Source organism: Denticeps clupeoides, chromosome 5 (assembly GCF_900700375.1).
Source record: "Denticeps clupeoides chromosome 5, fDenClu1.1, whole genome shotgun sequence".
NCBI lineage: Eukaryota > Metazoa > Chordata > Actinopteri > Clupeiformes > Denticipitidae > Denticeps > Denticeps clupeoides.
The window spans coordinates 8,632,906-8,775,302 of record NC_041711.1 but is presented as its reverse complement, the minus strand read 5'-3'; the positions used below and the strand labels follow the sequence as shown (position 1 = coordinate 8,775,302).

Sequence of the window (142,397 nt, the reverse complement as noted above, 5' to 3'; positions counted from 1 at the left end):
CTAAGTCAGTCAGTCCAATAATTGTAGAGCACACGCTGACAGCGCTCTGTAGCCGGTTTGCGTGCTGCGTGCCGGTGGAATGGAACCTGAAGATGATTGTGAATGATATGAAGGAGTAGTAAACTCTCTATGAAGGAGTAGTAAAAAGTCCGTAAAATATCTTTCCTGACTCCAAAGGATTTGAGCTGCCTAAAAAGGTTTTGCTGTTGATGACATTTTCTGAGAAACTCCTCTGTATTGCAGGAGAACTTCAGCAGGGGGTCGAGGATGGTGCCCAGGTATTTACAGTACAGGCCAAATGTTTGGACACACCTTCACATTTAATGTACTTTCTTTATTTTCATGAGCATTTACATTGGTAGATTCTCACTGAAGGCATCAAAACTATGAATGAACACATGTGGAGTTATGTACTTAACAAAAAAAGGTGAAATAACTGAAAACATGTTTTACATTGTAGTTTCTTCAAAATAACCGCCCTTTGCTCTGATTACTGCTTTGCACACTCTTGGCATTCTCTCGATGAGCTTCAAGAGGTCGTCACCTGAAATGGTTTTCCAACAGCCTTGAAGGAGTTCCCAGAGGTGTTTAGCACCTGTTGACCCCTTCGCCTTCACTCTGCGCTACTGCTCACCCCAAACCATCATGACTGGGTTCAGGTCCGGTGACTGTGGAGGCCAGGTCTCCACTTTTTTTTTTTTTTTTTTTTATGTGTTCATTCATAATTTTGATGCCTTCAGTGAGAATCTACTTAAGTAAATGGTCATGATAATGAAGAAAACACATTGAATGAGAAGGTGTGTCCAAACTTTTGGCCTGTACTGTATACTCCTTAACTAGTATCATATAGATGCACAAATCAATACTCACTAGAGCTTAATACTTGCAATATCATTGTCCACTTTGTCCACCAACACTATTTAAACCTGTACCACTAGGTTATGTTTTAGTACTTTTTAACAGCAATGTACAATTAGATAACTAACTTTGCTAACTTCTCCTGGTTCACTGCTCAAAGGATCCAAAATATGCAGATGCAACCTCAAGTGCAGAACCCAGAGATGTTTCCCATGATATCAGAAGACAATGCTGTGAAGGGACAACATGGTAGACCGTATACGGTAGACTATAGACCAACTCCTGATGCTCTGCAGGCATAATGGAAGCGCTTACAAACTGTTGAGAATTTGCCTGCTAATGTTTCCTTTATTACAGTGTAATACAATTAAAATTTGGTACAATATATTAATGTTGATGTCCTGTGTTTCTTGTTGACTGAAACAGGTCATCAGCCAGGAGAGAGACTACAGGAAGCAGCGAGAGGTCAGTACGCCACCCGACATCGCCAGACCAGGAAAGAGGTGCACTGGTCCGAATCTTGGACTCACCCAATCAGTTCCTCCACTCTTGTCTGTCCTCGTGCAGATCAGCGGTATGTCATGCTGCGCCGTCCCCAATTCAGGCTGCATTCTTTCCCTCCTCTCTTCCGCAAATGTGGAGCAAAATGAAGAAACTCGGAGTGCGCTGGCAGCGGTGGGGTCAGTGAAGGTGGACTGCAGTTTAAATGGAGTAACCTTAAAGATGCAGTTTTTTTATTCTGGACGACAGTGAGCTTACATTCCCATGTTTTTGTAAGATCTGCCGCATGGGATCGCACAAAAAAAACATACAGTACCCACACTAAAGTATCACTGACAATTTGCTTTATCAAAGGACTCAGGCTCCTTACCTGTATAAAATACAACTGGAAGACAGAAGTGTTGCTGATTGATGAGATCTGGGACCCTTTTTTTAATGGACATTAAACAGAGAAAACTATTTAACTTACTTGTGACTATAAGTATTCATTTCAACTAATTACAGCTGTTCTGGGACAGTTTTGAAAATCAAATTTCAATCAAACGTAATATTAAAATGAAAACATGAATATAAATATTTTCAATTCCAATCTCTGGAATAAATGAACTGTATACACATTATGGTGCGTCATGGCATTTTTTTTGGATGTGAGGCACCATGGCACCTGGCACTTTCTGCAGGGTAGACGTGTTTTCACCCTATGGATGCCGCATCCTGCAGTATCCCATCACCGCTTGGCAGAGACGCGGTGTAGAAAATATATAAAGTAAAAAATGTATTTATTTAGCAATTTCATTATGTAACTGATTTGAAATAAACAATACTGTACTCAGCAATTCAACAAAGAACATCAAGTACAGGGAGAAAACATAAAAAAAAAATTTATGAAAAATATATGAATAATCTTTCTTTAATAATAAATTCTTAAACAGAGAGTACATACCGAATGTCTCAATGTCTGTAACTTTCAAATGCTAATGAGGAGGAGAGAGGTGGGACGAGTAGGAGAGCGGCCTATAGAAATTAAAGGGGCATTAGGGGAAATGACATCATCACACCATTCACCAATCACAATGAGAAATAGAAATTCTATTTTTTTTACTTGAAATAAATGATTGTTTTTACAGCCTCTTGCATGAAGTAACTAAAAAATACATTTGTGCTCATTTTCAGAGAGCAAATTCAATGATGACATAAAGGAACAAATTCCAGATCAGACTGTTTGCCGCACCCCTTTTTACACCGAAATTGAAATTAGGATCTTCTTCATTATCTGGAAACGACTCTCTTGCTGCTCTTTTTTCTGTTCCAGCAACATCCTGAGCGTCGCTTATATGCTGGACAATCTAGGGATGAACTTTGCCATGTAGATCACCATCCCTCATGCCTCACGCCTCACATCCTCTTTTTGCATTGTGGTCTCTCCATATCAGCTATGGCTCATGTTTTTCTTGGGTCAGGACTCAGGACAACACATCTAATATGAATGTCAGTGACTTTCAGCCAATTCACATTTATTTGTTCAATTTCAGGTTGACACTTTTTTTTTGTGAAGTGACGTCATTGTGAAACCACAGCACAGCACATGGTGCCACAACAAAATGTGTCCTCTGCTTTTAACCATCACCCTTGGTGAGCAGTGGGCAGCCAGTAGTGCATGCCTGCATGCATACATGGAACGTTATCAAGAAGATTGATGAACTGACTGATTGGGTGAGCTCTCATCATACTGCAAAAGAAAAATGATGCATTATGAATATGTTTGGATGCTAGAGATGCTAGAAGATACTGAGACCTAGTGAAGGTTGCATCAAATGAGTGATTGATGGTGGTCAGTCTTGGATCCGATAAGTAAAGTGAGGGTGAAGGACAGAATGTGGTGGTCAGAGATGTGAAGAGGAGTGAAAGAAAGGGAGTTTGTGTCCCTATCAGAACTACATGATGGACCTCCTCCCTCGACACAGGAACAGTCCAGATGATGCTAAGTTGATGTTAAAACTCTTCAGCGTTTACAGTGTTGATCCCCTAAATCTGCCTCCCCCTATTTACAGAATTTCAATAATCAACCAATATCAGTATGTAACTTTGTCTAATCGTTCAAATGTTACATGTAGCACCAGGTTCCGGAGAAACGTTATTTCACTATGTACTGTCTAACATGTATATAGCTGAAATGAGAATAAAGCTTAACTTAAACTTCAATGTAGTAGCATTCAGTGACATGTAAGTTCTGTATGTTACTTTATAGTTTTATTGTGGAGTCAGGATGAAAAAAGAGGGGACGCTTCAGTCGTCTTGAGGTCCGCAGGTGGAGCCAACAGACAACTTTTACAACTCAAGCCCAACTGAAAGTGAGAGAGCAGCACTTTTTAGCCCCCGCTGCTGCACATCTACCCCACGATGTCCCGCTTCCCACACACACACACACTAAAAATAGATTCCCTTTACATACAAACCCGCAAGGTAATGAGAGGAATTTGGAGATTTTCTGCTCTGATGTTTCACTTGATATTAAATTACCTTATGAATTAAATATTCACCTAACCTGCATTTGGTCTGAAATTTTTTCAGAAAACAAGTTTCACATGACCACCTATCAAATCTGAACCAGGACTGTATGCAGAAGCATCAAGTACAGGCTATATCCAGTGCCAGCATTAAGGAGCCCTGTGTAGGACTTCAGATCATCAAAGGACTCCCGGTTGAACTGTTATCTCTCAGAACATCCTCCATATTCTCAATGTCATACATCATTAGTGGGGAGCATAATTCATTAATGAATATAAATGATCTGAATTTGTTGTGAAGTTTTCTTTTTGACAAAACATGCAAGTTCTCTGGTACATTTATACAGTGTGTCCACAAAACATCTATACAAATGAAAAAGTGTATTGTAAATTGGACAGGCACTCAAGCAAAATGTTCAGCGTCTCAGGGAGGCATACAGGGTGGTGCCTTCTGGGCACGTGCAGAGATATCTGAATACTTAAGACCTTTTAAGGTACTACCATATGAGTGTTTGAAAGTGAAGGTCATTGTGAAACGCAGCACAGCACACGATGACTGTGTACGGAGCAGTGTGTGAGGACGGTGCTTTGTTCAGTGGGACCACAGCGGAGTGAGAGAGAAGGGTCTTTGGACATCTAGTGGACATAAGAAGTCATTGCAATTAAAAATGCTTAAAGTTTTGAGTAGATATTTTAAAATAGATATTTCAATCCATGAATCTATGTTTTAGTTCACAGTAAAACTAAATAAACGAAATAACATTGAGTGACTAAAGATTTCTTTCATTTATTTGAACATGTTTAACATTTGTTTGCACAAAAGATATACATTTTCAGTTCTGATGTGTAATTGTGAAAATGTGAATAAATCAAATGTTTCTGCTTAAATGTGTGGCTCCTGATTGCCTGCTCAGTGCTATTACATGTGAAGATATGTTTACAACATACAGTTGCTAGGCAACACCGGATGAGCCAGTTGTAATTTCATTACTCCTGCTTTCTTTAGACAACAAATAGAATTTTTACCCCAAAAGCCTTTTTAAAGGCTAACTTCTTTTACTGTTTTAGCGTTGTTATTGATTAGTGTTACTGTTTAGGCTAAAATTAACTTAATATAGTTAGTAGTTTTTTTTCCTTTTAGCCTCTGGTTGAGAGATTAGCTTAGCATAACTTAGCGTAGCAAAACTTAGCTTAGTATAACTTTAGTTTAGCATTATTTATTACCTGCACAGTTTCTTTTAAGGACACAGAGAGAGAGATTGTTCCAGGTGAAGGATGGGTCGCCCTCGGAAGACCAAGGAACCACCGGTCACCAGGAGGCCACCACGCAGGATCCTGCCAAAAATAAAAGCTCACATGCTTCACACTGGTAAGACATTAAGAAACTCCACATAACACTGTGTTTTCTCTTGACTATTCTACTGATTTCCTCATATTTATAACTCAGGATCAATAAGAAAAACAAACCACAGGTGCAGCTCACTGTAAATCCTGTATTTGTGTATCCAGTAAACAAAAAATCACCAAAAATCTCAATGTATTCATATCACTGTGCTTCTCAGGTATACCGTGGGCATGTGTGAGGGACACTAACTCCCCTCCAGCTCTGCTGTGGAGCATTCCCTGTATGCAGCAGCTGCAGGCTACTCCACAGCCCCCCCAGCAGAAAGCCAGTCAGGAGGTTTTTTTTCCGGAAGACGTGCTGAGTTCTGTTCCTGGAGTCTGGGACCTGGCTGTGGAGAAGGGCATTCTGCTTCCATGGAGCAGGCCGCAGGTACAGGATGGTCCTGCCACCCCTCTGCCCGGCGTGGTCCCTGTCACCTCCGTCACCAGCGCTCATCAGCCCTCCACTAGCACATCATCCATGGAGCTTGAGGAGCGCTGGATTCTTCAGGACCAGATGGAGGAGGAAATGATGACCAGCGACCCAGCAGCAGACAGTCAACAGGGACCCCACCAGGAAGCCAGTCTGGAGGATTTTCCTGTCATCTGGGACATGGATTTGAAGTGCCTCCTCCCTCCACCGTACTAGTACCACTATTAGTAGCACAAGCAGCACCAATAGTGATCTCTAGTAAAGGTAAGTATGAAGGTAAGTATTTAGTGACGGGCTGCACGGTGACATTGTGGTTAGCACCTTGTCTCACAGCAGGAAGATCTGAGTTTCGGTCCCTTCTGTGTGGAGATTTGCAAATTTGCATGTATCTCCCCGTGTCAGCGTGGGTTTTCTCCGGGTTCTCCAGTTTCCCCCACAAAACAACTAGGCCAATTGGAGATGAATTGGACACAAATTGGCACCAATTTAACCTGTAGTTCCTTTAACAGTTTAATAATTTACAGTAGTAGCAAAAAAAGCCCCAAAAAAAAGGCTCCAGTGGTGGCACTCTTGACCTTCAGGATCAGGGCGGGGTTCAACTCCCTGTGGAGTCTGTTTTCAGAATGGCTGCTTATCTAATGTCTAAATGTTTAATGTGCAATTTAAAAAAAACCTTTACATGAGGCTATTCCATAATCTAGCATGGTTTAACTTCAGCAAAGATTCATACTGTCCTCTGTATCTGTGAAATTATTTTACGCTGCTATTGAGCAGGTTGATGGTTTATAAAACCAGCAGTTAACGCTAATAATGTTGATCACTTGCCTGATTTTATGTCCCTCTGGCACACCCATTTCAGCGGTTCTGTAGGCAGTCCTGGAAAACTCGGGAGAGGACATGAGGAGAGCCAGTGCTGACAGTCCGTGAGTGAAACCTGGAGCCAGCTGGTCAGCACAGGTTTTGAGGGAGGAAGAGGAGACGCCGTCTAGACCCGATGCTTTACTGCTCCTGTTTGGAGAAGAAATGACATCTAAATAAGGAAAAATAAAATGTTTAAATCTTTAAATGTGTGTTGTCTTTTACCATGTGTACAACCAACAGTTAGATGATGAGCAAAAATGAACATAATTGTATTTAAATTAAACAAGTTAAAACAGGCAGAAGTAAATATTACTGGCCCAGTGCACAAAGGGCTTAACGCATTTGGCCTTAAATCGTCGCATAGATCAATTATAGCAATTAAAGAAGCAAATCACAAACCGCCATATATCACGTGGCATGTGACATGTAGCATTGTGGAGTGGATGGTGAAGGATAGAGAAAAGAGAAGAATGAATTAGTGATGAGTTAGTCAATCTTAAAGTCAATACTGAATACTAACAATACTTAACCCTGAGCGGCTCCAGGGGGACTGTCCCTCTCACTACTGACTGTGAGGCGCGCTGGATAAGGCCATCTGATAAATGTTGGAACCTGTTCGGTGTTCCAGGTTAAGTGCATCCTAGATCATGTTCCGTTGATCAAGTGTTCACACTTACTGGACATTCACATGCACACTTTTAAACTATGTAGCGTGATGTATCACTTTTTATTCTTTTTCTGAACATTCTGATAAATCAACCTGTCTTAAGATGAGTCTCAAACATTAAAACTCTTAGCAATGAGCACCTCACACCAATCAAGACGATGTCTCTTAACTTGTGAATCTATTGTCAAAAAAGGAATCTGGCAGTGAAGATCATTCCAGGGCAGAGGTAGGAAAAAAAAGGCATTTACCTGGAGGTATGTAATGGTGTAAATGTGTGGTGGTTCACATAGATTATGCTAGAACCAAAAGCAGTATCTACATTCTGGGAACATAAAGTATCAGGAACCTGATTACGGGCCTGAGTAAGAGCCTCCATTACTGGGCTCCTAGTTAGAACTTCACCTGATGGTCGTGGAGGGGATTGGATAACAGCACTGTCCCCACACACTGCTCCTCGGGCGCTGTCATAACCTGCTAAAAAATCTTAGCTGCTGAGCATATGTTGAATTATAGTTAAAGGTAGGCCATTTTAGGAAAACACCACATTTACACTTTCAGAGTTCAATTAAGTAAAGCATGAAAAAGCACATTCCTTCGTTTGACACATATATGTGTAAATAAATATATTCAGACAGATTTTACTTTAACTTTATATTTTGTGATATGAAGATGACAGAATTTCCTCTCAGACACCACAAGGGAGCACGTGAGACTCCAATGGCTCTCTAGTACACCCTGCATGGCTATATATCCCTCCACATTTCAAAGTTTTCTCACCTCCTTGAGATTTTCTATGTCCAATGAGGACATGGGAGGTGTTGACTTGTTGTTTTCACCGATTGCTTTATGGCACCATAATCGTGTTTTTCATTGAATTGAGTGGTGACAAGTTGGCTCATCTTCAGGCTGGATTGTTTTGGAATGAGCACTGGTGCATTTTGTGACTTCAAATCTCAGATTGTACAGTCTGTGCAAAGTAAAAGATGCCAGGAAGAAAGTATGAACCAATGGTTGGATTTCTCAACAATTTGAGGAGAAAAAGAAAGAATCAAGGACTCACGTCTCCCATTTCAAACCAAAATGTCCACATGACCAATACGTCACACTGGCCAATAATGTTTGACAAGAAGGGAAGGTGCAGGGTTCCTGGGTGCACAGAAGTTGTGTGCAAAAAATGCAACATACATCTTTTGTTTCACAGCACAGTAAAATTGATGTAAAACCATAACATACTATGCTCTACAAGTTTTGTAACAATGGAACAAATGGAATATTTGTATATCTACGGCTGCGGCCTGGAGTGTCTGTACGTGCGAGGCCACTTCGAGCTGAAGCGCCTGCATGCCCTGATCTTGCACCTGCTGTTGTTGTAGATGGTTATAAGAGAACATCCTCTTCAGGGTTTTCATGTCCGCTGCCCCCTGCTGTGGCTCGTACATGCTGTCAAGGCCGGGGCATTCGCCGACATGGGGCTGGAGCTGAAAGCAGACTGTGGTCTGACGAGAAGTGCAGGCAGAGATTCGTGGAAACGTGGCAGGTGCAGAGGTGATCTGGAATAACTTCTGTTTGCCATGTTGATGCTCGTGCAGCACGGCAGGTACGTGAAAGAGTTCAGGAGCAGGCAGCGGCACAAACCAGAAACAGGTGGAAAAAGAGTAAATGGTCATAAAGAAAACACATTGAATGAGAAGGTGTGTCCAAACGTTTGCTCTGTACTGTATGTGAAGTTATGACTTGATTTCTACATTCTCAACTTTAAATGTTAATCACAAAACATTTCTGTTTTTTTTTTTTTATAGCAGATTACAGTGTCCCTGAGAAAATCGTAGATTCTCTAAAAGCCAATATGTTGAACTCATATACCACATATGCAAGTCGTATCGCAGATTTAAAAAAAAAAAAAAAAAAAAAGCACAGACAAAACCTCTCCATCAAGTGTCAGGACATATTTGAACCTGTACCTGGACAAGATAAACTCATCAGGACTGTAAAGACCTGTCACGACTACGGGCTTACGGGGGAAGAAAGCGCAGAGGTCTGACATGCTGGGAAGGGGTTTTTATTAACAAATAAACAATAAATACAAATAAACAGCAACGCGGTGGCCGAAAACAATTTAACTACAATAAAAAAACACAAACTAACCCGTAGGCGTGTGGCGATTGCCAGAACTCAAAACACATATGAAACTAAACCAGGTCAAGTTCGTGCAGAGAGTCCACGAAAATGCCGGAGATCTAGAAGGGGCAGAAACATCCGGCATTTATGGGGTGTCAGGATTGGAGTCAGGTGTGGAGCCCAGCTGCAGGCAATCCTGACAAGACCAAGGGTTCGTTCTGGGCAGAAGCAGCATCAAACAAAGACGTATATATTTCATATCTTATTCTTTTGCATGTTTGCCACACAAAATGTTTCTGATCATCAAACACATTTAACTATTAGTCAAAGATAACACAAGTAAACACAAAATGCAGTTTTTAAAAAATGGTTTTTATTATTTAGGGAGAAAACAAAAATCCAAACCTACATGGCCCTGTGTGAAAAAGTAATTGCCCCCTGAACCTAATAATTGGTTGGGCCACCCTTAGCAGTAATAACTGCAATCAAGCGTTTGCGATAACTTGCAACGCGTCTTTTACAGCGCTCTGGAGGAATTTTGGCCCACTCATCTTTGCAGAATTGTTGTAATTCAGCTTTATTTGAGGGTTTTCTAGCATGAACCGCCTTTTTAAGGTCATGCCACTAATTGTCAATAGGATTCAGGTCAGGACTTTGACTAGGCCACTCCAAAGTCTTCTTTTTGTTTTTCTTCAGCCATTCAGAGGTGGATTTGCCGGTGTGTTTTGGGTCATTGTCCTGCTGCAGCACCCAAGATCGCTTCAGCTTGAGTTGACGAACAGATGGCCGGACATTCACCTTCAGGATTTTTTGGTAGACAGAATTAATGGTTCCATCTATCACAGCAAGCCTTCCAGGTCCTGAAGCAGCAAAACAACCCCAGACCATCACACTACCGGTACCATATTTTACTGTTGGTATGATGTTCTTTTTCTGAAATGCTGTGTTACTTTTACGGTAGATGTAACGGGACACGCACCTTCCAAAAAGTTCAACTTTTGTCTCGTCGGTCCACAAGGTATTTTCCCCAAAAGTCTTGTCAATCATTGAGATGTTTTTTAGCAAAATTAAGACGAGCCTTAATGCTCCCAGGTGTGACATCATCACGCGGCAGTTCTTTAGATGTTGTCCTTGGGTCTTTTGTGGCCTCTAGGATGAGTTGTCTCTGCACTCTTGGGGTAATTTTGGTCGGCCAGCCACTCCTGGGAAGGTTCACCACTGTTCCATGTTTTTGCCATTTGTGGATAATGGCTCTCACTGTGGTTCGCTGGAGTCCCAAAGCTTTAGAAATGGCTTTATAACCTTTACCAGACTGATAGATTACTTATGTTCTCATTTGTTCCTGAATCTCTTTGGATCTTGGCATGATGTCTTTTGAGGTGCTTTTGGTCAACTTCTCTGTGTCAGGTAGCTATTTAAGTGATTTCTTGACTGAAACCGGTGTGGCAGTTATCAGGCCTGGGGGTGACTACAGAAATTGAACTCAGGTGTGATAAACCACAAGGGCCATGTAGATTTGGAGTTTTTTTTTCTCCCTTAATGTAAAAACTGCATTTTGTGTTAAGAGTTAAGAGTTTTTGATTAGAAGAAACATTTAAGTTTGACAAACATGCAAAAGAATAAGAAATCAGGAAGTGGGCAAATAGTTTTTCACACCACTGTATATTCAAAGAAAAAAATGATTTAGCATCCTCAAAGCTAAGGCTTTAAATCTAAACTACCTAAACAAAACAATTTCAAACCCACGCACATAAACGGACATCACCAAAAAACTCTGCAGGACCATGTCTGACGATGAATAAATTCCAAATAAATCAGCAGCCTGATACGCAGTGTAAAAATTGCACACCTGCCGCATGCCGAGAGTACCTGAAAAAGGGCAAAGACATTACCGTAACACAGCCTTCATGCCCGCACGTATGGTGTGTGGTGAATGGTGTTGATGAAGTTATTTCCACAAATGCTCCCACAATTCTACACGCTCAGACGATTCAAACAAACCATTCAAATCAATCAATGCGATCGTGAGATATGCCTGTGCGTATTGTACAGAATTAAAGGGAAAAAACGCGACAAACGCCGCTGTTTCTGTAGATTCTGAAAGAAGGTGCAACACAGCAGTCCAGCTATTTGTACTGTTCAATCTTCAACTGATGAAGACGATCGCCTGTGTGCAGAAGAGGTTGAGGCATTTTCAGATCCCTGCTTCTGAAAGCTATGTACTCTCTGTTTTAGAATTTATTATTAAAGAAAGATTATCAATAGATTTTTTAGTTATATATATTTTGCGTGTGTGTGTATATATATATATATATATATATATATATATATATATATATATGTTTGTGTGTGTGTGTGTGTGTGTGTGTGTGTATATATATATATATGTATGTTTTCTCCCTGTACTTGTGTGATATTCTTTGTTGAATTGCTGAGTACAGTATTGTTTATTTTAAATCAGTTACATAATCAAATTGCTGGCTAATAAATAAATAAATTTTTTACTTCATATATTGTCTACACCCACCTCTCTGCCAAGCGGCGACGGGATACTGCAGGATGCGGCATCCATAGGGTGAAAACACGTCTACGCTGCAGAAAGTGCTGGGTGCCACGGTGCCTCACATTCAAAAAAAAAAATGCAATGCCATGACACACCATAATGTTTATACAGTTCATATATTCCAGAGATTATTGGAATTGAAAATAGTTATATTCATGTTTTCATTTTAGTATTACTTTTGATTGAAATTAGATTTTCAAAACTGTCCCAGAACAGCTGTAATTAGTTCACCACTTACCTGTGATGAAGAACAGGTGGGAATAATCAAGGTGCTAGTGAGCCCCGGAAGAACACACACTAATACATGGGAGAGGTCGACCACTGGGGGCGTGGCAGAGGTGGCACGAATGTTACAGGTATGAATATTTGTTGAAGGTAAATCACGGTAGATTAGGGAATAGCCTCATGTAATGCATATAAGCAGTAAGTGATTAAACGTGTATTAAACATTTAGACACTAGATAAGCAGCCATTCTGAAAACAGACTCCACAGGGAGTTGAACCCCGCCCTGATCCTGAAGGTCAGGTGTGCCACCACTGGAGCCTTTTTTTTGGCTTCAATTTTTTTGCTACTACTGTTAATTATTGAACTGTTGAAAGAACTACAGGTTAAATTATTGCCAATTCGTGTCCAATTCATTTCCAATTGGCCTAGTTGTTTTGTGGGGGAAACCGGAGAACCCGGAGAAAACCCACGCTGACACGGGGGAAACTGTGCGATGCAAAAGTTTGGGCAGTCTTGTTAATCTTCATGATTTTCCTTTATAAATGGTGTGTTGTTGTGATAAACGTTTCACTTAAATATATCATGCTTCAATATTTTCCTAACTGTGGAAACAGACAGCTGATATCTCTGAGACAGCTTTCTGTATCCTTGCCCAAAACCATGATGGTGAACAATCTTTGTTTTCAGGACATTTGAGAGTTGTTTTGAGACCCCCATGTTGCTACTCTTCAGAGAATATTCACAATTTCCCCCCTTAAATAGTCTTTGTCATAATTGTATTTACCTGTGTATGGAGGTCCAGGGTCACTGAGCTTACCAAAACAATTTTGAGTTCCAATAATTATCTCTAAAGGTTTTGGAATCAATAAAAAACAGTGTTTAAAGTTATGCACCCACCCAATTAAAACAATTATTTTCTGTAAATCCTATAAACTTTGTTTCACTTCTAAAATATCACTGAGTGTGTCGTCTATATGATATATTTAACTGAATTTTTTTATGGTAACAACCAATGGTTTATAAAGGAAAATCATGAAGATTAACAAGGCTGCCTAAACTTTCGCATCCCACTGTACATGCAAATCTCCACACAGAAGGCACCGAAACTCAGATCTCCTTGCTGTGAGACAAGGTGCTAACCACAATGTCAACGTGCCGCCCGTCACTAAATACTTACGTTCATACTTACCTTCATGTTTACCTGTACTAGTGATCACTATTGGTGCTGCCAGTGCTACTAATAGTGGTACTAGTACGGTGGAGGGAGGAGGCACATCTCGAAATCACCTGTTAACCCACCTGTTAATATATATATGTAAACTTCTTTAAATGTATAGGCTGTTTAACTAAAGGCCAATGTTTACACTGTAAAAAGGTTTTGTTATTTTGTCACTCAATAATCAGAACAATATTTTTCACTTACAGATAAATTTTGCTTTAAATTTTGGGCTCGAACTTTTGCAGTCATTGAATGCCCCAGTGATAAGTACACACCCCAGTATTTATGCACATCAGGCAACATTGGCCAAGCTGTTCTCTATGTGAGGCCACTACAGAGTGATATTAATGTACATGTAAACAATTTACTTTTATGTTAACAGATTGGGTGAATGTGAAATAGCCATAGCCTGTGGGATGTGGAAGTTGAGGGCAAACCTTAAACCCGCCTTAATAAAGCACAGGTATAACCACCGTACTTGTATACGTTCTTTATCTAATTATACTACGTCTATGTTATTAGGCATGATTACTTGCATAAGAGTTAGGTATAGACACTGGGAGGTTTATATATCTTAAAGAAGTCTGTGTAGTGTACTTTTATTTATTTGATTAGTTAAATCGTTTTTTTAAAGGACAAGACTTTCTCATTACAGTCTCATACAGACACTAAAGGATAAGCAACTAACACAGTGCATGGTGACTTGTATGTTCTGTGGCCAGAATTTCATGACGAACCATGTTGACCATGTTGACCATGTTGACCATGTTGACTACAGTGGTGATCTGGCTGCTTCATTCATCTCTATACTTGTACTATCTCTATAAAGTACAATAGTGACATGCTAGATGGTCCTAGTCTACTCGGTCTCCAGGTTGTGCTGACTGCACCAGAGTACCAGAGTATTTGGGGGGTCATTGTCTCTAAGGTTTGGTGGGTGACATTTATAAATATGTCCATTTCAAACCTGCATTAGAATTTATGGTCATATGCCAGGCTTTTGTTCTCTAAAACAGGGGTCTGTTGTCTGTAGCTGGTAATATTTTGCAAACCTCTCCACACTGACGCAGGTTATTCATTCCGCTTCTCAGTGTAGTTGTTTCAATCTGATTGTTTCAAAAGTCCTAAAGAGAACCAAATTAAACAAATACAAACTTAACGAAATATATATTTGTGTGTGGCAAAAGTATGGGGGGAAAAGGATGCGGTTCTCTTCTTTTAGGATGTTTCAGGTTAAGCGAATTCATGTCCCTTACTTACTTCATGAGGATCAGCAGCAAATTGTCTGTTCTGTAGCCATAGCTTGTGTGGTGACTGGCTATTTTCGCATCTCAGGTTATGGAAGTTCCGTTCTTCTTGGAACCTGCTGAGATGAGTCTGAAGCAATGGTAAGAAAACCCAGCAATACCCTAAACTAAACAATACTAATACTTAGTGGTAGCAGCAATATTCGATTCATTCTTCCAGCTGAAAAAATATACAGCATGTACAAAAATAGCTGATTAGAGATGATATTTCCAGTGTAAAAAGATACTGTAAAATACTCCTGTCTCGTTCCTTCATGCATGCATTTGAAGCTATAGGCATTAGCCTACACAGCAATGTACCAGTAAATTGCTAAGCTAACTTACCTTTTGTGCTAAGCTGGGGATCGTCATCATACATAATATTTATATATACATATTTCACATCGGACGTGAAAAGCAGTAGCGCCCGCATTTCTCTCTTGGGGGAGTTTATCTTCCTGAGAGAGAGAACCAATCAAATCGTAGAGGAGGCGGGTCTAACGAAATGGAGGGGGCAGGTGGGAGTTTTAAATCAAATGTGGCAGGATCTGTGAATGGATTTTTCACTGCGCTTAATACAAAAGTAAGATTATTTAAAATGTATTTGATGTACAGACTTCACTTTGAGAAATTGGTTTGAGGCTTTGAGCATTATTCTTTTGCTTAAAGCAGGCTAGCATTCTCTTAGCATTAGCTAGCATTAGTAGTCAACCAACCACGAACATTCTGATGAAATCCGGATTGCATGTGATGCATGACTCATATTTGCCTATTTTATAACCACTTATGAAAATCAAAGTTTGCTGTAAAAACGAAGATATTATATTTTTCTTTTTGCCAGCAGCCATCACTGCAGGTCAGGTTTGGTATTTGAAATGGCTTTTTTGTTACATTATTATTATCTCTTTATTAGTGGTGTAGGGTTTTTAAAGTCTGGGGAAGACTGTGTTGCAAGCAGTAGATACTATTAGTAATGTAGGACAAAGCTGTACTGTCAGCATTATTACTGCTGGTGGTTCAGATCAGTAATACAGTAACGTTATTGCCCTCGAATGAAGAAGGTTAAAGATAATGAGGTGACACACAATAGAAATTTTCTGTATATTGCACTATGAACAATGATAAATAACTGTACATAACAGAAGCAGTAGGGTGCATACTTATAAAAAGTGTGTGAGGTGATAATGGTTGATTTGGAGGGATGTCAGGAGGTATCTGCTGCAGCCAGGTCCCTCTGCTAGCTGGTGAAGGTCACCACCATCTCCTTGGTTTTACTGATGTTCAGTTCCAGACATGAGGTTAATGTATTAATTATTTAATTTCTGGTTATTCATATAGATGCACAAATCAATACTGAAGGCATGATCCTCACTAGAGCTTAATACTTGCAATGTCTGTTGCAAAAAGGTCAATTGTCCACTTTGTCCACCAACACTATTTAAACCTGCACTACTAGTCCATCTTAAAAATTGAAGGTTATATTTTATTACTTTTTTAACAGCAATGTACAATTATATAGCTAACTTTACTAACTTTTCCTGGTTCTCTGCTCAAAGGATCCAAAATATGCAGATGCCCCCAGTGCAGAACCAACAGACGTTTCCCATGATGTTAGAAGACAATGCTGTGAAGAGACAACATGGTATATCGTATACGGTGATTCTCTGCAGGCATAATGGAAGCGCTTAAAAACTGTTGAGAATTTGCTTGCTAATGTTTACTTTATTACAGTGTAATACAATTTAAATTTGGTACAATATATTAATGTACATTTACACCAAGCGCTGTAAAGGAAAAGGAAGAGCATCCTGAAAGACCCCAGCCATCCTGCACTACCACTTTCCTGCCATCAGGCAAGAGACTCAGGACAATTCACACATGCACCACATGATTCAGGAACAGTTTCTAACCCAATGCCATCAGGCTATTCAACACATAGTGTGCACTGTCACTTAAACTATGCACACTCACTTTTTTATGCAACTTAGATATACCCTTCTGTGATTTATTTATTGTTGCTGCACTTTGTGTTCTATGTCTTCTATGTATCATGTTCTACGTTCTGTCTACGTGGGAGGGGTTTTCAAGTAAGAATTTTTTTTTGTTCTTTACTCTGTACTTTGTACATATGACAGTAAACTTCAACCTCAACCTCAAACCTAATGTTGATGTCCTGTGTTTCTTGTTGGCTGGAACAGGTCACCAGCCAGGAGAGAGACATCCGCGCCGGAGAGAGAATACAGGAAGCAGCGAGAGGTCAGTACGCCACCCGACATCCCCAGACCAGGAAAAAGGTTCCTCCACTCTTGTCTGTCCCCGTGCAGATCAGCGGTTTGTCATGCAAAGTCCTCAATTCAGGCTGCACTCTTTCCCTCCTCTCTTCCGCAATGTGGAGCAAAATGAAACGCAGAGAGGGCTGGCAGCGGTGGGGTCAGTGAAGGGGGACTGCAGTTTAAATGGAGTAACCTTAAAGATGCAGTTTTTTATTTGGACGACATTAATCGTCCATTTCAATGTTTTTGTAAAATGTTGCTGGTGCCCCGTCCGTTTGAACGCACTTATTATAGGGAATCTGTTGTCCCCAGTATGCAGATTAACCTGAGGGAGGAAGATAAACGGCGCTTCCGACCCCAAGAAGAGCACAGCAGGTGTCACGCCGGAGTCTTGTTTGGGAAAAATGACGGATGGCAGGGTGACAAGGGGAAAACAGTTTATTTACAACAAAAATACGTCAGGGAAAAAAGGTCAAAAGTCCAAAGAACAAAACCACGGCGCCTTGCGCTGAACCGAGGGAAGGGACGGAGTCCCACTCGACCCTCGGGCTGGTGCGGCGCTCGTCGGCGGGGTCCTCCTCACGAGCGCTCCTGCACAAACGGCCAGGCAGGTTTGTGAGACTCCGCAGGGGTCTGGGGCGTTCGTACACACAACCACACTTGACAGACACAAAGGGGCTCAGACTCCGGTAGTCGCGTTGGAGAATCGCTCTGTAGACTCTGGATCACACGGGTCTTTTATAATGAGGCGGATTAGACTAAACCAGCCACACCTGACGCTCGTTAGCCCGTGAGGATCACTAGCCGTGCCGAAGGAGCCTGGAGAGGGAATGTGTTGAACCCACGACCCAGGACTGTGATAAGGGACACGCCCCGTGCACACTCATTAATATCAAAGCTCAATGTTTTTGGAAGTAGTTTTTAGTTTGTTTTTATTTTTAGCTATTTTAGGGGGATATCTGTGTGTGCAGGTGACTATTACTGTGCATAATTATTAGGCAACTTAACAAAAAACAAATATATACCCATTTCAATTATTTATTTTTACCAGTGAAACCAATATAACATCTCCACATTCACAAATATACATTTCTGACATTCAAAAACAAAAAAAACAAAACAAATCAGCGACCAATATAGCAACCTTTCTTTGCAAGGACACTCAAAAGCCTGCCATCCATGGATTCTTTCAGTGTTTTGATCTGTTCACCATCAACATTGCGTGCAGCAGCAACCACAGCCTCCCAGACACTGTTCAGAGAGGTGTACTGTTTTCCCTCCTTGTAAATCTCACATTTGATGATGGACCACAGGTTCTCAATGGGGTTCAGATCAGGTGAACAAGGAGGCCATGTCATTAGTTTTTCTTCTTTTATACCCTTTCTTGCCAGCCACGCTGTGGAGTACTTGGACGTGTGTGATGGAGCGTTGTACTGCATGAAAATCATGTTTTTCTTGAAGGATGCAGACTTCTTCCTGTACCACTGCTTGAAGAAGGTGTCTTCCAGAAACTGGCAGTAGGACTGGGAGTTGAGCTTGACTCCATCCTCAACCCGAAAAGGCCCCAAAAGGTCATCTTTGATGATACCAGCCCAAGCCAGTACTCCACCTCCACCTTGCTGGCGTCTGAGCTCTCTGCCCTTTACCAATCCAGCCACGGGCCCATCCATCTGGCCCATCAAGACTCACTCTCATTTCATCAGTCCATATAACCTTAGAAAAATCAGTCTTGAGATATTTCTTGGCCCAGTCTTGATGTTTCAGCTTGTGTGTCTTGTTCAGTGGTGGTCGTCTTTCAGCCTTTCTTACCTTGGCCATGTCTCTGAGTATTGCACACCTTGTGCTTTTGGGCACTCTTGTGATGTTGAAGCTCTGAAATATGGCCAAACTGGTGGCAAGTGGCATCTTGGCAGCTGCACGCTTGACTTTTCTCAGTTCATGGCCAGTTATTTTGCGCCTTGGTTTTTCCACACGCTTCTTGCGACCCTGTTGACTATTTTGAATGAAACGCTTGATTGTTCGATGATCACGCTTCAGAAGCTTTGCAATTTTAAGAGTGCTGCATCCCTCTGCAAGATATCTCACTATTTTTGACTTTTCTGAGCCTGTCAAGTCCTTCTTTTGACCCATTTTGCCAAAGGAAAGGAAGTTGCCTAATAATTATGCACACCTGATATAGGATGTTGATGTCATTAGACCACACCCCCTCTCATTACAGAGATGCACATCACCTAATATGCTTAATTGGTAGTAGGCTTTCGAGCCTATACAGCTTGGAGTAAGACAACATGCATGAAGAGGATGATGTGGACAAAATACTAATTTGCCTAATAATTCTGCACTCCCTGTATAACAAAAAAATATAGGAAAATTTGTTCTTTAATAATAAATTCTACGACAGAGAGTACATACCTTTCAGAAGAAGGGATCCAAATATGCCTCAATTTCTTGTGCGCACAGGAGATCCTCTTCATCAGATGAAGATTCGACAGGACAAATAGCTGGACCTCTGTGTTGCACTAGAACATCCAGCACCTCTTCAATTGTAAAAACTTGCTTCTTTGCCGCGCCATCATAGTTTGGTCTTCTTTCGGAATCTACAGAAACAGCAGCGTCTGTCTTGTGTTCTGAACTGTTTTGCCTGTAATTCTGTACAATACGCAAAGGAATATCTCACGATCGCATTGATTGATTTGAATGGTTTTTTGAATTGTCTGAGCCTGTAGAATTGTGGGAGCATTTGTGGAAATAACTTCATCAACACCATTCACCACACACCATACGTGCGGGCATGAAGGCTGTGTTACGGTAATGTTTTTGCCCTTTTTCGGGTGCTCTCGGCGCGCGGCAGGTGTGCGATTTTTACACTGTGTATCGGGCTGCTGATTTATGTGGAATTTATTAATCATCAGACATGGTCCTGCAGAGTTTTTTGGTAATATTTGTTTATGTGCATGGCTTTTGAAATGTGTTTTGTTCACATAGTTTTGATTTAAATTTATTTTTAAATAAATAACTTTTTCCTTGATAAAATTGTGATAACCACATATATTCATTTCCTGTTTCTCTGTAGGATGATGAGCCTCAGCTTGTGGAGAAACTACAGCAGCAGATGCTGGATCAGGAAGAGGTACGCCTGCATGTACGCTAGCTTGTGTTCTGTAGTTTTGAAAAGGACTGCTTGCACCACTGTGTGAATGTATTGTCCTCTTTATGATTTTTAATCATGATTGTGTGTTAAACATTTGTCATGTAGGCTTCTACAGTGTAGAAGTGGCCGTTTTCTGTATGAATGTCTGTAGCTTTCAAATGCTAATGAGGAGGAGAGAGGCGGGACAAGGAGGAGAGCAGCCTATACAAGTTGAGGGGGCATTAGTGGAAATGACATCATCACACCATTCACCAATCACAATGTCTGGTGCAGACAGTTTTAATTAAATTCTTTTTTCAGAAAAATCACTGTTTTTTCAGCCTTTTGCATGAAGTAACTAAACAAATACATGTCTGCTTATTTTCAGAAAGCAACTGCTATGATGACATTAGGAAATGAGGATCTTCTTCATTATCTGGAAACGACTCTCTTGCTGCTCATTTTTCTGTTCCAGCAACAATCTAGGGATAAACTATGCCATGTAGATCACCATCCCTCATGCCTCACGCCATCTTTGCATTGTGGTCTCTCCATATCAGCTATGGCTCATGTTTTTCTTGGGTCAGGACTCAGTCCTTCCTCAGACACCACATCTCCTATGAATGTCAGTGACTTTCAGCCAATTCACATTTATTTGTTCAATTTCAGGTTGACAATATTTTGGTGAAGTGATCGTCATTGTGAAACCACAGCACAGCACATGGTGCCACAACGAAATGTGTCCTCTGCTTTTAACCATCACCCTAGGTGAGCAGTGGGCAGCCGGTAGTGCATGCGTGCATGCATGCATGGAATGTTATCAAGAAGATTGATGAACCAACTGATTGGGTGAGCTCTCATCTTACTGCAAAAGAAAAATGATGTACGGAGCAGACTGCTCTTAGTTCCCTTCGACTGCTGCTCAGTGTCTCAGATAGCCAGGGAGCACGGGGAGAAGTTTTTTTGGGTGTGGAAGAAAGAGGGCAGAGATGATCCATAGAAAGAGAAAGTGAGGAGAGTGTTAGTGGCGGTTTCCAGGAGTAAGGAGAAGAACGAGTTGGAGGTTGGAAGATGTGAAAGAGTGCAGGAAGATACTGATGAAGGTGAGCCAGAGTGAAGGTTTCGTCAAATGAGTGATTGATGGTGGTCAGTCTTGGATCCGATAGGTAAATTGAGGTTGAAGGACAGAATGTGGTGGTCAGAGATGTGAAGTGGAGTATGGCCACTCTACCATAAAGCATGGTATATGGAGAAGATCCGTAGAGAAGATCGTGAGGTCCTGGACGTAGCTGAGTTGGTCACTGTAACATGGTAGGTGGTAGTAGCCTAGTGGGTAACACACTCGCCGATAAACCAGAAGTCCCAGGTTCAAATCCCACTTACTACCATTGTGTCCGTATCAGAACTACATGATGGACCTCCTCCCTCGACACAGGAACAGGCCATGATGCTGGGTTGATGTTAAAACTCACGCTTTAAAACTATTCAGCGTTTACAGTGGTGATCCCCTAAATCTGCCTCTCACTAATTACAGAATTTCAATAATCAACCAATATCAGTATGTAACTTTGTCTAATTGTTCAAATGTTACATGTAGCACCAGGTTCCGGAGAAACGTTATTTCACTATGTACTGTCTAACATGTATATATCTGAAATGAGAATAAAGCTCAACTTAAACTTCAATGTAGTAGCATTCAGTGACATGTAAGTTCTGTATGTTTATTGTGGTGTTAGGATGAAAAGAGAGGAGACACTTCAGTGGTCTTGAGGTCCACAGGTGGAGCCAACAGACAACTTTTACAACTCAAGCCCAAGCGAGAGAGCAGCACTTTTTACCCCCCGCTGCTGCACATCTACCCCATGGTGTCCCGCTTCCCACACACACACACACACACACACACACTAAAAGTATATTCCCTTTACATACAAACCGGCAAGGCATACTAGTCTCATTCACTTGGCCGACCTTTTTCAAATCATCCTGCTCTCCACAGAACAGGCTGCGCTGTAAACAGCTGTGTACACACACAAACACACTCACACACACCCGGACAAACACATAAACACGTTGGCACACACACACATACTTGTAAAGCATCTCATAATACCGACGTCTGGTAATTTTTTTCATCTTTTAGATGAAATAGTTTAAGTAATGAGGAATTTGGAGATTTTCTGCTCTAATGTTTCATTTGATATTAAATTACCGTATGAATTAAATGTAAGTATTTAGTGATGGGCTGCACGGTGACATTGTGGTTAGCACCTTGTCTCACAGCAAGAAGATCTGAGTTTCGGTCCCTTCTGTGTGGAGATTTGCAAATTTGCGTGTATCTCCCCGTGTCAGCGTGGGTTTTCTCCGGGTTCTCCGGTTTCCCCCACAAAACAACTAGGCCAATTGGAGATGAATTGGACACAAATTGGCACCAATTTAACCTGTAGTTCCTTTAACAGTTTAATAAAAACAGTAGTAGCAAAAAAAAAGGCTCCAGTGGTGGCACTCTTGACCTTTAGGATCAGGGTGGAGTTCAACTCCCTGTGGAGTCTGTTTTCAGAATGGCTGCTTATCTAGTGTCTGAAAGTTTAGTCATGGCAACTGGACTTTTTTTCCTTAAGGTAGAGACGATCCACAGAACATCCACATATTTATCTTCCAGGTTGGTTTCACCTATTCCTGCCTCTAATAGGCTCGTTAAGTGGAAAGGCCAACCTGGTGAACATGTCCTTCAACGCTTGTGGTATGAAGCTGACGGAGGCCTTGGATGGGGGACTTTCTCCGAGATGGCATCCTTTTACGCTGCTATTGAGCAGGTTGATGGTTTATAAAAACTGGGGAGAGGACATGTTCCTGAGGATCGCCAGTGCTGACAGTCCGTGAGTGAAACCTGGAGCCAGCTGGTCAGCACAGGTTTTGAGGGAGGAAGAGGAGACGCCGTCTAGACCCAATGCTTTACTGCTCTTCTGTTTGGAGAAGAAATGACATCTAAATAAAGAAAAATAAAAAGTTAAAATCTTTAAATGTGTGTCGTCTTTCACCCTAACACTTAGATGATGAGAAAAAATGAAGACAATTGTATAAGTAGTGAAAACAGGCCGAATTAAATTTTACTGGCCCAGTTCTCAAAGTGCTTAATGCATTTGGCCTTAAATCGTCGCATAGATCAATTATAGCAGGTAAAGAAGCAGACTTGTAACCGAAGGGTTCAAATCACAAACCGCCATATATTAGGTGGCATGTGACCTGAAGCATTAGCGATAGTAAAGTAAAAATGAAGTGATTGTGATACACAGCACAGCACACAGTGCACACTGCTTGTACCCATCACCCTTGGTGAACAGTGGGCAGCCATGACCCAACCATGAGCCATGACCCATGACGGTGCTTTGCTCAGTGGCACCTCAGTAGCACCTTGGCAAATCGGGATTCAAACCTGCAACCTTCTGATTACAGGGCCGCTTCCTTAATCACTAGGAAACCACTGCCAGTAGTCACCACTTAGGTGTCTACATCACATCTAGGCGTCCACCTTCATCCTTCGTTTTCCCCTTCTTCTCTACAGGACTCTAATAAACTGTTGATGTTGGATGATATTGTTTACATTTTCTGTACACAGCATTTCTTTAAATAATTGAATTGCTCAGTGTTAGCAGTGGTCAGATATTTTTTCATTCCTGGCCTTATATAACACTGTAAAGTAACTGTACATGGCCCATGACACAAAGCGTACAAGCTCAAATGGCATAACACTGCAAGCTTTTCTCCAATTTCCACAGCTGCTGCTATGGCTATAAATGAGCAGCAAAAGTAAATTCATTTTAAAATGATGAACTGAGCCTGTTAACCTCGAAATCTGTAAAACAAGACAAACAACCTCTGTGTAAGCAATTATCTTATTACCACATTGACACAGTTACAGAGATTTATTTCTAATACATAGCAGGATATTGACGTGCATTGTAAAATTACAGACATTTGAATGCATTGCAGCTCAATCAGAAAAGTGCACCAGTATTAAAATGATTTCTTCCTGAATTTTCTATTCCCAGTTAATAGAGTTTGTATTTATTCCCTTTTCGCTGTCATGTTCATGTTATATATTTTCATCTAATGCAGCAAAACCCCAAAAATATAAAGAAAATGCAGCATCCTGGACATTTGTTCCAGTGCATATTTACATTTGCAGCATTTATCAGATGCCCTTATCCAGAGCGACTTACAATCAGTAGTTACAGGGACAGTCCCCCCCTGGAGCACCTAAGGGTACCTTGCTCAGGGACACAATGGTAGTAAGTGGGATTTGAATCTGGGTCTTCTGGTTCATAGGCGAGTGTGTTACCCACTAGGCTACTAACACCCATATATTTTCTGTAACTGTGTCAATGTGGAAATAAGATAATTGCTTACACAAACAGATTGTTTGTCTTGTTTTACAAAAAAGTCAGTTCATCTTTTTAAAATTAATTTGCTTTTGCTGCTCATTTATAGCCATCTGGTCCTGCAGTCAGTGGGGGCACTGGTCAGCAGACCTGCCCGTCAACTCTGGTGGTATGAAGCTGACAGAGGCCTTGGATGGGGGACTTTCTCCAAGATGGCATCCAATTTTTAATTAATAGTCAGTGTTAGTCAATAGTCTGAATGCCAACAGCTCTGCCCACTCCTTCAATCATCCCGGCCAGCCTAGTGGGGTTTTATTGGAGCTGTCACCATTTCAAATCTTCGATAAACCAGGTCAGTGCCTAATCCAGTCAGCGCAAGACCTGTTATCATGGTTGTGAAAAGGTAGATTTCCTTGATGTCCTCCAAGGAAAAAGCTGCAAGACACACCATTCAAATGTCCATGACATACCCCACTGCATACGTTCCAGAAGGACACTCAGGTTCCCCCACACCTGGATTTCTCTTCCAAAAGATGGTGTCAATCGCATTGAGAGACCAGTTGATCAAATCCATGATTTCCTTGGTTCGGAGAGCAGAGCTGGCTCTCTCAAGGTCTGAGACAGTAGACAAGATGAACAATGAGATTAAAGGCAGCTCCTTCAGTCCAGACATGGAAGTAAATAACGTGCAATGGATGCTATCACTAGCCTGTGACCAAATACAATTATGTGCAAATGCATTATTCTGATTTAGTCAAAAGCTATCAAAAGTGTGTGGTCAAGTGCGTAGTTCAGTGGGATTATTTAAAACCAGATTTTAACGTCCTTGCGCCTCTCGCCCACGAGGTGGCGCCATATCCAAATTTGTCACTTCGTCTTAATCCCAATTAAGGTGGGTGGATCCTATTTCCTTCCCTACATCAACCCTTCATCCCTGTCCACGTATCCTCAGACTTAGACTGTATTTCAGTTGTGTTTTGCCAATTTTGTGTTCTGTGTTGCTTTTACACATTTCACTGCATGTTGCACGTGTACATCATATATGTGACAAATAAAACCTAATCTATTCATATTAATCAGTTCATAAATCAGTCATACTAAATAATTCAAGTTTTGTTTTTATGTGTATTTTTGTGCATAAATAAAACATTTTAATTTGTTGAATTTGTAGCTTCTGTTATTTCTGTTTGTGCTGCTCACTTATGTAAACAATTGTTTGTGTAAACAATTTGTAAAACTGATATGTCTTTAAGTATCGAAAATAAATGAAAGACCAAACAGTGATGAAACTGGAGAGTACTGTGATACTTCAACGCTAGATATGTTGAAATGGCCTCAACCTCATGCACAATGCTCATAGACATTTCATTTACTTAAACCTTTGTGCAATTCTTTTTTAGTGTAATGCTGCACACATTTGAAAGCTTTGATTAAATCGAAAGAACCGGTTTTATCTTTTTATTCATTTGAGAGATTTTTATTAATGAGGAACAAGATGTGGCTGTTATTAAAAAACTATTTCCCCTCTATGAGTCCTGCATGCATTACATCAATGTTTGCCATAAAAACATTTACATTCATGTAAAATTCCTGAACACTGTGATTCATGGTACGAAACACGGGTCTCTTTATCCTGTGCAAGAAATACATTTACTTTACAAAGTGACCTTCAGACATACAAGCACAGCTAAACCTGAGGAAAGTAAAGTCTATTCTGTCCAAGAGGAAGACTTGCCCTTAGTGTGCCATTACATTCTGAAATCTATTCTCCTCCTACAGGCTGAAAGGCAGTTAAACAGCAAAATGCATTCATTTAATTGAGGTATTTTTATGTAATCACAAACTTATTTTTGGTTGTATTTTAATTATCATTAATGATATTGAATGGCAAAATATGGATATTTAATATGTCTAAATGTAACTATTACCTATGTTCCAGTTTAGCAAGTATCAATATCAATATGTAATGGAAAATAATACAATAAATTGTCATCATCAATGGAACTGTATTGAAATGTAATTTTACTTTGCTGAAACAAAACATTAAATGCCACCATCAAATTAGGTGAAAAATATTAACACTAAAAACACATATTCTCTGTGTAATTAGACACTGAAAATAAAAAGCATGTTTATAGCCAATAAGCAGAAAGTAGAAATACTCTTAAGGCATTGGTATATTGTAATGATTTTCATTGAATGGTGAATTAATTCCCCCCTTTTTAGTGATAGTCTGAGGTAGCAAAGAAAGTCTGATACTTGTATAATTTGTTGGTCATTTCTCACCAATAAAATGCCTTACAGAATTATCAAAAGCTTTAAAACATAAGAACCTCCAGCTTTTTTATATAATCAACCTATTTGGCAAGTAGACATTAAATCCAGATTTTATTATTACACTAATGCTATATGATACCACTACTGCCTAAATTCATAAATAACATTATATTAACATCCTCAAAGCAGTTTTAAAAAAATAAAAGGAAGCCGGCGCATTATTACATTCTGAACGTAAGATTTTATGTTTCAGTCAGAAAATGTTTGAGAAAGAAAAGTCATTCTAACATTAATAGATATTTGTCTTATAACATTTAATTCAATCTGAACTTTCCCTGAGATTCCATATTCCAGATCCCTGAATAAAAAACAAATGCAAATAATAGTCTTACAAAATACAATAGACCTTTTCCTGTTGTGTAGAACACAGAATTGAATACAAATCAAAAACACAAATGTTAACTGAAGAGTAGTGCAGAGTTGCAACATTGCATTCACTTTCACACAGCTGCATAGCTGGCATGGCTGTCAGGATTCACACTGTGCATAGCAGAAAAGAAAAAAAACACACATCTGATTCATCATAAAAGCAACAATAGAAGAAGGCAACTGTTGGGTGAAACAAGGTACCTGGAGAGAGACAAAGACATCAGTTCTGAGGAGAAGCTGTACTTAAAGATGGCTGTAAATAAATACTATGGGATTTTTTTAAGAACTTAAGAAATATCTACTCATATATATTAATTGGGTAAAATGTATTCCAGCTTCTCCTTAAAACGGGAGTAAAAAAGGCTGTTAAATATCTAGGTCTACCTCTTCCGGAAGAACCTCATGCTTCAAAACAGAGACAGATTTAATGAACTACAATGCTACAGAAAGTCTTCTTCACAGATCCCCAAAGCCACGACCATAAAATACACCAACATTACAGTCCAGCATCCGGTCTGAGAGAACAGACTATCAAAGATGATTGTAACACTACTCTAGGCTGCACTTTCATGGTGCCACAAATAGGACTTGTGAGATTTTGGATATAAATTCACACATGAAGCTGGAAAAGATGAGAAATTCTTTCAAGCTTTCTCTTGTTTTTGAAGGCATGATGCTCATCATCATCACTCCTGATGTGCAAGGTCCACATGCTAAGTAAGTATTTGTGCACCATTTAATTACAGCCTTTCATTACACAAATGATATAAATACAATAAAATCCCTGTGTGATTGTTTTCTATTGTTTTAATAAAGATGTAACAAAGTGGGCTTTCTGAAGTTTAACATTCATTTAGCTCTAGGTGACCTTGATTATAACATCAGCGGCTGCCCTCCCACCATGAAGAAATAAACGGTGGAACATTCACAGCAGAGGAGTTCTCACACAACCTCTGCTTCTGTCGGACTGATATGTGTAACAATCAGGAAGAAGAGTGAAACATCTCAAAAAACTCAAAAGGAAGATAACCTGGCAACATATACTCTGATGTTTGCATTTCCCTGATTCTCCTGAAAGTCACACCATCAGAAAAGATTAAAAACATTCATCTTTCTGGCAATTTATAATAAACCTGAGGTAGTTCTAAGAGCAGCACTGGTCGGAACATGAAGAGAAGTGATTGGTTCTCAAGGCCTTTGGTTCCTCCCTCCTCCTTGTAGTGCCACGACCATCACTCAGAGCTTCCAGGTGGAGGAGGAGAGTGGCTCTGCCCATGCTCCACACCCTTTTGCGACAAAGGCTTTCCCTGAGAGCCGGGCGAGGTCTGCTGTGCTTTGATTGGGCAGTTGGCAACCATGTGGGAAATGCTCTGGCAGAAATGGCACTTCTTAGGCTGTGGAGGCAGCTTGCACTCTTTGGCATGGTGGTCCAGACCCCCGCAGTTATAGCACCTAAAGGAAGAAGTGTGATATATGATGTCACTCTGACAAATGACCCATGGAAGTCCTTGAATTATTCTCTCATTCATTTCAACTCCAATCCAAAATGTGTGCACTTGCAGTGAAAATCCGCTAGAGGGCAGCTTCCTGTAACGCCTCGGCTCACAAGAAAACCTGTGATACTGGGGTGGGGGGTGTTTGGGATAACTGACATTATAATTATGCATTTGTGGTATAATAAAGAATCATTTTAATTGAAAATTAGTTCTGATGTCTACATCCATTACCTGTGTACGAGGGAGGTTTTTTGTTTTGACTTGTTAATTCATTACTGTTTAGAACCATAGAACCATGTTTAGAACTTGGGGAAAGCTAATTCAATACTTCATGGAAAAAACATTTGACATTTAGTGCAAGAAAATCACTTTTGGGTTGATTTGTATATTTTTTATTATTTGGTAAAAAAATTGTGCTTGTTCTTGGTTTTCTTCTTTATTCTTTACACCAATTTGAATCCCTGCTGTACTAAATAATAGAAGCATCACTGTGAAACTGCGTCATGTTGTAAGCAGCTTCTGGCCATCCATCAGGGTCAGCGTATGGATGGGGGTCCCTGTCACTGACCCCGGCACGTGTGCATGCAGGCGTAAGTCTGCCCGTGAGTGGCAGATGGACAGTGGGTGTGGAGCTGTCACCGTGGTGACACTGCTGCATTGATGTTAATGTAAATGAGGACGTGAGGAGTCCCTGGAGGCCTGATATACTGCTGCTGTTGACCTACCCATTCACTAAAGCAGTGTGTGTGTGTGTGTGTGTGCTTGATTAGAATGAATGTATGCAGGAAAAGGGGGAAAGAGGCCTTTTGTCTTCTGAAATCTCCAGTGGTGACAACCTGTGAACTTTGACCCCACCCAACTCCCACCTCTCACCCCTAAACTGCTAAGCTTCAGGTCCTTACGCTTTCACCCATGAGCACATGCAGTTGCTAAGGCAACAGCAACCCATGACCTTCTGCAAGAGCCTACATCTGTTATCAGTTAAATGGAACAGGTCATTTCAGCTTTTTACTTCCATTCTGTGCCACAACAGAGGTCATGCTGTGAAGTGGAGAACCACCACTGTGGCATCTTACCACATTCGCAACAGCGCAGCGTATAGGAACATACTTATTGAAAGCTCAGGAAACGTGCTCAAACATTAGCAAATGTTGCAAAAATCTTCATAGAAGCTGGTGCATCCATCAGTTAAAATGGCCAGTTGAGGTTTTGTGTGCTTTGGGGAAACGACTTGAGCACTTTCCTACCTGGTCTGTTTGGGGCTAACACCGCGCCCTTCACCCTAATCAGAGTTAACAGCACGGCACACAAACCCTGGCAAGCCCCGCCTCAACCGCGGCTGCTCACAAGTCCGGCGCTTCTCAAGCTTCTTAGATGAGCAGATTCCCAGGCTTTGGGGATTCCGGACTAAGCTTTGTTTTTACAGTGTAATCCTCACATTTGTTTTTTTGTTTTTTTTTTCTGGATAGATGGATAACCTGGGCCCAAATTCAGGACAGACCTGAAGCAGAAGAGAGGAGCCACGTCCTGATATCCTATAGCTTGAGGACCTCACCAAGTGTAGCATACTTACTCCTATTTTTCTTATTATTCTATCAGTATCCCGAGAATGTAGGTTTTATACACACACGTTATGGTGACCTCTGCAGTGAGGATGAAACTTGATGGCCTCTGTTCTGGTCACAAAACCACGTTCAGGTCTGCTCATGGCGGGGGGAAGGGCACAGAGCGAAATGGCGAGTATAAATGCCCCACTGGGCAGATATTTTTAAACAGCTATCGATCCAGGTCACACGTCAAGCCTGTGTGTGTGACCCTCAGCATCCCCAGGGGTGGAGGTTAAGGTGGGGGTGGGGAATGAGATGACATAACTGAATTACACACGATCAGAAGGAGCGTCACTGCATTTTTACCCCGCAAAAAAAAGAACTCACCGGTCTCCTCTTGAGCGATGTTTCTGGACATTCTTGCCTTTAGGTCTCCTCTCACTCCCCACGCAAGGTGCACCACCGGGCCCAGTCACCCTCAGCGACTCGAGGCCTTTGGAGGATTTCTTAAAGGTGAACTCCACAGCCTCTCCCTCCTTCAGACTACGGAAGCCCTCCATGTGCAGTTTGCTCTGTGGGAGAGGAGCAAAAGACAAGCCACATCAGTTAATATAACAATGTTTTGAGTCTTTGCCTACCACTGTTAATGTGTAATAATGAATGAATCTATCGATCTATCCTTGATTCTGATGAAGTCAGATTGTTTAATGCACAGCAAGACCATTTGCAGAAAGGGACATTTTTTAAAAAGGGACATTTTATAAAGTGATGCAAATGCACACGAATTGTGAGTCTTTGTGTGTGTGTGGTTTGTTTAAAAATGGGAGGGGGTTAAATGAGTGCTAATCTGATGAGATAAACCTCTCCCATCCCCCATCAAAGACACTGCATTCCAAAGAAACACACACACACACACTCCCCCTCCCCCTTCATCCCATCGAACCTTTGGCCTCCTAACACTGGGAGTGGAGAGGATGCTGGGACAGAGTGGAGGTAGGTAGTCGTTTCGAGACATTCCCCATATTTTTATGTGCACAGGACAGATGCGTGGTCAAATTGCCATCATTTTGCATCATTTTCATTTTGTTATACAACTCTGCAGCGTGTCGTGCTGTATTGATATCCCCACTGACTTCTTTTAGTGTTTCTTACTAGAACTTCCCTACTAGCATTACTAATTGTGTTTTTCTGTCATCTCAACAACATTTCTCAATGACTCCGCAGGAGGTGTGTGAATAAAACAAGTTTTGTCTTTCATCATGCAGTCAGGAGATAGTGAGCAGTCCAATCACACAGCAGGGGCTGGTGCATGTCCTCCACGTGCCATGTCCAGAGACACTCCAGCTGAGGACAGAAGTTTCAGCTTTGTTAAGGCTGATGTGTAGTCAAGCACACAGACCCACAGTAACTCACACCATCAAACCCTAACAGTCTTACAGAAGTCCAGCAGTTCAGATGTCCCTGCAGCATCCCACATTCTGGTGGCACCGAACAGTCCCCGCCCAAATTCTTCCAAGAAAGCTAGCTTCCAATCGATTCACATAAACCCCCAACAGAGTATTAAATAATAACAATAATGGAATCAACTCCCCCAGATACTGGTGCTGAGGTGTGATACAATACCCGCATCGGCGTTCAGGCAGATGCTGTGTCCCCTTTTCACAGTCACCCATTGTGTGTCAATCACAGTGACCGTTAGCCCATTTCCCTCAAACACGTGTGACCTCCCCCTCCCACCACGGTCCACTCCCCCTCACCTGCCCCCCAACATCCCCACACTGCGCACCCGTCGCAAAGCCGAGGGCACAGAACCCCTTCACTGGCATCGGCAGCCCTTGTGATGGCAACACAGAAGCTGAAGAGGAGATGAAGAAGACATCAAAGGAACAGAGTGATGAGCAATAGAGGACAATGGCCGAGAGAGACGGGGGGGTCGGTCGTGGCTGGGGGAGAGCTTCATTTGGGATGCAGCTCCCCTTTGTCTACCTCACAAAGGCCACCAGTCCCCAAGAGTTAATGTTCCCTGACATGCAGCTTAAGCCCGCTGCCACCACTCCTGTACATCCATCGCTGAGGCCAGGACACCCATGTACAGAGGACATGCCCTGTCCCGTCATGCAGAGCACTGCCTCAGAATGTCAAAATATCATATGCTACAGAGATGAAATCTGGAGTTAACTCAATCAATGACATCATAGGGATTCCTTCCCAACACACTCCTTCATTCCAATACCATTGTGCTGTTATCAATAGGTCATTGATCAATAAGTCATATCTTCAATCGATATCTCTTCGGAGTGCTTCAAAACCCTTAAAAAAAGACACTCTCAGCCAGTCACCTAAAATATATTTGGGAGAAACTCAAGAATGATGTAGAGATCAGACTGGCTGGCCCCCTAAGGGAGCAAATGGCTTAAGGAAAAGTCAGAGGCTCTATTAGCATACATATAGGCCAGCGTGGGGGTGGTGGAAGCTTCTAATGACTTTATAGCAGGAACCTGGAATGGGGGGGGGGGCTGGGACCACCGGGCCTTTATCTTATCAATGGAAAGGTAGAAGACAGAGCGGAGCCTCTCACTAATGTGCGAAGCTGCCTTCTCCCAACCATGCGAGGGGCTGAACCTGGTTTACTGAGACCGATAAACAAAAGAGCAACTTTAAAAAATATATTAACATCCTATCGGCATCAAGGACCTCAAGTAAAACGTCCCTCCAGGACAGAAAGGCCCTTCTGGCCACGACAGCAGGAGGCGAGGGGAAGGCATTCGAATGCAGCGGCGCCCCGGTTTGCATGTGAATGAAGAGGCCCGCCGCCCATGGCCACTCACCTGGTGCACAAAGACGTCGAGTGGAGTGTCCAGCGCCACGCCCTCTCTGCTGGTCATGGACAGGAAGCCGAAACCCATGCGCACGTTGAACCACTTACACGCGCCCGTGCCGTGGTAGGACTGAGGGCCTTCCTCTGCGCTTGGCCCTTCTTCTTCCTCGGTTTTGGAACAGCCCCCTGGAGAATTTCACAGAACAATGACCACCACAATGCCAACGTTGAAAATATCGCAAAATAAATCCTGTTCTGAATTAAAGCACTGCTTCTGATGAAATAAAAGAAAAAGAATCTTTGATTTTTAACCTATAGGCATAGTGAACACATAAGTCTGATAAATGCTGTAAATGTAATGTAAGTAAACACATAAGTGAAGGGACATTTTCTGAAATCTGTTGTTTGAAGTACTGTTACCCAGAACCAAAAAAGAATACGTTTACTATAAAAAAATGATCAGAATCGAATAAGTAGTTGGTCCAAAATAAAAAAGTTCCAGCTACAGAGGAGCGTTTTTAAAACGCGGGGCGCGTATATACCGAGGTGGACAGACCGAAACGCGCGCGTTTATTTACGAAGCGACGCACAGAAGAACGCAGGAAAAGCGCAGAAACGAGATCTACCGCCGAAAAAGTTTGTACTCAACCTCTGAAGTCCCCGTTGGACATGGAGCCCATCTTGGCGACAGTGGCCCTGGTCCCCGCTCTCGTGTGAGACACTGAGGGGTCTCGGGAACGAACAAAGGGGGGTCGCTCGGAGTGGGAGGGCCGAGACGGAAGATTTGCTCCACGGAAATGTCGGAAGACTCCGCGATACATACCCTGACCCCCCCACCCCCCCCCTCCACATCCCAGCATCCTCACACTTTCTAACCGCGCACCTTGACTCAGCCCCACACCCACCCAAACACCCACCTTCTGCCATGGCGCGTCCAGGCTTCCCCACAATCCCCACGTTTGCCCTCCGGCCGAATTTCAGATGTGTCTCCTCTGCCGGACAGCGGCGCGGACTGTCCACGCGTCTCCCTGCGACCCCCACCCAAGGTTCGGTCAAGTCCACGTGATTCCCAATAACACCCCCCACCCGACAAACCGCGCATTCCGAAAGGGAAAGGAAGGGTGCGGCGGCCAATCAGAGCCCTGGACCCCCCCCAGAGCCGCTCATTGGGGAGTTTTCCGAAAAATAAATGTTAACATAAACCAGACACTGGTCTAAAGCTATTTATACATTCATGTACACGGTGGCCGTTAGTATAATATATTATATACAGCAACTAATTCGACGAACATAGCGGGTATTAATTGGCAGAGAGCAAACAAATGGACGAAATAAACGCAATTGTTGCACATTAACTTAAAATGATTTCACCCTAATACATTTAAACAAATGAGGGACAACATTGCTGCTGCTCCGTTCCACTATTACAACTCGATTAATTTATTATTCACTCGAAACAGGTTCAGTATAAATTCATTGTAAAAAATTACAAGTCGAACGGAATAACTTAATAACTTCACATTTTACTCGCCTGATAAATTTTATAACGTCATGTGCTCGAGTGCAAGGCTGAAACCAGCAGGAACGAAAAACGCCAATAGCGATGCATACCGGTGTCCAGAGATCAATATGCAATTTGGAGCAGAATGAATCATTTTCGCGAGATCTGCAGAGCGTTTAAAGGGACACTTTAAACCTGTCTTTTAGTATTCCACGTCGTATTATTATTATTTTTAAGATTTAATTTAAGATCTTACAATGTGACGAATTGTTTATTTAAAAAAATTCCAAAATGTATCCTTCATATTTACTATTGAAAAATGTTAATAAATTAAATAATCAATTCACTTAAGTGTAAAAGTCACATCAGTTTTGCTGACGAGAATTTAGATTCTGTTGTTGTCAGGACTTTATCCCTTTACATGTTTTCTTTTTATCAGAAGACTAACTTTTAACATGAAATTTAAATAATTGAAAATGTATCCTGAAATTGATCACATGAATATGGAAATGAGCCTCAGTGGGAGTGGCTCCGTGATTGCAGCGCTCAGGTAAGGGGGTATCGACCCAGACCCCGCCCCCCATACCACCTTGCCTGAATGAAAGCAGATAATCAATCACCAGATCTCCATGAGGGTCAATAATCTCATCTCCCGCAGAAAGCCCGGATTCTGCGCCCTGGGTCTTGGTTCTTGTTACAGGACTGAGGATCATCCAGGTCACTACACTCCACTGCACAACATTTAAACACGAAACAGGATAGACAAGGTACCGTTCTCACACTACAAAATGAATGATAAAACATTTTAATAATAATAAAATACATACAAACATTTCCACAAGAAATTCATAAATCAAAGCAGCTTCTGTCAGCCTTTCAGACAACCATCCATAATGCTAGTTTATTGCATTGGTAAAACATGAAAATGATTTTTTTATTCTGATTCATGATTCAAATGTATTTTTTGTAAATTAAAAAACTGTCTAATGCAAAAAAAAAATTCTTACATGTGATTTGTCAGCGCACATTTTTCAGTTCATGCTAATTTTCTGTTAAGAAAGAGGAGCTATTCCATGTGAAAGTGACACAGTGTGAAAAATCATCCGTAGACAATCCACTTACTGTACCTAAAACCTCTACTGTAGTAGGCAGTAGCAAAACGAATGTTTCATTTCCCAATTGTTCAGGTAGAAATAATAAGAACATGTTGAATGTGTAGAAAATGTGGTTCAAAAACTGTGGGTTGTTCTCTCCCAAATCTAGAAGGTAATGAACAAGTCTACCAATGGAGAACAATATTGTATTGCTTCTCAGCAATACAATACAAGAGAGCCTCGTTCTCTGTACACATCACGTCATTGTTTCCTGAAAATAATGGGAATTCTGCAGTAAAGTGTTATTCGAGGTAATCAATATTTGATCTGTATTTGATGGGGTTTTGTTACAGCCAGGTAAACAGTGGTTTTACTGGCCTTCACTGGTTTTCTATCGTACATGTGAACATGCAGTCAGTGAACTGTACAGTGACCTCTGCAAATACTTCTACATACATTTTTTGCACGAATATCTGTTCTTTCTATTTCCTTTCCAAACAGTCTTTACTCTAGATTCATTTGAGTCCATGGAGGACATGCCGTTGGAACTTTCAAAACCTTTTTTTCAAGATCACTCTTACACACTCACCCAAAGTCTTACACATAATCATGAACGTTCTTAAGGATTGGCAATCTTACCATTATCATCCATCCATTTTTTTGTGATCATCTTACTTTTACTTTAAGAGCACCATATATCACATGACACATATGTCAGAGGTCATGGAAAATTAACTTTCATAATTTTTCAGTAGCGTTAATCTGACATGAGGGCCAGCTAACTTTAACCAAAAGATCTTATTTTGTCCTTCACGTGGCTACTTTTTACTTTAGTACTTTAAATATGTTCTAGAGTTTAACTTCAGTATGTTTACTTTTTTGAGGATGTTGAACCAGTACTTCAGTATTTTTAACTGCAGTATCTGTTCTTCTGCTTGAGGGATGTTTGCACTTTTGCCACCTCTGGTAAATTTTAAGTGAATGGATGAGTGAGATAAAATTTCAGCACCACGGACAGAGCTGTGCTGCTGGAGGTCACTGGATAATTTCCCACATTTAATTATTTTTTTTCAAAAGAGGTATACTGAAAAAGTAGAAGAGAGTTATCATGAGAGGGACTCGTGGTTCAGGACGGACTGAAAATTAAATGAGAAAAATGCCATTAACACACGTCGGTCCTGTAACAGTAAGATATGTCAGGTTCTCTCTTCTGTAAATGACCATCTGCCCCGCACCCAGAGACATGGGCTTGAACGTAGCCATGAGGGGCAATAACTGATGATATTCTGCCCCCTAGCGGATACAATTTGAGCAAAAATGTCATTACATAAACAGAGATTATATGTCATTACATAAACAGAGATTATAACATATCTAAAAAATTATACACTATAGACTAGTCTCAACTAGCTCTAATTTTATTTGTAAATGTGAAACAGTAAATGTCATTATTATTATTAATATTTTATCACTTTTTTCTTCATTTACCACGTCCCTGAAGTAGGAATGCCGTGCCTCCTCTTTTGTTAAATGTCATGTAACGTCATACTTAGCTGTTTTGTGGAAATGTCTGAAAATGACCTCAGGGGTCGTTGGACACAAAGTGTAAGACATTACTTCTTCTGTTGTTTAAGTGTCCCTAATGCTTGCAGTTGCTTAGAAACCAGCGCTGTCACATGTCAAGTGTTTGCTTTGCCAAGGACATCTTTTACCCAGACAGGAAACTGAAGGACGAAAAGCAGCGATGGAAACAAGATGCACCCCATCTGCAGCACTGCTGCATTAGAACATTACATGTCCTTTATATCTCTGTTTGGAGATATTGTTATGAATACATAATAGAAATAGAGAAATATACATGTAGTCCATAGAAAAGTTTGACAGTTTAAAGCAGGAAAAATGGTCTTTGGTGTTCACACCATGAAGACCAGTGGATTTGACACTATGGTACAAGTTTTAGTTAGTAGTGAAAGTAGTGTTTCATCTTCCCAAGACTAACTCTGAATTAATCATTGAATATTCTGAAGTTTAAAACACACATAAATAAGTGAATGTGGCAAAAAATGTAAACAACTGTAAACTGTAAAAAAATGTAAACAACTGTAAACTGTAAAAAAATGTAAACTGTATGGTCTTCTATAGGCCAATGTCTACAGAGCAATGTTGTATTGCTGTTATGAATACACAAAGTGTCATCGTTTCATGAAAATACAGTTTAGGTAAATTTAGGGTTTTTGTTACATTAACCCAACACAGTGGATCAACCTGTCTGGTTGTCCGCACTGATGGCGCTTCCCCATTTACCGGCACCAAGAAATACACAGTCACCTGTGTCCTCAGTGGCTTGGTTGTGTCCGACCTCTACAACTCATACAAAATGCTGCAGCACGACTGATCTTCAACCTTCCCAAATTCTCCCACACCACTCCTCTGCTACGTTCCCTCCACTGGCTCCCAGTAGCTGCACGCATCAGATTCAAAATACTGATGCTGGCCTACAAAGCCAAACATGGAGTAGCCCCATCCTACCTCACAGCCCTTATTACACCTCGCACTGCACCTCGTATACTCCGAGCCTCCAGTACTGCTCGCCTGGTCCCTCCATCTCTGAAGGTAAAAGGAAAAAATTCATCTAGACTCTTCTCCGTCTTGGCCCCTCGGTGGTGGAATGAACTTCCCCTCGAGGTCAAAACAGATCAGTCACTGAGCACCTTCAAACGACAGCTCAAGACCTTCCTCTTTAGAGAATATTTAGATGAACTTGTAACCTTCTTATTGTCGTACTTGTGTGCAGAATATACAACAGAGCGAATAAAAAGATTGTATTCATAGTTAGGAGTCCTAGTGAACCAGAATTGATCTCTTCATCGATGGTAACTTGAAAGCACGTTGTAAGTCGCTCTGGATAAGGGCGTCTGCCAAATGCCGTAAATGTAAATGTAACAAACTTGCTTGCAGGCTATATAATGCGTTATTTTGTTTTCTCTGGTTTGTGGTTCGTCTGTGATGAAAGTCCCTTTTGCTGACGGTCCTGTAAACTGCTCAGCAATGCCATGGCAGAACAGCTCATACTAAAGCAATCTGTTGCTTCTATAGCTGCACAGTATTAGGGGTGGGGTCATTCTGAGCAGCACCTGAAGTGCAATGGTGGCCTAGAAAGTAAGGAAACTGACTCAGAAGTTGTGGTTTTTAATCCCGAACCGCCAAGGTGACACTGAGCAAAGCACCGTCCCCACACATTTCTCCCCGGGCGCCTGTCATGGCTGCCCACTGCTCACCAACGGTGATGGTTAAATACAGACAAAACATTTCATTCTATGCACCGTGTTCTGTGCTGCAGTGTTTCACAATGACAATCACTTTCACTTTTCAGCTCCAGTGTATCACCAAGATTTAGGGCCCACCCATGTTACATCCCTGGACGTATGCTCCCACATGTTCTGCGTGGCTGGCCCTGTTTTTGTGTCATGTCTCTTTTAGGTTGACTTCGAGGGAGGAGTTGAAGCCTACCAGCTCCACCTACCATCTGCCATTGGTCAGCTCCATCTATCTAAAGAGACTTCGGACGGTATTCAGGAGGTCCCCAGGGTCCACAGAGATCTGCAAGGAGCTCCGTTGGGGCTCTCATTCGTGTGTCTTGTTGCTTTGTGTGATAGACCATTTGTTGTTTGCCTGTTAGCTTTATGTGCCCTTTTTGTTAACTTATGTGCGTGTTTGAGTTATCCCCGCTGGACCACCCCTTCCTTTAAGCTGTATTGATGTTGGTTAGCTGGGCTGAGTCCGCTGTGTTATTGTACCTGTTAGCTCACTGTTAATAAAAGCACTGTTTGTAAAAAAAAAAAAAGTGTTGGTGTGAATCAAGAAGGAAGTGCTGTGAAGTGAAGGAATATGGCCAGAGGACAAGAATAACATAGACTGCCCAACCCTGTTTTGTGTGTGTTTTGTTGTTTCTATGTCTTTGTTTGTAATAAACGGTTAGCCATAAGTGCTGTTGCATTGTTTTGGAGTTTCTGCTCCTATGTCCCATTTGCTATGTCCCTGGTCTTCTTGCTTCACACCAACACTCTCTTCGCTTCACCAACAAGACCCTCTCTTCACTTCCCAAAGCAGACGGCATTTTGAATCCTCTTCCCTATTACAGCCCACCAATCATGGCAGGAAGGGGGAGGAGTGAAGGTCGTGGTCACAATGGGGAATCCGTTTAGCGATCGTCGTCACAAGAGGGGCAGGCAAAGTTCTAGGTCGGGGACAGGCAAAGGTCGTGGTCATGAATACCTAATCAGTCGAGCATGGGGAAATAGGGCTGGCGTCTCTGGAAATAAATTCGTCAAAGAGCGGGCAGTGTCTCCTCAGTGTCACCTAGCTTTTATACTTGGCTCTGCCCCCTCTCACTTCCGATTCCGGGTTGCCGTCTCCCCGGCACTCTCTGCTGGGCTGGAGGTGTATTGGCCGTGACACTCACATATAAATTATGTTCTAAAACAACATATATACCTTCATTAGAATAGAGGCAAAAGTTTGTAACAGGTTTTTTTAGTCTTTTAATCTGTTTTTTTTTTTATCTTAAAAACTTAAGTATTAAATACATTATTTAATAAATAAAAAGAAACTAAAGTTATTTCACCTCTATAGCATAGGTATTCACTGCGTATTGACTACATAAGATCTAATGGTTTTTGTTATTTTATTTTATCAGCATAGTTGTAGTGTTAAGCCATGTAATTAAAAGAAAAAAAAAAGATTGTTCTCTTAAAAAAGATAATTATGTATTTTTTCCTCGGTACAATGTTGACCTGTTATGGTTGAGAATACCAGATTCCAGAAAAAGAGGTAGAAGGATTACCTGTACTTGAGCACAATTTTCTCCTTTAAGACCAAGAAACGAGGCAGAGGTGATCAAGATATACTTTAAAAATGTTTAAATCATGTTTTTCTAAAAATCTTACAGTTGAGAAGAACCCTGGACACAACTTTTAAAAAAACATAATTTTATATTTCAAAACAATACTTCTTTTTCTACTGATATCAGAAGGAACTGTTCATTGTAGATTCTGAAAGTTTTTGAGGCATTTCTTTATTGTCTGAAGTTATGAATTCTTATCTGGGACAAAGGTCATATATATATAAAAACATTTTCACAGAAAAACATTATGAAAATTATGATCTGTTTGGTGATTTGACTCCAATCTACAATCCAAATGGAATGATCATCAGTCTTGTTGTACAACCCCAGATCATTTTCATATAAAGGAAGATATCGAGGTGCCCTGAATATCCTCCTGTCACTGAGTTTTAGGCCATGGCCTGTCACAATAATAACGAGTTCACTGCAAAGCAACGGAGTACCAGTTTTTGAAAGTGAACTGGGAGGGATAGGGTTCATTTGCCCCCGAAGATGGCGCCTCTTCCTCTGATTCTGGCCAAGCCAAGCCACGCCCACAGCCCCGCCTCCGTATAGCATGTCAGGAGCGACATTAAAAGGGTTGCCAGGTCCGCTGTTTCCGTGAGGATCTCGGAGCTTTTGAAATTTTGCACACCGAAGCATTCTGTACATGTCTCGCATCGTTTTTTAAAGTTTCATATGTATAACTTTACAATGAACCCTCCATATAATAAATATTAAACGGGCCTTCGACCCATTTTGCCCTCTCCTCCAAACGTAATTATCATGTTTCCCTTTAAAGACGAGTAGGATTTGTTATGGGAGGGACGTTCGGTGATATGATGATTTTATTGGACATTGCGCTGGTTTTGATTTGCCGTTGCTCCGTTTCTATTGGCCACTGGGTCGCGTTTGTGACCCAGACCTGGCAACGCCGCTATCAGCTTCAGTTCATGTAAAGGCTTCTTCTGGAAAGGCCAGCATTCTCGGCCATCACCGGGGATTTTTACCAGCTGAAATATAACGCGATGTGGCGTGACACGGCGACGCGTGAAAACGACACGGGTGACGACTGTTCCGCCGCCGTGGAACCATGTACCGAGAGTATCGATTAGCGGGGCGCGCAGCGGCTGCTGGAAGATGGAGGTATCCTCTTTTTCCGCGTTGTCGATCACAACAGTAAAATAATATTTTTTGGAAAAAGTTGCGACGCGACTGTGGAAAATGCGAATGGAACGTGGAGCAACGCGCAATAACCGCAACCATGTAGATCCAAGAAATGTCCAACCTCGAGACAGCACCGCATCATCATCATCATCATCATCGGCGGATTCCGGAGGCGGGGCTGCAGGCTGGGTCAACTTTCCCGCGCTCTAATTGGCATAATTAAGTGAAGCATGGCTCGCCTCCGGAGGAAAGCCTGCGTGGCTCTTTTCCTCTTCACCCTCTTCGTCTTCGGGACCATGATGGGCTTGAGAACCCTGAAGCCCAGCGACGGCTTCTCCGATCTGGCCCCGGGCTTAGACCCCATGCCCGTGGACCGGCGCCCCGCGTCCCCCGGCGGTCACACCAAGGTGGTCCTGTCCCACTCCGGCCCGGACAGGAGCATCTTCTACGACGTGCACATCTTCTACTACATGTGGTACGGCAGCCCGCAGATGGACGGCAAGTACCTGCACTGGGACCATGTCCTGGTCCCGCACTGGGACCCTAAGATCGCGGCCAGCTACCCGAAGGGGAGGCACGCCCCGCCGGAGGACCTGGGCTGCAGCTTCTACCCGGAACTGGGTCCGTACAGCTCCCGAGACCCCGAGGTGCTGGAGTCGCACATGGAGCAGATGGAGGCGGCGGCGGCAGGTTCTGGACATTTTTTACCTTCATATGTAAATAAGGCCGAAATTTGGGGCAGGATTATTGTGGCGCTGGGGCTGAGTGGGGCGGGGAGGACCGGGCAAGCTAGTGTAGCACCAGAGGGCCGGGCCGGGTTTGACTGGTGTGTCTTTGTCCAGCCCATCTAATGACGGGAAGTTTCACCACCTTTTACCGTACAACTGTACATCACGGTGGAATGAAAGACCACCGGCTGGATTTCGGCGAGGGCCATCCCCCCATTATAATCCAAAGCCACATCATACACTCCATTCATCCTACTTTAAGCCCCCTTTAAAATAGTACACAGCAGAAATATTAAAGGTGACGTGATGTTCTGCTTGGTCGTAGGGGTGTTGGTGGTGTCCTGGTACCCCCCCGGTCTTGCGGATGACAACGGGGAGTCCACTGAGGATTTGGTACCGGCTCTGCTGGATGCCGCACATCGTCACAGCCTGAAGGTGAGACGGCACATGCCGGGGTTGCATAACGTGTTATAATAGGATTCATATTTCAAAATTCCCTCTGATGGTCATTAAAAAGCTTTTTTTTTCACATTTGTGCTGAAATTGAGTAAAAGTCATGGAAATAATTTTGCAAAAATGTGTAAGAACCCTGCTCTGAAGCTCGTGCCGTTTTAAAGATTTTTTTTCTGCAGACAGCTAGTAGTTTCACTGAGCAATTGACCAAAAAAGCCAATTAGGTCAGAAAATGGCATCTGAGAGACGCCATCTGCGTCCATTCTCTCCGCTTCATCTGTCCACCGTAGGCCTTCATGAAATGTTTAAAGGGCTGCTTCCTTAGTAACGTGACACGAGTAATGTCAGATGCACTCGGCTCATTAAGAAGTGGGATGGCAGCCCACCCGAAGCAAAGCTCCCAGAAGTCCCCCCGGCCAGATCCTCAGCTGAATGCCTTGTGCAGCCTGGGCTCCGTGTTGGGAAATTTTGCTTGTGTTGATGATGGAGGATCTTCATCTTCAGGCTGACTGGTGGTGCGTTATTAAAGAGACGCTTCACTTGCCCATGAATGAGGGAGTCTGAACCTTTTAAAGCGTTTCTCTCCAGCTGAGCAGCATCAATAATGCAGCATTTTAACAGGGCAAATCATCTTGTTTCATGAAAGCGGGCAGCCAAACAGTAGAAGCATGCATGCAGCTAATTATTATTTAAATACAGATTTAAAAAATGTTTTTGGTGTCTTGTCAGCTTCTCTAATTAGTGCGTTCCAAAATGGACATTTCCTCTCACTTTTCCTAGCAGACTGTATCTAGTCAGTAAAATTAAGGCAACAGATTAATTAATTAATAGTATTTTGAGGTAAATTATATGAACTCTTTTATTGTCATGCATTAAATATGAGAAGAACATGATTAAATAGTTGCCATGGGAATAAGAAACCTTGAAATCTGTAAATAGGACACATGAAAAATGTTTACATAATTTATATATAACTATTTGTATAGGGTTAAGTGCATTAATCATTCGAATTAATTCAATGCAGTCAACACAATCTAAATATCATTCTAAGATTAACAAATGTAAGCATAAAAGATGAAGAATGATGCCAACATTAAAACAACACAAACAGTGATGAAGGTGGTGACAAAAGACTGGCCTCCACCTTACAGCTTTAAGGGGGGCAGTGGTGGCCTAGTGGTTAAGGAAGCGGCCCCATAATTAGAAGGTTGCCGGTTCAAATCCCGTTCTGCCAAGGTGCCACTGAGGTGCCACGGAGCAAAGCACCGTCTCCACACACTGCTCCCCTGTCGCCTGTCATGGCTGCCCATTGCTCACTCTGGGTGATGGGTTAAATGCAGAGGACAAATTTCACTGTGTGCACCGTGTACTGTGCTGCTGTGTATCACATGTGACAATCACTTCACTTAAATAAGGCATGCAACACAAAGTGCCTGCTTTATATTAGGCTAGGTTCACTAAAACATCTCCCTATATGAAATACCATGAATATTCATGCTTTACTTAAAGGGCCCCTATCATGAAAAGGTCACTTTGCGAGATTACTTAACATTAATTCGAGTTCCTCTAGCCTGTCTATGGTCCTGCAGTGGCTAGAAAGGGCGATAGGTGTAAAGAGTGTTTTGACCATTCTGTTTCGCCGTTTAGAGAGCAGCAGCTCAGACGGTCGGATCTGGAATTTGTCCCCTTATGATGTCATAATAGGAAAGGTTACTTCCCGTTTCTCATGCTTTGTCCGCCCAGAGAATTTCCCGCCCTGCCTCTGAAACATTATCTCCAACCGTGATGGCTTCCAAACATACGAAGCATTGCAATTGCTCAATGATTGCACGTAAAAATGAGCACAAATGTGTTTTCGTAGTTCCGTCATGCGAGACTCTGAAGAACCAGTGGGTTCATTTTATTTTTCTGGAAAAACGCAGACACGACTTCCTGTCTGCGCAAACATTGTGGTTGGTGAATGATGTTGATGACGTCATTTCCAGGAATTCCCGCTCAACTTCTATAGGCCGCTCTCCTCCTCATTAGCAGAAACAATGATTTGAAAAATGAAAAAGAATAGAAATTATTTAACTCTGTCACTCTGTTGGATTCATTTAATTAAAGTCTATGTAAAATTAAGGTAAAATTAGTATCAGTTTGCACTGCTGTGAATAGAAATGAAGGTCTGCTGCTCAGAGTTGTCCTTGGAGCCCTGGCTTTTCACAAAGGGACTGTGGATCAGGGAAATGCGGGGTTTCATGCTACAGCTATTGGCCTCAAGATGTTCCTGCTCCTCCTCCTCCGCCAGTTGAGCTGGAGGCTTAGAAATAATGCATCTGCTGCAGAGATCCAAAATGAGATGCAGCATGCCATGCGAGCTTCACCATGGGTGCAAATAGACAGTTAGGATGCTTAATTGAAATATTCATTTCTAATTTACACGATACAAATGATATGTGTATATGATTAAATTGTGTTATTAGCTTTGTCATTATATAATAACAACCAGAAGCAGTCTTTGCATGAATGAACTATATGCAATTGGCTAATAATGCCATATATTTTTCAAAAAAGCAAATTTTGACTGTAAAAGCATAGTTGATTTTAGAAACAAGATGCCGTGTTGTACCTGAATCCCCACTGCTGCTGTGTCAGTTGTCCTCAACTCGTAACTTCTCCAGGGGCTATATTCCCAGACTGTATGGATGACCTGGCGTTATACATCTAGATGAGCTTCCACACTTTGTGATGTGTGAGCCATTTTCAGGGACTGAGCAAAGTCACTATGTTGTGGTGATGTTGTTAGTGTGTTTTACAGCTGGGTTGAATGTTCAGGCCTTGATTTTAGTGTGACGCCAACTAACAGCAATTGTCATCGTACACTGTTGTTTTGGATCATTCAAGAAAAAAAGAAATCAGATTCTACATATACACAAAAAAATTGTTTTAAAGCATGTCCTATGGGAATAAGAGGCTAATATTTTGACCTACACGCAATGGTCTGTCATCTTTTGTCCTCTGGCCACTTCTGTCACATCTGATCGGGCGTGGCAGAGGGGGTTTGTCATGGAATCAGCTGAGTCCGCCGAGGATGTAAGTTCCCCAGCAGCTCTTAAGACGTCTGGACAATCTGAGCCGCGGCCTGTGCCAAGTCCAGACTGTCACATAAAGTGGTGGCTTGTCATCGCGCTGCTCCATTTCAGCCAAACTGTTATTGATTTAACAGAGCCAAACAAAATCCACATAAACTTTAACTGCGCCGAGCCACTTTACCAACATGCAGCACTTTATATCTAGTAATAAATGTGGCACCCATGTTACACAGCAAAGCTGTGCAACTGATCGGCAAAAACGGGGAGGGGACAGAAAGCGTCCTCGGCGTCCGCAGGGCTGCGGGAAGCCGTGTTTTCGCGCGTGTGCGTGCTGTGGCTCCCATGACTCAGTTTGCTTCCCTGAACAGTGCAGGCCCTAAGGTGCTGTAAATGTTCCTGACAGTAAGTAGGCCATGTCACCGAGAGGGTCCCGGGTGGGCGGCCAGCGATTTCGGAGGAAGCGAGTGGCCGTCTCGCTGTACAATTCCATTAGTTCACTCCCGTCCGCTCGCTGCAGACACAGAGATCGTTCAGATTTATTTGTTGACAGGGAAATGCTTTGTAGTAGTTTCCTTGTACAGTGCGTACGGCCCGAGGACAGGACTGTACTTTTAATAAACCGCAACGCATGATTATTGATCAGAAAGGCTTTATGTGTGATTAAATGACATCTCTCACTGTGAGATGTGGAGATGGAGCTCCCTCACTCACCTGGGTTGGGGGGATTCTAGCTAATCAGGGCTAATGTCATCATTCAAATCCTTCATGGAAACTAAAAAGTCAGTTTATAACCCAGAAGACCACAACGTCCCAGGTTTAAACCCCACTTATTACCATTGTGTCCCTGAGCAAGACAACTACTGATTGTACGTCCCTCTGGATAAGGGTTCAAATTAATTGCCATAAACATAATATATCAGAGGACAATATTATCTGAACAGCTCAATTGCATAAAGTTTAATCTCGGGGTCACACTTCTATATATACTGCAGTGGTACACAACCTTCTTCATTAGTGAATTGTTAGTGAAAAGTGAAAGTGAAGTGTGAAACACTGCAGCACAGCACACAGTGACACAATGTAATGTGTCCTCTGTATTTAACCATCACCCTTGGTGAGCATTGAGCAGCCATGACATGCGCCCCGGGAAGCAGTGTGTGGGGACGGTGCTTTGATCAGTGGAACCTCAGTGGAACCTTGGCGGATTGGTGATTAGAACCAGCAACCTTCTGATTACGGGGCAACTTCCTTACCCGTTAGGCCACCACTGCCCCAAAAAATATGGAGCGCTTCACGGATTTGTGTGTCATCCTTTCGCAGGGGCCATGCTAATCTTATATGTGCATATGTGCAGCCGTAGCAAGCCACTCAACCGTAGATGGCCACTCCCTTCTTCACTTTTTATGGTGACCTCATGCTAATTTGCTCTGGGACCGTGTATATTATAAGAACCGTAAATCCAGCAACATTCTGAATTAATTAAAATGCTTTGCAAATGTCTTTCGGCCATCGCTTCTTCATCATCACCATCTTCACAGCATTTTTACCGTGAGCGTTTTTCGTTAGTTTTCCTTAGTCAGTGACTGTACTGTACTTCTGAGTTTGTGTCACTGTGACACAAGGACACCCACTACTTCGCTGCCATGGCAACTGGGTAGAAAGGCCTGAACCTTTGAGCCCAGGCTGTTTTATTGAAAAAGAACAGCAGGAAATGTTACATTTTTTAGGTAGAAATTTTAGTAGAAACTCAGTCTGGCCTGGTGCTGATTATTATAATTTTAAGGGTAACCTTAATTTTTTTAAATAAATGTCTTTTGTCAGCCAGCCCTGCCTGTTTCATATTTCAATATATCTGCAAATACTCTGCAAAATGGGCTACATAAAAACACATAATATATTGTATATTTGGGAAAAATCCATCCTGCTGAGAAGATGCCTTCAACTTGTGACAGAAGTTGAAAAAAATGAAATGAAAAAATGGACTGGGCGCCGCACATCTGTTACTGTATCCTAAATGTAGAGAGCCGACAGTCACACATGCCGCCAACGGCCATTCGGCTGGCCACAGTCTCGGGTGACGCTTCCAGTGAGGTGTTACCTTCATTTGGATAATAGCTCCAGTTCTCAGTGCCGTTTCCCCCCAGATGGACATCAGGACATCAGCGGCGAGCCTTTGGTCATATATAATTCACGGTCACTGTATACACCGTTCTGCCCGCGGCCTGTTCATTAATGGATGAATGTAAAAAGGCTTCCTCTCCCCCGAGAAGAGAAAACTGCTCATTAACCATTCCTTATGACGACGACAACGCAAGCGGCCTTTTTAACCGGTTTCCGTTCACACCACACTACATTGCAGAGGCACCAATTAAAAGTTTGTCGGTGTAGGGGTCAGAGTTCAGCCAAGGACACAACCTGCCAGCCCAACCCGAATTTCTCCCAGCGAGGCGTGAGGGCTAATTAGCTGCAGAAGAAGGTCCTGACTACTGAATACGTGCAGGGAGACCTGCTGTCCCCATCAGCGAACCTGCAGCTTCATCTGACTCGATCTGTCCCTCACCGATCTGTATTCCGGATCCGTCTGATCGGCATAGGGCTGAAATAAAATCGCTGGCGCTGGGCTTATTGGAAGAGTCGTGTGGTAAATGCATAAAGAATAGATGGAGATCTTCATTTCATATAATTTTGAATAAGATGTTTGAGCAAATATTTAAGTGCAGAAGCTTAGTCAAATGAGTGGGGAGATGCTTAAACTAAAAAAAGTTTCAATTCAAATTTTATATTTATATTTGCAGCATTTATCAGACGTCCCTTATCCAGAGCGACTTACAATCAGTAGTTACAGGGACAGTACCCCTGGAGCAACTTAGGGTTAAGTGTCTTGCTCAGGGACACAATGGTAGTAAGTGGGATTTGAACCTGGGTCTTCTGGTTCATAGGCGAGTGTGTTACCCACTAGGCTACTACCATCCTATTCATGTCATTTTATATTCAAGTCTATTAGCAGTGAATAACATCATTATTTCAACAGAAGTTCAGAATATAGTGTTAATGCGCTAACAAGAAATTATTATTATTAAATTCAGTCATTCAGGAACGTCCATGGTAGCAACAACGGGTGTCTGAGATTAGAATAGTCGTCTGTTTTCTCACAATTCAGTCAGCTTTTCGTATTTGAATGGGAATTAGTCTGAGGAGAAACCTCTCGCAGGGAATGACTGTGCCGAAATGGTGCTGGAGCTAAATCACGGTGTGGAGAGAGTTGGCCACAACCGACCATTAACTGATGGCTCAAGATGAGTGAAATATGTATCCAGAGAAGACGGCGCGTAATGAATGTGCTTGGAGCAAGAGTCGTGCACATTGCTTCCCTCTGCGTCGCTGTGAATGATCCTGGCTTCAGCCAAAAAACAGCGAACCACTCTGCATAATGAAATCACGCTTCATGAATAAAACACCTCATCAAATTAAAAGGGCCACAAATACACAACAAAAGTGAATGCTGTGCTGTTCTGTAATATGCTTTTTTTATTGACTGGATAATGGGCAGATTTAAAAAAAAAAAAACGACGCCATCACACATGACCTTCCTTCCATGTTTTCCAGGTTGCTTTTCATCTTCAGCCATACAAGGGGAGGACTGACCATTCTGTTCATGACAACATTAAATACATCATTGACAGGTCAGCACTCCTTCAATCACCCCACTCTGAGGGACCTGCATTTATAATGCTGTTCATTGCATCCGTGGTTCTCAAACCAAATGCTCAGGCTCCCTCTCCGAGATGATTAGCAACAGTGTCTGAGTGTTTAAATGCCGTGCAGTTATCACTCTTAATATGCTAATACCATTAGGAGTACAATAGGCTCCTGTATAAACTAGGTGTAAACTAGTTAAATATGGCCTGCGCTGCTGTTTTTAATACCAGTCATAATGGAGATACAGGGAGAGGTGGAACTAATCAAAATGACAGGTTTGAGAACCACTGGATTATCTATGAGATTACATGTACACGTTTGAATGGTGCACTAATGCATGGCATTATCATGTCTATATAGATGTCACTTTATTTCCTGTCCTTATTTAAAGATAGAAGTTAAAGTCTTCTAAAGTAAAGTCTTCTAAAGTAAATGGAAGACGTGGAGTCCCAGATTGCCTTTTGACCTGACCCTGTGTCACAACTGGCCTTTCATGGATGACCAGAAGTGATAATATTTCCTCAGGGTGACTTTAAATTCAGCCCTTTCACGTGTGACAAAGGCTACTTTGTAGCAGCGGGTAGGAACACCTCAGAGCCGCTCACGGGCCACTGCGCTTGACGAAGAGCACACAGCGTGCCACACTTCTGGCCAACGTCCCGCTTGGCTCACGTTGTACGCATGCAGCTCTCGTCTGTTAATAAAACCTTTACAGCAAAAACCTCTTTACAGAGGCAGAACCCGCCTCCTTGAAAAGCGCAGCGCGTTTTGTCCTGGTTTTAGTCAGAACGTCAGTGTAATCTGGCGTGTACGTTTGGTCGTGGAGGCTTCAGAGTTGATGCGGCTCCCCTGTGGGACTTTGTTTTACCCCTTGACAGCGTAGGGGTCCAGCTGTGGGTAGCAGCTGGAACTGGAGGCTCGTAGGCCCTAGAAGCACCTGGTCTCTTAAAAGGACACTTCAGACATTTCACCAATTGGAATTTCACTTTCAAATATTTTGTATTAAATGTGATGCTGAAGGCTGCAACCGAGAGACATTTAGCCGCTGTTAATGCTCATATTTCAGTTGAAAATGGCTAATGTTAGAGCTATTTTGGAACAGGCACATGCACAGATAAACCCCTGCTGGTGTTCATGCACCTGCCATTTTGGCCTCTGCAATTTAATTTTTTTAAATTTTATTTGCAGCATTTAATACCTGGTTCCTACTTTAAATGTCACTTAGTGAGATTATTTAACATTAATACGAGTTCCCCTAGCCTGTCTATGGTCCTGCACTGGCAAGAAATGGCGATATGTATAAAGAGTGCTTTGATCATTCTGCTTCGCCATTTAGAGAGCGGCAGCTCAGACCGTTGGATCTGGAATTTGTCCCTACATGTTGTCATAAGGGGAAAGGTTACCTCCCGTTTCTCATGCTTTTTCAGTGAATTTTCCACCCCTCCCCTAAAACAGTCTCTCCACTCCAAACGTACAAAGCATTGCAGTTGCCTGGTGATTGGATGTAAAAATGAACACAAATGTATTTTTTTAGTTTTGTCTTTTTTTTTGCAAAACCGCCACCGAGACTCATTGTGATTTGAGAATGTTGGTGAATGGTGTGCTGACATCATTTCCGCTAACCTCCCTCAACTTTTATAGCCCGCTCGGGTCTCTCATCCCGACTCTCTCCACCTCATTTGGATTTAAAGCTACAGACACGGAAACGGCACGTCCTGGGGAAATCTTATTGTGGGACTGGATCAAAGTGGCTGTAATTCTGCACCAAGGCTGAATTTCAGAAAGAGACTTCAGATTCAGTATTAGGGGACACTAACACAGAAATAAAAGCAAAAAAAATTCATGTCATGGGACCTTGATCCTGTTCCCCAGTCCCTCTAGTGTTTTGTTGTGTTGGTTTGACAGTACCAGCATCTGGATTGAAAACTTAAAATCTTTCTTCCACTTGCAGGTATGGGGATCATGGAGCGTTTTACAGATTCACCTCGAGCACAGGGAAAGTCCTGCCTATGTTTTACGTCTATGACTCATATTTGACCCCGCCAGAGGCCTGGTCTGACCTTTTGAGCCCCACAGGGTCACACAGCCTGAGAGGCACACCCTACGATGGCATCTTCATCGCCCTGATCGTGGAAGAACGGCACAAACACGACATCCTGGCAGCCGGCTTTGATGGCATGTACACCTACTTTGCCTCTAATGGCTTCTCCTTTGGCTCCTCCCACCAGAACTGGAAGGCCATCAAGGCATTCTGCGACGGAAACAACCTGCTGTTCGTGCCCAGTGTGGGGCCGGGCTACATCGACACCAGCGTGCGTCCGTGGAACAACCACAACACACGCAACCGCGTCAACGGACGCTATTACGAGACGGCCCTGCAGGCGGCACTCAACATCCGGCCCGAGATCGTCACCATCACGTCCTTCAACGAGTGGCACGAGGGCACGCAGATCGAGAGAGCCGTGCCCAAGAAGACGGTGACCCGGCTGTACCTGGACTACCAGCCTCACTTGCCAGACCTGTACCTGGATCTTACGAGAAGGTGGGCTGAACAGTTCAACAAGGAGAAGGAGCAGTGGCTCATGTGACAATGGCCATTTTCAACGTGTGTTCGGTACATTTCTGTACGCGACGAAGCACCACTGAGGATTCTCTATTGAGCTGCCGGCCCCTCCGACGACTGAGGACACGCTGGTTCTAACCCTGAGGTAAATCACTACTTCTGTCCCGACCTTCCACCATAACTGTGTGTGTGTGTCTGTTTTGTGTTTCTCACTTTTCAACGTCTGCTAGTCAGAAATATGGGTTCTTTCTCACAATTCCGTGGAATACAACAGAAAAACGCTCATTCCCTACCAAAGGTAATAAGAGCCCGAGTGAACACTGATGGCTAACGAAGCAGACGTGTTCGTTAGCGTGTGAAACAGTGTTCCAGTGTCAGGAACCGTGCAAGGGCACTGAAGCAGGAGCAGGCTCTTTCAGGACAACGTTTTCTGCAGAAAAGCCCAACAGAGCCATGACGTGCACTACTGGCAGCCATTCAGCCGAGCGTTGTCACTAATTGACGTAACAGCTTGTGACATCTGTATTTTTAAAAAAATGCTGTGAATTCATGCCATTATTTAAAAATAAAAATAATATCCTAACTTGATGGCTGCATTATTTTAATAAATGCTGGTTAATGCATCTTAGTGGCCCTGGCAGGCTGCTGTTCACTTTTTTTGTGTCACCATCAACTTTTGTTTCTTTTTTGTAATAATAGAATCCATGAAAAACATCAAGGTGAATTTTGGTTTTATTTGAGACATCAGACATGAACAAGGCCCAAATGCTTCAGCATAAAATCAAAAGGTACAAGTTGGTCCAACATGCAAACGTACACGGCCACTTTTGTATATTCGGAATTTAAAAGAACAGAGGGCAAGTTTAATAAAATAATCCAGTAATAAATATCATAATACGGAGTTACAGACATACTTAAAAAAAAAAATGCACCCAGAAAAGGAACCTTCATTTATCACATTTTATTTTCAATCACATTTTTATTTCAAAGTGGATGCTAACAATGGACTGCTCAGTCATATGCTGACCAATTCTAGTAAAACCAACTCATGAGTTCTCAATAAAGTCAATTAAAACATCAATTAACAAGGCATAAAACTATTTGCCCTAGTTCTTTTGAACTTTCTTTTAAATCTAACAGTGTTGTTAATATTGTAACAGGTGGAGAGCAACTGGAGTTAAGTGCAAAGTTAAAAATTTTTTTAAAAATTATACATAACATTGTTCCACAATGAGTGAAGAAAAGAAAATGTGAAAAATAAATCAAAAGCACATTTTTTTCCAGCCGCCCAGTTCTTATGAGGTCCTCTTGTTAAGTGTTCTGAAAGCCAGAAGGACCTGGAACCGTGGCTGCCTAATCCCAACTCTGCATCTGTGTCCTGCAGACGTCCATACTGCCTAATGCAACCAGACCTAGCAAATGTACTCAGACTTCCTCCTATGTGCCTTTTTAGAGGAGAACCGCTGTGGGATTTGTGCGCTTTAGCGGCTTGTCTTTGGTGTGTCCGCAGCTCACTGCTACACTGGGTCCTCTAAAAGTCCGTATTTTCGCTCAAGTACATCCACTGTTGCACCAAGGGCACTAGGGGAGAAGATATGAAATATGTTTTGCACTTGTGTGTGGGAGTGCTGAATATTCAAAACTGTGAAACAGATGTACGTTGTTACACCAAACATGAACTGAGTGAATCAGAGTCTGTGTGAGCGTTTAATTCTTTTGGAGAGTAGGTCCCTTTACAGGAGGAACGTGTCATGCCCTACCGGACATAAAGGGTGGCAAAATCTTGCACATTGCACATTTAAGAACCAGAGATTAAGCCATGATTCAGAAACAGATAATTCATTTTCAGTTTCACTACTCACCAGCCAGGACGAATGATCTTGTACCTGCCCGGAACCGACAGCTGGATCACAGTAGAACCCTGACGATCCTGATCACCGATTGGTCCGCCGTCCACTACAACAGCCACTTTGTGCCACAGGTCTTGAAACTCCTGCAGAGACCCTCGGCTCAGTCCTCACGGTTCTAAACAGCGAGCATGCTGCCATGAGGAACAGTAACAGGTACTCACATGGACATCTACGGTACTGGCTTGTGTGCTGATGTTGGCACTGGTAAGCGCCAGTGGTTCTGCACACATCTGGCACAGACGCCTCATGAAGGGGTGGTCTGGGATACGCACTCCGACTAGCTGGAGGTCAGACACAAACGATGCACACAAAGATACATTAGTCGAGAAAGCTGGGGTCTTACGTATATATCGTGTTTGTACACGTAACGATTGGAATGAAGATACGTACTTCTATAAACATACAACAAGCACACCCCTAGCATGTGAAACATAAAAAGAAAGACTACGCACAGAGGTGAAAGGGTTAAGGTCAGGGTTCAAGACACTAGATCTCTCCAACACCAGAGTTACTGGCCCAGGCAGCAAATCGCCAAGCAGCTCCTCTTTCACAGAAACCTTACAGTATCTGTGAATGAAGACAAGCGATATTTTAGCTCTGCATTCGTTTGGTTCGTCATAAACTGAACAGACTGCTTCGCCCTTACTTGTAAATGTCCTGAATTTGCCCAACACAAATGGCTAAGGGCTTCTGCCCATTTCTGCCTTTGATGTCGTACACCTTCTTCACCGCATCCGAACTCTGCGCCAGGCAGGCCAGTCCGTACAGGGTGTCAGTAGGCACCGCCACGACTTCCCCCTCCTTCAGTGCCTTCACGGTTAGGTTGAGGACTTCAATCATGTCTAAAAATGGAAAAACAAGGGGTGAAACATCACAATCACATTCTGACCGATGAGTGACCGTGTGGTCGGTGGAGCTGGTCTGCCCACAGAAACACTTCCACTGGCCAATTTCATTATCACACACAAGGAATTTGGTTTAAATAAAGCAACAGTCATTGTGAAACACTGCAGCCCAGCACACGGTGACACGATGACCCTTAGTAAGCAGTGGGCAGCCATGAAACTCATTGTGTGGGGACGGTACTCTGCTCAGCGGCACCTTGGCAGTTTGGGATATGATTATGATTACGAGTCCACTTCCTTACCCGCCAAGACACCGCCTACCGTGTCCTGTACAATGTACAACATGCACGACGTGCAAACACTGTGTTCAGCGTACGAAACGTAAAATATTAATCCAGCGGAGTACTAAGAACAAGTCAGAATTGGAGACACTTCTCTAGTGTATATGATGAAGAAACTGCACACATTTCAATTTGGCCCACACAAGTGTTCTTAAGCCCTAGAAGGCAGCAGTCGGTGGTCAGATGTGCTCAGCTTTAATGTGTAAACAGCATCTAAGTGGCCCAAGGTCGACATGCCGATTCCGCCTGATAAGCTCCTCAAAGTTGATCGCTCGCCATAGCAGAGGGGATTTTAATGGTTTCTTGTTTTTGAATCAGCACAAGGCTACACCACGCGTGCTACGAGGACGGCTGCGTCCGAAACCCCCACCACATCATCACAGAGCTTTACTACTCGGATCCGGCTCCCTCTGAATCACTAAGTAAACTGACCCGGGTGCAAGAGTCACTCGAGTCAGTATTTCTGACAAGATGAACAGTCTGTGCAACATTTATGGTATTAATTGATGTTTTAATGATTATGAAATGTATTCATGTAACAGAGTTTAAAATTTAGACATGGTGTAGTTAGGACTCAGATTTAGCAGTGGGGGCTTAGCATTACATTTACAGCTTTCTTACCTAGCAGGTAAGAAAGCGGACCCACTTCCAACCAAAGGTGATGGTTAAAAGCAGAGGACACATTTCGTTGTGCACTGTGTGCTGCAGTGTTTCACAATGACAATCACTTCACTTTCAGATTCGTGACTCATGAGTTATTTAATGGATCCGGGTGAGTCATGAATCACACAGGACTACATAGGGTGGTAGTAGCCTAGTTGGTAAGACACTCGCCTATGAACCAGAAGACCCATGTTCAAATCCCACTTAATTCCATTGTCCTGAGCAAGCCACTTAACCCTAAATTACTCCCTGTAACTACTGACTGTAAGTCGCTCTGGATACGGGGGTCTGATAAATGCTGTAAATGTAAATCATTACGAAGTCCCTTAGACAACGAAGAATGGCCCCATTGAACAACGTAACTTGTTTAACGCAGGCAGCTACTGACGCCGCTACCTCGCTGCTGTTTGTCCTCCGGCGTCTGCTGTGGCAGCTGCAGGACTCTCTCCGCCTCTTCCCTAAACATGGCAGCTGCGTTCACCGCACCAGCGAACCGACGTAGGAGCCTACAGAATCGTCCCGGGGCCGGCATGCGGCGTGAGGCGCCTCCACAGAAGCAGCATGGTCGCTTCGGAGACGCAAGCTAAGCACTTCCGGGTGGAAGGAGGCGCCTCGTTTCCCCGCCCCTTTCTTCTCAAAGCCACAGCGCGCCGCAAAATGGAGTTGCCAGATATCGAAGGGTTCCAGAAACGTGCAATACAAAACCATATGTTTGGATCATTAAAAACATATATTTTTACTAACTAATGGTTTCGAAAAGACAATGTCTGTAAGATATCATGCAAATATTAATACAATGGCATCACATCACATTAGATCTGACAGCGTTTAATTACAAGATCACCTGAATTAAATCAGTTAATTAATATAAAAGAGAGGCAACCAATCATGGCAAAACTGAAGAGAAGAATGGCTTCGGGTCCAGGTAACCATTGCAGCATATTTGTTAAAACACATATCCACTTTCTGTATTAACCACAGCAAAGCAATTTAAACTGCAGACAAACCAGGCGATCTCGCTCACGACTGTGACCAGTCAGAGCCCCCAGAATCCAAGGTGTGTACTTATTATCTGTGGATGATTCAAAGGGCAAATGCTGCTAATATGACTGTGCTTGATTTGTCTGGTTTCCACTTGTTTTTTTTTTGTTCAGTCATTAGTGAATGTGGAGGATATTGATGTGAAAATGGCTTGGTTGGAGGACCAGCTTCAGCTCAGTGACATGATCCTGAAAGATCTTCATGCCTTGCTTGACCGTTTAACGGTACGGCCCAGTAGTTTTCCTTGAGTTGGGGACCCAGTGATCCATAATTGTTTTAAATGCTGGTCATGGCAGACATGGTATCATTTCCCTCCCTTCTTGAGGTTCTCATCTAATTTTAATGACAAGTACAGCCTAATTGCTGTTTAACACTGTGCAGTTTTTTTTTTTTTTCTTTTTGTACAATTGTAACAGACTATTTTTTTTAAACCAGGAGAAACGCTTGCTGGATTCCAATACTGAACAGGACTGAAAGTTGATTTGAATTTCCCCCTCCTCCCTCCTGAAATAAACAAGACTGACACATGAGGTCTGGTTTTAATTAGTATTTATATTGCTTTCATTTTAAAAGTTATTACTTTGTCATAATACAATATTACTTTTGTACAAAACAAGCATAATAAGCAAAACAAATTTCACATTATACATTCTTTGAAAAAATACGGGTCTTTTACATTTTCATCTTCACTCTTTGGGTGTTGAAGACGGTCCTTTGGAAGCATTCGGTTCCACCAGCTGACTACCCCACACAATGTGCATTTTCTGCATTATCCAACCACTGGATTCCATGTCAGCAAGTTTAGGGTTACCTAGATTCTGTGGAGGTGTGTTCCTTCTCTAAAACTGCACAAGATTTACAATGCACACTGACAACCACATAAAAACACAAAAGAATACATTTTCCTTTCGGGTGCAATCACAACTAAACCGAATAAAAGCCATTTATCCTGAGGGCAAAGTGTGGCGATGGTGGTTGATCATCTTAAAAGTGGAGTTATATTCAGAAAGGGCCTCCAATCCACATCCAATAACTACTTTTATTTTCAACAAAGGGACAGGAATTGCATACGTACAAACAATTAAAGACAAGTAGGTGAAAAAAATTCTTACAACAGAATCATACAGTCCCTATTTTCAAGCTGTAACTCACAGTGAAGACATAGGTGGGATACAAGTAGGGAAGCTTGTATAATGCCCCGGAACAATAATGGTCAAGTCTGTCAAAGATCAAGCAAAATAAGTTATAAATGCATGAATGCGAGAACCTAGAACAGCAGAAAATAACACTAGGAGCTTTTGATTTTGGCCCAAACTTGCATATGCCTTCAGACATGATGACAAAATTGAAAGTGGAGGTGTGCTTGCCTGGGAGAAGGGGAAAACCGTGAACGACATTTTGCATAGTTCAGCTTCAAGATAATGAGGTCAAGATGGTGAACATCTTACAGTAGTGAAAGGAGAAGAAACACTCATTGTTGTCTCAGTCACAGAATTCTTAAAAAGAGCAATGGACAGAATAAAGAAAGATTACTGCCAAGAAAATAAATAAAGTACCTTTAGTGAATACTGTCAAAATATCTTAAGTGCTAAACTTGAAATAAAACAGGCTGGGTGAAAGTCTGCAGATAAAGAAAGCAAGCTTACATGATATTTGTCCCTGAAAATTAATTATTATTAAATATATTACAAAACTATGACTTGAGCTGAGATTCTCACCAAATGATACGAAATATACATGACTTAAACTAATAAAAATATTGGCACTGAAACAAGGACACAGTAACTAACATTGCCAATTACGATCTGTAGGCAGCATCAAATACACACACACAAACAAAAGCAAAAAAAAAAAAAAACACAAAATGAAACAGCAGGGTGGCTTGAGAAGGCTGAAAACGCCACTGGCCCCGACCTGACACCAGGACGTAAGGCAGTTATGTAGTCACACACGCAGTGCAGGGCTGTGCACCGACCTGCATTCGCTCCAGGGAGCGCGCACGTCCAACAAATGTTTGTTTCTATTTCTGGAAAAGATTATGCAGTACTAATGTCTGGTAAAGGCTTCTTTTCTGCATAACCGTGGATGTCTGCTTTGAGATCAGCAATTGAAGTTCAGTGTGCGACGAGTCTTCCATTTCAAAAACTAGAGCCTAAATGTGTCACGCTCTGTACAAAAATACAAATTGAAATACAATCTATGGGAATATCAAACATGTGATATTTACACTACAATCAACTCCTTGAAAAATTCTCTTTACAGCAGTCGTATACAAATAGGGCCTTCAGTGCCAATAATCAGTCATCTACTGCAAGCATGTGAGGGAAATGTGGCCAGTTTGGGAGTGGTCTAGCAGCTAGTTTCAATAAAGTTTAATATCTGGAGAACTATAAGAACGGCATACCTGAGTGGGTCACAGGGAAACAATCGCATTCTTGCAAAAGCTCCTGTCTGCTGCGGTCAGAATGAGGGCCAGAGTCGGCCATTTTTAGTTAGTTGTGTTTAAATTTAATCTCTTTAGCTGAAAAAGAGGAAAAAAATCTCTACTCTACACACTGCAGAAAATGGGTATGTTCTTTTTTTTTTTTTTTTTTTTTTTTTTTTTTAGATAAAGGTTCTCCAGCTTTCATCCACTTTAACATCTACTTCCTAGATTTGTTAACTCTAAATTGTAAGAGAAAAAAAACCTTGGTCCACACAGCGCGACAGGTGGGTGCAGATATATAATAGATTATTAATTCAATAGTAGCTAATTAATCCCAATAAATTAACACACACAAAATTAAATACTAGCTAAGTAACTTGTTGCTCTTGTAAAGTCTAAACTATATCAATAAAAAGGGCAAGTAGTTTAATGACTGTTTTATAAACCATAACAGATCAAATAAAATAAATGAAGTGAAATTGCAAAAAAATTTATATATATATATATATTTTTTTTTAAAAGAAAAAATATCTCACATTTCCTGGACTTGGCTCACTTTTCCTAATAAAATCCAAGGTTCCGACATTTCATATTAGCCTGTGCTTGTAGGAGAAAACAGCTTCCATGTAACTCCTATGCCATAAAAAGCACAAATTCAACCCCAATGCTGTTACACTGAAAACCACATCACTCAATATTAATGATTTGAATGAAGCCATTTGTAGTTACATAACCAATACATTTACTTAATGTATTCTTAATGCACAGAAAGGGAAGGAGCGAACTTGAACTTACGATAGCCACTGGTTCAGTCATGCCGTCAAAGTGCAGACACACACACACACACACACACACACACACACACATTGAGGGACCAGGATGCACTGCACCAAAAAGGTGGGGTAAAAAGAAAGGAATAATAAAAAAATAAAAAAACAATCAAAATGAAACCCCAGCTTGGTAAGAAGGGATGAGCTCTGACCACATGAAAGATCTTCTATGCACGGCACTCAACTGGAGGCTAAGGAAGAGCAGGCATTGGTGGAGACCCACAGAGTCAGGCTGGCAGCATTGGAAGGGGAGGGACACGGGGCGTGGCTTCAGCCTCCTCTAGTGGATGCTGTTGCTACTTCCGTCTCCCATTGGAAAGTCTTCAGCAACCAGCAGCAGAGCTTCGAGGTTGGCCGAGGTGTCAGGACTCTGCAGAGAGAGAATATCAGACACATCCATGCCGGTCAGTCTGTGTGGAGATGGGTTTGTTGCTGTGACAACTGGCGGAAGCGTCTGTGCAGAGGAGGAAGAAGAGTGTGAGGAGAGCATACTGCCGTCCTGCCGTGCCTCTCCGTTTTGGGGTACGGTGTCCATCTTGGAAGAGCAGCACTGAGAAGCAGGTGGGAGAGGGGGAGGCGGGACAGGGGGTGGGATTGGGGGTGCAGGCTGCTGCACTGAGGAGGAGGATGATGATAAAGACGTGGAGTTTTTGTTGGAGTTCCTGTCTTTAGCAGAGTCCCTGCAAGAGCACTGGCACTGACACGACTCCTCCTGTTTTATGATGATGACTGGCAGGCTGAGTCCAATCTGCTGAACAGAGCTTCCTGCAAAGGTCACAGAACAGCCATTTCATTCTATTCATGGGTCACACCGAGGTCATGCAGAAGAGACAATGCATTGGGGTGGAAGATGGCAATACCTGAATTTCCTCCGACAGGGATAGCTGTGGTGAAGAAGACCTTCTCTACTTTTGCCCCTTGATGTTGCTGCAGGACAAATTTAAGCAAAATATTTATAGACAACCTGACAGTAAATACTCTTACTTCACTTTAAAGAGATCTGGGATGCTAGAAGATGCCTACATCAGGGGTGGGTCCTACACAGCAGCACTTTCTGCAGATCTCCTCAGTTAGTGCAGAGGTGTGAATCTCACAGATTTTAACTGCCACGGCTACTGTCAACTAATATCTTCATTTTCTGATGTAAATGACTTTCTGTGGTGTGGATTAAGGCAAGCTAGTGTGTGACCCTTGATATAACCTCTACCCATCTAAACTGTACATTTCAGCAGGGCGCTCTAATAAAGCTACCAGCTAATGAACATGTATAGGATATAAGCATGCTGTGAGGGTTCTGACCTGCTGCTCCGGGTTGTGCTTGGTACCAGCAGCACTACTTAGGATCCACTGCAGGTTCTGGTCAGACATGACCAAGCCAGATGGCAGCATGGCCTGAGGGGGGGCAATAGTGATTGTGGGTGGGGGAGCCAAAGGCACGTTGGGTGGTGGTGCCGCTGCTGCCGGTGGTGGCTGCGATGCTTCGGCGGTGATGGCGGCAGCACTAGGGACGCTGGGTGGGGTGGAAGTTAGTGCTGGGGAGCCAGGAAGGCCATTATGGAGAAAACCGGGCTGCAGTGCCACATAGTGCTGGGAGGTGGGTGGTATGTCTTGGTAGCTCTGGGCCGATGAGGGGGTGCAGTTGGTGAGCGGCTGTGCGGGAGCAGCCTGGGTGGAGTGGCCAGTCAGCAGCGGAGCGTCCAGGGCAGGTGTGGTGACACTAGATGAAGAGGTGGAGGAGGGAGTGGAGGAGGAAGTGGTAGTGGTGTGTGAAAAGGAGAGCAGAGGAGATGGTTCTGTTGCAGCAGGCTGGGTAGGCGTGTCCAAACCAAAGGCCTCCACTAGGTTTTCTGTAGGGACAACAAAGCAAAATGACATTTTGATTTAGAAACCTTTGTGTCATCTACTCATCCAGCAGGACTGAGCAGAACTGTAATTGTAAATTAATGTGCTTTACAGATTTATAGATTTTTGGTGAAAAGATTCCATCAGAACCAGTTCACTGCCTGGTGGAAAATGTGTAGGAGAGAAGCACAGGCCACTGTTCCAGAGGGGTACTTGCCAGTGGAATTTGCGTCGTCTTGATTGACACTGTTCTCTGGACTCTGGAACATCAGCTCGAATATTCTCACCGGGGTAACACTGTTTAGGTCCAGATTTTGGGACTGGGGGAAAAAAAAAAGATGGACCAAACATGCAGTGACACTAGAATAGATAAGTACGCTCAGCAGATAAACAGATTTAAAATTGCGGCTGTACTTACATTGTGGAGGTTTTCTCTGAGTTCTGAGTCTGTAGACATCAGGCTCAAATCACTGAGGCAGAGTGAATGATTTGCATCCTGTAATTGCCACAGACACACAAATGACGTTTTTCACCACAATGATAAGTGGATTAACAGAGACCAGCCGAATTAATGGCACTCAAAAGATTTTGCTTGGAAACAGTCATGACACGCTGAGCTCAGTCACTGCAAATCAAAGACAGCGTGATCCCGCTCATTTATCCAAAAGACTGTGCATACATGCATGAGCTGGGCAGAATGTTTGCACCATAGTAGAACGTACTTCACATGGTGGATTGCTGAGGTTGACAGTGAACGGGAGACCCTTGTCGTGACCTCTAATGTGACTCTTTAGGCTGTACTGGGAACTGAATGTCTTCTCACAGCCATCACTGGGGCAGAAAAATGGCTTCTCGCCTGTGATTATAGGAAAAAAATACATATATTTAGAGCAACAACATATCAGTCTCTGATAAATGTTCATTAATATCTAAGGCAGGGTTCATCAACCCTGGTCCTGGAGGGCACTTATCCTGCACATTTTTGTATTTCCCTTCATTTAGCACACCCAATTCAACTTCTGTAATACCTGTAACTTTATGGCTGTCTGATTGTTTATTATTATGCATACCAGATTAATAGCAGCTGCGTAGTCATCTGTTAGTATGATTCTGTTAAGAGATTCATTTATGTAAAGTATGTTTAAACTGCATTTCTCAGCGCTCTTTGCAAGAAGGAAGCAGGTGAACGGTGCGCTAGCAAAAGGAAAAGATTCTAGTTTGGTATGTGTGGTCAAAGAAAACCCAGAGAACGAAAGCAATTTATGTTTATTGTTGTTCGCGTTGTATACCATATTTGAGTTATATAGACTGATAATTTTTTGTGAAGAGGATTTGCTACGACTGTACTTGACATCACAGTTCTTGAGTTGTGGTGGAACATGAAAAGGTCTAAGCTGTGCAGGACTGGTGCCCTCCAGGACCAGGGTTGGTGACCCTTGTTCTAAAGGGATCATTTGTGTCTCATTTGTGTTAAGTATTACTGCTCTAATGGTCTTATTTTCCATCTTTATTTGAGTCAATTTCAATTGTTTGTTAATTAATATTAGATGGAACAATTATTATTGTACATACACATGGTTGAATATGTGCAGGACTGTGCACAAACACAAACAAGTGAAAACACATCTAAGCTGCAAGTCAGCGTGTTAATGTGACAAAAAATATTGATGTGCAACATATAGGATAAAGCGGTCATACATGATACTATACTAGGTGTAAAGTATATGTGATGGGGTTTCAGATTGTGGTTTTCCCTGATATTGTTAATATCAGCGCCTTGTGTAGTTAATTTAAACAAACAAAATTCTGACTCATTAGGAAACTAGGTTTCAGACAGCACTCTCACCTTAAAGTTAATCATAACAAGCGTTTTATTATTATACATATTTTGCACAAACCTAAAGTACAGGTCCAGTAAATTATCTCTACATTATCACCTTATGGTATGCTTTACTCTCTCACTTTCAGGTGAAGATACACCTTTGTCACAGCCTCATTAGCCTCAGAAGTTGTCATGTGACAAAAAAAAAACAATCTTGGAGATGTATTAAAACAGCGGTGCAGAGGCCCCCATAAATCACAAGGGAAGAGTGATGAGTGATAAATGGACAATTTACCCACTGCTGTGGCAGGGTAACTGAGGGAAAATGAATGACCCCACCTGGCCTTGCTGACGGCAACATTTACAGTGGGCTTAAATGGTCTGACTCCCAGAAACCTTCCTGAGACATGCAAAAATAAAACGCAATGGTGGTGTATGCAGGATGATGTTCACCTGTGTGCGTTCGAACATGTGTTTTTAGGTGGTGGCTGGCAGCGAATGCTTTGCCACATCCATCATGGTCACATCTAGAAACAGGGAGATGGATCATTGTAATAAAACATTTGTATCTGGAATAGTCATTTGCATGGGAAAAAATGGCTTGGGCAGGCAACCAAAAATGGAGCTGATTTCAGATTAAACATATGCACATATATAAAAAGAAAAGTAAGTATCATATGTTACAATGGTCTAAGCATCTGTGGTGATTAATAAACTGAAAAAAGTACACATTTTTTTGAGAAAGTACTAGTCGTATCCAGTGGGTTTTTCATTTTCCTCCAACTGACCTGAAAGGCTTTTCGCCAGTGTGTGTGCGAATGTGTTTCCTCAGGTCGCTCAGTGTTGTGAAGTATTTTGTGCATCCCTCAGATTCACAGTTGAACGTCTTCCCGGTGTGCAGTCTCTGATGAGCTTTCAGTCTGGCCAAACACACACATACCATACACAATATCCTTTAGTGTCAGTGAACTAGTTGTCCTATAAATTGTTTAATACAATTTGGGTGTAGTTGGTTGTGTAAATGTCTACATTGTTAAATTCAGACAAAGTGAAGTTATTTTCAGTGTTATGTACATTTACATTTACAGCATTTATCAGACGCCCTTATCCAGAGCGACTTACAATCAGTAGTTACAGGGACAGTCTCCCTGGAGCAATTTAGGGTTAAGTGTCTTGCTCAGGGACACAATGGTAGCAAGTGGGATTCGAACCTGGATCTTCTGGTTCATAGGCGAGTGTGTTACCCACTAGGCTACTACCACCCATGCACTGCACCCATGCACTGCAGCACAGCACATGGCACCTGGATGACCTCAGTGGAACCTTGGAAGTTCAGGATTTGAACCCGCAACCTTCTGATTGCAAGTCTACTTCCTAACCCGCTAGGCCACCAGTGTAAATTACATGGACCTTGATATCATAATATACAGTATGGTTAATATACACAAAAGGAGCCATATTGCATTATTTACTGAATGCTTTTTGCCATTTGTGAGTATTCTATGAGCTTTGGGAAAAGCAGGAAATTCATCTATAAAATCACATTTTTCATTGAATCACAAATGGATAAACAAATTGATTAAAAACAAGTGATTAAAAGGATGGAGCAACTCATTTAAGCTGTGGCTATGAGAGAACATGCTATTATTGTTACATTTTGAATCTGCAACCTCATGTCCCGGACCTGGAACTGACTTAGCTTTACTCTGTACTCTATTTGGTGTAATTTTGCCACAGAACCAGCAAAGAACATCAGCTTCTCGGAGCTGCTGAAATGAGAAGAGAATAGGATGCAGTGCAGTTCTGGTGGGCCGTGTGAATGAATGCAGTCTGACAGAGGGTCGATGGCAGTGTGCTCCCACCAGCTGACGCACAGCCCTCCGGTTGCAGAGCCTCTAACACTGCACCCTCAGTCACAGTAAACCATTTGAAATGAACGCTTCTAATGCAGTCAGGCCGATGCATCGCTGTATGATGAAATGAAGCGCTACACAGTCTAAAAGTCCCAATTACAGCGCAGAATGATGCCAGCTATAGAGCACAGGCACCCACCAGCTCCAAGTGCATTTAAACATTTAGAAGGCACTCTTTTTGGCTCCTAAGTGGTGGAACCAACTTCCTACACGTTCACATCAATCTAATCTTGATTCTCCTCACTGTACTTTTGTTTTTCAAAAGTAAGGTTCTTTGCACTTTAATAGGGCTTGTGATTTTATGTAACTTCCCTCTCACCCCATGCATGCCTCCATGATGGCCCATCGGAGCACAAGAAGCAAAACACTAAATGCTAAATGCAGAACCGACCGCCACAGGAAATCCTTCCTACCTGGAGCTATCAGATTGTACAACTCGTCCTTGCTCTGTAGGTGATTTTTTCAGGGCTATTCACTCAGATGTGCAATACTACTCACCTGAATGTCTTTGAACGTTTGTTTTACCCCCCTGCACACGCTGCTGCTACTCCCTCTTACTTTCACCCATGGCACTTAGCACTATCTCAGGCATTTCACTGGATATAGTAATATCATTATTGTTATTGAGTCTTAAGCTATTTTTAATATTTGCTCTATTGTACTATTTTATTGTAAATATAATTTATTCCTCTTGTTCCTCCTACTGCATTGAGCATGCTGTTGACAAAAGAATTTACCTTGGGATAAATAAAGTTCTTCTTATCTTATCATACCATAAATACCATATCAATTCGTAAAGCACTAAAAAAACAACAAAGCTGAGCAAAATGCTGTACTATTCAGGTGAGACAAACATCGTCAAGGAAAGGCCAACCAAATAGTCTCAAAATATTAAGATAAATTTCACATAACATATTAAGAGTGGTCCAAAAGCCCACCATACTGTGTTGAAGGCCAGGCCTTAAATGTGAGAAACTTGAAGAAAGAGAGTGACGAGGCATGGCTGACTGTGTTAAGCAAGTTGTCATTCCCTAGACGTGGAGCTGCAACTGCAAACCCACCATCACCTCAGAGTATATAACTTTGGTACGGAGAGAATGAGATGGGAGTCTAATGGTGCAGCAGGTCAGAAGAATTAGCTAGGAATTTTAAAACAGATTGACGGCCAGCGGGATGAAGCCTCTTTGCAGCGGTTAGAAAGTGAGCGGTGGTTTCTTGGCTGTCTGCTGTAGTTATACAGGTATGAAGTGGAGAACACTGGTGGTGACGTTGTGGGTCACTCCAACTACCCACCTGTAGAGAGTGTTGAAGGCCTTCTCACAGCCCTGCACGTCACACTCAAAGGGCTTCTCTTTGGTGTGCACGCGCACGTGGATTTTCAGGCTGTAGCTGGTGAGAAAGGCCTTTCCGCAGCCCTGCTGGTTGCACACAAACGTGTACTCCCCACGGTGCGTCTTCTGGTGTGTTCGCAAATTCCCCGCTGTGCTGTAGGTACGCGTGCAGCCCTCGAAGGTGCACTGGTATCTCTTCACCTGAGAGGGCAACAGAGGGAGATGGAGACGGCATGAGTGATAGGAGGACCTTTTGCGGATTCTACATTTTTTTTATGCATGTTTTGCCAAAAATAAAACTGAAAAGATAATTAAAGATTGTTTATCCAGATTATTTGAAGAACTTCATAAGACTTAAGTGATCTGTTAGAACAAGTATAATCATTAATCGCTTTCCCGAACATGATTAAAAGAAAATACACTACATAAAAACCACACAGCTGACCCCTCAAAGCAAAAATGAATGGCACATGATAAATGAAATACTTCCTTCGGTCACCACATCGACAACACTGGTCACATTAAAAGAAGATTACAAAAGCGTAGCCCCTCACGCTTCACTTATCAAAAGTAAAAGAGTCGCCGCTGTTCAAGTTCTATAAATACAGCAATGCATTTTTTTGTGACCTTGCTACCTGTGACCTTTGAGCGAGGTCTTGAACCCAGGCGCTCAGGTTCCTGTCAGACTCCTGACCTACTCAGCATTCTTATGTACAATGGTGGCTGGCCAGCTTTCTATTCAGCCAAAAAAAAAAAAGTGCCGAAAGAGCAGAAATGTCCACCTCCAACACTCTACCCTAACACACGGACAGACGACGGCCTCTTGCCCGCATGAAAAGCCAGTGCTAACACGGTCTCTTCCGCTTCACGCTGCTGATTCCGTCCATTGTTTCAGGAGAGACGTGCTTGTGTTCACACTGCAGGCTGAGGGCCTTCGCACGTATTCTGGGACAGATTAATATGAAGACAGCTCTCACAACCTAGTACTGACATGAGCAGAGATTAACCACTTTATTTCTAGGGGCATTTTTTTCCTCGATGCCATGTTAATATCCCTTAGTGTAGCACAATGTTTTTTGACAAACTTTTGAGTTATGAAACAGTCCATATGTGAATATTTTCTTAAAGAGGTTTGCAAGATGATTTTCATCATAGGTACACTTCAACTGTTAAAGACAGAATCCAGGAAACCTCATTGTATGATTTTTAAAGAATATATTTGTATTTGGCGCAGAAAAAAGTACTTAGTACCTACAAACAAGAACTCGGTCCCTCACAGACCTGTTACTTCTTCTTTAAGAAGCACTTCTATCCTTCACTTCTTACCTGTATTAATGCCGCCTGTTTGAATTGATTATCTGTATAAAAGACACTTGACCACACCTTCAAACAGTCAGATTCCACCCTCGACCATGGCCAAGACCAGAGAGCTGTCTGAGGACAACAGGGACAAGATTGGACACCAGCACAAGACTGGGACTATCTACAATAGACAAGGTGAGAAAAGATCAACTGTTGGAGCAATTATTTGAAAAAGGAATCCCTGGCAATGGGCCTTCATGCAAGACCTCATCTCGTGCGGTGTAAATGATCTTGACAACAGTGAGGGAAAAAAAAAAAAGGGGGGCAGTGGTGGCCTAGCGGTTAAGGAAGCGCCCCCATAATCAGAAGGTTGCCGATCCGCCAAGGTGCCACTGAGCAAAGCACCGTCACCACACACTGCTCCCCGGGTGCCTGTCATGGCTGCACACTGCTCACTCAGGGTGATGGTTAAATGCAGAGGACAAATTTCACTGTGTGCACCGTTTGCTGTGCTGCGTGTCACAAGTGACAATCACTTCACGTCACTTCTAAAAAAAAAAGGAGAAAAAAAAAAGCCCAAAACTATATGGTGGAAACTGAAGAGAGCTGGGAGCACAGTAACAAAGGTTACTATTAGTAACACTACGTCATCATGGATTAAAATCCTACAGCACTCCCCCTGGTTAAAAAAGTGCATGTAAAGTTTGCCAGAGACAATCTGGATGATCCAGAGGAGGATTGGGAGAATGTCATGGAGTCAGTTGAGACCAAATAGAACTCATGCTTGGAGGGGGAAGAATGCTGAGTTGCATCCCAAGAACACCATTCCCACTGTGAAGCATGCGGGAGGAAACATGATGCTATGGGGCTGTAAGGAAAGGATGAATGGGGCCATGTATCATCAGATTTCTGGCAAAAACCTCCTTCAATCAGTGATAGCATTGAAGAAGAAACATGTCTGGATCTTCCAGTATGACAATGACCACAAAAAATGCATTTCAAGGTTTAGTAGTGAGGTGAACTTTTGCTATTGACCAAATGTTCTGCATTATCTTTTTCAATTCTTTAAAATCATACAATGTGACTTCCTGGATTTTCTTTTTGACATTCTGTCCCTCACAGCTGAAGTGTGTGTATGATGAAAATTAGAGAACATAAAAATTTTACATTTATATAAAATTATGTAAATGACTGAACATGCTGCCAAGTGGCATGCTGGGACAGCGCCCCTGAACCAAAACTAAAATTGCTTTGAAACATGAAACTGGATCTGTGTATGGAAACTGATGAAATCAGGTAGAGCGAGCAGACGCTAAAAACAACTGTCCTGTTTAGCCAGGAAAGTCATCTCCAGGCAGATCTTCAATGCCAGAATCTTGACACATTAAAACACAAAGACAAGTAGAATGTAAGTGCTGAGTCATGCTCCCATCACCCCGACTCTGACCTAATTACTGACCAAATAAAACAGTCAGTCATTACCGCTCACAAGCATGCACACAACTAACCAAACAGAGACACGGTCATGAGGCTGGGGACCAGTCTATCAGGACAGAAGACAAAGATCTTGATTTAGTTCCAGTTATATAGAAATCATTTCAATTGTATGGATAACTCAGACTGTAAATGAAATGTTATCTTTGTTTTAGCACTGAATTTTCAGCACAACAGAATAGAGAATATCGGACTGCATCCTATACAAAATGCATTCAAGTACTTCAGGTTATTAGAGCAGTCACAAGGTTTTGAAGCAATCCCTATGGGCAACAGTGAAAAAGATGGTAAATAAAACCTTATGTTGCAAATGTTTAAACGGCCTAAAATCTCCTTGGTAGATGTTCTTATGTAATTATTTATTTGAGAGAAAAAAAAAAAACAGCAAATAAGAATTGATTTAGACATGAGAAAACACAATTAGCGCATTCAGACAAACTGAATTCCATATAGAGCAGATTGGGAGATCTGCATGTGGTGATATGAAATCCATCATATGAAACCCCGTGGAAGCAGAGGCCTGGTGGGGGACATGTCACTCTGCCAGTCCTACCACCAATCGAAAGAAACGGCCTGTTGGTGTAAATGTTGGTGTATGGGCATTCCTCCTCTCCGCACAGACCAACCACAATTGCTATCTGCATCGCCATGACAATATGACCTTTCTGAACCGGGATCCTGCTGCGTGGATACATTTTAATCCAGTTTCCACCCGATTTTATAAACCTCCATAATTCCAGTTGTAAATTACCTAAACTGAAGCGGGATCCTGCTGCGTGGATTCATTTTAACACTGTTTCCACCCGATTTTTTAAACCTCCAAAGTTCCAGATGTAAATTTCCTAAAATGAATTGGGATCCTGCTGTGTGGATTCATTTTAACCTGGTTTAACCCGATAATTCTCCATTTTTTTTAACAGGAGATCAGCAACTGTATAATACTAGTTTTTATGAGGTATACATGCCATGGTTCAAATATGATCACAATACTCTTGTGTATGTATACAATTTCACATTCATACAGTAAAAATAGGTAATTAATTGGTAATTAAAACTATATTATTTTCCATAAACATAAAAAAAAACGTAAAATTTCACGGTTTAGTAAAATAAAATGAATAAATGAAGATAATTCATAAGATGAAGATCTCACCTCTCGCAGCTTGGTCTCAGGGCACTCCGAATGAAGAGTCAGTGTTGCTCCTTCGATGTTCCGTGGCATGGGTGTGGAGCCGGGATTAATGATGAACTGGATCTGGTCTGGGGATATCGTATGGTGCACGTATCCCTGCGACATTCCATCTGGGTCGGCCATGAAGGCCAAGGATCCCTCTTCCTCATCCCCTTCCCCATCTGCCTCCGCCAGGAAGGCCATGCCATCGTCATCCCCACCGCAGTGTCCGTCCTCCTCACCTTCCTCATCTAGGCGTATGGGGTCCTGCTCAATAAGGACTGTAGTTCGATCGTACACCCTGCCAGAGGAGGAGGTTGAGGTGGCGGCCATCAAGCCTTCGTCCTTGTCAGAGTCATCATCTGCGATCTTGTCCTCTTCATCCTCATCTGGTCCCAGCTTGTCTGCCTCAAAGAACATGGTGGACTCTGTAAGAGAGCCATTCTCCCCCATGATCCTGATGCTCACACTCGGCCGGCTGTCCATGAGCTGTCGATTCCTGCACACAAGAAGGTTCAAGCTTGCAAAAAAAATAATCATCAGTGTAACAGTGTAAAAAGTTTAGATACCGAGAAAACCAAATAATGGTGGTTACATGGTTATTTAATGCAGAAGAACCCCCATGGAATAAAAACAATCCATGGGAGCAGGACAAGCCTCCACAATGCACTCACTCAGATGAAACTGAAGAATCTGAAGATATGTGCAAAGTCTGGACAGAACTGCTAGTTACGTCACAAGAACATAGTAGAAAAACAATAGAATCAGGGCTGTCTGTGTCTTTGTGCTTAAGCAAACATATTCTCTTATGATTTCAGAGGAAACACAAAGGAGCACAACTAAACCCCAGAAAACAAATGGGGCAGTGGTGGCCTAGCAGGTTGCCACTGAGCAACACACATGGCTGCCCACTGCTCACCAAGGGTGATGGTTAAAAGCAGAGGACACATTTTGTTGTGTCACCTTGTGCTGTGCATCACAATGACAATCACTTCACTTTCAGTTTCACTTTAAATTCATCATACCTTAAATGTCAGATCAAGAGAACCATATGAGCCGCGTTAATCAATGGCGCTCAACATGACGGGGAAATTCTTGCAAATTCACAGGCTACCAAACGTCCTGAGGGTGCAACACAAACGAAAAAATTAAATAAACCTTCATGTGTGAATGCATGAGTCACTGAATTGAAACTCAACAGCCCCTCAAACTCACGATTTGATAATTTTAACATTAACAGTTGTCATCAGCAAAACACAAGCCTCCAGTCATGCTGAATAAGAAGCACACTTGGTTAATACATTCTAATTTCGCTCCTTTGAGTTATTTGCCTCACTTTTAAAACGTAAAAGCTGTAAAGTGTATGAAGTGGTGTGCATGATGCATGAACTTGCCTTGTTGGGTGATTCTGCGACCAGCTACTGGAGTCGGTTCCAGAACTTTCGGCGGAACGACGTCCGCACCTAGAACGAGCCGCGGCGCACGGAACAGTCCAAAAAAAAAAAAAAAAAAAGATCGACATGAGCGTCTGACTTTCCCCTTGCTCAACTGATCGCACAACTTTAGCTGTCCTCTGCTGACCTAGCCATCGAGCTAACTGCCTGAAGAAACCCCGTTTTCCGGGCTAACAACACGGGAATACTGCAGCTAGGACGCTAACCGCGTCGTTTAAAAGACGTGAACATCAACGTAGGCTGGTTGTGAAGGACACAGGGCGTCGGGGCTTTTACTTTAACCCCGCGCTGAATCGCAGAGCTTGTCGGGTGTCCATCACCCCACGGTGCCACTCCTATCGCTGACAAGCTAGCGGGCTAAGCGGCTACAGCGCGTTAGCTCGCCGAAGCTACGCCGCTCGACAAGCGGCACACGCGGCTTCCCTGCGCCCGAAAGGGAGACGAACGTGCAGCGACCGACGCGACTGCGGCCATCCGACACGCCGGCCGTGTCGCTAGCTGTCGTGAGGCGTGCAGCGGGGTGACAGCTGAGGGAAGAGACGCGGCATCCTCCGACCTCAGCGCCTGGCGATCAGCTAAGAAACACCAGACGCGGCGAGACAAAAGCAGGCAGACCACCGAAAACACACACGAAAGCGGGGGTTACCAGTGCAAAGAAGAGTCCGGATGGGTTTGTTGTGGTTCCTGGTACTTTCTCCTCTTCCCCACCCCTGCGGTACCATGATTAAAACAACGTCAAGATTCAGCTTCCTCTTGTGAAGCATCACGGGAAGTAGCGATTCCTCTCATACAAAATACGAACACCGTCATACTCACATGCGGTGATCTGTATATAAAATATGAACATATAGACACACACACACACACACATATATATACACAAATGATGCATAGATCAACAATATAGGTATACACAAAGAAAACGCTTTATATAAATATATATAAAATTCCAGCACACATAGATTTCCTTTGTGTCCTTCGAAGATGCATTTCATAATACATATAAATGTGAAACATAATTCATAAATCACTGTATTATTTTATACAAAACCTTTAAAATACATATCCTTTCAACAAAGGAATTCTGTGTGATCATAACCAATTTATGCACCATTATGCATAGAGAAAACAGCTTTTTAAAAAGCATATACAAGCATCAAAATAGAAAAAGCGATCAATTAAATAAGATTTTTAAAAAGTCAGTATTCTATAACTGCTCAGTAATTTCCACATCTACAATGTCCTGCATTAAATACAACTGGGTTAAAAATAAGTCACAGGCGATCAGGGCATGTCTATGTATAATAAAAATACTGTGTTGTACATAAATCTTAATAAGTAGACAGTGAACATGATCCTATGTGGTCAGAAAATGCTGGTAAAACTCCTGTGTCTTCCTCTTCTCTGAAAGGTCTTGCTTCTTGGGTGACCTTAACATCAAGCTGGCAAATATAGTTGCTGTGGAGAGAGAATACAGTGAGAAATGAATCCTTTTAACATTAAAATTAAAGACTTTTGTAAACAAGCATTCCTTGGAAAGGCTTTTAAGTGCACAGTAGCTTGATTTAATTGGACCTTAGATAACTAGCTGCATCTAATATTCTGAGCGCTGATAGGACACGATCCCATCAGAGCTTTGAAGTCATTTTCCCATAAAATCCACTTCCTTGTATGCAAACGAGAGAACAGGAAGCAGATTATAATATCATTTGGATGTTAGGGTTCATGCTTCCTATGGAAGTATTCCCAATGCACACTCCATGGACACAGGCTTCATGAAATGTGCTTGATGGAACTGCCAATTCTCAAAAGCTTTCAATTCACTTTTCCACTGTAAAAAATTAATAAATCCAAATAAGAGAACAAGAAATGCTTAGAAATGGATTGCAAGCCCTGCATTCACTTCTGACTTATTAACCAAAAATCATATGGGGTCAAACACAGTTATGCAATATATAAATGTCCTTGCATTGGTGAACACAGCATTCCACTGGAACTCAAGACTTATATATTTACAGTGGTTACAATAACTAAAAGCCTCCTATATGTAACCTAATAATTCAATTGAAAAAATTCCGCATTGTGGAAGTCATCTGTCTGACCGGATGGGAGATATGGGTGGAGAAAGTTCTGGACTGTGGGCAAAGTCAGTTCAGCACCAGGACTCTACTACAGTCCCTGACAAAAGTCTTGTCATTTGTGTACAAATTGACCTCAAGTGTAGCTGAAATATATTTCTAATCAAGATTTTTTTACATGAAATGGCTCATTTTATTCCCAACAGCTTTTGTAATAATGTTTCAGTATTCTAATATTCAAAGCTTGGTAAAGCCCATTGAGTCAATTTTTGCGAAGACAAAAGTGTTGTCGCCTTTTCATATGAGCTTCACCTGTGACTAATAATGGATCAGTTAGGTCTCAGGTGTGTATAAAAAGACCCCCAGTACACTAGACCTTCACATCAACTGCAACTAGACCTCTGCAAACATGCCTAAGATTCACCCTGAGAGTGATTATCAAGAGGCTGAAGACCAGATCCACTGCTGATGTGGCAGACTCCTTCAATGTGTCTCAGCATCAAGTACAAAGGATGAAAAAAAAAATTTGAAGAGACTGGAGACCTTTTTGACAAGCCCAGGTTAGGCAGACCCCGCAAGACAACTGCTCAAGAGGACAGTTTGTTGGCTCGAAAATCCAAGGCCAGCCCATTTTTCAGATGAATCTTCTGTTGAATTACACCACAGTCACCACAAATATTGTAGGAGACCTACTGGAGCCCGCATGGATCCAAGATTCACCCAGAAAACAGTGACGTTTGGTGGCGGAAAAATCATGGTCTGGGGTTACATCCAGTATGGGGGTATGCGAGAGATCTGCAGGGTGGAAGGCAACATCAATAGTCTGAAATATCAAACCATAAAAGAGCCCAAATTCTGCAGCAGGATGGTGCTCCATCACATACTTCCATCTCCACATAAAAGTTCCTCAAGTTGAAGAAGATCAAGATGCTCCAGAATTGGCCAGCCCAGTAACCAGACATGAACATCATTGAGCATGTGTGAGGTAGGATGAAACAGGAAGCATGGATGAATAAGAATATTGATGAACTTTGGGAAGCAAGCTTTCTTTGCTTTTCCTGATGACTTCAATACATTGTATGAATCCTTGCTAAACCGCATAGATGCAGTCCTTCAAGTTCATGGAATTCATACAAGATATTAAATTTGGATCTCACAGCACCACTACTTAATTTGCTGACATTTTTGAATTTGCAGTAAATTTGTTCAATTTCTGTGTAGGTGACAAAACGTTTGTCATGGCAAAATTTGACCTTTCTGTCTTGATTAAATGATAATATTTTTTAAGTGAAACTAATTCATTTCAATGAAACATCATTTGATAGGGCTTTATCTTTCCATATGTGCTATTTCTAACACCAATTAATTAATTAAAAGTCAGGTTAATAGCAGGTGCTTCAACAAAATAGATAAGAGACAAGACCTTTGTCAGGGACTGTACTGTGTGCTGTGCTTTTGTAATGGATGCATTATGCTGTTTAGCAGTGCTTTGCTGAAATGTGCATGGCCTTCACTGAAGACCAGTTTGTCTGGTTGGGAGACATTTTTGCTCTATTGATGCCTTTTAAGATGTGCAAGATGACTGTTGCATAGGCCTTAATGCACCACCATACAATCAGAAACGGAGGGGTTAAGCAGATCACTGATCACAATCAGGATTTACCAACTCCTCTTTAGGAATGAAATCTAGGGGCATCCATATTTAAAAGAAAAGAACTGGTCACAGACCAGTTTTCCACCTCAGCCCAACTGCTGGGAAAGTCAACTGTGCTCATGGACGATGAGTTTTCCTCACTCCATGCAGTGATGCCGCCTGAGGGCCCAAAGTTCATGGACATACAATATAGATGTTGAATAACATTTACCGTAAACTATTTTGATATTGCAGTTTATGTTAACCAGCCATGTTACTTATCTGTTGTCAATGTTCCTGTTTTATGTGCTGCCATTCAAAATGGATAATATGTTTCATGAAAATGTCACATTGTCTAATTTATTGTCTGATGGTATTTGAAATCATTGGATTCTGTTTTTATTTACATTCTACACAATCTTACAACATTCTTGGAATTGTAGTACTAGTTATCTAATACTAGTTATTGTAGATAACTGCAATAATAAAATGTTTGCTGTTAATTAAACCAGTACTAAACACGTGAAGTATATTAGAGAAGTCCTTCTGATATGTCGTGCCATGTCAGGGAAAACATGCTGATTCTCATAAGAACAGGAGCTAAGAACAGATCAAAATGAAGAAGTGAGAAAAAAAGAAACGTCAGTACCCACCACACTGTGAACCTACCTAAAATGTTGATGTCAAGGTGGTTGTGTGAAGAATTCTTCAATAGCTCCCGCAGAAATGCAGTTAAATAGTTAAAAACATTCTTATGGCACTGAGGTAGCATGGAAATAACCTGTGGGTTTAAAAACGACACAAAATGCCTCAACAGCATCCTGCTATATGAACCAAAGTCAGTCTGTTTCATCAAACTAAGCTGAATAGGGAGAAACATAACAGGAAAAAACTGCACCTCTCAACGACAACTGACCTTCTTGCACTGGCCATAATTAGAGCAGCACTCCAGACACTGCTGGTAGAAGGAAAAGGGAACCACCGGTTCCGGAAGAGCATCGAGAAAGAGGAGCAGGGCTTCGGCTACAGAGTGGTTACTGCCAGCTGAGTGTCAACGTGAGTCAAGGTTTTTACTTTTTTTTTTTTGTGCTTGAGGTTAAATGAGGTCAAAAGCACTGTTAAAAAAAAAGACACACACAAAGGGACACAAAGAGAAGCAACAATGGTGGAACTTGGTCTTGTTTATCTGTTGCTAGGACTGTGGTCAAGAAGCTACACAGAAAACAATAGAAGGACTGAAAGTGACAAGTGCAACAAGTTTGGGAAGTGATTTAAAAAGAAAAGTTGAGAAGGATACGGAGAGAGTCTGGGGTCCCAGTGTCCAGGCAGTCTCTAATCTCCTCGAACTCACTGCGGAGTCCTGGCTGTTGAAACAGGTCTTCCTGTCAAATAGACCAAGTGAGTCAACAATGCTGCATATGTTGGAGTGTATTCTTCTAAAAGACTTGTAGTATTTCCCATTAAATCCTGTTTCCATTGAGTCCTGTCTGATCAGCCCAATGAGGAGAATCAGGAACGTGACTGCTGAGCTGACCTGTTTACTAGCATTGCGGTAGAGGTGGTCCACCATCATCCAGATCTCCTTTGGAATGTCCAGAGGCTTTTCAGGCATCTGGCAGTCAGACTCACCATTCAACTCTATGGCCTAAAAAAATTTAATAAATTGACCATTTATGACATGCTTCACAGTCAGGAAAAGGTTGAACTGCTGTGACAATGTAAATTTCTAATAAAGGTTAATCTTATCTTATCAAATTCCAGACTTAATATATATGTGTGTGTGTGTGTGTGTGTGTATAGACACACACAGTGGTGGATGAAATACACCAACTATGTACTTGAGTAAAATTACCCAGGGTAAAATTTTACTCCAGTATAAGTCCTCCATTTAAATGTCTAAAAAATGAAACTCCAGAATCTGTGTTTTTTGCACAGCGACATGAAAAAAGATTAAATGATAAGGACAGATTTTTTTATCTGTCTGCATGTTCAGTTTGGTGGAGCTGGGTACTGTGCATGATAATAAATGAGATATCATTTATATCACATTTATCGCTGAACAACATGCAGTTTTGCCAGACATATGATACTTATTGTATTTGTATGATTATTTTACCCTCTGTACAATCAATAGTTAAAAAAAAAAAAACATTTTATGGCTAAGCTATTTCATTAGCAAGACAGTGTACAGATCAGTTATGTGGCTGCCCAGACATACTTATATTGTTTATGTGCAGTCATCTTATGTGCCTTTTATAGCCAATCAATGCAATAGCTGCATGCTGTAATTCGATTGGTGCATTTATTATTCGTAGCCTTCTGATGAGTCATGGGAGTCGCGGAACGCATGCGTTTTTTCTGACATCATGCACATCTTAGTTTTGATATAATGGGTCAAAGGTTACATTTTTAAACGTAAAAAGTTAAAAAAAATATTTTTGACATTGACATGTACCGGAGTAAAAGTAAAGTCTCCACAAATGTTACAAGTAAAGTACAGATTCCAAAAAACTACTTAAGTTCAGTAACAAATTACTGAACTTCGTTACTATCCACCACTGCTTAACACACAGAATTATCAAACAAATTCACCACCCGGCCAATTCTCTATTTTTATTCTGTAGCGAAAGCAATCTTAAAAAGAAACCAAAGCCATTCACCAATTACTAAGTATTGCCAATATCCACAAACCAGAAAGATGCATAAAAACATGATCACTCATGCAATGCCATTTGTAACAATGTTCTTTTTTTTTCCCCTCCTACAACATGATGTCCATTTGCACTATTAGGACACCCGGGCATCCAGTAATAATTCACATTTGCACTTGAAAGAGAGCAGCTTTTGTGCAGAGCTGTCTCTGTGTGCTTCTGGCCTGTTTTGCAATTCTAATGACCTCATGGGCATTCTCTCTCAGATACACGGTGTTGCTGGCCAACAGGAGCAGTCATAGGGACCTTTCTCCCACTTGGATCTGCACTCTGAGATGCCTGAAAACACAGCTGTTTTCGAATTCTTAATTACTATAAAATTATTAGGCTCACCAGCTTATGAATCATCTCTATGGGCAGTTCCTGAACGGGCTCCCTCATATGGCACAGTGTCTGCAACGAGGTTGCATAGCAACTGGGTAGGTAGTTCCCACTTATTGAGATAAAGTAGTCTTTGCCCCGGTCCAAGTGGAGAACCAGGATGTCCTCCACATGCTGCTGGCCCAAGTTGAGCTCTGGGGCCGTCAAGCGGTTCACAAACACCTCAAGGTCGATGTCCACTCGGGCGCCTGTGTAGAGAATACAGAGGACCAAATTTCAGTCATATTGCTGGTGACACATTTACAAAACATCAAATGCAAAACAGCATGGATCCCTCCCCATCCTTCCCAAATAATGTAGCTTTCTTAGGAATTTCTTAATTGCTTGTCTACTTTGCACAAGAAGTGGAGAGGACCCAGAAATCCTTGTCATATGTCCTGATGTAGGCACAACGCTCTCACAGTACAAAGAGAAGGATATTATAATTTGGTCTCCATAGACCTGCGTGAAACCATGACCAATAAACCAATAAAAAGATAGTTTACTTTTATATTATCATTCAAATAGGTTAGCAATCATATAGTTGTATTTTCATCATTACAATACTTTTTTGTTGCAAAAAGTAACAAAAATCAATATTAAAAGAACGCGATGGTGAGACAATGAAATTAATATCAGTCCAAAAGTTTACATCTCCTGTCCTCAAATAAATCCTCCCTTTGCCTTTATTACAACTAAGCAACATTTGGATCCTCTCAGGTTTAAATTGCAGACCATTCTTCCTGGCATGTTTGTTCCAAGTATCCCAGATTCCTGGACTGTCCTTATTGAAATTAATCCAAAGGTTCTCTATTATATTGAAATCTGGGATGGCCAGATTTGCATTTTCAGTTGACTTTGCTGTGTGCTTTGAGTCGTTCTCTTGTTGCAGGATCCACTGGTTCAGCAAACTTTGCTTTAAAATCTTTTAAGTTTTGTTGATTCCCCCCCCCCCCCCCCCCCCCCCCCCCCCTTCTACATACACCCCAAAAACCTCAGCAAGCCGCCACCGTGTTTGAAAGTATGAATGGTGTTCCATACCTCAGTTTTTAAAGAGTTTTTAATATCAGCAGATGCATTTGTGTGAATTGTGACCAAATAATTCAATTTTGTTCTCATCAAACCACATCATCTCGTTCCAAAATTGATTTTGTTTGGTGGCCTAGGGGGTAAAGAAGCAAAGTACCGTCCTCAAACACTGTTCCCCGGGTGGTGTGTCCAGGCTGCCCACTGCTTTGGACTAATAGCGTACATACCTATATATATTTTATTAATTTAGATAAACCTTGATTTCAAGGTTTTCAGGATTAAAACATTTTGCTTTTTTCAAAGGCACTCCTTAAATAAGAAGCAACATAAACCAAGACCAACAGTGTGTACCGATGAGGAGAGCATCAGTGTCCACCCACCATGACACTGAAATTTACTGAGAATCTGCCTCTACTCTGACAGGAAGGTGTGAGGGTTCACACTCACCCTGGGCCAGGAAGCCTTTGGGTGGGTTAGCGGTGAGCCATGGCTTGCAGTAGGCCGGTTCATCCAGCTTTTCAATGAACTCAAACTGGCATGGCACCTGCCCATCATTGTGGAGGGTCAACGTCTCCGCCTGGTGCTGCATGAACTTCACGTCTTTGAAGTGAAACTATGAAATACAGATGAAGGCATTTTTTGAGAGACACGTACAGAAAGGGCTGACCTTAACATGTAACATTATCATTCAGAACTTGCGGCTCACTTCTCTGCGGGAGAGAGAAACCGAGGGAATACATTCATTTTCCATCTTGTCCAGAGACCGAACGATTTCTTCAAATGTACGTTTGTAAGCCTCTTCGTTTACAACTTTTATCTGCAATTCCGAAGCAGGAAGTCATGAGTAAGAAAATATTTAAATCACAAAAAGACACATCCCTTTATTTTTGGCATCTCTCACCCCTATCTCCAATAGCGAGCTGACAGGCTTGTGGTCGCTGGTTTTCAGGTTCATGTGACTTGTATAATGAAGCTGCTGGATGTTCTTGCCACGCCACAGGATTCGGTCACACCAGGCTGGAACTCTGCACTTCTCGCTGCATCACCAGAAACATTAACGCATACCCTGGTTTTTGGACAACATGGCATGCAGATACTTCAACTAAAGAAGACCACTGACACCGCCACAGTACCTTGTGTCCCACTGGTCAGATCCTGTGTCGTATTTGTATGTGGGTTGGAATTCAATGTCCCCCTCAGTGAACCCGACAAACACAGCATCTTCTTCCATCTGCCTCTTCAGCTGAGGAGCAGAAAACGGTTAACAGAAGCACCAAATCATACAAAATGCAGCCCTTCATTTTTACTGTGGCTGATTATTATCTAGTTCAAAGTATGAGTTTGGTTGGCCGAGCAGGTTAGGAAGTGCAACTGTAACTGGAAGGTTGCGGTTTGAATACTGCTCACATGAAAATATTTATACTGGTACTGTCTTATTTCTATAATAAATAATATAGATTTTGCTTCAAAGTCAAAGGATTTGTGCATTTTTATAAAAAGCCATACCATATGAATTCTCTCACCTGATCGCAACTGTGTAACATTTCAAAATCCTTTTTGGCGATCAAGTCCTTTACTTGGTCTACGTCGAGGTCGCTAATCCTGTAGTTCAGATCTCCGAGCCACAGGACAATACTGGAAAAGCAATAAAGAGCAAATATTACACCTTTTTCTACAGGATTTATAGAAATCATTTTTCAGGCCAAGCACATGCAGATGAAGGAAACAGAAGGATGAAGCGGCACAGGAGTCCATACTTGTGTTTCATGATGGTAAGTGGAGGCAACGTGGGGTCCTGCTGTCTGAACTGGATCCTTGCGCAAATATCTCTGTAATCCTGGTTGCGTCTCTCATATTCTTCTACATGTGCAGCAAGGTGGGAGTTGACCACACAGATGTCTGAATTATGGAAGTGGAAGCGAATGGCCACGCCGCCTTTATTGCCCTTGATTTGGAAAAAAATTAATTGGCAATTTTATTACTAATGACTTCAATAATAACTTTGAATACTGTGAATTACTGTGTAAGGACTCACACATTCCCTAAAATCAGAGCAGGATCATGATTACATAATGTCATGTCCCCAAAGTCCCCCACTCACCATTCTACCCATAATGCCTGTGCCTACAGTTTCGGCCTCCACCTCAGAGACGTGCTCTGCATGCTCCTTCTTCACGTAGCACAGCAGCATGATCCCCACCAGCCGCACATGTTTCACCTGAAAAACAAGGGAAGCTGAAAGCTGAAAGGGAAAATTCTGTACAGCATCTGGCAACACATTAAACTCAGATTATCAGTCTCTTGAAGGTTGTTCGTAACATCTGTACATCTGCACAGTACTATTGGCTTGTACATGACATCATGCATTTTATTTTTGAAGTTCATTGTGAACAGAATCAGATTTCAGATTCACTGAGGGAACAATGTGAAGGAAAGGCAGGAAATGAGTGACTGGGTGGGTTGTGGGTGGGTGAGACGTGGAGGTGAGGAAGCCCTTACAAAGGCATACTTGGCACTGGGGTGGAGTGACTCAGACACTGCTTTAATCCACTCGGCCTCTTTCGGGGTGTCGTTGAAAATGAACGCCTCCTTACTAAGGTCCAGCTCCTGGAATCTAGACAGATTGGTACAGATTTGGTAGGGTTAATTTGGTAGGGTTGACTTCTGCATATTAAAATACTATGCAGGAGAGAGGTATATCCAGGCAGTGCTACTAACGGAGGAAGAAAAAAAAAGTATTTCTTAAAACTAGTTTGTATTAATGTATGTTAATATGAAACTAACCAGGACCATGTGAGAACAAGCCTATTAAATACTAATAATATTCATAATAATGATAAGTAACTTTACTATCAGGCCAGAGTACAGCCCAAAATAATTGAGAAGCACTGCTATATGCAGAGTGAAAAACCCTCTTACCCCACACAGTATAGGTCAGGGGGGTCTGTGGTGGAAGCCAGCCACGGATGCAGGCTATCTTTTGGGGTTTGGCCATTAACATTGTATGTGCCCAAGAAAAACCTTGAAAAGAGCAAAAAAGAAACATAGAGACTTTATTATTTCTCCACAGACCTAAAGTTCCCCCAGCAGGGGGTGCTAAAGAACATAAAACATTTATCATTAATTCCAACAGGCAATGCAAAGATAAATGAGAATTATTTATTACACATTATTTCACAATATATGTGCATGCAAAAAATGCCAGTACTAAAGAATCTAATAATTTTATGGTACAAACACTGATAAGGACCTACGGTTTTCCTGATCTCAGTAAGCTCTTCCTGGCCTCCATCAAAATAAAGCAATGTGAAAATGTCAAATATTACTTCCACTAAAATTAAAGTGAAAACAAATAAATAAATACTATATATAAACAAATCTATGTGTGTCCCTGTGCATGCATGCATCTGTGTGTGTGACCCAGTGAATGCTTGATCGTATGCATAACCATGCGTGTGTCAGTGTGTGCAGCTGCCTCAGGCGTGCTACCTGAAGTCCTTCAGGTAGGTGTAGCTGTCTTCTTTCTTCAGCAGCTCACACCTGACGAGGTTATCTCGCAGACCGAACTGTGGCATGCTGAGCATCTGGGCTTTGTTGGACAGAGTATGGCTGAAGGAGCGGATCTGATCATTCCTCTCCTGACATCTCGGCACGCTGTGCACGGTTAAAGCAAATCGGTTTTCAGTTAGTAGTTGTGTGTGCCGCTGACAGACAGACATCAGTCCATGATGTTCAGATGCAGTCAGAAGCTGCTGACCTACGAGGATGTGGATGACGTGTTACATCGCGCCACACACCCACACATAAAGGCCAGACGTTAATTTAGGCTCACTCGGATGAACCTGAGCACCGTAATTTGGAGAGTTAGGGGATAATAAAAGTGCAAGGTATTCTATAATTATAGAAATGATTGATATGCTGGACTGAATGCTTAGTTAAATGCCTCAAAATAGTCTGTTGGAAAAAATGCAGCAAATTCTAATAAACACATGTATAATTAACAAGGGTTAACATAGACATGCAAACACACTGACTGTCACAGAGCAAAATATCAGTAACAGTATCAGACCTGGGTAATGAAAACGGACTGCATTTTTTCGGAAGCCACAAACTCACACCATTCAAAGTCGCGAAACGGAAGAAGCAAACAGCACGAAACACCGTGCCGCTGCCCTACAGGACTGCTGGCCTCTACCTCTGTGCGTCTTCTGGGGCGTCGCTGCTGCTCTTCTTGCAGTCTCCTACCGGTCTTCTCTCAGAATTCACAGACCTCTCTGTCGGACGGGAAGAACAGAGAGGGGGTTAAAATAAGAGATCAAGCGAGGAAAAAAAGCAGAGGGGGCCAGTTCTGCAGCTGCAGGGCCAGAACTAGAACTGTATGTCTTTCTGCATATGGCGGCGAGTCAGGCTTAGATGCTCGGCAACTGAAGGACCAACGAAACTAATGATATTCTAGGTTCTGTTGTGAACTAAATGCAGTTTTTTTTATTATTTTTTTTGTTGTCGTTGAACTAATAGCAGGACTGGCTGTATCACTGCTCAATCTGACCAAACCACATCAAACTGAGGAGACACGTCCTACTGAAACACACTGCTCACAATACTAGTCAGAATAAAATCCACCAATACATAATTTTCTGTGTGTGTGTGTGTGTGGAGGGGGGGTACCGACACTAAAAATGATTTACATTCAGTTTTTGGCTAATCCATTATGCTTCATTTTGTACAGGAACAGTGACAGGGATACATTTCATGACACTGAAGAAAACATGACTTTGCTTATTAAAACACGATTATCAGTGATATTCACAGTAAAAAAACAAAAAAAAACAAAAAAAAAAAAAAATACCAATGAGAGACATTCAAATTCTCAATGTGAAGAGGAAGTCAGGACGAATTGAAGGGGTTTCATCAACACATCAGTCGCATCTCAGTCCTATGGCTTAAAGACCTCGTACTTGAGAAATGCAAACCAACTGAATCCAGAAGAGAAAAAGAGAACTCCTCCTACTGTACGTTGCAAAAGTGCGGCACACAATCTTCAACTGAAAAACACCACACTTTATTACTCAAGATGCCAGACAATGTCGCCAATAAGTCATGGGCACTAAAGACTTTCTAATTAGTATTCACGGGGCACATACTCTGGCAAGTTGGAATTTTCACGCTTGTGAAGTCACGGCCGACTCACAAATGCTTGCAAATTCACATCATATTTGCCTTGGCTCCTTACACGCGCATGTGTGTAATATTTACCTTCCAGGCTGAGCTCACGGGGTTGAAAATGGAATGTGGGTGAATCTTATAACAAACTACGTCGCCAAAAAAAAATCTCACACACACAGAATTCATGCCTCATACCATCAGTTTTGTTACAGTAAAACAAATACTAATTCTTACCATAACCAGCGTACAGTCACGAACGCCATTCCTCCATCTACAGGTCAAGCTCACCAACATATTAATAAACCGCCAGTCAGTAAAGGACCAGTTCTGGCGTATTCTCAACAACAGTGTGTGTGTGTGTGTGGATGGGCTCCGGAACCCATGCTTGTGGAAAGTGTGTGTGTGTTGAAACCACCACGATCACGCAGGAACAAGCAACAGATCGTGCGCTTATAAAACCACCATCCATGTTCTGCAGGCGAGCTGCCAGAACCTGGGCCTGGGGACTGGGACAGGCGTGTCCAGCGCTGCAGGAAATGGAGAAGCTGCCTGTGCCTGTTGGAAGGGAGACCTCAGGTCAGTCCGGATTCAAACAGGCACACCAAGCAGAAGGGGACGTTCACCAGGAACGGATCAGCATTTGCAGAGGAGTTAGACATTAATAACAATGCCAGATCCTCCAGAACAGCTCCGAGCCAGGCTCCATGCAACCTGTCGCTTCCTTACCAGAGGCTGGCGACCGTGCGACAGCAAGATGTCGCAGCTGCACGGGGTGTCACAAAAAAATCCAAAGCAGCATACAGAACAATCCAGAATATATAACAATCACAAACACTCCTAACACACCAGATCCCGGGCATAGTCGAACAGCAAATCTGCCTGTCTACAGCTGACGCGAATGAACACGATCATGCAGTTAAAGCTGCGTGTTCCACGATCCCTCCGATCCTCATTCCGAGCAGGTCGGAGGATTAGTCGTGTTAAAGATCCGAGCGGAGAGGAGCGCGCGTTACCGCCTGCAGAACCCGCGTCTGCTCCGCTGTTCACATGCGGCATGTCCGCGTCCTCCCGGTGCCTGGCATTCAGAACCGGCTCCCACCGCGAGGAAGGCGGAACGCGACGTCGGGAATGACGAGACGTCGCTCACGAGAACAGCGGCGGGAGGGCGCAGCGGCGCAGGCAGAACCAATCGAGCTGCGGAGCGCCGATCCTCCTGAACGCGCCCCAACAACACGTTTTAATTCCGACAAAAAAAAATGCTATTTAAAAAAATATATTATTTTAACGCGTACATTAATCTGGCATAATTTACATATTATCCTAAATTAAAGAGACCTTTGCACTGTGATATCTTCTAAAATGCAAAATAGTTAATACATAATCTCATTCGCCACAGAGAGGCAGAGCAGATAAAAAACCCCAAACAAACGACACTGATGAAACTGAGATCAAAATATTATTGAACTATTACGACACTATATTAAATATCAAAATTTGTAGTTCACTGGCAGAAAAAAAACAACATACAAAAAGACATCAAATCAAATGATTTTAAGAAGCCCCAACTAATCCCCAGAGAATGAAAGGATGGATAGACAGACAGACTGCAGAATACTTCTAATTTATTTATAGGCAGCTTCAAATCTGTCTGATAGACGTTGGATAAAAAATCTTTAGATCAAGGCAGAAAGCTTGAATTCTGCTCTTTACAAAAGCCATGTAGGGAAACAATACTATTTCATCATGGTAGAGTCAATTATTTGTATTACAGTAGTGTAGTTAAATGTGTATTATGTAAAAGTGATACATCCCTATGACATCTTTAGGAACACCACTGTTAACATTCTTACTTACATAAATGTCACATAAACTTGTTCAAAATCTAAATGAAAGATGGCAGCGTGGCCTGTCTGGACCCAAAATGGTGCTAGTTTTAGCGCTGTCTGTCTTCATTGTTGCCTACATGTTTTGTTTGCCATAAATGTTACTCTTGTACTGCCTGAGTCCCATGTTTTTCCACTTCTTGAAGCCCAGTTTGTCTGCGCCGGACATGTGCATTTTACATCAGTATGTAACTTTGTTTAAATGTTACATGTAGCGCCATGAACTTGAACTTGACTATATTGGTCATTCTTGAGTTCCTTTAATCAGCATGTCACCTGGGACACTCAGGAAAAGCATTTGTCGTTCCTGTGGTGACCAGTGGAATGCAACAGCATGGGTTCTAGTCCGGCAGAGGTGCTGAAGGGAAATGCCACCCGTCCCCTGCTCTCCAGCAAGTACAGGAACCAAGAAAGGCCAAAAACTACAACACGCAAAGTGCCACGAAGCCAGCTGGACAAACAGACAGAAAGGTTTCGTCAACAGCCATACACCAATAAACCAGCCTGTGTGGCATGTCACACATCCACCCAGAAGGAGAGTCTTTGTGATGTCATTCCTTATTCACTCAGCTCTCATATAAGAAGCCTTCCAGCCTCCTCAATCCAAAACCCAAATGGGAATGATTCCAAATGGGAATGATTCCGTCCAGTGTGACGTCCTCTCCAGTGATCGCCATTCGTCTGTGCGCAAATAAGAAGAGCCTACAGGACAGACAGAAAAAAATGTACATTTCAGGCCCTTCCAATACAATCACAGAAGCATAAAATAAGCAATCTAATAATGGCTCATAGAATTACGTATGTATTATCTCATATAGATTTTGGTAGACCGCCTCCATACCACATATAGAACTGCTGATGCTTACGCATGTTCGTTAGTGTGCTCCACCAGTCCCAAAAGTCTGCTTTCAGTGGTATTACTCACAAGAACAAGACACTGGACAGCCTGTAGCAAAGTGTGGTTCAGGATGTGTCGTGTCAAACAAAGAAGGAAATCAAATCTATTCTACTACTAGCACACAAATAGCTTTTTATTCATATACACACACAAACACTACCATTCAAAAGTTTAGGGTCACTTAGAAATGTCGTTGTTTTTCCCAACAATATCAGGAAATGGAATTGAATAGAAAGAAATGACACAACAATAATAAATAGTCATAGTTGAATTTAGATATTTTCATTGCTTCTTTACTCGGTGTAACTGTTTACAGCTGTAATAAAATACATGAAATGGTTTTCTAATAATGAAAGAAGCTTTTAGCACGACAGACTTCAGCACAGCAGGCCCGGCCCTAATATATTTTGAGGCCTAGGCAAGATTTTAGGTGCGTCGCTTTTTACGCCATTTTGATACTTGATGCTGTAAGAATGACGCTTAAATACAAACGGCGAATGGCATTTTACCACTAAGCGGTCCAAAAATGGCATCACCAAAGATTGAGTTCCATCTTTCTTGCAATATTTTTTTTTTACAGCGGTACCTTTAAAAACACGGCGTCTTGCGCAATTATTGGCCCTTGTTGGCTTGCTGTAGTGGAGGGGAAAGTGGAGGGGGAAGTGGAGAGGGAAGTGGAGGGGGAACTGCCATGGTTGCCTGATAGGAAATGGGAAATGTTTGCATCGTTATTACTACTACTTAATAATTTGCTTTGCTATGCAGGTAAACTCACGTGGTCTTGTTCTTTTCATATTAAGACACATTTATACAAGCACTTTTTTTTCTTCCTTGTGGTGACGCCTGGTTGGATGGCTGGGCCGCCCTGGAGCACAGCACTGCAACTCCAGACTAGTTGTTGCTGATAAAGTTCATCTCTACATGTATTAACAGACATTCCCAGCCCCCAGTCATTTACAGCATGAACAATGTCTGGACTGGAGTTTTCATCTATTTAATGCCTTTTAAATGTGTGTGTGTATACACACACTCTCATCCACTGTTTTTTCCAGACTATTTATTTGTATAGTGAACTTTTTATATTACACAGTCTACATATTCTCTATGCTATTTACTGATTCTTGTGCTGGCGTGACAATGTAAAATTCCCACTTGTGGGACTAGAAACGTCGCTGTAACGTTATAGAAACGCCCTTGTTGTTCCTCGTTCCCGGAATTTGGATGGATCTCAGCGCGGTGTGCCCGAGCTGGAGAGACGCTGCTGGTTAAGGGGAATTAGTGTCGGATTAGCGCGCCTCTTTAAACCGCCCAGCTCGGTGAGAGGCGGAATGGCGCCCCGAGGCCCCGGGCCGCGCCTGCGTCTGCGCCTGCGCGCAACGTCCTCACGCAGAAACCGAGTTTCGAAGAAGTTCCGCGTCTCCCGCGACGCCTCAGAAGGATACGACGACGCACTTCTCGTCCTCGGCCAGGGTTTCCTGGATCGCTACGGACTGGTCCATTTCTGTGGAGACGGGCGAACCGCTAGCGCCGACGCGGCCGAAGAGAAGGCCGGGCAGCGGGCGCCGCGCGTCTCAGCATGTCGCCAGGTTCGCCGTGCGACGGAGGGACCGAAAGACGGACCGAGGGCGACGGAAGGCTCTGCGTGTGCCGCTTTTTTCCAGATGTGCCCGTCCTGCTGTGACACAGTTTTCCCAAGCGCCACATCTGCGTGACGTCACTTCAAGTGAGCGCTCGCAAATCCTTTAAAGGAACTTTGTGGCGACATTAAGCACCTCAGTTCCTCATCAGTGTTGAGTTATTTAGGAGAGCAGATATCGGTACACTAATTCAGAGCAAGCACTTTCTAATGAATATAATTATTTATATTTAAATGGTCGTTTTTTGTCTCTTAATTCAAATGGTGCATACATCTTTTTGGTTCTCACGCCTCATTGTGAATATACACCAAATAGCCACAGCAATAAAAGCCCATCAGTCAGGATCCTTGAAGTTGTCCCAACCAGCAAGGTTACATTTCCTGGGTGTCGTTCATGGCTGCCCACTGCTCACGATGGCTGGTGGGTTAAATCGCTTCAGGATCAACTCCAAACGGTCTTCACCATCTTTGACTGGTTTTGGAATTGATATTGTCGACTGTGAGGCACATTCTAAATATAGAAACAATTAGTGTCAGAATTAATTAATAGTCCCAGAAAACTGTGGTCAGACTTTTATTGGATATTCAGAAGTAGGCTTGTTGTAGAATACACAAGGACGAGAGCCAGCAGAATTGCTTTTACTTTGAATCTTGTACTATGGTCTCACTACTGATTGATTATTTATGAAATTCTTAATAAATAAAATTTTTGATCTCCAGCAGTGTTATTTTTGCATTATTGCACCTGAACAGGCAACATATTTTTCCTTTCTCTGAACCATAAAGTGCAGACTTGCTTTTTGTTTGGCAGCCAGTTTTAAAGTGGACGGTGTAAATTTGAGTATTGGTTACAGTGGCTGTGGTACAGTAGCATTGCCACGTAACCTTCTGATGTGCATGGCTTGTGGAGTAGATTGTCTTTGATTCACCCACCATGAAAGAGCAACCGTCTCGTAACACAAGAAGAAAAGCAAAGTTCAAGTTACAAATCTAACCTGAGTTAACAGGACGGAAATAAATAAATATTTGACTGAGAGTAACATTTCATTTCCAAATAAAACCCATGCAAAACCACACAGAAGGCAGACCTAAAGCTCCTCTGATCGACTCCCACACAAATCTGAATCTATACAATGGCCTTGACGTATAAATTAGAATCAGAATGAACAATAAAGTACAAAACCAGCACATATGTAGATTATATTCATTTGTAAATATAGGGTTATATAAATTGTTCCTACAGAGTCCATTTAGTTTAAATTCATTTCGCTCAGGCAAGCTGACAGAAACACACATACGCACACACACACACACACACACACACACACACACTCGCTCAGTATAACAGCATTGTGTTAAAATGGGACCCTGTCTTGTCACTTTATTAGACCAGCGTGGCCATGCCAAGCAGCCAGAAGAGAATGGAGGAAGTGGTCAGTACGAGGCAGGCGTGCTGCCCCCTGCTGGCCGAGCTGGGCATGTACACCTTGCCGTCCAGCTTCAGGCAGTCGCCGGCCGCGCTGGCAGCACAGCATTCCTGGTTGCATCTCACTGCCGTGTCGGTGCACGGGGTCTGTTTGGTGCAGTTGTCGCTACACCCAGCCGTCCACGTGGTGGCGCTGCCGTCCACGACTTTCTTCAGCTGCAAAGAGTCAAAGGGCGCCTGATTCAGCACGAGGCGTGGAAGGTCCTCACTCCTGTGACTGTAAATCATGTGGAATTTACTTACCTCACAGAAATCCAGACCTACGTTGCAGAACTTTCTATCCGCCGTAGCCGTTTGGTAGCAGGTAGATCCACTGCAGGTCAGAGACTTGCATTTCTTCCCCTTTCACATGAAGGGAATAAAAAATAAGTCATATTTTTTCTCACTGTAATTATTATTACCATATTTGCATAGTAAATTAATTATTTTATTATTATTACTAGCACATTACAGAACTGGAATTTTAGTCAGAGGAATCCTGAAAGTGACAATATTCAATTAACATTCACAGGACATTTTCTTATGGTCACAATGACCGAATGCATAATCTAAACCAAATCCATAAATTAACATTTAGAGTGTAGATAAAGTGTAGATATTGTAGCATGCATTATTACGTCGTGCTGGCTTTTACATTGTTAGGCTGGGTGGTAGCAGATGTAGTTGTTGAGGTCGTAGTTGTCATCGTCGTCGTCGCCTTGGTTGTAGTTACTGAATTGTTCACTGAAAAAATGTCAAAAAAAGGCCCAAGGTGACATTTGGCTGCATTCCCACCCAGGTTGGATCATATCTACAGCTCTGTTCTCCGAGGAGGTGGTAGCATGTACCTGATGTGGAAGGGTAGTTTACAGACCACAAGGTGGAGTTGAGGCAGCTAGAGTTTGCACTGCAGCAGGCCACGGTACATGCAGTCAGCGAGATGTTGCCACAGAACGTGGTGTTGTCCGTGCACATGGAACTGCAGCCCACAGAGTAACTCATGTCCGACGCGCGACTCACCTGAGACAACATGACATCAGAATCAGTCTTGTAACCAATAGATTATGATTCGATTTAATAAAAACTAGGATTATGTCAATTTTTCTACTTCAGATTAGAAAAAAAGCTAAAATCTTAAATAAACTCCTTTAACTAGATGTAGTAGATTGGAATTCATTAATAATCTCATGTCAAGTATGTCTTTACAGAAATAAACGTTTTGAAGAAAAGAAGGAGCACTTGATCTATATCTCTGACTTTTTGTTCGCGTGATACAATTTCTGAAAAAGAACTTAAATAAATGAAGCGAAGTCTGTATGGAGCTATGAAAGGCCTCATACTTCCTCTTTCTGGGTGATTTAAACCCGGGCTTGTCAATAAGTCAACTTGATTTCTGTTATAGACCGCGCCCACTGCCATTCCAATACATGCAGATAGGGCCGTGATTTAATAGCACTTTTATTCAAGCATTGCTACTAGCAAACTAATGAATGTGACATTAGTAAACAGAATTCTCAGTTTCACCAGCAACCACATAGTGATGTTTGGCTATAATTCCCATAGAGATGTGGGCTCTCCGGCTTGTGTTCATTTGAACCTAATCTCTTCAAGTTTTGAAAATAAGATTAAAAAACATTACATTACACTTTGTTGGCCAGATATAAAATTATCTGGAATCTAAACTTTTCCTCAAAATTATAAAATTTTTCATATTTGGCACTATCTTTCGGTACTGCATTTTTCTGTGAGGTGGCAGAACCTTAAAATATAAAACAAAAATCAAATATATATTTAGATATTACGCATAAAAAGTCAGTGTGTGTTATGTATTTAATGTATTTAATGTTTGTAATCTCAATCAATGTAAGAAATACAATGTTGAAAAGGGCAAACCAATGTAATGTTACCAATGTTTCTGTTTTATTCGTATTACTGTAAAATTTGATATAAAACGAAGTAATGGAATATAATGGTATATCTGTCCCACCTCACAATAAGTCACATTGAATGGACAATTGATGTTGCTCCCATTTAAAAGCATGCTGTAGCAAGCTGAGGAGTTGCAGCTGAAAGACGGGCAGGATATCTGTGGACAGGCAGATATAATAATGAGAAAGTTGCAGATTTGAGCACTCAGGGATCTCTCAGTTTCTCCTCATGCTCCTTACCGTGTTGGTAGTATTGCCACTGGTGACATTCCCCGAACCTGATGAGGTTTAATAAATAAACACATTTAATAAAGAGAGAAAACAGGCTGTTTATTATTTTTTACTGAAATAATTCATTCATGGATTAATCAACCTTTCCAATGTGGTTTAGAATACTTTAATGTATAGAATCCGCTGACAAATGGATTTGTATGCAAAATTGGCATTCAGCATTTGACTCATTGACTGTCTGGTAATGTTTGAAAAAAAAAATGACTGAAGCAGCACAATGTAATCACATTCTGGTATCCTGAGCTCTTTGTGTAGCTGGAGATGCTAGATATATAATGTATATAATGAAAGGTTTTGCTAGGTTATAGTGGGTGGTGCAGTATTGGACAGTTGGTGATGTGTACCGGATCCTGCTGATGTAGATGATCCTGCATTGGATCCAGCTGATGTGGAAGATCCTGCTGATGTGGAGGATCCTGTATTGGATCCAGCTGATGTGGAGGATCCTGTACTTGATCCAGCTGATGTGGAGGATCCTGTATTGGATCCAGCTGATGTAGAAGATCCTGTACTGGATCCAGTTGATGTAGAAGATCCTGTACTGGATCCAGTTGATGTAGAAGATCCTGTATTGGGTCCCGTTGAAGAGGAAGATGTTGTAACTGTGGTTGCTCCTGCAGCTGTGGTAGTGGATTGACTTGATACAAATGAAGGGTGGTGAAGTTGAAGAATAATGAACAGAAGGAAGCCTATTTGGAGAAGGAAAAGAACCGGAAACACCTCTCAGTCAAGCAAATAAAAAAGTGAATAATATTAACCACTTGATTTGATGCCATTTGTCCAGCATGCATCAAACATGTATGAAGCATTAACCTTTCCCAAAACATTCAATATTCTATACACTAAGTCATAAATTCATTGCACATGTCTAATATTGAGTGACAACCATGACAATTCAAGGTGTGGACTCCTAAGTCCTGCGATATCTGGTATCAAGTTGTCAGAAGCAGATCCCTTAAATCCTATAAGCTGTTACTGTGGTTCTGTCTGGGTCAGCTTGGCTTTTTCTCATTGTGCGTCCAAGAGCCACACACACACACACACACACACCAAAACCTCCACATGATGTAAAAGAAAAATTCGTTTCCACTGGACACATTCTTCAACTGCTCTATGATTCAGTTCTGATGCTCAGGTGGACACCATTCAGCATGGACGTTGTACACAGCTTCATACACATCAAAACATACATCAAAATTCGATACTTTGCATGAACTTTTCAGCATTTTTCAGCACTCTTCTAGTGGCTCAGTCTTCACTACCCATAGGCATCAATGAGCCTTGGCTGCTGCTTCACCACTTTTGGTAGATCCTCACCACAGCAGACCAGGAGCCTCCCACAAGATCTGCAGATTATGAGATACTGTGACCCAGCGACTAAAACCTCACCACATCTTTTAGCCCTGTTACATCCCACCCACTGCAATCAACCGAACAAATCTCTACTCATGTTAAATGTCAGTCGTTACAATGTTATTCAGTATTTACCTTTTCCTAAATACCTAATGGTCACGACTGTGGCATAAAAGACCACAGAACATCACAGACCAAACTTGTCTCGGTAGTATTCAAAGCATGGCTTTCATATACCTTGTAAAATCTGCCTGGAAGCCATCCTATTTTCCTGATGTCGGACGGGCCAGGCCAGGTGTGATCTACAACAGAAAAAAAACAGCAGTCACTGGGACTGGACATCCATACAGACAGCGTTAGTTGCAACAGGTTCAATGCAGAGGACAAAGGGGACACAAAGCCATAGTTTAAGCGAATTAATCGATGTTGTATAACCAGCAGGAACATTCAAACCCTCCCTCACCCCGTGCTTTTCTTTGATTTAGGCAATACAGATCATTGCAGGTTTCTCTTGCAAACAGTGTCCTAATTGTTATGTTGAAATGGATCCCACATTAGCCAAACAGTAGCCACAGCTGCTCGGTGGCCCTAGGGCGTAACTGGAACGTAGAGGTGTGCTGATTTTTTTTCCCGGCACGAGAGACTACAATAAGCCGGAGAAACATCCAAAATCAAATAAATCTTCTATTCCAATTGGAAACATTCAAAACGGACGGAGACGCGATTTGCCTGGACTGTTGACTTAGGAGCCTCTGGCTTACATGCTACCTGCAATTAAAACTTGTTTGTTCCCGGCGAATCCCACGAGTGCCTGTGCAAACCATGGCATGTTACTCCTCAGTCTCCAGAGTGGAGACATGCGGTCCCATCTGGTAACAGGGCCATGGAAACTGTCCCGGTGTCTGTGTTGTCCTATAAGCTTTTTTAGTTACAAAAATAACTAAAGTGTTCAGGCCGGTGCTGCTCCAGCATGGCAACCATTTTAGTTTGTACAGAAACCGCCTGACGTCTGAATCCAGTAGTCAGTTTTCTGGGAATTCATTTGTGGAACATACTGAGCTGGGAATGGATACAAAAAGCACCATCTCCCCAGAGAAACAGAGCTATTATGCTCAAGTTGTCTTCTGTGAACTTCTCAATGATGGCATGTTCTTTTACTTTATATAATCACCGACAGGGTTTTCATTAAAATGAAAATACGACCCAGATAAGGTGAATGTCATGAGCATCACATAACACTCCTTCCATAAAAGCACTGGACATCTGAATGATCCCACAGCATGAAAACAAACGCAATATGATCACACTTCTGTATTTTTGCCTTTACAGTAATTGAACTGTCGTATTTATGACCGCAGTGGCAGCGTTTTAAAAACGGAACCCTCCCATGGACTGTTTCCACACGCACTCAACACATCATTATTAGCTGACATTTTATATGCCCAAATGAATTAAGTCCTCTGTATAAACTGTGTGCAACCACGGCAACTATGATGAACTAGATCGTTTTCTGAGATTCTAGAACATACTTTAATTCTCGATACACCTTGATATATAATGCCACTTACCTGAAGTGTGCGATGGTGAAAAGGTGCTTTCTGAGGTTCCAGCAAACTCACTGCTTCCCGGCCTCCCTCTCTCTCCTCTCTCTCCCGTGGCCCTATTCTACTCTCTTCCTAGTGACATCACATGAGAGGTTGTCTAATTAATGGAAACCATCAGCCCCCTTGGCCTTTCAGTTATTGTGTGCGTCCAGGAGGCAGGGCCTGCGCTGCAGGCAAAATTTTAGAGGATGTCTCTTCAATGAGCGGATCAGTTTACAAAACTGGGATCGGTTCAATTTTAGGTCGTATGTTGTTTCCTCCTGCTTGAACCTTGCAATAGGTTGCCCAAAACCTGATGCCAAGTCAACTTTAGTGGTTTATTTATAGTAATGAACATAATCCCGCTGCAATATGAGAAAATTTGAATTTTACAAGGGACCTTTTAATGTATTGCCACGTCACCTTTTTATCTAAAATTATATGTTCTTGTTTGAATAACAATGCACATACTTACCATAACTATACAACTGAATGTTTTGTTCCACCTGGTTGTACATCACACAAGATGACCTGTCTATTGATAGTGTAAGATTTACATTTATTTCTGTTTGCAACATCAAGAGTGTCTGCACCCTTCCACCCTTTTTTTTTTTTCCGCTCCCGTTTATTCTGTGGGTGTCACCTCATTTACCATGTAAATACGTTGGCCAGGCACCTCACTATCTCAGGGCAGTCGGTACAAAGAGAAAACGAGAAACAGTTTGGAGGTCTGACCTCAGTTTTAAACTGGTAACAAATACAAGCTATTTGTTATCCAACGAGGAAATGAATGTTACAGGAATTTCATGTAACTCAAAGCCTCGTGTGATCATACAGTCCTCTTAAGCCTGTCTGAGCTAATATTTTACAGGATTGTTGAACTTTTCATTTTGTTGTGCTCTGATTCAGGCTGTTGGTTGGAAAAAGATGGGGGAAAGTTACAAGAATGCTGAAACATTTGAGTTTACTTGGATGTCAGGTGACTCTTGGAACAGTTTCTGAGAGTTTGTGCACCAAAGTGAAATCCAAAACCCTTCATTCTGCCCAACATAGAAGGCCCCTCTGACTCTACAATTCCCTCTTTGTGGCAAAAGGAACCACAGAATGCGTAACTCCTTGCCAAAGCACAAAGGGATAAGGTGCACTCAGGTGACAGCAAAACGGCTTCCCTTTCTCTTCAGTTTCAGGCGTAGAGGGGTTTTACCCCTGCTGGTTTCAAACAGGGGCTCAATATGAACTAAACATGCTGTAATGCAACCTTTTCATAGCAGATTAGAAAAGGGAAGAAGAACACAAAGACAATTAAAAATTAGCGTTGTTGCCAATAAATTGAAGGTGACAGGTCATTTAGTCAGATAATATATATCATAAATGAGAGAAAAGGGAAGTAAGACAGACACTTCAGTTCTCACTCCAAATGCTCCTGACGTGCAATAAACAAAAAGTGTTTGTGACTGAGACAACACTTCTGATAGGAACCTGCCCAAACCACCAAACGTTTTGGAATTTTTGAATATTTTACCATGAAAACAGTATGGAACAATGCCAAACTTCCTGTTCCTGTCCAGAAACACTTCAACAAAATGCAATGTTTGTTTTAATTTTATCCTTCTATTTTTAGATTTTAACAAGCTTAAAAGCCAAAAGGATGTTCTACTGGCCATAATTTACTGTCTCCATACCTTGAGAATGAAAATGAAAATTAGACTAGAGACAGTTACAATCCTTTACTATTCACCTAAAGATAGAAATATATAATATGTATCATTAAAACATGAGCTATTGCCATTTATGTAATATCATATGATTTCAAAGTATGAATATATGCTTGTCTCATAGAAGCACCAATGTAGGGACAACCTTATTATAATGCACTTCCATATTGTCCACAGGCTTAATAAATGAAGACCAGCAATGTTAATCCCTTTGAATACAACAATTATACGCATGATCACGTCAACATGCTCATATTTCATTTGACTGTGGTATTCTGCATTAAAAATAAACATGGTCCATTTTATCTCAAGCACAGTACAATAGGCCTTGTAAGGCTTCAATTCAAACCGAAGAGAAAGAAAAGCAATTCGATATTCTCAATAAGAGATTACTCAAATAAATCTGTAATTAGTTTACCACAATAATGAGGAGTATGGATGACTGAAATTAATGGGATGGTGTAGAGGGAAGCCCTTGCAAAAAAAAGCCCTACAACTAAGAATTGCAAGAAGAAAAAAAATGACTAGATCTAATCACTGAAGGACTAGATGGAAGAAAATTTCACCTTGTTCATATTTAAAAAATTATATTTTTATTAAACTACAACACTGACAGCGTATATATATTAATATATATATTAATATATATGAATATACACACACACACACACACACACACAGCATATACATGAGGGCCTTATGGGTCTTTTCTTTTTACATTATACAATAAAACTGAAGGCACATGACTATGAAATAACAAATTAGGTTATTTAATAATCAACAACAAAATATATTTTGTAGTGTTATTTTTATTGTGTTTTCTGAACAAATGAAGAGAAAGTGAAGTGATTGCGAAACACTGCAGCACAGCACACGGTGACACCATGTAATGTGTCCTTTGCATTTACCCATCACCCTTGGTGAGCAGTGGCCAGCCATGAAAGGTGCCCGGGGAGCAATGTGTGGGGACGGTTCTTTGCTCACTGGCACCTCAGTGGCACCTTGGTGGCTCGGGACTTGAACCGGCAACCTTCTGATTACGGGTCCATTTCCTTACCCTGTAGGCCACCACTGCCCCTGAAGAGGGATGAAGAGGAATTTGAAGAACAATGACCTCCTTCAGGGCTCATATATTTCCTTAAGTATCGTGAATGAATCACCACCTACTACAATTGCAGAAAATGGCATGGCAGTATTCTGCTATTTATATGCATACTGACCTATACACAGATATTCTCATGTGTGAGAACAAATAACACATGGCTGATGAGTGTCATTTTAATTGAATCCTCTAATGTTGAAGCTGGTTCACCAGCAGTGTAAAGAAGCTTTGGGCATGAATATGGAGCTAAAATTTGCATGCGTATTTGTGAAACTCGTCAATGCAATTGTGTGTGACTACAAATTAACAAGAGCAGAAAAAATATATTTGTTTAAAAAAGTCATCATGAAAACCCAGTTAAAATGGTTAAAGTAAAGGTAACATGGGGTCAGGTGGTTGGCACTATGTTTGATAAATGTATTTACAAATGGAAGTTCTGCAATATATTTGAACAAATGCTCTAAAGGATCCTGAACTTGATATCTGTTTAGCAAGATGTTGTAAAAAAAATGGAAACATGATAAAGAGCCTGGATCTGGAACAGATGAAAATAGATATTTTTAAAAAAATGTTAGCACTGGTTTCTTGGTTGTCATGCCTGTTAAAACACTGTCTATGAATGTTTGTTTCAAACCCCCTTGGATGCAAATGAAATGGAAAAATGTCTCCATTTACTTGGACAAAGAGGTATGCAAAGTCGGTCAGTCTGTGAAAACATTTATGTTCTACAGTGTGCATTCCCGTGACCTGTGCAGGTGCTCTGACACACATTGGCACTCTTCTCTTTTGAAAAAGGGAATATAAAGGATTTATTGTGTTCACTGGGGTCTGTAAGTGACCACTGTTATCTCAAAATGGGTTGGTAATGGTCTAGTGGTCAATGGTTCGTACAAATCCTGCTATTATGTTGCAACAAGCAGAGCAAACCTCTCGATAAGTGCACTTCTCAATAAGTGAGCACGCTGAAATCAAATTTCACCTTCACCAGTAACAGTATTCACTGCACTACAGTAACACTGTAGACAAACAGGACGTACAGCAGCCACTCACCATGCCTTGCAACACCAAAGGGGTTAAACCCTGAGCCAATTAGCGCGAGGATGCCCAGCTGGCATCGGAAGCAGCAGAACCAAACCTAAAGGGGCCATGTCTAGCCTGGCATGTAATTGGTCAGCGCAGGTGGCTGCTGCACAGGCTGATGAGAATTAAAGCAACAGACCTTGAAGATCAAGCACAATCTGAGATGGAGATACTACGGACGGGAACAAGATGTCTTCTGTGCCAGGGATGCAAGTACAGCACTATGTGATAAAGTATTGCAAAAGTAGCGCACAATATGATGTAGTAGGTAAATGTGCTTAAGGTAAAGGCCCAAGCACCAGAGGTGCAGCAGGCCAGTGGGGCCTGCAGTGAAAGTCTGAAAACCATTTTGGAACATCCATCAGTTCTCAGGGACAGAGGTCCCTGGTTTTGGTCCATGTTGACATGATGACATTATACAGTTGCTGCAGATTTGTCTGTGTTGACCTTAATGATGCGAAACCAAAGGTGCTTTATTGGATGGTACTTTGCCTACCTTGACGGGAACAAGCTAATTCAATTGCTTTGCTGTCACCTTGAACCTTCTTGCCCATTCTCCTCTGACCTCTGATATCAAAAGCATTTTCATCCACACAACTGCCACTTACTGGATATTTTTTTCAGACCATGCCATGCTCAATTTGGTAGGTGTGTTGTGCTCCTCAAGACCATCAACTGGAAGTTGAGATTTTGTGCGTTTTTAACCCAACCACTGGGGACATATGTGACAGTGTATTTCTTGTTGCCGGTCCCAAGCCTGGGTAAATGGGGAAGGTTGCATCAGGAGTGGCATCCGGTGTGTAACCTAGGCCTAGACCAACACGCTTCTCCCCAGGAGCCTTTCATGGCTGCCCACTGCTCACCAAGATTGATGGTTAAAAGCAGAGGACACATTTTGTTGTGTGCTGTGCTGCAGTGCTTCGCTTTCACTTTTCACTTCAGTTGTGCGGACAACCAGACTGGCTGATCGACTGTGGCGACCCCTAATGGTTGCACCCGAAGGCAGAAGGATGACACATGATCAATTTTAAGACACTTCTCCAACATGGAGAAGTCACATTTCTGTCAAATTTGCCATACATGATGTCAAGATGTTAAATTTTGTAGGAACATTTTATATATTATAAGTTAAAATGTTACTACATTTGAATGGCAAAGTAACGTATGATGTTGTAAAACATATATTTAAATCAAATTCAAGATTTTGATTATTATGAGTATGATGATCCACACATGCCCAAATTACCTGTTTTGTGTACTGCCACCAGCTGACAACAGAGGGAATGCATTTTCACTTGTCTGAGATATTTCATTGCTTGATATTGCTTGATGCTCTCTTGCAGAATATTTTGTCTCTAAAAAGAAAATACATCTCACAGTCTTTTACCTTTGATTTAGTTTCATCTCTCCTTAGGTTTTTCACACTGAATATAATTGGGAAATTTGAAACCAGTGGAAAAGGACATGCAACAAAGAGAAGCTGAGCAAAGACCAACCCCCCATATTATATATATGTTATATAAGCAGGGTGCATACCAACTTCTATTTTAAAGAAGAACAGAAACAACCAGAACCAGTATATACAATCTCACCAATACAGATAGACAGACAATGAATACAGCCTCCGACAGCAGGCTTACAAACGAACAAATGAAAAAAATAATAAACTTAAATGTGTCATTTTAAGGTAATTTGCTATTTGCTCTTTTTCTTTTTTATTTAAACGTGTACAGGAACATATTTTTGGTGAATGGGTTTGGTTGGCCTCTCCTTCTGTTTTTGTTGTCAGTGCTGTTTCAGTAATTTGTTTCCATGGCTTTTTATTTGCATGCCTTTGTGTATTCATATTTTAATATTTTCTTTCTAAACTGTTTGCATATGTTCCATGCTGTATTTGTCTGGAGTGGTTAAACAGAGTTTTTGAGGGAAACTCCTCAAATCAGTGCATTACTGTGATTATTAATGTCAGTCTGGTCAGGTCTAGCTGACAAAACATGCAGCATGCAATAATCATTATATTAAGTAATCATAAATTACAGTAATGGGAATTGAAATTATTTGTGAAAATACTAGAATGAAAGTGTGACACATGAATTTGTTGGAATATTTAGGGACTGATGCCCTCTTGTGACTTCTTCAGAAAATACAAGCTCATGAGCCTGTTCCTGTCCATGACTGCCCCAGAGATGCTGAGACAGAATCCAAGAAATCACAATTGTGCTCACCAAAGGAGATGCATAATGAAATAGATAATCCCATTTTTAAAATGATGCTGGATAAAGTGAAAGCCTGAGTGCAATTCCAAAGAATTTCAGATTTCATACATGAGAACATGACTTACATTTAACCTTCCTCACTCATTTTACTCGCTTAAAACTCAACTCAAATTTTAACTCTCATTCATTCATTGACAATAAAACTAGAATCAGGATTGTGTTTTAGTTTCAGTTGGGTGTGTGGCTCATACGTATCTGGGCCTATGAGTGAGACAAACAGGATCAGGAACCAAATTTAGTTGGTGTTGGGACACGACTTGGGTGAGTAGGTCTATATCTAAGAGGATTACCTAAGATTTACAAGCCCAGTGCTCGTCAGCAGTAGTTTTGTAGCTGGGAGTAAAAGGTAACGCCATGGAGATTCACAGGACATAATGGAGATATTCACCTTGCAAGGAAACATTTCTGGCATTTTCATTCCTACAAGAACATTCACTCGACACACTTGGCCAAAAGGTACCACAGGTAAAGCAACTAAAAACCTCAGAGTAGACTTGAGTATCAGAGTATCAGTGGCTGTTGCATCCTGTGAAAGTCTTAGAGGAGCTAAAGCTTTCAGCTAGAATGCCATTGCTGATTGTGGAGCAGTTTGTTGTCTTTAAAAGTGATTACATAGCTGTCTTGTGCTGGTAAAATGCACAGGGATGGTGACCGACGTCCTCTGGACAGCTGTTGTTTGGACACTGAAGGGGCTTCTATGCATGTGTAGATTCTTCTGGGTGAGTTTTTTACACGTTTCTTGAATTTTGCAGTTTAACAGTGTGCACTGTTGCCATTTTTACATCTGAAAGATGCGACATGAGTATTTACGACTGATCCAACTTGTTAAGATGTTGGATCAGACGATGTGACCATCTCTCCCTTCCATCTTGACTTATGCTAGTTAAACCCTCTCAATGATGCAATGTTTGTTCCTCTATCTGCCAATCTGCACTACAGGTGAGCCCATACCACGCAATTAACTCTTCACCTAAGGGATCATACGAAACAAGCAATTTCCCTGAAGAAAAACAGACAACAGGTATAGAAATGGACGAAAATTAACTAGCCAGACAATGCCTTATTCTTGCTCAGCTCTATATCAATCCTTGCTTCATAATCCTTGTCTTTGTGGGTGGTAGTAGCCTAGTGGGTAACACACTCGCCTATGAACCAGAAGACCCAGGTTCAAATCCTGCTTACTACCATTGTGTCCCTGAGCAGTACACTTAACCCCTAAGGTACTCCAGGGGGGGACTGTCCCTGTAACTATTGATTGTAAGTCGCTCTGGATAAAGGCGTCTGAGAAATACTGTAAATGTAATGTAAATGTAAATGTCTTCATCTGAATATCCACCATACCTGTCCAGAAGGTGGCAGTAGACACTTCTTGAAGTCCACTGAAAGGTTGTATTGGTTTATCTAACTCTACCCAACAATGATGCCTTAAATCTGCTTTCAGCTGGGCCTCAGAAGAAGGGGCGTCCAGAGCGCAGTAATGTTTTACACACGAGACTATCGGCAGCTGAAGAGGAGATCCATACATTGAAAAGCCAGATAGCTGGTGAGAGGGTCTCATGGGAGAAAAGGTTCATAGAGCTACAGCGTAGACAACAGGATCTCCGGGACCAGGTGAGCTTGCCTGCTGTCCACTATGAATTAAAATCTGCCAGTCACATGAAGAGACAATCTTAGAAGAGGCAAATACTTATATACAATATAGATGCACATAGATGGCTTTGGCTCATTCAGATCTTTCCAACAGCTGGTGTCTGAGACTTTGACCCGACCTTGTGTCTTTTTGAGAGAAGATGTAATGGATGTCTCTGGTGACCTCTTTCATGAATCAGAGGTAGAAAAAAATGGCCTTCGTTTTGAAGAAAAGGATCAGGAATGCTCAAGTAAGCAAACACAGAGATGTGTTCCTATCTGGACAATGTACTTATCAGAACAAATGATGCAACAACCAATCAGTGTTGTGATGCTAATCCCTTTAGGTGGCATGCAACCCTTTTGTCCAGTTGAAAGGACTGATTTGAGACCACTGAAAAGGCATGATTTCAACAGTAGCGTTTCCGGAAGCCAAGTTTCATCTACATCAGCTTTTGGCTCCAGATCCCCATCTGTAAGCACCAGGTAAACCTAAAGCTGTACTAAACAACATAAAAAAATGATAAATTTTTTTCTGCTTCCTTATTTTTTATCCTGTCAATACACGCACACACACACACACACACACACACACACACACACACACACACACACACACACACACACACACACACACACACACACACACACACACACACACACAGCTGTAGCACAATGTCAAGGACCATAGCCACACTGAAAGATTATGACATTGATGAATTAATTTATGAACACCCCCCCATGCACCACAATAATATCCCTGAGTGTTGAAGACATTGCTTTGTGTATAGCATTGGAACACAGTTGCCCTTGCAGTGCTGGGTCCTGGAGGAGCGGTGGTAGGCCACACCGGGTTTTCGTGCCACACTCCCCCCTGGATCTGCGGCTCGGCCACCGTGTTCGGGTGCTGCTGCCTTCAGGTCAGATCAGCACTGGTAGCCTGCGATACGTGGGCCACCTGGAAAGCTCAGAAGGCTTCTACCTGGGAGTGGAGCTGGAGCAGGCTGACCACGGCCAGCAAACAGGTGTCCACCAGGGACACTGCTACTTTGAATGGTAACTATAGCAATGGTCATGACACAACATATTCAAATAAAAGTACAACTCTATTACTCTGAGCATTTCCAAGCCTAATGTTCTAACCAGATGTTTCCAGCCTGATGTTTCTCCATATGCAAATTCTCTTGCAGTAAGCCTGGACATGGTGCATTTGTTTCTTTCAATAAGCTGTTGATGGCCTGGGAATGAAGGAGCAAAAGGAAGTGATGCAGATAAATACAACCTGTTGACATGCTGGAGAAAGCCATGCAGACAGACATTGAGTCAATTTAAACCTTACTACTGAAGACACTGGTGTTTGGGTCCAAATAATTCTGAGCAGTGTATGGGCAAAATCTTCCTTTATGTCTGCATCTGGTGTTATGTACCAAATAAACAAGAATGTCCATTTAATTTACTGGGAACATTGTAAATAATAAATAAAAAATGCAATGGTAACATTTGAGGTGTTGTCAGAATTTGACTTTATTTTTAGATATTGAAAAGTTAAAACTTCTAGAACTGAAGGATAGGTGAATCACTTGACAAGGCCATGCATAGACATTTTGGTGTACATCAAGTCCAACCGTATTGTCAGGCAGCATAAACATAAAACAGGACAGAGCGACTGAAAAGCCAGCAGTGAAACTGTAAAAACGAGCAGTGTAACTGAAAGTCTCACAAGCGAAAATGAAAAGGAGCAAAAACACATGTTGTCAAAATTCCAACCTCTTATTTTGCATTTCAACGTCATATTTTCGTTTGATATTAGGACAGTTTTGTTTCATTTTGGCACAAATCTAATTTCATAGTATTGCGCCTCTAGGGGGAATAGTTCAGTGAGAAGTTTTACAAGTCCCCTATCATGAAAATGTCACTTTGTGAGATTTTTTAACATTAATTATGAGCTTCCCTAGCCTGGCTATGGTCCTGTAAAAATGAACACAAATTTCTTTAGTTCCATCACACGAGATGGAACTAAAGAAGAAACAGTGGGTTAATTTTATTTTTTTTGGAAAAATGCCATCACTGAAAATCCTGCTGGCCAATGAGGCGACGCCCCACCCACATGAGAACATACTGCCAAAAGTCCAACCGTATTGTCAGGCAGCGTAAAACAGGGCGGAGTGACTGAAAAGCCAGCAGTGAAACTGTAAAAACAAGCAGCGTAGCTGAAAGTCTCACAAGCGAAAATGAAATAGAGCAAGATGTAAGCAAAAACTCGTTGTCAAAATTCTAACCTCTTATTTTACATTTCAACATCGTATTTTCATTTGACACTAGGAAAGTTTTGGCACAAATCTGATTCCATATCAGTGATAGTGTTTACTTGTTTAAAGTAAAATAGGATGTATAGAGCTGTATCAAGTGTTACTGTCATGACTCAGGGTGAGATGTGGAATGAGGCACAGAAGTGGGACATTAGGATAAAGGGGATTTTAATAATCACAACAAAAAAACTGGCACGAGGGCCAGAAAACAGGGGACCAAGGGATAAATAAAACCAACCCAAAGGCGTGTGTCTAAAATGACAGAAACAACACAACAAACCATAAGGTAAGTCTTGGTCACATTAATGTGGCAGCACCTACTGGGCTCTTATGGAGTCGTGGTCCCTGAAGCCTTGTTGGTTTGAGCTGGGCTGGACCAAGACTGCAAAAGCATCTGCTGTGATCACCCAATGGCCCCTGAGCATCACAGTTACCTGGCCCAAATCATTCGTCACTGTAAACTATACCTCAGAACTTTGCTCACTGGTTCATAAAAATATTCACTTCTTTACAGGAACACAAAGGTTTAAAAGCTTTTGGCCACTGAAATTGTTTAGTTTAGGGTAAGATAGGAAGTGTAGAAATACTATCAAGTGTTACTTGTTTTCACTGAAAATGTCACCTGGGAACTTTGCTCATATGCACGTTTGATTTATAATAAAAGATCGTTTTGGGCCACTGAAAACCCACTTGTTTAAGGTATGAAGTGGCATCACGGGTATCACCCTGCAGTCTTACTCAAGCTTACTTGAAGGACGCTACAGTAAGATCTGTGGCACACGCTGTGCACTGGCACTAAGAGTCAGGGAATATAACTCATTCCATCCATGTGACTGGGAGCAAAACTCCGCTGGACGTCCACGCCCTCCGGATGATTTACTATGAAGGATTGGCCCCGCGAATCCGCGACGAGATGGTCAGCCGTGAGATGCCAGCAACATATGAAGCACTGATCCTGGCGCTTCGGATCGAATGCCACCTGCTGGCGAACCCGAAAACTGCGGCTCCCACTCCAACCGTGCACCAGACTCCCCGACCTCCGTTCTTACCACCTTGAACCACCGTTACTCCTCCAGACAATCGGGAGGAACCCATGTAGCTTGGACGGGCAGCCCTCACCAATGAGGAGTCAAAGCCGTGTTTTCGGGAGGGCTTGTGTGCATACTGCGCTTCCCCCTCCCACAACCGCTTAACCTGCCATATTTGTTCGGGAAACAGGACGCCCAGCTGATCAGAGCGGCACGATCATCTGGGCCACTTCTTCCTAATTTTCCGACGCCGACCTCACGACTCACCCTCCCAGCCATCCTGGAATGGAATCAGCACATCGTCTCCACCACCGCCTTTGTGGATTTCAGGGTGGCTGGAAACTTCATAGACCACTCAATCGTCAGAGCACATCACATCACCATGGAACCCCTTGCATCTCCACTCACTATCACCTCCGTGGACGGTCCACCGTTCCCTCGGGACCCATCACTCACCGCACGGTTGCTCTCCAGCTCCGGATCGACTCCCACGTCGAAAAAATCCAGTTCTTTATTACCACAATCATCACCTCACCACTCCTCCTCAGGTTCCCCTGGCTGTCTCTCCATGAACCTCATCTCTCCTGATCATCAGGCGTGGTGTTGGAGTGGGGAGCGCATTGCCATCGCTACTGTCTTCTGCCACAGCCCTCTTCGTCCTCCACCTCGAATCCAGAATCAACCTGTCCTGTTTGAGATGATATTCCTCCCTGACACCACAACCTAGCCGCCATCTTCAGCCCGTCCAAAGCTGCTCAGCTACCACCCCATCGGCCAGGCGACATGGCAGTTGACCTGCTACCGGGAACCACACCACCTAGAGGACACGCTACCTGCTCTCTCTCTAAAACAGAGCAATTGGCTATGGAGCAGTTTGTTGCCGAGGCGCTTCAGAACGGCACAATCCGCCCATCGACCTCACCGGCCTCGGCAGGGTTCTTCTTTGTTTCCAAGAAGGATGGTGGTCTAAGACCCTGCATGGACTATCGTGGCCTCAATAAAATCACCATAAAAAACCTAACACTATTGCATCTTACTAACACCGCTCACTGCTTCTCCAAGGCGGTCCACTTGGTCGCCCTGCCCGGCCTACCGTCCTCTGCCACAACTGCTGACCTTGTGCACGTCACAGAGAGCGTGGCTGTCCACTCAGGATCTTCGTCTCAGGACCGAGTCACACAAACTGTCGGGCTGTTTCGGATCCTCAGCCGGCTGAATCCCCTTGCCTACCGTCTCCATCTCCCACCTACTGTCCGTGCCCATCCTGTATTCCATGTCAGCAAGATGAAGCCCTTCATTCGATCTTCTGCTCATCCGCCGGCTCTGGATCCGCTGCCACATATCGTCGACGGGGGACTGGCTTACACGGTCGAACGCATCATCGACTCTTGCCGCAGGGGTCAGGGGGTCAAGTATTTGGTGCAGTATTTGGTCCTGCATCCCGAGTCGTTTCATCCTGGACCCTTCCATGGTGACTGAGTACCGGCAGCATACTGCTTCCGCTCTGGGGCCGTCAGAATCATGTCACATGATTCCATCCATGAGACTGGGAGCAACACGGAAACGAGGTGACTCTTATAAATTGGCAAGATGGCCACTGGCAGCCGCTCAGTCATTGATTGACACACATCAACGAGACTCGGCTCCACTCGAGTCTTGTTCCAGACCTTCTCCTATCCTCTCTCCTGAACTCCTTCCTCTTGTCCTGCCCCATACTAAATTGTACTGTAATGCGAACGACAACATTTAATCCATCAATTGATGGATTAAACTCTGCCCCATCAGATGTTCAAAATTTGGCATATTTCTTTTTTATATAATTTTGTGTGTGTTCCTTGGTCTTGATAATGATTTTTCTTCATAGAACAGTTGTATTAGATTATCCATGTGTGGACTCTGTTTAGATAATTAGAAGAAATTTCACTGAGATGCCGGATTGCTTCTGAACCACAGTTTAAGACGAGGAAACTTCACAACTTCACATGTCCATATTCAGGACATTTAGGGGGTGACAGGAAAGAGCTAGTTTAAAAACTGGAGTGCTGGCAGGGGTGTGTGCCCACAGCATATAGTACTTTCCAAATTCTGTGTCTGCACATGCAAAAACTGTCTGGTTATTGGTGAACCTGTTATCAATGTTTCCAAGGAATTTTGCAACAAGTCCCTGCAAAAGCCACTGCATGCAACATTGAAAACTCTGAAGTGGACAGCCACTGAAAGCTGGCAATTATTATTTGTTTTGCATGTGTAAATGGCTGTCTTCTCCACCTTCAATCCATCAAAAGAGTCCGTGAATTTATGAATGAAATATGAATGAAAACAATATACTGCAGTCATTTTAAGGTAAAAACCATGTTGTTTTGGTGAATTTGAGAGATTGAAACAAAAAAAATGATAATTTCAAAAAGCATCATGCAAATTCATAATATTACTCTGGGAACTAATGATAAATGATCATTGGCAAAACAATTTAAAAGGCTGTTGAAATAAACATAATTTTGTTATCTGTGATGAATCAATTCCTGGTTCAAACTGTCTTTAATAAGAATTTAATTAAATGTAAAAGTCTGATTTAATTAGATCAGGCTAATCACAAACTGCGTGTGGTTTGGCTGCATTTGGCTCTGGAATAAGCAACAGTAATCTGTGTGTATTGCATTTATTATCGCATTCTTCAGGACAATTAACAAACATAACCACACTGCTGATGTAACTATCCTAAAAGAAGTCACCATTTATTTTATCTTGATTTGTCGTTGTGATACACAGCAAGCACAGCACACGGTGACACAACAAAATGTGTCCTCTGCTTTTAACCCTTGCTTTTATCACCCTTGCTGAGCAGTGGGCAGCCATGACAGGCGCCTGGTGAACAGTGTGTGGGGACGGTGCTTTGCTCAGTGGCACCTCAGTGGCACCTCAGTGGCACCTTGGCGGTTTGGGATTTGGGCACTTCCAATTAACCGCTAGGCCACCCCTGCCCCATAATGAATAGTAAGAGTGTGTATTGGCAAGGATCTCACAATACAATATGTATCACAATATTGTACAGATTGTGATATTCTGCAGTTTACTGAAAATGTAAAAGCTGAAATGCAAAATGCTGTGGACGATCTGGGTGGATCACATTAGATTAATAATTCAGCCAAAACAACATAACTCAGAACTGAAGTTTAACTTTATTGTCTTTGTATTTTAACACACTGTGTTAGGACCAGAAAGATGGTGAACTAATCCAGGGCGAAGACAGAGGAAACTCCGATGGAGGTCCGCAGCAGTCCCGACATGCAAACGTGAGTAGGCAAAACTGGCGCTGCGGGATGAACCAAAACACGTAAAACATTAAGATTAAAAGCGGAAGATTGAAAATAGGACATGTAAGTGTCCAGTCAGCTATCTAAAGCTGGTGTTGTGCTTGTAGAGGACTGAGCTGAAATGGAAACATATAAAAATAAAGTGCACACAGACATTCGTTATCATCAGTGAACACTGTGTATATTAAAGAAAATAAAACAGTCAGTATGATATCGATACACAAATATATCACAATATTTTATGTGGGGATGTATCGATACAGGGACATCAAATATCAATATTTTTGTATACAAATTTTGTCCACCAGGTGGTGCTGCTTTCTTTACTGAGGTCAGCATGTGACAACCTCCACTAACTGGGTACTTACCCTGGCATTTCAGACCAGAGTCCACATGACACATTCTAAGATAGGATATTGTGTAAAAGACATCAGAGACTGGATTAACAGAATATAGATTGGAGCGTTCTTGGCTGTTAAAAATCTGGGTGTGACCTTCAGAATCAGAATCAAAATCAGAATCTTGTTAATTGGCCAAGTATTGGCCAAGTATGTGCAAGCACATACAAGGAATTTGATTCCGGTTGATGGTGTCTCTCAAGTAGAGTGTAGAAGAAAACAACAATGACAATGTGTAAGGATGTGTGTGTTATTTGTGCAAGTTGTATAATATGTTTATACTGTTTATAAATATATATACCGAATATAAATATATGTATGAATGTACATAGGTCTATAAGTGTGTATAAATGAACAATGAACAGTACAATATAGTAGATTTATAAACAGAGTGTACATAAAGTGCAGTGCAATATTAAGGTGGTTCACAGTGTGACAGTTTCAGCTGTTTAGGAGGGAGACGGTGAGGGGGAAGAAACTGTTCCTGTGTCGGGTGGTCCTGGTCTGCAGGCTTCTATAACGTCTGCCAGAGGGCAGCAGATCAAAAAGTCTGTGACCAGGGTGTGATGGATCTGAGATGATTTTCCCTGCCCTTTTCCTAGATCTGGAGAGGTACAAGTCCTGGATGGAGGGCAGGGGGGCACCGGTGATCCTTTCTGCTGTCCGTACAGTCCACTGCAGTCTGATCCTGTCACTTTTAGTGGCTGCTCCATACAGGTGATGATGGAGGAGCACAGGACAGACTCAATGACTGCAGAGTAGAACTGGATCAGCAGCTCTTGTGGAAGACAGTACCGCACCAGTTGCCTCAGGTAGTACATCCTCTGCTGGGTCTTTTTGACGATGGAGGAGATGTTGGTCTCCCACTTCAGGTCCTGGGAAATGGTGGTGCCCAGGAACTTGAAGGTCTCCACAATAGACACTGGGCTGTCTGATATGTTGCGGGGGAGCAATGTTGTGGGATGTCTCCTGAAGTCCACTGCCATGTCTACAGTCTTGAATGTGTTCATCTCCAGGTTGTTCTGACTGCACCAGAGTGCCAGCCGCTCAACTTCCTGCCAGTATGCAGAATCGTCACCATCCTGAATGAGCCCAATGACGGTGGTGTAGTCTGAAAACTTCAGGAGGTTTACAGCTGAGTTCCTGGAGCATATTTAAAAAATGCCTTTGTCCAAATCATAATTGCTGTGGCATGTTCCAGGTTGTGTTTCCTGTAATCTACCCTAACATAACCCTACATACCCTAATCCTAAACTTTAGATGTTGCTTGGTGATTTTCTAGCATAAAAAATTCTCATTAAAAAGTAGTGCCGGTAGTGACCGTGACTGCCTGATTTGAGTACAGTGTCACTCTGGGTAGTAGTTTCACGCTGCGCGCCGTGGCAAGTATTTTTGTGCAACCTGTAGAATCAAATTGGGCAAGTGTTCTTTCTGCCAAATCAAAACATATACATAAAGTGGGAATGGAGGAAAAGCTGATCCTAACAGTCTCTAAGTGTCCAGAGATCTACAACACGATATAATCGTCTTACCGGGAGTTCATAAAACCATGCACATTCTTCCATGCTGAGCCCCGTGGCGAGTGTAGCCCGTGTCATGTTTAGTCTAAGTTTCTCCAATGAGCAGAAAAACGGTGTTCAGTCTGCACTCATCATACATCACAGATGTCTGAACCAGGCAATTTTTCCATGCCGTTTGTGGCTACAGGTTGTACCGGGTTTGTGTCGGTGTGTAGTGGAGGAAACTCTGGTGTAGCATGCATAGAAACGAGGCCCGCTGGGGAGAATCATGGGTTTCCATCACGCTATCTATTTATTATGCTTACAGCACCTCAGTTCCGCCATGCCCAGGTAAATGTCATTGGACCAGTATCATTGATACCAACCTGAATTTTACTTGGTATCGGATCGGAAAGGAAATCAGTGGTATTGCACATACCTACTGAACAGTTCAAAATAAATTACCAGTTTTTGCAATTAAGAACAATTTATGACAGCCACCTTGCAATTAGACACACACGTAGATTCACTGAGGAGACACACTGAGGGTCAGATTTTATATTTGTATGCATGAGCAGTAAAGGACTACCAATCAGCAGGCTTCTTTAATAGGAAATTCAACACTTGTGTTTAATTGTGTACCAACTTCCCATCCAACCTGATGGAGCTTGAGCTGCAAAGAGGAATGGACAAAACTGGCCAAGGATAGGTGTGCCAAGCTTGTGGCATTACATTCAAACAGAATTGAGGCTGTAATTGCTGCCAAAGGTTCATATTGAGCAAAATTTAAATATATATAAATATATATATAATAGAGGTGGCCATAGATTAATTTTTTTAATCTAGATTAATCTCACTGTAATCTTGGAATTAATCTAGATTGATCTAAATTAATCTAGATTAATCTATATTTTCAAATGAGCCATTTTAATCTAATCTAGATTAATGTAGATTAATCTACATTAAAAATGGCTCATTTGAATTCTGCCGAAGGCATTCAGAATATGTGTGCTACCCAAATAATGACTAAAAGTAAGTCTTTGAGAACGGGTTTCTCAAACCAGGTGGCGCATTAGACCAGGGGCTCATCTCCTGTTTCCAAAATGCATCACAAACTGCTTGAGAAAGCTGTTCTACTATGATAATTGGTGATGAAAATAAATTATGTTCAATAAGATGTACTTGTGTTTACCAACTGTTTATTCAGTTAAATAGCTGCATCCATGTTACCACGTCACATTTGATGTGGTAATTTCACAGTTCGAAGACTCGTTCTCGGCCCCTACAGTGCAATTCGGCTAGGTATACTAAAATATCAAGGCGAAAGTCATGATAGTGTAGCGGTTCTTCTTCTGCATTGTGTAATTTTTTGATTTCGTTTCTTGAACCACAAATGATGAGCTGACACCCAAGAGATTTTCTGTGCAAAGTGTATTCTGTACAAAAAGCAAGGTCGCGTCAGTACATCATGTCTTTCTGCACCTCTCTCTACAATATACAGTATTAAAAGAACATAAAAAAAATATTCACAAAATAACACACATGCAAAATATTCCATAAATGTGTATAAATTAAAATGAAAAAAATGACTTTTTGCACACAAACCCCACGCACCTCTCACAGCTCATGCCATGTGTCCAAGAGACCTGAACCGGGTCTCAAAAAAGTCTTTAGAAAATAAGAAAATAAAAGACACAAGAAAGAAGAAATATACTTATAAATCTAGTGTAACCATTTAACTCCGGCACAATAGCTTGCGTAGTATAGACCCAGCTCCCAACCCAACTTTGTGAATAGATTAACGGCGTCTCGCGTTAACGCAGCACGTTTTAATCGCGCAATAAGAGTCTCACGTTAACGCCGATAATGGCCCACTTCTAATATATATATATATACATATAATATATATATACATATATGAAAAAAATATTTAATCCATTTTGGAATAAGGCTGTAACCTAACAAAATGTGATTTGCTGTGAACACTTTCCAGATGCACTATACATCTCTACCACCTTGTTCGTTCCCTTTTCTGTAATAGTAAGATTTGCATGAATAATTTGTACTAAAGCTATTCGGTATTATTATATTTTCCACTTTATCTGTCTAGGATCTCTGATTAACATGACAAACATGCCACAGTGGAGACTGAACTTTTTATTCACATATTTCACATGTAACAACTGATGACAGTCATGTCTTCTGAGAAAGTCAAGTGCTGCAATTCAAAATTCCTGAGAAGTCATATAGTGTCTATTCACATGATTTATAGGAGCAATTTGAAAATATCAGAAATGTTCAAACACAGCCTAATAATCGAGATTATGTGTATCTGAATATTTATACAAATTATGCAAAACGTACAATGAATAGTCAAGCTATAATGCACCAGTTATGCATAGGTATCTTTTTTTGTTTTAAAGTGCTTTATTGAATACCACCACTAATAACAAAAACTTAAACTTTTCCTGTCTATATGTCTATTGGCATAGCAGTTCAAATTAGTGTTAAACTAATCAACACATCTTTTCCCCTATAAAAACAAAAGGGAAAATGGTATTAATCAAAACTGTATCTGTAGTTAAATCACTTCATGGAAAACTAAGACCATAACCAATACAATACACAATTACATACTTAAACTACACTTTGTGTCTGTTCCAAACATCACATCAATGATTACTTACCAGAAATTACAATGCAATTTCCAGAATATGGCTTTTTGCACTGTGGGTAAAACCAAAAAGATACAATATGCATCAACTGCTGTCTCTCCTCCTGTCTGAGACAATAAGAATTAAGTGTTGGTACAGTTCAACACTATCGCAGAACAACTGTTCACAACAGGCTTTACAAGTGTTACCAGAGACGTGGCATTGGCAAAACAACGGCTCTCTACTGAATGCTAGTTACATTCCTGAAATTTACACAAAGGAAAAAAAATCCTGTCAGATTCATTACAAAATTATATATATATATAAAGTTTTGCACTGTTTATGAATTTTAAAAAAGAAAGATAATATTTTCAATGAAACTGAGAACTTTAAGATACCAGGCCTTTGGACTTGAGAGTGAGAATTTGGGCTGCAAGTGTCTGTGCATCCTTGAGATTAGGGTACATGTCCATAACCTTGTCCACCAGGTAAGGGTTGAAGATGGCATGGAGCTTTTTCCTGATTTCCTGCCGGCCGTCGTGGAAGCTGGTAGGCAGTGGCTGGGCTGCGTATCCAGAGAGACTGTGGACTGGGCGGGGCTCCGGGAGACTGCAGGCACTTCGAACAGGACTCATCCACTGGAAGCTGTTTTGGGGAAGAACCTCCCCTTGCTGAAAGAAGCCAGGTAGACTGTAGCAGTGGCCTGTAGCCGGCTGTGGGTGTGAGTAGAGGGTGGAATGGTTGAAGGCAGGGTAGCTGCGCTGACAAGCGCAGCCCACGCTGGGGTTGGAGTAGTTGCTCAAGTGGGAGCAGCAGTTGCAGGCATGAGCCATTTCCTGCCTGGCTGGTGACAGGCCCAAGGGTCTGGCTCTGGGTCTGTAGGCTTCTTCAGATAGCAGACTCTCGTACGAGCCCAGGCCCGAGTCTGTGCTGAACACTGAGGACTGCAGGCTGGGCCAGTCTGGTTTTCCAGGGCCCTGCACAGAGCTGGTGCATGGGGAGGACTTCCCGTAGGGCCCAGCAGCCGGTTCGCTTGCCTGGGCCATGGAGTGCCAGACTCGGTGGGGGTCCACAGACAATTTGTACTCAAGCTCCTGCTCCAAAGATGTGGAACCAAATGCCGAGGGAGGGGAGGACAGTCTGGCATTTTCCCTGAGCTCATCAGCTAAAGAGCGCTGGGATTGGTTGGAGCGTTCCGGGTGGTGGAATTTACACTTGATGCCATAAGTGCACTTTTTTCCTAATGGTGAAAAAGAGAACCATCCTTACCCATGTTGCTCAGTAAAGTAATAAAGCTGATACACACATTAGCATGTTTCCTGAAAGTCTTACTCACTTTATTTTCTATATTTTGATTGTTGGGAGTAGAAAAAGTAGTTTACCGTAGGGACAAAGCTGGCGTTTGTGCTCAGGTAGGAGTGGCTTCTTCCTAAGGAAATTGTCAAGAATTGGCCCATGGCGGCCAAGAGGATCATCAGGGGGCATGAACCTGGGATTTTAAGGTGAAAAAATAATGTATTCACTGTACATTTTGCAATTAATAGTGATTTAATCCATCTTTATGTGGTGATAAGTCAGACATAACAGAGGAAGCAAACAACATAATTGAGAAGCCAATTTAATTCTTAATTGGTTTCTAAATTATTTTGTTCACTTCCTGAAGATAAAAAGAAAATAAACTAAAGTTAGCGCCTACTGAAAAGGAACTGAATACATTGTTTTTGTTTTAATTATTTGTGTAACTCAGAAGATAAAGTTTAATGATTTAATTACTGGTTAGATTCCGCTGCTATCACACTACAGAAACTAGGCACTGTTAAAGGGCTAATAGGGCAGTGGCACTAATTTGACACGGACTTGTCATTGACGAAGGAGTACATGAGTAGCCGCTCCTCAATGCAGCGTTTCCATTCCGGCTTCTCGGTCTGCAAGTCACGGTAGGTGTCGTTCGACACAATCACTCCATCCATCTCATGGGCAAGCTTCACAATGAAGCGATCGTCATAACACACCACCCGTTTCCCGCCCACACGTCTTGATGGTGTGAACACGACAATCTTCTTCCTTTCCAGCTCACTCAGGATGTGCTGATCTGTGGCGACACAGAGTGGAGCACAGTGTTGATCAATCACTTTACACATACATACATCCTTCGATGGCCAGTGATCAGTGGCGACTGATATATATCAGTCTTGTTTCAAGATGTCTTGTGTGCAGCTAACTATAAGTACATATTTACATAATAATAAAACTATTAAAAGTGTCTCAAACAATCAAAAAAATAAAAACTTGTGGCAGGAATGGCAAAAAAAGGCAGAGTTGGTCTATTTAATACTGTAAATGTAAGAGTGTAAATGCTGCAGCTTTCTCAGTAGACAATATCTGGCAGCTTCTGGGTCTGGACCTCAGTACATAAATAGTTGTGGTCAAATAAAATTAGTGTAACGGTAAAAGACTTTTTTTGGTCTGAGTAGCATGCACAAACCTCTATTATTATTTACATTCTAAATAGGCTATTTATTTTTACATTCTATTGCATTTCACATGCTATTGTTATTTCACATTCTAATTACAGATTATGAATTTGATTTTTCTCAGTGAAATCTGCAGTTTTACTAATGCATGAAACAAACCAGAGGGTCACCACAGCCACCACCACCGTAACAACTAAAGCTTCAGGGATTTTCAAATGGACCAGTAGCATCATAATGGACACGTAATGTACACCATGACACTGGACTACATTTTGGATTCTCCACCTCTACAACTATAGACCTTTTTCTCTTATTAGACAATCATAAACCCTGCACTGACAGCACTTGCAGGCTCACTCTACCCTTGAAGGGGGTTCCTCTCTGTATCACTCCTTCCCAAGGTTTCTTCCTTTCTTTTTTTGTGGAGTTTTTCCCTTGTGTGTAGAAGGGTCAATTGTGGGGGGGTGTCAACTGTAGAAAGTTGTAAAACATAAACAATCACTGAAGCCCTTCACCAGTTGGGGCTTTATGGCAGTGGCCCAACGGAACCCTCTCCTTGCCTGGAGTTTGCAAAAGAAAAACCTGAAGGACTACAAGATGGTGAGAAATAAGATTCTCTGGTCTGGATAGACCAAGATAGAATTAAGTTCTAAGCAGTATGTGTGGAGAAGACCAGGCACTGATCATCACCTGTCCAATACTATCCCAACAGTGAAGCATGGTGGTGGGGTGTTTTGCAGCTGCAGGGACAGGACGACAATCGTCGTGAATCGTCGTGAATCCAATGAATGCAGCCAAGTACAGGGATATCCTGAACTAAAACCTTCTCCAGAGTGCTCAGCACCAAGACAATGACTCGGAGCACACAGCTAAAATAATGAAGGATTGGCTTCACAACAACTCTGACTGTTCTTGAATGGCCCAGAGCCCTGACTTAAACCCGATTAGGTCTCTCCAGAGATGCTCAAAAAGGGAAGTCCACCAAGTGACAATCACTTCACTTTATACCATTTAACCTGCCAGAACTGGAGAGGATCTGCCAGGAGGAATGGCAGAGGATCCCCCCAAATAAAACAAAAACACTTGTTGCATCTTTCCCAAAAAACTCATGGCTGTATTAGATCAAAAGGGCGCTTGTACTGAATACTGAACAATGGGTCTGAATACTTAGGACCATGTGATATTTCAGTTTTTCTTTGTTAATAAATCTGCAAAAATGTCAACAAGTCTTTTCTTTCAATATTGGATCCTGTGTGTACATTTAATGAGGGAAAAATTAACTTAAATAATTTTAGCAAATGGCTGCAATATAACAGAGTTAAAGATCTAAGGGTCTCTGAATACCTTCTATACCCACTGTAATTCATATTTGCACCAAAAGAAAATGCTACCCAGAAATTATTATTATTTCTTTTTCCCCAGCACCACTGTAACAAGCTGAGACAGACTCACACCGGTGTACAGTCCATAATCCTATCGAGGTCTCATATTTGAATTTTATGCTCTGTTTTCCTGGTCTGTTTCAGGAAATTCATTTTAAAGTCATTAACCACACACTAAAATGCGTCATCAGCATTCTTAGAAGGAAATTATATATTTCTTTCAATTTCATGATTTGAGACATTTCATTGGACCTAGCCTGGCTGCTGTACCACATATTTTGGAGTCTTTCTACCAAACAGGAAGTTGATGCAGAATTTAGCAGTGTGACAGACAAGGATCAGATTAAAGATTCACAGGCCTGAACCGGTTGTCTGCAAGTGAACTTCCTTGTGGGTGGGGGGGATTCCCCAGTGAGGTTCAGAGAGCGGTTTAACTTTCCTGGTGCTCAGAAAGCCAAAACTTATGATGGTGACTCTGGGACGATCAAACAGATGGATCTTATTCAAGATCCCTGTTGCCATGGCCAACATGAACCGTGCAATGTCTAGTAGATTCAAAACTGGTGACTTGCCAGCTATGTTTTGATTTATATAAAAAAAAAAATAAAATTAATCGAAACAGGGATTGATTGCATTTTTTCCATATAAAATGTGCGGCCCAGAAACTGATTTCCACATGCTAGCAGTCAGCATGACAGCGCAGTCAGTGTCCGCGGTGCACTATGAACAGATCTCAGGTGTTGCTGGAATTCCCCTCTGCTCTGCCCTGAATGCAGACAGTGGAGGTTTCACTCCAGGCATATCTTCAACACATTCAGCTGCCAGTGCCCGGCTGTATTTTAACATTGGATACGAATGGGAACCAGTAAGTTAAGCGCACTTGTTTTGATGCATATGTTTACCTGAAATGGGAACATCAGGCCGGGACTGCTCCTTCCTCCAGGACGGCACGAACACTGTGATCTTCTTGTGTCCCCGGTCGAGGAAGTAGTTGACTGCCAGCTCGATACCTCGGCATGAGAACACTTCCTTGTTCCCATGACTGAGCAAAGTGGAATCAGAGAGAAAGAGAGAGAGATAGTGAGCTGGAGGATAGGACTGGGAAAGGGTGGAGGCCTGCAAGATATTTGCATACAGTTAGTTCTTAATGTTCAAATTCAGAAGCCCTGCAGGGATCACATTCTGCACATGATATGAATATGTCCTGTCCCCTGACCTTGGGCCCTAGGCCAGTGTGGTGTCTTTACATGGTGAAACCAGACATGATTTGCATAGTTTTTATGTTATGACGCAAACCATGTGAAGAATGCTGAAGGAATCAGCTGTCAAGTGAGAACTGCTTTAAATGTTTCGAAACACCAGCAGGATTCTTATGTGTGTAGTGTATAATGAAGTAGTTCCCGTAAAAAGTATTTAATATAATGTGGAGGCTAAAAGAGTCCTGGAAAAAAATTTACCGTTCAGGAAAGCTACATCTTGAGTCCATAAGAATAACCTAAATGAACTATTATTTCGGGTGACAGCTGTTGGTTTTTCGTTTATGAGATTTGCATATGTGTTCAATGAGTTCAGACATGTAAGGACTAGGCCCACTGCTGGAAGCTACAGCTTTTCCCTCCAGGGCACGGGCTGTACATCACCAGACAGACAACATGGCTGCCTATACGCCATACAACCGGGAATACGAATCGTGGCCTGGCTGGTAAAAAAAAAACTCCTCATGTACTTAGTCATTAATTCATGGCTGAGCAAAACGAATACATGCCATGCATTCATTAACATAGACACTAGTCAACGTAATCCGCAGAAAAGTAGGCGGAGTCCATAGACCTGTAAAGTTTAGTTTTCACTAATCATAGAGTAACTATGGTAACTGATTTTATCAGACACCCTTATCCAGAGCGACTTACAATAAATAGTTAGAGGGACAGTCCCCCGCTGGAGACGCTAAGGGTGAAGTGTCTTGCTCTGGGTTTGAACCTGTGACTTCGTTTCATATGAGAGTTTGTTACCCGCCAGGCAATCACATCACATTAGTATCTTTATTTTGGATGTTACAAATTCAGTATTATCATCCGGTTCTGAATAAGATAAGTGCTCAAGATTGCGTGAGACCGATCGTTTTAACAACACGCACCTCATGGCCACATTGCTGCCGTCAATTACTATAGGTTTCAATACGCCGTCTTGCTCCTCGTCATCCTCCTGTGGAACCGGATGCTGCACGTCCTTCCCTTGGCTTCCCGTCAACCCTCCCACCTTCTCCTCGCTCTTCAGGCCAGGGCTGGACGCCCCGCTCCTCACCAGTTCTGCCAGCAATGCGTTGGTGTCTGTGTCCAGACCCAGCTTTCGCAGAGCGGCACGAATCTGGTGGGAGGAGTAGCCCAGCTTGCGGAAGAAGTCCACCCTCATCTGCAGGTCAGATGGTTCCGGCTTCTCCAGGCTCGTGCCGTGCATCCCGTACGTCGACACGGAGGTGGAGGTCTGGAGCAGATTGCTGGGGTTCATCTTTACACGCGTCCGTCTCTTCACCTGGAAAACAAACAGGTTCTACATGATCTGGTGCAACCACACATCCCTGAAAGGTGATATGCAATGTCACAACGAAAAAAAAATAAATACTACAGAACAGATTAAAGTATTACCTGTAAATTACTCTCAGCCTTCCAGTTGACAGCTTAAGTGATTAAGTGAGTAAAACATTAAACCTGGCCTGGCACTTTGGCTATCAGAGCTCGGGATCAGCACAATTCCTTGGGCGCCGACAACAGGCCTGAAGTCAGTTCATTTTCAGCAGATATATCACTGGATTGATTTCCCTGGCAAACTGATCCAAGGTAACGGTTCAGTGTACCGAGGTGACTATCGAAATGAACTTTGAATTACATATCCTGCCATTAGCTCTTTGAAAACCGCAAAGGTAAACGGAACGAAAGTCCACTCTTCATGTTAACGTAAGAGCTACAGACTTGGTGTGGCACTGAAAGCTATTAACAAACTATTATTTTGTCTTTTTTTTTTTTCTTATTTCTGCTATTTGGTCATTTATAATTATCACAAGCTGGCGTTTGACAGAGAAACTCCTTCTGCAGCGCTGTGTGGCACTTTTCATTTCCATACAATGATGAGAGAAGAGTTAAAAATATACAGGTTTATGATATAAACACTTACACAATCTTAAAATTTTCTCAAATCCACCTGTATGAAGTGCATTAACTGGCACACCAGTCCATATGGTTAAATAAGTAAAGTGTACAGACAATAATTCACGCCGGTCACGGGGGGAAAAAAAAAGGAAATTTCACATTTTACTGTTGGTGTGTTTATCGAAGTCGCTAATTTCGAATTTTTCTCTTTATCAACAGACCTATTTGTCTCGCGAGATTTGTCAGCCCTCGCTGAAAAGTTGCACGAAGGAGTCGACCGTCTCTCACCTGCCTCAGGTGCGGGGTTGCGGAGTCACCACGTTCGGGCGGAAGTCTCCCACTCCATGTCCCCAGAACCTGCGCTCCGGGCGGCCAGCTCTCCCCGTGTCCCGTGTACGTCCGGGACGTCGCCTCGCCCCTGTCTCCCTTTTCTGCGGACTCCGCTTCCGGTGTGACGTTGCAGGCGCCGCCTGCAGGCTGCGCTGCTCGGGTTGCGCAATCTTCAGAAGCTGATAAACACTTTTATCTGCCAAGGAATCCTTTCCGAAGTCAATCGAAATTCACCTGCCAGTGTTATTATCTGTATGTGTCTCGCAGAACATAAAGAAAGCCAATTCAGCTATTTAACAATTCTTTAACAACACCTCCTTCAGATAAATTATAATTATGTACTCAGTAGCCCACACTCATTATAATCGTGCTGATGCAGTCAGGACAATGAAAGTGAAGTGATATGGCACATGGCACAACAAAATGTGTCCTCTGCTTTTAACCATCACACTTGGTGAGCAGTCGGCAGCCATGACAGGCGCCCGGGGAGCAGTGTGTGGGGACGGTGCTTTGCTCAGTGTCACCTCAGTGGCACCCAGGCGAATTGGGATTCGAACCGGCAACCTTCTGATTATGGGCGCTTCCTTAACCTTAAGTGCCCCAGAGGTACTTGAGCTGCTCAAAGCTCGAGACTCCGCCTTCAGGATGGGTGACAATGTGGCCCACGCGGCGCAGGTATCCCCTTCCTACCAGATGCGCTGAATGACTTCTACGCACGATTTGACTGCGAGGAAATCCAACCGTCCTTCCACTGATCAGGTGCTGTGTCTATCCACGTTGGAGATGAGGAAAACTTGTCGCAAAGTTAACTCACGAAAAAGTTAACTCAAACTGGACCAGACAACATCCCTGGAAGAACGTGCAGACCAGCTGGCAGAGGTTCTCACCGACATCTTCAACATCTCACTGAGCACCGCCACCACCGTTGTGTCTCGTGCTGAAGAAGTCTTCAGTGTTGTGTCTCAATGACTACAGTCCCGTTGCACTTACACCCATCATGATGAAGTGCTTCGAGAGGCTGGTCATGAAACATATGCTGCCCCTGGATCCACTGCAAATTGATAGAACCACGAAATGGATGATGCAATCGGCACCCCCCTGCACCTGAGGACATATACGCACAAATACTGTTAAAAAACTTCAGTTCAGCATTCAACACCATCGTTCCTCAGCACCTGGTTGAGAAGCTGAGCCTGCTGGACCTGAACACCTTCCTCTGCAACTGGATCTTGGACTTCCTGACTAAGAGACCTCAATCTGTCCAGATAAGGAACAGCATCTCCAGCACCACCACACTGAGCACTGGAGCTCCTCAGGACTGTGTGCTCAGTCCAATGCAGTTCACCCTGCTGACCTACGACTGTGCAGCGATGGGGACTCAGGGACTTTCCACTCTGGACTGACACCATCACACACACTCGCACTACCTCTATTACATTGTAATATTATCTATTAATGCACTGTTCCATTTTGCACAGCAGTATTACTTTGCACATTTATTATTCATTTTGCTGTCTGTCATGCTTGTTGTCTACATGTTTTTGTTAAATGTTACTCTTGCACTGTCTCTGTCCCCTATTTGCACTTTATGTAGCCCAGTTTGTCTGTCACACATGTGCACTTTTATGTCATTATGTAACTTTGTCATTATGTAACTTTGCCCCACGTGAAGCCTAGTGGGTAACACACTCGCCTATGAACTCGCCAGGTTCAAATCACACGTACTACCATCGTGTTCCTGAGCAAGACACTTAACCCTAAGTTGCTCCAGGGGGAACTGTCCCTGTAACTACTGATTGTAAGTCGAACTGGATAAGGGCGTCTGATAAACGCTGTAAATGTCTAATCTTTCAAATATTACATGTAGGACCAGGTTCTGAGAAACATTATTTCATTTCACTGTGTACAGGTATATAGCTCAACTTCAATACTATTACTAATCCACTGCCAAACTGGTCATGCTGGAAGATGCAGGCAGCAGAATGTTAACAGCATCTCCAGACTGCCACATGTGCTCAGTGTGAACCTGCTTTCATCTGTGAAGAACACAGGGCGCCAGTTTCAAATTTGCCAAACTTGGTGTTCTCTGGCAGAAGCACATTGTTGAGCTGTAAGCACAATCCCCATATGTGGGTCCTCATACCACCCTCATGTCCACTTGTCTCTTGGTTGCGCCTCCATGTTCTGGACACAACGCTGACAGACACAGCAAACCTTCTTGCCACAGCTTGCATTGATGTGCCATCCTGGATGAGCAGCTCTACCTGAGCCACTTGTGTGGGTTGTAGACTCCGTCTCATGCTACCACTAGAGTGAAAGCACCGCCAGCATTCCACAGTGACCAAAACATCAGCCAGGAAGTGGTCTGTTGTCACCTCCTGCAGAACCACGCCTTTATGGGCGATGTCTTGCTAATTGCATATAATTTCCACCTGTTGTCTATTCCCTTTGCACGACAGTATGTGAAATTGGACAGTTTGATTTCACAAAAGTGGACAGTTTGATTTCACAAAAGCATGATTGACTTGGAGTTACATTGTGTTGTTTAAGTGTGCCCTTTATTTTTTGAGCAGTGTAGAATCTGTATGTTTATGCATGTGATTGATTGTATGACCTGATCGTTTGGGTCAGTTGGACTACATTTAATGGTGAGTGTTAAGTTCCAGGGACTCCATAAACTAGCCTGTCAGTTCCTGCAGGGTGACATCAAGCACCACAGAGTGCCACATTACAGCAGGGCAGCTGGAGTCAAGTGTGAGGAGTTCTTCTCAACTAGCCTCAACTCGACATTTACCTGAGTTGCTCTGCTGTGCTTCATTTAATGGACCAACTTCATAATCATATGTATTGAGTAAAAATGAATCACCGTCACCCTGCTGCTTTAAATCCTCAGGTAATGCAATGACAAGATTGTGTCTGTCTTATGCATATTACTACAATATCAAATGACTGCGTTCTCAATGTATAAAATGATGCCTATGTAGACAAACAAGTGAAAGTGTAACATTACACAAACTGTTGATGAAGCTGTAACAGTCACATGGCCTTCTTATGATAAATGTCTGTTTTTACAAACATCTCTCACATCCCATTAATTTCCAAAATTAGGCCTTTGCATAAGATAAGTGAAAGTTCCTAGGTTTTGTAATGAAACCTGAATGCTGTGCTCTTTTGGTCTGATAAATGAACACTGATACAACTTGATTTCATATTGTGCTGAGCATTAAAAATAGACAGAGATTTAAAAGTGGCTATGTGGAGATTAAATCAACAAATGATTATGCCTGTCAAACATTTGGTCTCATTTCTCTCAGGGCTCTTGATTTAAGGTGTGAGAGGGGAACATTTTATTATAGGCCAATTTTCAGGGCCAACATTGTTAAATATAGAACTGCATATTAATGGTTTAATGGCTGTAATGTACATTCATAATGAACTGTTGTCAGGGCCCTGAAGGTGCAGTTGTTTTGATTTAGAAGATGATAATTGTATGATTGTGCTAAGGAGGCTGAGGTGGCTGTCAGGACATGGTGCCCCTGGGCCACCAGGGTTCACCATTAGCCTGTCGTGTTTCATGTTGATTATGTTGACCTGGTCCTAGTGTGTTAATTAGCTGAGATGTAAGATCCGGCAGTGTTTTCATTCTGGGTTAATCCTGTTCTGTTAAGCATGCCAAGAGACCTGTTTATTTCTGTTGGCCCTGGTGCTATGTTGTTTTATGTTTTGTTTCATTAAATGTAAAATATGTTGTGCATGTGTGTCTTGTGTCCCTTCTCTATGATCTATTCATAGAAGAGGCTCACCTGACTGTAACTCCCCTGGAAGGGAACAGGGTGACTGCTTCCTCCTCCCCAACGTCTAGTTGAGCCGCTAAGCGTGGCATTTACAGCCAAACCTCATGTCCCCAAACCTCTTCTTCACTCCTTGTGCCAGTGGCAGGACCTCCACCACCTGCCTCTTCACCACTTGCCACTGACACCTTTGCCGCAGGCCAACCAGAAGATGTTAGGCCCGCTTGGGGGAAGCAGAGGGACAAAAGCTGCTGCACGCCACTGCTGCATCACCCTCACCACAACTCCCAGACTCGCACCTGTCTATGACAGTTCCCAGTACCCGGGTCCCGCCTCCCTGACACTTGGACCTGATTATGTTGTCCTGGTCCTAGTGTGTAAAGATCCTGCTGTGTTTCCAGTCTGGGTTGATCTTATTCTGTTTAGTGTTAACCATGCCAAGAGACCTGTTTATTTCTTTTGGCCCTCATGCTATGTAATTTCTGTTAATCAATAAAGAGGAAATATGTTGTGCGCATATTCATTTTACAGAATACACCTCCCCCTTCCACATACCAGTCATATTTTTTTTGCATGGTCTTTTTTTTTTATCTATTCTAAATAAGCTTTTTGTTTCATTACAATTTACATTTTTCCTTTCTCTGTAAGAACAAAGGAACACACACACACACACACACACGCACACACACACTGCATATAAAGCCTCTCTTTGCCTGCTTTTGGCCAGTTCTGGCTCACCGAACCTTGCCGCGCTCCACTGTGCTCATGTTCCAAGGTGTTCATTATCGTATTGATGTCAGAATAGTGGAGTGGAAGTGACTGCTGAACCTCCTCCAGTCGGTACGGTTTAAGCTCTGAGCAGCTGCTCACCAGCCTCAACAAGGCATTGCGGGAGGAAGGCTGCCTGTATGAAGATTAATTCATGCTGTGTTTTGGGAGGAAAAAAAGAAAGTGAGAAGTTAAAGGGCGACTTCACCCCATTCATTGTAGTATTTAAATGACAAGGCATAGCACTGGTGGACTCTGCTATAATGGCCAACATTTGCAAATCAAACAATTATTTCATAAAACAAATGAACATTTTATAAAATAATTAACATTTTATAAAAAAAAAAACAATTTCTTTAAAACAAATGAACATCAAATAAAACAAATTTATAAGACGCAAAACACTTACCAATCACCAAAATAAATTTACAAGCTATGACTGGAATGGGTAGTTACGATAGACTGGAAATGTGTGTTGTGTCCTTTATATACCTTTCAGCTGCCTCTGCCATGTACACTTATTCATCCGAACACCATCAGATATGCTGGATTTTGAATTATACACTGATAACATGCTGGAAGGTCTATCAAATAAAAGATGCTATAAAAGAATGAACGTTCGTCTTTGATTCAGTTTTGAAGACGCATGAATAAAAACTGCCACCTAGTGGCTGATGAAAACTGCAGAACATTTTATTTAAAAAAAAAAAAAAAAAAACGTAAGGGATAATAATCAAAACTGGGTGGAAATTGTTCTGTGATGGAGACTTTGTGATGAAACACTTTCTCAATGCATTTCCTGAAGTTCTACATACTACATTATGACCATTAGAATAGAATAGAATGCCTTTTACTGTCTCTATACGCATCTACAATGAGATTAAAAGCAACTACTTAAGTGCAGACATGTATGTATATAAAAATACAAAATACAATAAGGTGTCAGAAATTACAAGATACATAGTATAATTATACAAATACACAATACGTAATAAATACATAGATATACAATAAACCCAACTGTCCCAGCCATAATTTACACTCAACTGTATTTGAATTCCATTAAGTGTATCTGAACAATTACTAACAATTATTTCAACAAGATTTCCTTTCTGGATGGTGGCCAAACACATCTACAATATCCATTAATGGACCCTGCAATTAGATGTGGTCATGAAGGTTATAAACAGACATGAACATGACAAAAAATGACAGACCAGTGATCACTGTGCACAGCATTTTTTAATGTGAGATAACAGGAGGACCTGATCTCCATGCTTACCTCCACCCTACCTACCCTCCTGTAATTAAAAGAGCAAACTGCAAAAAACTGTTTGTGCTGTAAATGTAATACTATTGTCATTAATGAACATGTTCTCATTAAATTTTCATTAATTGTTGACAGATAATTAAAAAAGTCTCAACACAAATGTCTTTTCCTCCAAACTGAAGATGATAATGATATTAATCAAGCACAAAAAATTTAAATGTCTAATTGAGGGCACTTAAAAGTTCAATAACACTGAGCAAATCCTGTGTAATAACCCTATACTATACTCTTCTGATCACCAAAGCTGCTGCTTAACATGATTTCTTTCAGTAAACCATTAATTATGTTCCTCTCAAGAACCAGGAAATGTGCAAGGAAGCTCATCACAAATCTCCCACACCCTGGACACAGATTTTTTGATATGCAGTGATGGTTAAAAGCAGAGGACACATTTTGTTGTGTCAACGTGTGCTCTGCTGCAGTGTTTCACAATGACAATCACTTCACTTTGTCATTGTTCTCCAGCCTCGTCTTTTCATTAGAAATATGCACCCTAGAGATGATTTCTTGTATTTGCTGCAGCACAATCACGACCGTGTAATCCTCATTTGTTGTATGTGTGTTTGGGATTATAGGTTAGGTTGGAGGTCAGCGTTTTCACAAAGATGCCATCCACATGGATACGTGGAAAAGAGGAACTCACTATATATTCTTTTATATATCATGGGCACCAGGGATTTTATTACTATCTCAGCGTTTCTAGTATTTTATTTAGGTCAGCACACCCAAGCATCCCAATACAGGTGTGACAATTTCACACCTGAATATAATATATAAGAAATGCTGTCTGGGTTTTTCGGCATGCGGTTTTTCGGCATGCGAGACTCAACTTTGGTGGACCTACCCCATGCCTTCTTATTGCTCAAAAACTAATATTAGCAGATATCAGAGTAAATCAAACTAAATGTGTTTCTTAGGCACTGTAGAAAACATGTCTTATCTGTTTGAATGAGAAAGTGGAAAATTTGATCACATGGGAATTGGAAGAATTGGTAAAAACTGTACTGCAGTCAGTCGGCAGAGGTGCCAGACCTGTTGTCTCTTCCTAAACCTGCTTCTCGTGGTCTTCAGTTGCTGAACAGAGCTCTGGTTCACTGGGGGAACAAAACGTACACACGGGCCAAAGTCTTCTTGATTTAAGATGACACTGCACCATGCAGCCAGTCATTAAAAAGATCATACTGTGCTCATTGTTGTGCCTTCAAAGAGCCATGCTTACTTTTGCAGGTTTAAATCAGGTGGAACACGTGGCTCTAAAATTATTTGCTGCTTTTCAAGCATATTTCAAAAGGCTCTTCAGGCTTTACGTTTGACATTTTTAGTTGCCAGTGTCTCTAAATGTCACTATATACCAGTAGAGATTATATCAAAACTAGGCCCAAGGAAATATCATTTTGATAATGCCTTCACTTGATGAGTTCAAAGTGTGTCAAGTGATGGAAACAGCCACGGTACCTTCAGAAGATGTCAAGAAATGGGGTCTTTTAAGTGAGACGGCCTGAATACAGTAATAACATTCTGTGACAACTTCAAAGTGGCAACATGTCTTACAGATCGGATTCAAACACTCACTCAAACACCTACACTCACATCCCTCCCCCGCTCTGAATACAGCAGTGCATTTTGGTAATTTGACATTGAGCATAGGTCAAGAGTAGAGGGATGGAGGGAGGAATCCCCGGACTGCACACGTGAGCGATGAAAGCCGATTACGGAAATGCACTCTCACAGCCCCTGAACAGACCTGCACAGGCATCTCTGGGAGAGAAACATCCAGGCAGCCCAACATAAAACAGGACTTTATAGGGCAGAATAAATTGTGCAGAAGAGAAGCGAGGAAGATAAAGTGAGGCTGGAGGAGATGCTGCCGCTCTCCAGCACAGGTGCTGTGTGCAGTTGTGTCTTTTCCACCGATGTGATTAATGGCGTCTTTACAAATGACAGCTCACCCCATTATACCTCGATGAGTACAAAAGGCCACAGGGATTGATATTTGATTCATAACAGTTTAGCACCTTGCCATTTTAAAGTGATCACTTTCAGTGTCTTATGAGTTGTTATGCATAGCCATAAATCATTCACTCTCTCTCACACACATACACACACTCACATGTAAAAAAAAAAAAAATGTGTATCCCATGCACCAGAGTTGTCATTTTTTAAGTGTGATTTTTCTTTTTATCCCTGATCAGCCAGTAAAATCAACATGTTTTCATTTCTACGCAAACCCACTGAGATACAAGTCTTATCTGCCTGCTTTTATTAACCGGGCGCTTCAGTACCCGCACACTTATTGCCTCACAAATGGAACCACTTTTCAAATGATCAAAGGACCTTATGGTTTCTTTTTAAAACTTTATTTCAGCCTTTTCCAATACGTTTGAGATTGACTTTATCAAAATGAAGCTAGAAATATGTCACAAATATGTCCTTTTTCATTTTACACTAATGTGGTCCACCATCAGGTCCAACAATTACCAACTATTTTTTGATTTAAGTAGAGACATACTTTCCAACAGGGTCAATCCAGGACCTCACCAAAACCCTCACAATGGTGAAATGTGAATAAAATCTGATGCATTTGCAGAGAGTAGCATTCCTGCTCTCCCACACTCTAAAAAACGCTGGGTTGTTTTTTCAACCCAAATGCTGGGTTGAGTCTGTTGTTGGGTTGATTTAACCCAATTTGGGTTGAAAACCGGTCTCGATCTGTAACCCAGCGGTGCTGGGTTGGGAACGCGGACCTGAAAGAGAGCACGCACGTCACGTCAACTACCTGGGACATCAGCGAGAGGAGCCGCCATTGTCTTTGCACCGTCTTTAGTTTCTGAGGGGCGAAAAAATTATTTTATGAGCGAAAGCCGCGGGGTTAGGAGACGGGCGGAAAAAAAATTCTGAGGCAAAAGCTGCGGGTAGAAGGACAGAGGAGAATTTTTTTCTTGCTAACTAACACTTGCTATGCTAACAATGCTTAATATCTTGCGACTGCATTGGGGCCAGCAATTTGTGTGTACTCACTCACACGGAGATAGGTAAGCTTTATTTTGCATATACAATGTTGTATTTTAGAAGTATACCTTTCTGTCTACATTTGTCTGTTTCTCTCAAGTTTGGACTTTTTATTTTAAAAGGAGTTTTGCTTGCTGCAACGAGAACCATTTTGTGGATGAACAAGGTGAGTTGTTTTCTCTATTCAAATTAGAAACTGCTGGAACATTTGTAGTTTGAAACATGCATTTAATTATGAGGTCATCTTAAGGGAACAGTGAGCATTTGATACTTGCAGCAATGTGTTTTTAGAGTAGCTTTCTACTTATCTACATACAGTTTTGTAGAATTCAAATTATTTCAATGTAGGTTTGAAAAAGTAAACACCCACTTTCAACATATGCCAGTTTTTTTTTTTTGCACTACTAGTTTTGTTTAAAGCCACTTTAATATGCTTTGGAAATGCAAGTACTATCTGCGAGAAGAGCACAGTTTTTTAAACGTTACAGGCTAAAATATGGAACTTATGCAAGAAGGAACTAAGCCCTTTCCTTGCTTGCATCAGGAATCATGTTTGTTCTTAGATGAGAGGAGGTTGTAAAGGATGAGCCTGACATCAACCAGATGATCCAACGCTGGCCAGTGCTTTGTTGACTGAAAACCAGGTTTGTGGATGTGTCCTTTAATGTATTTTTTTCTTATTTGTTTTACATACATGATGTTCAGAGAGGTTTATTTGTGTTATAAATAACTCTGCCTGAATATCAAAACTGAGCATATTTAATATTTTTCAGGTTTACCTGGAGTTTAACAGGATTGTTGGTAGAAATTTTAAAGAAGAATTCTTTGGTGTTCTTGATGGGTTGTGTCCAATTTTGATGGAAATTTCAAGAGGAAGACAGGTCGGATAGAAAAGCAATTAGCTGACCTGCTACAACACAACGGTGGGTTGATATTTCTCTTTTCTTCTCATAATGATATTGATGGTTAGTTCAATACATAAACTGTTCTCTTGTGGTATTTCTCTATATGGACAAATAAACTGATATAAGATTTATTTCCTTTGTTCTACATTCAAGTGTGTTTTATACCACTTTGCAGAGCACAGAGCCAACAGCCATTAGATGCCTTGTCCTGAGAGGACTTCCAATAATTCTTGGAGATGATGCATCTATGTTCTTCAAGAGCAGTTCAGTGAGTAAACCCTTTCTCCATTTGTACCATTCAAATATCAAATTGTGTAATATACCACCTACTGTCACAACATGAAAGACGCCTATATATAAACCCACAAAATAGATTGTTTACAGTGCCTAACATAAAATCACATTGAATTACAAAATCTATAATATTATATAATTCTATACAGTTGATTGTAGACAAATTGCTGTTAACCTGCATATTCTCTTTTTGTCATGTTTCTTGCACTATGTAGAGTCTATGGAGACTCCATGGACATCCCTGTGGGAATCCTCTATTATGAGGACAACAGTTCAGCAAGCCCAGCATTGCCATAACTCAACCCCTCAAGACTGGGCATCAACCGAGAGGGCAAGGGAAGCACTCACCAACCTACCTCAAGCAATGTGCTTCTTGTTTGGCTTAACCTATGCACTTCACCTGCAGCACCCAAAGTGCTTGAAAACACGTTTACCTTCATTCAGCAGGCAATGTGAAATTAAGGTAGAAGTGAGCTACCTCCAAAGGTTCAGAAGCTGAAGAATGAGCTAGCAGGGTAAGACCCAATTATGCTTATAGCACAGCTCTTCATGCCTGATTGTTGTACAATTACTTTGCAGTGATTAGAGCAAATAGGCTTGCAGTTGTTCATTTTGTATCTGATTTTCTTCTTGTGCTTGATGTGTCTAGTATTGTATTATTATTTTTTTTTACAGAGGGCACATTTTAGGAAAGTTGCAAGTTTATTTTGACAATCTGATCCTTACTGCATAGATGTTCTTAATGCCTGCTTTGTTGTGTGTTTCTTACAGATGACTCTTATATCTTAGTTTATGCATGATAAGAAAACTTTTTTTCATTACATTTACATGTCAAATTGTGTTTTTCTAAAGTTAATTTGGCTTCAATCTGATTCATTGTTACTGACTTTATTCCAGAAACACTGTGACTACAGTTTGATACATTTTCATAAAAATTGTCTTAATGTTGAGGTGGAGATGGAAAAAAAAAGTCTTAAATTCATATGGACACATTTTTTACATGTTTTGTCATTAATAAAATTCCATTATTGAAATATGTATTGCTGTATAATTGTTTTTATTTTAGTAATTTTAATCACAAGTTTCTATATTAAATTTCTGACCCATTTTGGGTTCCATTCAACCCAGCAGCGTAGTCATTTTTAACTAATAGTTGGGTTAATAATCACAACCCAGCATGCTGGGTTAAACGTGTAACCCAACTTGTTGGGTCAAAATAACCCAGCGTTGGGTTGGTCCCTTTTTGACCCAGCGCTGGGTTACCAAAATAACCCAAATTGGGTTGTTTTTAACCCAGCAGTTTTTAGAGTGCATTTGAAAGACATACAGTATGGAAATGAGATGTTTCAATTAATAATTACATGGAAAGGGCATTTCTACACTGAGATTGATATGTCAATCTAACAATGTCCAATTAAAAAGAGCAATGCAGCAATGTAGCACTTTATTAGAAGAATTGCAGATGAAAGACGTGCCGGCACTGGTTAAAGGTACAAGTCCATCAGGCGTGAAATGACTACATCGTACATATCATAACTCCTATTGCTTATTGATCTCTATATTTTATTCAGCAGCAGTACTGTATATTTACTTTTTTCAGCTTCAGATGTCAGAATCCAAGCACTTTATGTGCATGATACAGTCCCATGCATTTTCTTCTGCAAAAAACAAATACTGCACAGTTCATATTAGTGGTAACAGCATGTTGAACTGTTTGATTCTAACAAAACAAAAAATACTCACAATATACATTGTCTTTTAATGTATACAGTTATATCCAAATATTCATTATTAAAATAATACACCTGAGTGGCTACAGTGCTCATGTGATATGTACTTTACCTGTACATTATGTACATTATGTACATTATATGTACATTAATTTACTTAATGTTAATAGGAATGGATGTTCAGGCTGTTGAAACACACACACACACACACACACACACACACACACACACACACACACACACACACACACACACACACATAATCCTTCATAAGAAACCTATAGCTCTGTCTAGGATCCAGTTGTTGGTAGTGTTGCTAAGTAACAGCATTCTTCCAGCAGTCAGTGTGCTTGTCACTTTGTGTTGTGACTGGTAAAACAAGGTCTACACAATGGCATTTTCACTGCATGACTCCAAACAGACCATGGCAAACAGAATTCACTCTTTTACATGAATCTTTTTTATTCCTGCGTAACTTCCAGGGTCAGGAAAATTAATAAAATAATATACATTAAAACCAATGTGAAGATTTTGTGTCCATTTCTTTCAACAGAAATAAAGACAGTGGTAGAAGAATAATACGCTTCATGTGAGAACATGTGAGTCAAATAAATCTGGGTTGGAAAACCTGTCGTGTACGCCTGGGCAAGGGTTAAAGAAATATTCCGCAAAGCATGTCCTGTGATCAAATTGGCATTGTCAGAATTTTGAAAAGGTTATTCTTCAGAATAATGTGCCTCTCTAAATGAATATATTTGTGTGAAAAGAAGAGCAGAAGCTCTAAAAGATGAGATAATAAGCAAGGAAAGAAATGAATGGGTGCGCAATGTGAGCGAACAGTGATTGAAAAGTAAAGACAAGGGAAATGAATCATTTGGTAAAGAACAGTGGATCAGTGAGATGTGGAAAGATCTTGCTGTGAAAGATTAAAAGGAAATGTATGATATCCTTTTGTTTTCTCATGTTAAATGGATTTTTGTGTCAGAGCTGAATGTCACAGTAGACAATGTTACACAGTCGAACAAAACTACCCGACAGATTTTATTCATAAAGGAAATAAAATGAACAGTAGGCTCCTAAGCTTGACATATTTCCACTTTCTGAGCCCTGCTTAAATACAAGATGGGAAAATGGTGACTGGTAAAAGGTTTTTTTGACCAGTTATCTTTACAATATCATGTTATATCCATTGCTCATAAAAAATGATGTTACTGGGCATTTTGTTAAAAGGCTGGCATGAGAAGCATTGAAAATATGTGTGTTTGTATGATATGTGTATTATGAAAGTCCTGTGCTGGTATAAGTCATCAAAAGAAGGATTTAGGTAATGTGTAGAAATCTGCAATGTTAAGCTGAGCACATTACGCATCACATCTATTTAGTTTATTTTAGTTTAGTGAATGGTCAATTAATATTCTCCTTGACAATGTAATTGACATATGACAGATGAAATTCTTTAAAAAACAAGGGACAGACGTTTCAGTGACGACGGAAAACTACACATTGGAACAAGTTACAGGAAAAGAGCTTCTCATTCGAAAACACTGCCGCTTCTTTTACATTTCACTCCAAAAAAGTACTGAACATCACAACATGAATTCCTCTCTTCCTAAACCCCCATCAGCCCCTGCATATGCAAACCTTCACTCTGAACTGTCACTATGGTGAATTTTGACAAATAGTTCACTACTGTGTACTTGTAACCTATTTTATAGAATGACCTACAGCACCTACACAAACCTCTCTACAGAATGAAGAATGTTGTAGACAGACCCAAGGGACCATGCACCAGACTATCTGCCTTGTCTATTTCAGGAGATCCCTGTGGCAGTCTTGGTCTTAATCATCTTTCTGGCAGAGTAGTGCAGCGCAGCGCAATGCAGCCAAAAACACTGTGTGGTTTTTACAGTGCGGAGAGCAGAGGACTCCCCTTATGGAGGACACCCCCCATCCTTAAGAGAACATGTCAGTGACGTATTGATATATTGAGCCTTTTAACGTCTTAAATCGTTTGTCTTGAGTGATATGTCTTTCTCAAAAGAACGAGTGCTCCCACACTTTTTAGCCTAAAATCATCAAGATGATGCAGCCTTCTCTCACAGCAGTAACTGATCAGCAGATTAGCCATTGCCAATCGAACAGCACTGCCAGCAAAATACTACAAGTCGCAAACATTACACAGAACTGCTCTTTCATGCCAAACCAAGCAAAAGTACAGCCAAGTCTAGAATGTTCAGACCAAAGTCAAAAAATAAGATCCCTCAGCATAATTTTTTCTTAAAATCAACTGTGCTCAATTGGAGTTAGTGTTTGCAACATTTTCTACACCCAGAGTGGCTAAAAGGCACCCCTGACCTACCATCTCTAAGACAGAAACAGATGGATGCCACAGTCATGCGAATACTGCAGGGCACTGCTGCTCCACACTCTTGATCGGCAGTTGGAATCTCAGCTGCTCAGACATCAGACTCGACCAAAAAATGCTCTTCACTGCTGCTGGGATCAGTACAGACAAACGTTGTTTAATAACTGAATGGAGAAAATAGCCCTTTAAACTTTTGCAATTCAATTGTACTCTATGTCAAAACACACACATGAATATACTGAATGCATCATTAAACATGGAAAGAAATATTCCTGGAAAAAAGGCAATATTTATTTTATATATCTGAGATATCAATCATATATTGAATGTGTTTAATAAGATGGAGTTAACAAATAGTTCAGTGGCTGAAGAAGAGAGTCAAAAAACACGCAGGCTGATGCAAGCAATAGAAACATAGAAGTGAGAGGAAAACCATCTGAAGACGTGCACACAGTCAAAAACTTCTTGACATATTTTCTGGATTTTCTCAATTTATTTCCCAGAGGCAGTAAAGTGTGGAAGAAATCGACATTAAAAGCAAGATAATATATTTGGTTCAAAGCTAGTTGACCTGTCCAGGAGGCTGGTGAAGAATTTGTCTATGTTCTACAGTTACGTGGCATTTAAACCATCCCAAAGATGTAAAGATGGCTGCCTAGTGCGGTGGTGATGGGCATGCAGCTTTCATTCCTTCAAAGTCCAGAAGGGATCTGCAGGGATGCGTGGAGGGCCAGGAGCCAGTATGATTTCATGGGCCATTTCACACGGCCCCACTGCCTTCTCCCTGTCACTTCCAATCTTGGCCAGCAGGGGTCACACTTTGTCCAGCAAAGACAAGTTGTCGCCATTAAGAGTTAAACAATAGGAAACTTGTGCAATTGCGATAGAGAGGAAGGTAGACTAACACACACACACACACACATACACACATACAAGCATACAGAGTGAAAGAAAAGAGAGAGATAAGCTAAAAAGTGTTTCCCCAGCTGTACTGCACTTCAGACAGGGTTGAGCATAGAGAAGGAAATAGGGAGGACGCATGCACACATAGGCACGTCTGGAGACAGAGTGTGCTTTCTCTGACTGTCTGATTCTCCTGAGACACTCTACCATTTAACAGGTGGGTGGAGCGGAGGGGAAAAAGAAGCTGTGCTTCTTAGCGATCGCTGCACTGACCTAATCCTTTGGGGTTGGCTGGATGGATTAGGCCAATTATCCAGACTGGCAAACTCACCAACATGCTTGTATCCTCATCAATCATTCAGAATTCCCCCACATTCTCGTGGCAACTGGCTACTCTCATCGCAGCTCAACCCCAAATCCCCCTATCTTTTCTATGCAGCTGGCATCAGTCCACTGAGCCAAAGGTTGAGATGCATTAAAGATAAATGCACTTGGGCCATCGTGATCTATTCAGCTTTACTAGGTTAGGTATCTTATTTTCAAACTTTAGTTATTGGATTCTTATACTGATGGGTAATGAAATTATGGTTGTCATAGTACATATTTTTATAGGCTCTATAAATAAACAGACATTTATTTTTTATAAGACCTTAAATCCCAACCATAGGTTATCATGAAATCCATGATTCTGTGATGGGGTGCATATCACGGCACAACAATTATGAATCATAGTGGATTTTTCAAGAATTATGAAATGCCCATATTGCTCCCCACAGTGGTAGATGGATATGATGGATATAAATGATGTGATAGGACCTTCAAAAACATTTTAACAAAGGGAAAGGGAAGCCAGCCAGAATAACATAGGAAACCACCATGGATGTTTAGCGATTTTATCATAGTGTCAAATTTTCTATCATAGTGTCAACAATAAAGAAATGCTGGTTAAAAGAGCTGCCATAAGAGTCCTGCCTGCTGACATGCCAGTCGATGCCTTTTTTAAAATCTCCCGCTTCAGTTCGCACCATGAAACACTGGAAGGAGCGTGAGGAGTCAAGTAATTGCTGGTTCCTCCTATATAAACATGTAGGTGATAATTTTTCAGTTCTTTTTGTCTCACTGTTCAGTAATGAAGGGAGTGTGTGTTGTTCTTTCGTACAGATCGTACCAATCCTATAAACAGCAATGATGAGTAACGTGCATCCTGTTCGTATTGAGTGGTACAGTGATAATGTGCGGTTTATTGGTCCACATTACAATAGATTGTTTCCATTATGCCATATGTTTATCTGAGTGAATATGCAGCCAAGCCCCTCCCAACTCGCCGTCGCTATCATTATTTTTAGCTCTTGAAAGAAAGTAGATTATTGTTTCGCCACTAGACAGAGATTGTAAAGTGATTTCGCTGTTCGCCTCTTCATTTGAAGAGCAAATCAATTTTCCATGGAAAGCACTCTTCTCTCTTCACAGACGGAGCTCTGTCTGTGATTCGCAGAGGGTGACTTACCCCAAACATCTCGCTGCTAAATTTGGCTGCTCCAGATTTCAGTTTTTGAACGAGTCTTTATTTTTTGAACACGTTCAACATAAAAATGTTTCCCTTGTCCGCTATTACAGACAGAGACCATTGCTAATAACCGTTAGACTTTCTGTTGTTTTGCACATTTTGTACCGGAGTGGCTCTTCTGAAATTTTTAGCTCTATTTTAGGCATATTTTTGGCACAGTTAAGACATGAATGCAGTCAATAACATCTGCTATTTGGAGGCAGTGCCCATTTCTCATATTCTTCCACTTCTGCTGAAGAACGTTCAAGGACACAAAAGGTTGCGGCGTGGCGAAACATATTAAAAAAATGTCTCCTTCATCTATCTTATTTGGAGCCGCAACAATTCAGCCTCGGACAGCCTGCCGGCTCAGATGCTCTGCCTGTAAACAGTACAAAGCCCTTCTGTGCTTCCGTGTTGGCCGGACCGAGCGCTGTCTTTCCTTCTGGACTCATGCGGCTCATGAGCAGAGGAGATGAGGGGGTCAGAGTGCGCTCGATCCTGCACGTGCTGATATCTGCACACAGGATGTTGGGGCCCGATGTCTTGTCTACTTAATATTCCTGGACTGTGACCAGGTCCGTATCGACAAATTGCTACATCAGATGACTTCAGCGCTGTTACATTGTTATGTGACATGGTGATAAATCATTCCCCTCCTATGAATAGGGCTGGACATACCAGGGAAACAGTAGAATTCAACCAGCAAGTTCTCGAGTATTTGTACAAAATGTCTAAACTCATGAAAAACATGGAGAACATAATGTTGTAGAACATTTTCCATTTTTTAGTTGCCTGTGCATCTAAGAATCACACTACCAGCATGGGTCAACTCCTAACATATCTTATTATATCTTATTAGGCAGTTTACTAATTAATTCGTTTTAAGAAAGCAATATTATGAATCTTGAATTTGACATTGTTTACCATAGATGATCCTACTCTTGCAGAAGATTTCACTTCTTTTAGTGTCTGTGGACTGTCGTACTGGATGTCAGTCAGACTTGTTTACTGTGCTGAGTTTGATGTTGAGCATTCCAAAGGTTGGTCAGATGCAGAGATGATGACTATTGATTTCATACTCTACTTTTTTACTCTATAGTGAAACTTGAGAAGAAAAGTACACGCCAGAGGATTTCTCTCAGCGTACACATACAGCCAAGGAGATGACTTCTTTAAACACTTAGTCATTAACCATTAACCACAGTAATTGCTCTCAAGTTTGCATCAAAGCAACCTCACCAAGACCCACAAAAACTCTGAACTCTGGTGCATACTGCTGGATTTACCACTCTACATTTACAAAATGCATGCTTTGCCTAAAGTCGTAAATGCATGTAATATAATATAAAATTGCCATGGCAACAGTCAACCTGCGTAAATTTACTTCCATCACGTCCCTCCAATTTCACACGAACACAACAACAGATCTGCTTCCTGTATTTTTGTCCCTGCAGTGATACATCTGACTAATCAGCAGAGATAAAGTTTTCACGTGATTTGAAATGATGCATTTTGGTTGGCTTGGATTGTTTCCCGTGTGAAAGGGAACTGAACCAAGACAAAACAAATTACAATGTTCAAAACTCACCAAGTGATTCGGACCAAAGGAAACAAACTATGGTGTGAAAGGGCCTTGTATCTTTGAAAGCAATTATGACTGCAAGACTTTCTAAAAAATTCTGAAGCATTAACAGTTGCACAATTATTGGAGGCAACATGTTATGAGTTATATAAATCATCTCTGTGTAATATAAATCACCACTGTTAATAGAACTGTCATCTGTTCTTATTCTCCTCAACATCTCTGCAGCAATTGATACAGTTAACTCTTCTGTGTATCCTCAAGAGAATTGGAATTCGGTACTCATCATGGCAACGGCTTGCTTCCTACCTTGATGAGCAGTCTTACCAAGGGACTTGGATAGGATCCTGGTCTGCTTCACACAGACTCTCCACTGGTGTCCCTCAGGGCTCTGTACGGAATGCTCTAATTTTCTCCTTCTACCCAAGATCCCTCTACCCGAGGGGCAATGGTGGCCTAGCAGGTAAGGAAGCGGACCTATAATCAGAAGGTTCGAACTGCCAAGGTGCCACTGAGGTACCACTGAGCAAAGCACCGTCCGCACACACTGCTTCCCGGGCGCCTGTCAAGGCTGCCCACTGCTCACCAAGGGTGAAATATTAAAAGCAGAGAAATCGTTTCATTGTGAGCACTGTGTGCTGTGCTGCAGTGTTTCACAATCACTTCACTTTCACTTCACTTGGTGAGGTCATTTCCCTACATACGTTATCCTACCACTGCCATGCTGACGACATGCAACTCTTTTCTGATACTAACATGAAAGCATGTTGTAAGTCGCTCTGGATAAGTGTGTCTGCCAAATACCCCAAATGTAAATGTTTTATAGTACTGTGGAATTGAGGACTGAATCCAGACAGGCAGACAGATGCAGAAAAAATAAGGAAAAGGAGAAATTTGGAAAAAGGAGAAATAAAAAAAAACAACCCAGAATTGATTTAGATACAGATGGTCTAGGCAAACCTTCATTACGCATTCATTTGAAGCCACTTAAATCTTAATTGATTTGGTGCCGGTAAGTGTATCTATGGCCACTTCTCTGGCTGCAGCTTGGGCCCTTTGTGATGAACACCCAAACTAATTCATTTCCCTCAATCAAAATCCCTGGCTGGCCTGGTGATGACTGCTCCACCAATAACCTCATTTCCTGTGCCTGATATTTCTCTCCAATCCCCTCCTCCCCAAAACAGAGAATAAACAAGAGAAAAAACAAAAGGAGCCTATATGAAAGGACAGAATCTGGGTGCTATGACAACACGGAGCATCCAAATCCAATTAAAGGAAACTTCCTTCCTCTTCACCCGTTGG

The 142,397-nt window shown here is 41.9% G+C and overlaps 8 protein-coding genes, 2 long non-coding RNA genes and 1 pseudogene across 22 annotated transcripts; 3 read left to right on the top strand and 8 right to left on the bottom strand.

The window, feature by feature from the left end:
* Window positions 1–12,670: 12,670 nt before the first annotated feature.
* Window positions 12,671–15,015, bottom strand: LOC114791050 (uncharacterized). Its single transcript, XR_003749897.1, has 3 exons — window positions 14,968–15,015; window positions 14,597–14,702; window positions 12,671–14,460 (listed from the first exon to the last, which is right to left on the bottom strand). It is a non-coding gene; the product is annotated as an uncharacterized LOC114791050 (long non-coding RNA).
* A 127-nt stretch (window positions 15,016–15,142) lies between these two features.
* On the top strand, window positions 15,143–16,688 carry LOC114791163 (uncharacterized). The gene is made up of 3 exons (XR_003749927.1): window positions 15,143–15,205; window positions 16,179–16,264; window positions 16,405–16,688. It is a non-coding gene; the product is annotated as an uncharacterized LOC114791163 (long non-coding RNA).
* Window positions 16,689–28,342: 11,654 nt separating this feature from the next.
* Window positions 28,343–33,651, bottom strand: lin28aa (lin-28 homolog Aa). The gene is made up of 4 exons (XM_028979261.1): window positions 33,621–33,651; window positions 32,982–33,157; window positions 30,541–30,725; window positions 28,343–28,562 (listed from the first exon to the last, which is right to left on the bottom strand). The coding sequence occupies exons 1-4, from the start codon at window positions 33,649–33,651 to the stop codon at window positions 28,343–28,345; spliced, it is 612 nt and encodes a 203-aa protein (XP_028835094.1).
* A 7,712-nt stretch (window positions 33,652–41,363) lies between these two features.
* On the top strand, window positions 41,364–52,715 carry maneal (mannosidase endo-alpha like). Of its 2 annotated transcripts, none has more exons than XM_028980383.1 (4): window positions 41,364–42,305; window positions 42,669–42,778; window positions 49,477–49,553; window positions 51,798–52,715. In XM_028980383.1, exons 1-4 carry the CDS (start codon window positions 41,846–41,848, stop codon window positions 52,048–52,050), a joined length of 900 nt encoding a protein of 299 aa, XP_028836216.1. In that variant the 5' UTR covers window positions 41,364–41,845; the 3' UTR covers window positions 52,051–52,715. The 2 variants fall into 2 exon arrangements, with proteins under 2 accessions (XP_028836216.1, XP_028836215.1); XM_028980382.1 differs by having other exon boundaries at window positions 51,521–52,715.
* LOC114791384 (uncharacterized) lies at window positions 47,146–47,238 on the bottom strand (annotated as a pseudogene).
* A 131-nt stretch (window positions 52,716–52,846) lies between the features above and the next one.
* yrdc (yrdC N(6)-threonylcarbamoyltransferase domain containing) lies at window positions 52,847–56,483 on the bottom strand. 2 transcript variants are annotated; one of them, XM_028980946.1, is made up of 6 exons: window positions 56,288–56,483; window positions 54,689–54,884; window positions 54,495–54,609; window positions 54,204–54,323; window positions 53,995–54,125; window positions 52,847–53,713 (listed from the first exon to the last, which is right to left on the bottom strand). In XM_028980946.1, exons 1-6 carry the CDS (start codon window positions 56,421–56,423, stop codon window positions 53,650–53,652), a joined length of 762 nt encoding a protein of 253 aa, XP_028836779.1. In that variant the 5' UTR covers window positions 56,424–56,483; the 3' UTR covers window positions 52,847–53,649. The 2 variants fall into 2 exon arrangements, with proteins under 2 accessions (XP_028836779.1, XP_028836780.1); XM_028980947.1 differs by having other exon boundaries at window positions 56,255–56,430.
* A 981-nt stretch (window positions 56,484–57,464) lies between these two features.
* mtf1 (metal-regulatory transcription factor 1) lies at window positions 57,465–73,331 on the bottom strand. Of its 3 annotated transcripts, XM_028978825.1 has the most exons (13): window positions 73,163–73,330; window positions 72,457–72,525; window positions 72,088–72,184; window positions 71,045–71,561; window positions 67,058–67,296; window positions 64,640–64,771; window positions 64,305–64,378; window positions 62,752–62,885; window positions 62,448–62,525; window positions 62,247–62,349; window positions 61,487–62,034; window positions 61,048–61,114; window positions 57,465–60,952 (listed from the first exon to the last, which is right to left on the bottom strand). In XM_028978825.1, exons 4-13 carry the CDS (start codon window positions 71,546–71,548, stop codon window positions 60,468–60,470), a joined length of 2,364 nt encoding a protein of 787 aa, XP_028834658.1. In that variant the 5' UTR covers window positions 71,549–71,561; window positions 72,088–72,184; window positions 72,457–72,525; window positions 73,163–73,330; the 3' UTR covers window positions 57,465–60,467. The 3 variants fall into 3 exon arrangements, with proteins under 3 accessions (XP_028834658.1, XP_028834659.1, XP_028834660.1); XM_028978826.1 differs by lacking the exon at window positions 72,088–72,184 and having other exon boundaries at window positions 73,163–73,331; XM_028978827.1 differs by lacking the exons at window positions 72,088–72,184; window positions 72,457–72,525 and having other exon boundaries at window positions 73,163–73,331.
* Window positions 73,332–73,424: 93 nt separating this feature from the next.
* inpp5b (inositol polyphosphate-5-phosphatase B) lies at window positions 73,425–89,993 on the bottom strand. 6 transcript variants are annotated; one of them, XM_028978818.1, is made up of 20 exons: window positions 89,717–89,993; window positions 88,243–88,322; window positions 87,948–88,078; window positions 84,523–84,601; window positions 83,817–83,981; window positions 83,247–83,348; window positions 82,827–82,941; window positions 82,429–82,545; window positions 82,085–82,272; window positions 81,851–81,962; window positions 81,461–81,570; window positions 81,229–81,364; window positions 81,034–81,144; window positions 80,775–80,940; window positions 79,272–79,507; window positions 77,762–77,872; window positions 77,525–77,609; window positions 77,144–77,271; window positions 76,897–77,008; window positions 73,425–73,974 (listed from the first exon to the last, which is right to left on the bottom strand). In XM_028978818.1, exons 1-20 carry the CDS (start codon window positions 89,771–89,773, stop codon window positions 73,874–73,876), a joined length of 2,442 nt encoding a protein of 813 aa, XP_028834651.1. In that variant the 5' UTR covers window positions 89,774–89,993; the 3' UTR covers window positions 73,425–73,873. The 6 variants fall into 6 exon arrangements, with proteins under 6 accessions (XP_028834651.1, XP_028834653.1, XP_028834652.1 ...); XM_028978820.1 differs by lacking the exons at window positions 87,948–88,078; window positions 88,243–88,322; window positions 89,717–89,993 and adding an exon at window positions 87,653–87,932; XM_028978819.1 differs by lacking the exons at window positions 87,948–88,078; window positions 88,243–88,322; window positions 89,717–89,993 and adding an exon at window positions 86,507–86,690.
* Window positions 89,994–90,470: 477 nt separating this feature from the next.
* Window positions 90,471–96,663, bottom strand: LOC114789632 (sericin-2). Its single transcript, XM_028978828.1, has 9 exons — window positions 96,516–96,663; window positions 95,185–95,249; window positions 93,939–94,283; window positions 93,544–93,581; window positions 93,363–93,461; window positions 92,224–92,395; window positions 92,031–92,119; window positions 91,640–91,738; window positions 90,471–91,552 (listed from the first exon to the last, which is right to left on the bottom strand). Exons 2-9 carry the CDS (start codon window positions 95,207–95,209, stop codon window positions 91,295–91,297), a joined length of 1,125 nt encoding a protein of 374 aa, XP_028834661.1. The 5' UTR covers window positions 95,210–95,249; window positions 96,516–96,663; the 3' UTR covers window positions 90,471–91,294.
* A 6,293-nt stretch (window positions 96,664–102,956) lies between these two features.
* Window positions 102,957–105,836, top strand: LOC114790919 (uncharacterized). 2 transcript variants are annotated; one of them, XM_028981356.1, is made up of 8 exons: window positions 102,957–103,159; window positions 103,346–103,422; window positions 103,643–103,724; window positions 104,145–104,314; window positions 104,448–104,583; window positions 104,680–104,818; window positions 105,149–105,388; window positions 105,523–105,836. In XM_028981356.1, exons 1-8 carry the CDS (start codon window positions 103,078–103,080, stop codon window positions 105,578–105,580), a joined length of 984 nt encoding a protein of 327 aa, XP_028837189.1. In that variant the 5' UTR covers window positions 102,957–103,077; the 3' UTR covers window positions 105,581–105,836. The 2 variants fall into 2 exon arrangements, with proteins under 2 accessions (XP_028837189.1, XP_028837188.1); XM_028981355.1 differs by having other exon boundaries at window positions 102,964–103,168.
* Window positions 105,837–115,024: 9,188 nt separating this feature from the next.
* Window positions 115,025–123,261, bottom strand: zc3h12aa (zinc finger CCCH-type containing 12Aa). 3 transcript variants are annotated; one of them, XR_003749950.1, is made up of 7 exons: window positions 122,825–123,258; window positions 121,528–121,922; window positions 120,293–120,432; window positions 117,392–117,626; window positions 116,917–117,023; window positions 115,568–116,774; window positions 115,025–115,413 (listed from the first exon to the last, which is right to left on the bottom strand). XR_003749950.1 is itself a non-coding variant. In XM_028981915.1 (6 exons), exons 2-6 carry the CDS (start codon window positions 121,896–121,898, stop codon window positions 115,924–115,926), a joined length of 1,704 nt encoding a protein of 567 aa, XP_028837748.1. In that variant the 5' UTR covers window positions 121,899–121,922; window positions 122,829–123,261; the 3' UTR covers window positions 115,025–115,923. The 3 variants fall into 3 exon arrangements, 2 of the variants coding, with proteins under 2 accessions (XP_028837748.1, XP_028837747.1); XM_028981915.1 differs by having other exon boundaries at window positions 115,025–116,774; window positions 122,829–123,261; XM_028981914.1 differs by having other exon boundaries at window positions 115,025–116,774.
* Window positions 123,262–142,397: the final 19,136 nt, after the last annotated feature.

What these genes read in the sequence shown, in the direction of transcription:
- lin28aa (XM_028979261.1), bottom strand. Translation starts at nt 33,651, where the DNA reads ATGGGCTCCATGTCCAACGGGGACTTCAGAG. An exon ending in GTCCAACGGGGACTTCAGAG is followed by an intron (nt 33,158 to 33,620) that starts GTTGAGTACAAA and finishes GAAATTCTCCAG; the next exon opens with GGGGCTGTTCCAAAACCGAG. An exon ending in TCGACGTCTTTGTGCACCAG is followed by an intron (nt 30,726 to 32,981) that starts GTGAGTGGCCAT and finishes CCTCTCCCACAG; the next exon opens with AGCAAACTGCACATGGAGGG.
- maneal (XM_028980382.1), top strand. Translation starts at nt 41,846, where the DNA reads ATGGCTCGCCTCCGGAGGAAAGCCTGCGTGGCTCTTTTCCTCTTCACC. An exon ending in GATGGAGGCGGCGGCGGCAG is followed by an intron (nt 42,306 to 42,668) that starts GTTCTGGACATT and finishes GCTTGGTCGTAG; the next exon opens with GGGTGTTGGTGGTGTCCTGG. An exon ending in ATTAAATACATCATTGACAG is followed by an intron (nt 49,554 to 51,520) that starts GTCAGCACTCCT and finishes TTCCACTTGCAG; the next exon opens with GTATGGGGATCATGGAGCGT.
- yrdc (XM_028980946.1), bottom strand. Translation starts at nt 56,423, where the DNA reads ATGCCGGCCCCGGGACGATTCTGTAGGCTCCTACGTCGGTTCGCTGGT. An exon ending in GGAGGACAAACAGCAGCGAG is followed by an intron (nt 54,885 to 56,287) that starts GTAGCGGCGTCA and finishes TTCCATTTTTAG; the next exon opens with ACATGATTGAAGTCCTCAAC. An exon ending in CCAGTACCGTAGATGTCCAT is followed by an intron (nt 54,126 to 54,203) that starts GTGAGTACCTGT and finishes GGGTCTCTGCAG; the next exon opens with GAGTTTCAAGACCTGTGGCA.
- mtf1 (XM_028978826.1), bottom strand. Translation starts at nt 71,548, where the DNA reads ATGGACAGCCGGCCGAGTGTGAGCATCAGGATCATGGGGGAGAATGGC. An exon ending in AGCACAACCCGGAGCAGCAG is followed by an intron (nt 61,115 to 61,486) that starts GTCAGAACCCTC and finishes TTTGTCCTGCAG; the next exon opens with CAACATCAAGGGGCAAAAGT. An exon ending in CCCTGTCGGAGGAAATTCAG is followed by an intron (nt 60,953 to 61,047) that starts GTATTGCCATCT and finishes TGACCTTTGCAG; the next exon opens with GAAGCTCTGTTCAGCAGATT.
- inpp5b (XM_028978818.1), bottom strand. Translation starts at nt 89,773, where the DNA reads ATGGACCAGTCCGTAGCGATCCAGGAAACCCTGGCCGAGGACGAGAAG. An exon ending in TAGAGATGATTCATAAGCTG is followed by an intron (nt 77,873 to 79,271) that starts GTGAGCCTAATA and finishes AAATTTTTTTAG; the next exon opens with GCCATAGAGTTGAATGGTGA. An exon ending in ATTATGGCCAGTGCAAGAAG is followed by an intron (nt 77,009 to 77,143) that starts GTCAGTTGTCGT and finishes TTAAACCCACAG; the next exon opens with GTTATTTCCATGCTACCTCA.
- LOC114789632 (XM_028978828.1), bottom strand. Translation starts at nt 95,209, where the DNA reads ATGGCTTCCAGGCAGATTTTACAAG. An exon ending in GTGGCAATACTACCAACACG is followed by an intron (nt 93,462 to 93,543) that starts GTAAGGAGCATG and finishes GCCTGTCCACAG; the next exon opens with ATATCCTGCCCGTCTTTCAG. An exon ending in AAACTACCCTTCCACATCAG is followed by an intron (nt 92,120 to 92,223) that starts GTACATGCTACC and finishes ACATTTTTTCAG; the next exon opens with TGAACAATTCAGTAACTACA.
- LOC114790919 (XM_028981355.1), top strand. Translation starts at nt 103,078, where the DNA reads ATGGAGATATTCACCTTGCAAGGAAACATTTCTGGCATTTTCATTCCT. An exon ending in TTGGCCAAAAGGTACCACAG is followed by an intron (nt 103,169 to 103,345) that starts GTAAAGCAACTA and finishes TAAAATGCACAG; the next exon opens with GGATGGTGACCGACGTCCTC. An exon ending in TCCCCATCTGTAAGCACCAG is followed by an intron (nt 104,819 to 105,148) that starts GTAAACCTAAAG and finishes TTGCCCTTGCAG; the next exon opens with TGCTGGGTCCTGGAGGAGCG.
- zc3h12aa (XM_028981915.1), bottom strand. Translation starts at nt 121,898, where the DNA reads ATGAACCCCAGCAATCTGCTCCAGACCTCCACCTCCGTGTCGACGTAC. An exon ending in TACTCCTTCGTCAATGACAA is followed by an intron (nt 117,024 to 117,391) that starts GTCCGTGTCAAA and finishes TTAAAATCCCAG; the next exon opens with GTTCATGCCCCCTGATGATC. An exon ending in ACGCCAGCTTTGTCCCTACG is followed by an intron (nt 116,775 to 116,916) that starts GTAAACTACTTT and finishes TTTCACCATTAG; the next exon opens with GAAAAAAGTGCACTTATGGC.